This window comes from Falco biarmicus, chromosome 11, assembly GCF_023638135.1.
Source record: "Falco biarmicus isolate bFalBia1 chromosome 11, bFalBia1.pri, whole genome shotgun sequence".
Taxonomy (NCBI): domain Eukaryota; kingdom Metazoa; phylum Chordata; class Aves; order Falconiformes; family Falconidae; genus Falco; species Falco biarmicus.
In genome coordinates, this window is record NC_079298.1 from 34614489 (window position 1) to 34758667 (window position 144179).

Below are 144179 nucleotides of genomic sequence, written 5' to 3' on the forward strand. Positions count from 1 at the left end.
GTTTGATTCTAATCTTTTTCACCTGTTGAACAATTATTGATGACTTTCATTTATAGTGCTTTGTTGTCCTGCTATGTAAAAAGGAATAATCAGTCCTGCATTAAGCTACATGTAAAAAGTCTGTCTTTATTTGCATTGTAATGAAGGGCTACCTAAGGTGTTAGAAGCAGAATCAATAGGCTAATGAGATTTTATGCAAACAATCTCAAGTAGCAACCTGGTCTCACCCTTAGATAAAAGGATTTATTTGAAGTAGGAAAATACTTTAAAGTTTTTTTTACAAAAGATGTATTCTTACATCAGTGCAAATTGAAACATGAAAAAGAACTTTTTTTTTTATTGTAAAGTATTTCAGAAAATAATTCCAATGTTCCTACATGCAGTAGTCAGTAATAAGCTAATCAGGCCAATTCTTACAAGAAGGCATACAGTCTTGTGTATCAGTTTCATTCTTTTCTTTGACACTCGTATTTAACCTCGAGGATGAAGTATCTAGAAGTCCACAGCTGAATACAAACCATCGTCTCTGGAATAAAAAGTAAAATAATAATAAAAAACCCTGCCTACAGCTTCCCAGGTAACGTGTACTTTGCAGCTGGGGAAGAGACAATTTTGCAGGTGAAGAACTGACCATAATGGTACAATGTGAGATAAATATTTTGGAAAAGGGTGTGGATTTACTTTCTTAGCTTTATATCGGTGTCCTTTCTTTATTCTGTTATACTTACGATTGATTCTTCGTATCTTTTAAATGAAACTGCCTTGCAGAATGCACATTTTTCAGCTGGACTCTGGCGGTGAATTTTGATTTGCTGCAGTTGTTGTAGGGAGAGGGAACAGAGCTCTGAATTTTCTTGGAGAGGCAGAGAAGGCTGCAGGGAACTGCTGTGGCCAGACCCCGTTTGTTCTGCTTAGCCCTGCTACGCCTGGGGTGAGGCACGGGAAACCCACCTGATTTAGCTATGCACAGCGCTAAGATGCTGTATAATAAAGTATAGAAACATGTGTTCAGCTGCATAAGGTAGTTTGAAACGTCATGAACTATGGGTTTATCCAACACACACAAAAAATACAGACAACGTAAACTATGCTGGTTTATTAGAAAGACATGCAGAAAACAAGAGACCGAGCAAGGCACGATCAAGAACCTCAGGCAAACCCAAAAAAAATTCAGTAAAGGTAGATCTAAATTATTCTCTTTTTCCATTTTCCCAGCTAGCTCGAGCGTGAGAGAGAAAAACACATTTTTATCCAGGAATCTGCCCTCCCACCAAACCTTTTCATTCTCTTTGTGTAAGAAATAAAACACTTTTATATATTTTCTCAAGCGCTCCAGTGCTTCTGAATGGGTTTGTTTTCATCAGCCAGTACCATGGGTGCAATAGGTGTCTGTCTCACAGCCAGAGACAGACTCAGATGGACTGTAATGAAAAGGACAAGGAGAAGAGGAAGCTTTCCTGCATCCTAGTGCTTAAGAATGCATTTTTCCTTTCAGCTGCTCCTATGGTGGGAGCGATAGCTCCCGCTGTTCATAATGGGGTTGGGTATGTGCAGCTTTGAGATGGCAGAGGTGTTGTTAAACCTGTCTTGTAGCATCCTGTGAAAGAAGCACTCGCTATCCCCCAGTATTGCCTTGTTTTCATGACTGTTCCAAACTGAATGGAGGTCAAGAGTCCTGTTATCTTCAGTGAGATTTGCAGTTGCACGATAGGAATATTATGTAGACTGTTAATTGCAAATTTGACTTGTTCTGTGACTTTCTTAGTATAAGAAGTATTTGGGTGCTGCTCCCCCTTATCTTGATATATACAATGCTCTCACTGTTTAAGAGACTCCATTCCTTCCTGAGGGCAACCATTTCTTCTCCAAGGCCCATAGGGCCTGCGGTGAAGGCTACTCTTCTTCCACATCACGTAACTCTTTTGGTACTGGAGGACGAGAGAGAAATGTCCAAGGCAGTTTAGGGTTAGAAGCCTTTTGAGAGTGCTCGTCTCTCAGAAGATGAGCATCTCCCATCTCATTGGCATTGCTTTACTCAGAGATGCCAGACCTTTCTGGCCAAGTAGCTTCTACATTTTTCTTCAAGACTGAGTATGTATCTAATCTCTGTGTTTTGCTAATGAATAGATAAACTGAATGAATTTGCACTAAAATAAAATGATTTCTTGTTAAAAGTGCTAATGAATCCTGTTCCTTATAAGAATAAACCAGAACTTCTGCATTTGTCAGTTATTATTAGGTTTTGGGGACTTTTTGGCTTTGTTGTTTTGTTCGTTTGTCTTACTTCTGCTTTCTGATGAAATCAAGCCCCCTGAGAAGTGGGCAAAGCAGCATTCCATGGCAGAGCACTTGTGGGATGTGCCCTGTAGTGAGACATGTCTACTTTGAATTTCTTTGGGATACTGCCAAAATGCTCTTTGAAAGACAGCCCTGCACGTGGAAGGTGCACTCCTTACAGTGAGTAGTGCTCCATTCGACATGAAAATTGCAGACTGTGTTTAGGAAAGGGAATTTTGTCAAATAAATAGTTTTGGAGTTGTTTTGTTTGGTTTTTTTTTTTGGGGGGGGAGGGGGGGGGAGGGTGGAGAAGAGAGTGAAAAAAAAGCTGTGGCTTTCTGACTTTTAGGATTTTAAAGCTGCTGTCGCAGTCTGGGTGTTGGGTGTTGTCTCACTGATTTCTTTTCACCCCCTTCCCTTCACCCACATCCATCAGCTGCAGACCAAGTAAGACCCGTGCACATGTAAACACTGCCCTAATAGCCAGTGTCAAGTTCAAACAGCTTCCCAGCTCTGTGGTCTCTGTTGTCAATTGTGAACCACATTTCTGGAAACAAGGGTGGAATATATAAGCTTTCTGTGCTGCCACTGCTGGGCATTGGTAGGGCTGCATCCCTGTCTTGTGGTGGCAAAGCCAGATTTCCCATGACGTACTGCACTTTCTAGGCTAATGGTGGGTTGGTGATGCTTTCTATTTCCATGTTTAGCTAAAGACCAACTCAAAACCAGGTAAAATTGGACAGTAAAATAGATTGAAGGAAGAAGAGTTTTTTGGTTAGCATGTTGTTTTCCATTAGCTCTTCCCACAATTTTGTTTACTGCAAAGAGTATAAGTTTCCCATTATGTACTTATCAGATTTTTAATTGAAGGGACAAACTAGATAAGGCTTCCTGTTTTGTTTTTAACAGGTCTGCTGAGAACTTATGATATGATCTATAACTATTTATGAGTTAATTTTTTTCTCTGATATAATTTTTTTTTATTCCTTCTGTGGGTCCTTGAGTTTCTCCTACTGTGGAGCCCAAGGGAATCAGTAAATGAAAATCTAAAGCAGTGATCTCAATGAATTATAATTTTACTGTTTCCCATATGAAGAATTAGTTTCTTCCCTTTCTTTTTCTTGTTACAACCTGTATCACGAGCATAAATTATCAAAATTTTTCATTAATATTCCATGTAAATTTTAGTGGAAGGATGACAGTGTTGTGACCTTTGTGCTGCACCGCTTTCTGATTTGGATTTCTTTTCCTGTGTCTTTAAGAAAAGAATAATCAAAATAGCTGACTTCTTGCAGTTCTTAATAGCAAAGCCATTGAGTCAGTTTTTTTGTGGTCCTTAGGTATGGAGATACCCTGTGGAAAGGTAGTGGGGCAAGGGGGTAACCTACACAGGATTTCCACATCTTGTGACTTGCTTGGATTTCTTATATGGCTTCCAAAATTAAATTCAGCTTACACTGCTGCAGGATGGGGACAGATTAGATGTCTGGTGAACATGCCAATAACTACCTACTGTCTACTATTTTATCAGAAGTTTGGCAAAGAATATAAAACAGTTCTTGGGAGTCTCAAACAGGAAACTTTGGTAGTGCAGTCAGGCTCTTGACAGATGAACTATAAACTCCTGAGAACATCTGAATTGAGCTTTGAGTTGACAACAAAATCTCTGAACTCAAGCCAGCTCCTTGTTTTGTTATGGGTCTAGCTGGCCTTGGCATAGGTTTCTGTGAAACATTGGAATGAGAAATAAATTATTCGTAGTTTTAAAAATTAATAAGGTGGGGTTTTTTTTGTTGAGGTTTCAGTAACTTTCAGTGAGGAAGCACTGCTGTGTCATCATCACAGATCATACAGTGAGGATCAATTAAGGCCCCATAAACTCTGTAATAGTTGTGTTTGACAGTTCCGTCTTGTATATTATTGCTTCAAGTAAATGCAGTATATAAGTTTCCTTAGAATTAAAAAAAAATAAAATCACAAAAATAGTTTTTTGCACATTGTCTTTAGCACCAGCATTATTTTCCTATATATGTTCTCCTTTCCTGACTACTCTTGATTATAGTCTCCCTCAGTGTTATTTTATATCCCTTCTGGGGAAGCAGTGGAAAACCTGCAAGTGCTGTCCAGTTTGGTGGCTGCTTCTTGACATGAGTACCATCGCAGTTTCACATCCTCCTTCTCACGAGTTATGTGCAGTAGGAGGGTGATATTCAGGAGCAAAGTATTTCAATGACTGTCTTCCTTCAGCTCATGATGCGGGTGAAGAAAATGTACAAACAGCAGAGACAGAAACAAGAAAGCAGTGTGAACAGTGGGGAGATTTCAGATGCCTAAATGAAGGTAACCGGATAAAGGGTCAAAGTATTTGGCTAAGTCAAACCGTCCTTGCGCAGTTCCCTGGTTAAATGATATATGAGGACTAAGGGTAAACCCAGCACATTAGAGGCCACTGTTTAGCAAAAGCCACTCTCTCCTTTGGGGTGCTGGTTCTGTCCTTGCAGCAGCCTTGAACTTGTATGACACAAAGCAACAAACCGCTGTCATTACTATTCTTTCTCTGAAATCAGACTCTTTCTGTGGTCTCCCTGCATGCCACATCTCTTCTCACTCATCTTCTCCACGTGAGCAGAAAGAGAGCAAAAAGTGAAATATGTTCTGAAATGAAGGGCAGCTCCTGACTTTCTCATCGTGGGCAAGGGACAAGTAAATAATCCCTGCTACAGACCTACCAGTACTGACCTGTTAAAATCTGACGCATCATTTACAGTTGGGTGTCAAAAATGCTATTTAACACTGCATTCAAAGCCAGTCTGCCTACTTCAGGTGCAAATGCTTGGAGTAAAACCTCTCATTGCTTACTTCTTTTACTGTATTTCCTATTAAGGTGATTATGCGAGGTGCTGACGAGAGAATAACCTTCCCAAGCTATCTGAGCAATGACTTTAGCACAGCAGATCATTTTAGACGTTTTAGAAAGTCTGAAGTGCTATTTCCAGAGCACTTCTGATAGCGTGGAAATACAGTTTGTTTTATAGGAAGCATGGTTGTTAGTCAATACAGCAGGAACTGAAGGATAATGAAGAACAATTGTGGAGTGAAGGGAACTAGTTCATAAAGCACTATAAACCTTCAGATTTCTAAATCACTAGTTCTAATATGATCCATTTACTGAAAATAATACATTTTAGACATGGAGTTTTTTATTGTGTAAAAATCTTGAAGAATGTAAGAATTCCTCTGGGTTTTACTGAGTTTACCGAGATGCTTAGCACTAAGTGCCTATATGTTTTTTCCAGTCTGGTAACATGGGATAGACAAGTTTTTATTTAACTGGGCACTCCTATAACAATGCCATAGCTGGTTTTTTGTGTGCTTTTCTTTACCATGCATGCTTAAGGAGTTTCCCTGAAAAGCCTTGTTTTCTGCAATCCCAGTGAGCAGGTTTTGCTTATGGGTATAAAGTGATCAGCATTTAATTCAAAGTAGTTGCATGTAAATGTGAAATTCCTACACAAAATAAATCTTTCCACTTTGCAGAAAAGGTGGCTGTTGGTATAAGCTCATTAATCTGCTTAAGAATGATAATAACATTTGTCTCTCTAATTCCAGGGTTTTATTTTTTGAGTAAATACCAAAAGGAAATTGATGTAAAAGTTTATGTTGTACCTCAAAACCAATAAGTATTCTAAATTCTTATTAATTATATGAAGAAGAAAAATATAATTTCAGAAGGACATTTAACATAAATGCCTCTAAGGAAGTATAGGAAGATGATGTCAAGTGGAAAAAATAATGGACAAGACTTACCCACAGTCTGGTTCCACATTTGTGCTCTGTGGCCGTTTCAAATGGCCTGTCTCTTAGTATAACATCACGTCTTGTTCTTATCTATGGAATGTAGAGCAAAGCAATGATGTTGGTTTTGTATTTGTGAACCTGGTTAGTGGTGTCATTGAATCTTTTAAGACTTGGCCTACCTGATAAAGTGGTTTAACTGGAAACCAGTCCGTTCCTCTTTAGACTCTGAGGAATTAGGTTCATAGCTCTACTGCTGTGCCCCTGTGGAAATAAAAAAAAGTCATGGCTGCAATTTAGAGAAGCATCTAAGCATGTGCTTAATCCTGAGCAATCCATGGGAGTCAATAGAAGTTAAATATGCATAAACGGTTTGCTGACTTGAGCCTGTGAGCAGTGGAACTCATCAATAACAAAACTAAGTGGATTAAATAGAGGCTGTGGTTGAAAAGAACCTGTAGAAAAAAACCCCAAACAACCCAAAACAACACCCTTGTGGTAAAATTGAAGATGTTCCAGGGCTTTTCTGAATAAGAAAGTTCTCCTAATGTGGTGTTGCAAAATATGGGTTGAGATGGGAAGAGGATCATGGATTCCAGAAAAGGACTCCAAAAGTTAAGGGGTGTGCAGAAGTGAGAAATACACGGAGGCAGGTTTGAAGTGAAAGCTGCAGTGTGGATTGACAGAGGGACAGCTGAACCAAATGGAGTGAGAATTAGCCCCTGACATTGCAATCATCCAACATCAGCATATTATCAAGAAACAAAGAAGCGAATAATCAGTAGCACAGGACGCAGAGTCAAACGTAACCCTTTGCTAGCCAAGTGTGTAAAATTTTCCCAGAATGTATTTGTAACAAGCTTTTGAAAAAATAGAGAACCTGCCTTTCCACTGTGGGTGGAAAGGTAGGGGAAGATGTATTTTTTTGTGATGCAGGATGCTATGAAGAAGGAATAAAATGCAAAAGCAGAGACAAGGTCAAGCCTAGCAGACACTTTTTCAGCTACGTATGAAAGCAACACACTTGGAGAGCCATCACTCCTGGCAGGGAGCTTGGCTTCCTGGTGGTGATGCTCTTATTAGTTGCTAATCTGACACAGCCGACTGACATGAAGGAGAGCCCATCTAACAAGTGTGGAGAAGACACAGACCACTGAAGGGCATCAGCTGCTGTAGCTTCTCTAATCACTATGTGATACGCTAAGGAAAAGAAATGAAAGACTTGCAGGGAAAGGGCAGGAAAATGTTTGAATTGCTGCTCTTTTGGCATAAGGGAGGCTTTTAGGGCTTGGAGTAGATAGTTAGAGAGGTTCCCCCTGACCCCCATTACTACTTGTAGCTATAGATATAGATAGTTATAGATATTGTGGAATGTTAGTCAAAAAGTTTAGAATTCATACAAAAGGTTTTGCTTCAAATGTATGACCTGAATTTTCAGCTATGCTCCATTTATCGTGGAGAGCATATAAGGGGAGGTGTTTGGAAGGGTAAGAAAGAGAAGAACCAATTCCAAGGAAATACAGAGCAAGAGATTTCTTGGGAAATAGGAAGAGTTATAAAGAACTGCAGGATCTGGGATCTGCAGAAACCCTTTTTCAAATGGAAAAGGAAATATAGCACAATTTATCTTGCCTTTGTCTTAGATAAAATCTCCGATTTGGGCAAAAATATATGCTAAAGAGTATACCTGTCCTTTTGGAAATTGTTTGTTGACTATTTTTTTTAGCTTGTGAAGCACTCTGAGAGTGGACAGTGATAAAAAGAAAGGAAAAATTAAAGCAAAAAAACCCCCAAAATCATGTGTTTAACAAAACCAAAAAATCCTCTCTTTGTTTTATTGCATGTAAGTAACATCAGAGAACTGGACTCTTTGAACATAATAAGACTGCAAAACTTTCAGGAAGACAGAAATGTAGCAAATTCATTACTTCTAAATTAGCAACTCCTAGTTAATGATGCATGATTTTTTATTGTCTGTCTGTCTTTCTTTTTTCTTTATGTGTTCTTTTTCTTTATTATTTTTATTTCTTCCCTAGACATCTTCAGTTCTGCTACGGGAGATAAGGTATGGAATGTTCAAGTAAATTCCTGAAGGAGCCTTTAGATGTTTGGCCCTTGGCTGGTGTGAAGAACAGGTAAGGGCTCTTCCCAGGCTCAGCAGCCATCCTGCTCTGAGGTTCTGAATTGCCAAAATTTGGACTCAACAGTTTCAAACTCCTGGACGGGATGTGATCTTCCTTGAAAACATATCTGGAAGCCTGTTTCCAGCATTATAAACTACCTGTAAATTGCACAGGCACAGACACAAATTAAATCACAGGCTTTCTACTGACAGCATCCTGCTAAAGAATAAACCTGAGTAAACCTGAGTTTTTGAATCAACCCTCCTCAAGTGTAAGGTAATTTTCACATACAATGCAAAGGTGTATAAGCTGCATTTATTGTTCTTGTTGTCTTTTGATGTAATTTCACGGTTATCCCAAATCTCTCTATACAGATCTCTCTCTTACTCTCTCAGTGCTCACCTCTGAGCCTCACCAAATTTTTATCAAAGGGCATTGAATAATGTAGTTTTCATAGAGCCGGTTATAACCTATGATTTCTTTTTTGCACATTCTCTTTGTAAGGGGTAAAACTGAACCTTAAGTTGGGACCTGCCTCGGGTCTGGAGCTCGGAGAAATCTACAGCATGACTGTGGTCAACTGCTTCAGATAGTCTTACCTAGATTGGACAAAAGAAAAAAAAAATTATTTATTCTTTATTGCAGCCACAATTCCCAGAGTTACTTGAAAGCTAAAACCTTATTTTGTGTTCTTTCTTCCAGCCTCTACCTCATATACAATTTCAGCATATTACAGAAGAGTTTTCTAAGGTACTCAGTCTTCCCAGTCTGCCCTGCTCCCATATATGCACATACATTTCTGAAGATTAGCCCTGTGGTAATATTAAGATTAGCTCATTTTTCCTACCAGACTTGTTTCCTACCAAATTTATCTCAAAAACTATGTATTTTTACATTAAAACTATGCATAGATGAATATTTCACTCCTGCAGTAACACTTCCTTTTCATCCATCAAAATAAATGTGGCATTTGCTGTAATTCATTCATTCAAAATACCCCCTTGCTCTGCTTGGTAATGACCGTTTTCAGTTTCCATAAAAGCAGAGAAGAACTCCAGATCCCAGGGAAGTTGATGGCAAATTTGTAATTGAGTGGAAATAAGACTTTCAGCAAGATCGGTGAGTTTTCTGACAAAAAGAAGAGATTACTCTTTTTGCGAGTAAATTAAATTCCTAACTGTTGGTTTAATATGTGTCAGCTGTGAAAATAATGCAAAGGGCAATAACACTTTCTAATTACCTTTTTTTATCTTCATGAAGTTCTTGCCCAGTTTCTGATCAGGATAGAACAGCAAGGTCCCGTTGTGCTCTCAGGTGAGATGGGAAGAGGTAGAGCTACAGAAGGATGCCTCATCCCAGCTCCACAACTGTGAAAAATTGATCATTTCCATTTTGAAGGCTTGAAGACGTACTAAAAAAGGAGCTGAAATGCTGATTTTCTTGCCTAGAGGAGGAATACTTTCCCATATGCTAGTTCCTTCCTGGAATAGAAGTTTATTTATTTATGTGAAGTTAAGCAGTGTTAGCAGTAGCCTCCTTGCACAAAAATGCATTTGAGACTATGCCAAAAGGTTCAAGCGTTTAGAGGAGACAAGGTTCACACCTGGGCAGAGGAAGACATTCAGACTAACATTTTTACCTCTATGGGACAGATAAAAGTTTGGCCAGTTCTCTCTTCCTTCCCCTGCAGGTCTGGGAATCTGCCCCTAACTCTTCATTTCCATTTTTTTCCCTTACAGGAAACCCCAAAAGTGTACGAACTGAAAGGAAATGCTTTATTTGTCATTTTCTGGCCTCAGGGTATTTTATTTCAGAGGCAAAGACAACAGAAATTAGATTTGTTATTATTCTCACTCTAAGTTTTTAAATGGTATTTTTGTACTTAGCTCCTGAATGGAAGATTGTAGAGTTGCGCAGCACTTTGTGTAAGCCCAGTAAGTTATTTCTGTGGGAACGCTGGAGACAGATGGGTTAATTCCTATACCACCGAAGTGCTGTCACTTTCTCAGCTGAGTCGAGAAGTGAAATCTTGACTCATGGAAGCAGCAGAATAGGTCAGGCTGCAGTTTCACATTTTGTTTTGTGACATTTTTGAGCCTATCGATTAAGACTCACTCTGAATTTGTAGGTCAGTGCTTTTGGATTGTCCCTGTTGGGTAACAAAATGATGAAAGAGCTGCACCACCAGTGCGGAGATAGCGTTAAACTGATCAGGCAGGGTTTTGGAGCTCTTGGGGAAGGAGCATAGGTAAGGGTGAGAGTCTGGAAGCGAAATGGGCACAGATGTTTTAGTAGGGCCTGTGTAATAGGACACAGGGTAATGATTTTAAACTAAGAGCGGGTAGGTTTAAACATGATATTAGGAAGGCATTTTTAATGATGAGGGTGATGAAATGCTGGTACAGGTTGCCCAGAGAGGTGGCAGATGCCCCGTCCCTAGAAACATTCAAGGTCAGGTTGGACTGGGGGCTCTGAGGAACCTGATGTGGTTGGAGATGCTCCTGCTCATTGCAGGAGGGTTGGACTAGATGGCCTCTAAAGTTGCCTTCCAACCCAAAATATTCCATGATTCTATGAAATGAGCAGCCTTCCATCGACACTGGGCAACAGTGAAAAGGAAAAGGGAGTAGGTAATGTTAATTAATAAGTAAAAAAATAATTAACATTTCTTGTGTGTGATGCCCTTCTGGTTAGCGTATGGCATAATTACTTCAAGTGACATGATTCGCTCATACCAAGTTTGATCAGTGCTGGTGTTGTTCGTCATCGTTCCCATATAGTGCACCTTGGGTTTCTTTGGGTAACTTAATTAAGCAGTGCTACACATACACACACACACACGCACGCACGCACACACCCACCCCTGCCCCCTACACCCCCCCCCCCCCCCCTTAGAGTTGAAGGATTTTTTCCTTATCTCTGTATGTCTGATATGGTTCTCTGTTTTTTAAATGAAAATGCACATGGACTAATGAGTGACTGAGATCAAGTTTAACAAGTAACCAAACTCTCAGTGTCATTCCCATGAAATTGCATTGCAAAGGCTTAAATATTTTCCTAAAACAGCTAGAGGAACTGTGGCAAGTGTGGTGGTTGTCCCAGCGTGAAAGTTAAGGAAATTCAGGGCTTAATGGAGAGCTCATTGTATTCCCGTGGGCAGTAAAGTTACATGCAAGGAGTGGCAGTATTCAGACATGTTTATAAGGCTAATAAATGGAAGAATTAACTTGGTGTGTCTGTGGGCTAACTCAGCTGGGCATCTGATGCCTTTCCACTGGAGGGAAGAGGCTTGACACTTCTTGACTGGGCAACCATGGCAAGTCTCCCTGCTGGTGACATCTGGGGAGGCACTTGCTCTCTATCCATTTCAGGTGAAGCAAGAGGAGATTTAAAAAGAGGTTTGTGTATATAAGGAGGGAAGCTCAAGCTGACCCAGTGGACAGGTGTGCAGAGTTTCATCATGGCATCTGACCTTTCTTCTCTCCTCCTGTTGAAGTGCACTTCTCTGCAGTGCCGTAAGTGGACGTGTTGTCCAAACTCATTTCAGCACTCAGCCTGCATAGCAAAAAAGCAAGATGATGGAATAAATTCATTTATCAGGCTTGGTAGAACTTCTCACCCCAGGATGGTGATATATCAGAGCATCAGAGCGGGTAAAAATTTTGTTTTAGGCTTTCAATTAGAGAGCTTAGCTAACGGGAAGAAAAATTAAAGGCGAATAAATAGGAACTTCTGCCCATAAAATGACCTTGTTTCCTGCTCCAAGGAGACTGAAAATGATGATTAATAATTTACAAACCAGCTGTCTATTCAGTAGGTTGTGGGTTTATGCAGCAATACTGGATTTATAATAGCTTTAATCCCAAATTAATTTGTAGCCTTCTGAAAGTGGAAAGTGGTGGAGGGAGTATGGTAGGAAAGAGTGATTCACAGTAGATTATGACCAAGACTGAATGGAAATCTTGTGTTCAGCTTCCACTGTAGAGATGTGGAGAGGGAGAGTACGTATATCTGAGATAAAATTTACATTAGGGTACTGAAGCTAATACCATGAAACCTCATTAGGGTTTTGAAATCCACATTGTATTCCACAGGCTTAGAGCTAATATCCCAACAATACAGAATTTAAAAGTTTTCAAGCTTTTAAGCGGAGTAATGTTGACTTTGCGTGCCCCAAGGTTTCCATACAGTTTCCCTATGGTGGATCTAGAGGAAACTCTCCTCTGACTTTTACTTACAGATCTGAACTTGGAATAGCTGGTCTCTCCCAGGTGGTCCAAACCCATATCTCTGTAAACGTCTGTGGAACCACAGGATCTGTTTATGGCTCTGAAAACACAGTAACTCTTGGTTTGATGCCAAAAGCCTTATTTGAAGTTAAAGCATCCTCAGCTGAGAAGCTATAGGAATAATTTCTGGTCAGTCTCAATTTAGCTTGGAGTCATGGGTCTATGAAAAGACTGAAATACAGCAGGAATCACGGCTGTTCCAAACACACGTAACAGGCAGGTTGGGAAGAGCTGGCAGGACCAGGACAGTGTCAGTTGTGATGCAGCACATGCTTGAATATGCATGAGGCCTTTTCATATGCAGTGGGTCAGGTATTTTTTTTTTCTCCTTTGAGACTATATCTTTGATTTATCCTGATGAAAAGAGAATGTCCCCTCCAAATCCATTGACTTTTATGTTAGCCATAATTTGAGATTGCGTCCCTCGGGATCAGTTACCTTGGGGAGCAGAGAATTTCAAAAAGAGACAGTTTAATGTGGAGTAGGGTTGCCACAGCTGCAGTTCTTTCTTTTCCAAGAAGTGTTTTAAAGTTGATTTCAACATAGGGTGAATATAAAAGCTTTTCACTGCTTGTTAACCTTTGTTTGGGGGTGATTCTTTTAATAATTTGGTTTACCTGCTTTTGTTTTGCATCATTTGTACTCTCTTCTTTTGTATTGCTTGTTGGCAAATACCTGCATTTTCTTGTCCCCTCTACCATTTGTCATTGGTTTTGGTTTACATTCATTTCTGTTATATTTTTAGATATATTTTTCATATATATATAAAAATAGTATATTTTATTCAAGTCTAAGCAAGAGCAAATTGTGGCAACTTGTTTAGAAAGATGAAGTTATTTAAGGAACATGAAAGTAAGTGTGTCTGAAAGCTCCTTTCTACCACTGAGGATGCTCCCCTTGATTTAAATTGCCTTTCAGGGAGTCCATGGCTAATCATCTTATAGCATATATATTTGGCATTTATATACCTAGTCCTGATATTAAGCTCTATATCTAGCTATCTGTAGATTATTTTTAATTCTTTTATAATTACAGACCTTGATGCAAAAATGTAATCTACTTGCCTGTATTAACAGCGGAAGAAGAGATATCAATTGTAGTCACTTCCACATGCAGAGCCATTTTAAGTCAATTGGTTTTATTATTACTGTGCTCTTCACACTCTTATGCCTCAAATTGGACTGAAACCATTTGAATTTATCTGCTGTATCGAGGCAATCAAATGACAAGGAGTGGTAGTCATTGAGGATGGATTACTTTGGATCTCAGTATCATTATTTGCCTTTAGAAATATAGTGAGATATTCAATCCAGGGAGGGATACTTCAGTTTTTAATTAGTAGTTTCAGAATGCTATTATGAACTTTTCTTTTCACTTCTTTCATTAATGAAAAATTATAGCTATATGGTCAAACAGGTAGAGGGAAGAATGCAAAGAGTATATGATGAAGTCTGACAAAGAAAAGGATACTCTCTTTCAGCAAAATAAAAATGTGTCACTCTCCATTAGATTTCTAGGTTTTGATGTTAAGATTGTAACACAATCCAAAGTGGACAGTTAATTTCTTTTAATTGGTAAAGCATTATCACTCTAGGACAGAGAATAAAGTTGTTAAATGACAGTAAGGTACTAGACCATATAAACTGTTTTGTACTTATGAGTGTATAATTTTAATAAAATAATTAGTTTGGGCTATATATTTTTGAACATGTGAATGATTTATTGTGTGAATACTAGAAGTGTACCCTTCAAAAAGAGAATGGATTTAGAAATGTGAATATTTGATTTTACATGATATCTGACTTGACTATACAGATGTAATTCAAACCTCCTCTACATTTGCTCATAAAGTTAGATTATGGCAGAACATACCTTACTGACAGATTGTATAACATTTCATAGGAACGGTAAGGTGAAGGATAATAAGCATTTCTCCTAGGTGTAAATCTCTTGCATCCAGATACTTTGACTCTCAAAGTCATGTTGTAGGAGTCAAAACTTGACCAAATTTAAAATTAAATGTTTCAGTTCCTTAAATGGCAGAAAATGGACTTGTGAAAAATTATTTATTTCTGCTGAGAATATGGAGACTGTGCTGTAATATATGTTCTGTCCAGTTATCATCCCTAAAATACTAGCTTTAGGTGGGACAGGGCAAACTACTCTTTGCTTGACTGTGCGCGCGTGTAGCTAGTCTTCTCCCTAAGTCTAAATGGCAGTACTTCAACTAAATCCTACCACAGGCAAGCAGCATTCTGCAGATGAATCCGTATTCTTTTATAGATTATTTTTGTAACCCTAAATTGCAATTGAGTTTAATACTAGTATCACTGGTAATTTCTTCATCTTGTGATTATTAATTGTTAGACACATTACTGTCTAAGACTGCACTGTGTGGGCTGGTGATCTGACTCCTGATTGATAAGATGCAAATGGAATTCTCTCCCCGAGGCTGAGAAAGAAGATTATTAATTGTATTTTGAACATTATTCAAATAGTTTTCCTATATCACTAGAATAATAAAGGGTGATTTAAGGAGACAGATCCTGGGCTGGTAGAATTCAGTGGTGGTTTTCAGCTGGGGAGTCTGGGTGTGAGTGATCCTGTGGTCGTGGCTCTCTTTTGGGATGGGTTTTTAAGCTACGGACAAAGTTCGACAGGAGGTACCCAGGTGGGAAGGTTGATGTTGACCTGGGTATGTCTTCAGGATGTTTCCCTTCTCCTGCTTCACTGCATACGCACATTTGCAGTAAGCCTTGCAAAAGCAAATTAGGTATGTACTGCGCACTCAGCCTGTGCCTGGCTCCTTGCAAATCACTCAGGGACAGACGATGTGCTGGAAAAACTTCCATTGACTTGATAGGGATGGACTTTTGTTTCAGGCCTTTAATACACCTTTTGCAGCTATATCTTCTCTGAACAATTTGCTTCTTGGACATGTAAGTCTTCTACACTCTTCTGCATTGATTTTCTCAATTTCAGTTTTATTTTATGCTGCTACTTTCCTCTGATCTAAGTTGAAAGTTCACCTGATAACCAATTTTTCTGTGACGCTGGTTATATTATGTCAGTAAGTAGGAATAGCATAGCATCTCTGTTTTCACTCAATGGGAAGTGACATACTGTTGATTAACATTTATTGCTAATATGCTCTGATGAATGTTTCAGAGTGTGTTATTGTTTTACTTTTTCATTTCTGGACACTTTCTATTTCTGTTTTATCAATTCTATTTCCTTCAATTGTTTTAGACATAATGTATGATGCTAATAACATCAGCTGCAAAAATCAGGAGCATAAAATGATACTTTTGCTGAAAACTACAGTTAGAGAGGAGAATGATTTATAATGGTCTTTAAAATATGTAATCACATTTGTTGATTGAGATGCCACTTACATACAGAAAAACAGGGGAAGATATTTGAATTTCCTTTTCAAATTATTTAATATAGAGTTATAATTTATAGATGGAAGGCAGATTTGATATGTAAGCTAGCCCAACTCTGATTAAAAGGACTATCTATTTCCCAGCACCTCTTTAATCCTCCTTTCAGCTTCCAATATTCCTTGAGAAGACTTTTATGCAAGTTTTATAGGTGTTCAGTCCATTAATCTCTGAATTTTTTTTTTTCTCTTTATGCAATAATACTATGGTTCAGCTCACCATGTTGAATCACTCATTTTATTTTCAGAGATCCAGGTCATGTACTTCATACGATCACTTCAGTCCATTTTTGTAACACCATTTTGTAATAGTACCCGCCTTGGATTGGAATAAAGGACTAAGGGAAGTTCAGCTGTTGACTAATATAAAAAATATATACACGGACTGGTGTAGACTAGTTCTTATCTCTTTTCACCCTGGCTGCTTGTATTTTGGTCCTTGAGGCCCCTTTTAACAAGGCGCTTTAGCGTATGATTACCTTTATGCATGCAAACATTTAATCTGACCCATCTTCCATGTTCTCCCATTTTCTCGTTGACTGCAGTTCCTCCAGACTGCTCCTGGATGTTGACTCCAGAAAGCTTTTTGGAGAAAGCTGTTCCTGCTGCAGTAACTCTACTGAGAGGGAGCACGGTTCCTATGTGGACATGTTACTCTACACACGTGTATGCTCAGCTGTGTTTTTTCATCTCTCTCTATTTGGGTCTTTGTCACTGCCAGTTGATTGTTTCTCCCCTTGTTTCTCCTTCATTGAAAGGATATAGAATTTGGATTATTTTCCACCATCTGTATTTAGCAAAGATGTCAAGACCTCAGAGGTGTCCTAATTAAGTCTTTTGTTTTTACCACTGCCCATTTTTCCACTCTGCCTTTCTGCTGTTAACCATGTCTCCCAAAATAGAATCGTTTGCTAGTTTTATTAATATCATTATTTCTCACTCTTCCAAATCATTTAGGAAAGTATTAAAGAATATGAATGATAGCCACAATTCCCTTGTTACCGCAGAAGATGTCAACTTGGCATACTACTACTCCTTATTGTCTTTGTTTACATTCAATTAGTCAGGTTTTGGATCTGTCAGATCCGGTTTGAATTAACCTTTCAATTAGTCTTCCATGAAAAAGAGAGTAAATGCTTCATTAAATTACATGCTTTATTAAAATAGTCATCAACATCCATAAAGAAACTTCCTAACATGATATTTTATAATACAAGTGGTTTCGCACAAAATATCACAAACAGTCTAGAAATATGTATCATTTTAATTAGGTTACAATTTAAAATGTCAGATTTTTAATATCTTCTGTTTGAGGGGATAATAAACTGATCTAAGAGCTAGAAGGTCTCAGATTTCTTGAGAAAATGTAGGGAAAAGGAGCATTTGGGTCCTTCTGAAATCACAAATCACAGAGCATTGTGCTTGTCACTGAACAAAGACAGAACAAAAAGATCATCTCTATGCCCCAAGATATTGGCATGAAAAGTTTCCACTGATGGAGAGAGGATCAGGGTTGAGGGCAGGTATCTGCCTGAAATTGTTTACAATTGCCTACAGGGCAACTTCTGCTGTCATGTGCAATGATACAGCTCCCTCGGAACTGGTGAAATAGCATGAGTGTTTCTGTCCACTACTTACTGCATAACATGGAAGAAGAACACCATAATTTGTAACAAATCTTGTAAGAATATCCAAGTTCCTGTAGCATATGATGCATGGTTCCACTCCAATTTTGGCGCTTTTACTGGATCATCTATGTTTTATACAGTCCTTCCTTCTTTAGGCCACAATCTAGTCAATCATTTAAGCATGCGTATGGAATTTAAGGATATACTTAAGTATGTTCATATTCAGACAAGTGCTTAAATTTGCTCTTAATTCTAAGTTGAGCTACTGCTGTGGGAAACTGGCTATCACACGGTTTCTGTTCACATAGGTAACGGCAATCACTAAGGTGCTTACACTTTGTGTAAGGTTTGTCAGCCTTCTTGGCTTTCAAAAACCACTTCACAAACAAGATCAGATTTTTTTCTTTCCATTCCCTCACAGGTGTTTTAATTTAAATATACTTTTCCTCCTGGCCCATTTGCTAGCAAGAACCTGGTAAAGCAGCTGTCAGTGGCTGCAGTGGGATAAAGCAATGTCTCTGCTCCTACAGTTGCAGAGTAGACTTCTAATTATGGCATGAAGATATTTTAGAACAAAGACATAAAAAGTCATGGTTTTTATTGGCTGTTCACATGCCTGCTCTAATTAATACTGCACTGGGAAGTTTGCTTTCAGTTCAGTCGAACACATCTACTTTTAACCTTGATGACCGAACAATTTTTCATACGCTCAGTCATGGATTAATGTTAAAAAGATGTAGGTGACCTTTTATTCTTTTTTTTTTATTATTTCTTTTTTAAAACCCTACATTGTGAATATATTAGCTGGAAAGCCATTTCATCAGTGCTGCAATACTTATGTACTTACAGGTTTGAGACAGCTGTAAGATGCTGAGAACTGCTGTGGAAATTGCAAAATATTTATTAATACAATAATAATGCTTTACCTTGGATTCAATTTATAATTTAAATTGTGTAACACAATGGTACCTTTGTTCTTGCAAGCAGTTTTGAAAATGTCATTTTAGACACATGCCGTGTAAATCAGTACCTTGCTTTGCTTCTGTGTTGGGGTGACCCAGGCTGGACGTCAGATGCCAAACCTGCTCCATCCCCCCCCTCCTCAGCTGGGCCGGAGGGGAGAAAATGTAAGGAAAGGCTGGTGGGGTGCAGGGGGGGCAGGGAGATCACTCAGCAGTTGCTGTCACCGACCAAACAGACTCGACTTGGGGAAATCAGCTTAATTTATTACCAGTCAAATCAGTACAATAATGAGAAATAAAACTAAATCTTAAAACTCCTTCCCACCACCCCTCCCAGCTTCCTGGGCTCAGCTTCACCCCTGGTCCCTCTGCCTCCTCCCCCCAAGTGGTGCCAGGGGACGGGGAATGGGGGTGACGGCCAGTTCATCAGACGGTGTCTCTGCTGCTCCTTCCCCCTCACACTCTGCCCCTGCTCCAGCGTGGGGTCCCTCCCACAGGAGACTGTTCTCCATGAACTTCTCCAATGTGGGCCTTTCCCACGGGCTGCGGGGGGGATCTGCCTCCCCATGGACCCCCATGGGCAGGGGGCTTCACCGTGGGCTTCCGAGGAATCTCTGCTCCGGGCCTGGAGCCCCCCGGCCTCCCCCTGCCCCGACCCGGGGGCCAGTGCTGCTGCTCTCAGCTGTTGTCACTCTCTGCCTCAATCAGCCATTGTCACTTTTTTTCCCCCTTCTTAATCCCCCTCCCCCGAGGCGCTGCCGCTGGCACCGAGGGGCTCGGCCTGGGCCAGCAGCGGGTCCGTCTGGGAGCCGGCCGGCATGGGCTCCGCTGGGCACGGGGGAAGCTTCTGGAATCTTCTCTCAGAAGCTACACATGTTGTGCCCTCCCCCCTTGCCCTGCTACCAAAACCTTGCCATGCAAGCCCAATACAGCTTCATACATAGGCAATCTAATTAGATCTTTAAATTTAAACAACCATTTCTTACTATATTCCTGAATAATATATTTGGTTATTTTCACCTGTCCTGCAGGGATACTGTTTATAAGCAGGAGAAAGGTTTGACTACAGGTGAAATGCAAGTTTTTTATATATGCTGATCTTTGTTATTAAATTAGGAAATAACAGAAAGAGTATGTCTGTCTTTCCATATTTAAAGCTTGAGAGCCTGATCCAATCTCCAAGTGCTAGTGAAAAAAATCTCTCCCTAATGAAATACATATCAAAGCCACGTCAAGAGTCAGAAATTTGCAGTTCCCTTTCTGCACCCACAACCATGTTTATGGGTACGTAACTTGGTGCTACTTTCTTCCATCCTGACTTGTGAAATGCCTTCAGGTGTACTAAATATTTTTAACTTTCCGCTCTTTAAAACTTAACTCGGGTCCGGATGTGGCCTCAACAGCAACGACAGAGGAGACCACACTTCAACTTAACTTCCCTGGTGTTTGGCCACCTCATGTCTGCTAGGGCTGTAGCGCTGATGGGTGGAGGAGGAGGAACACAGCCCAGTTTCAAACCTCTACAAAAATCTCAATCTCAAACTCTCTTACAGTACAACCCTGTTTTGAAACTTCATTTTATGTGTACGAAGACCTTGGGGAACATTATTTGTGGAGGACTAGCTATCATTTGGCTTCCGTAAGATCTTTTTTTGTGTGGACATGCCATGGCTACCCTTGGGTGCTCTGGAGGGCAGGTGAAGCACAGTTGCACAACACGGAGGTGTGTGTTGGCGGGGACATAAGAAGTCTGTACCTCAGTACAGAAACTCAGCTCCTTGTACCTGTGGTTTGAGCAAGTGCTTTAGTACTCCTAAGCAGTGGAAATTGCTTTCAACAATTTGATGACAGTTTCACTGAGTGTGTAGTGACAAAAACGGGGAAATGGAAGAAACTCATAAACTGCTCCTAGGAACAGCTGCTTTAAGTCTGCAGCTGTGACACGGATGAACTGCCAGAAGGGGTCAAGCACAGCTGCGTTTGTTCTTTTTGCATTGTTTATTAATCATGATTTTCTCAAGAGAAAATCTCAAGTTTTAATGGCCTATGTAAAACTCAGATGGATTTCAGCTTGAATGAAAGGAGGAAGGTTATAAAAGCAGAATAAATGTAGTGGTTTGACATGCATTTTTTGGTTGGGGTTTTGGGTTTTTTTTGCAATTTTCTTAATTTTGTCTTTTCATTTTTATATGACCTGATATTCATTATGCAAGGACATTATTGTGTAACATGGCATGAGTAGGACATTTACAAAAAGCAGCTAAATTAAATTGCTGATTTAGAGACCAGATACAATAAGAATTTGATTTTGTGTGTCATCTTTTTTTTTTAAGAACAGACTTCTGTCAACCTTCAGAAACTGTAAGAGCAGCATGGGCTTGGATCAAAAAAGACACTTGAGCTCTGTTCTCAAATAACAGGCAAGTTCAGTCCTTGTTTACATGCATGAGACTTTTACTGACAATGATGAGCTTAGAGTTTTATATGCTACTTGCACAGAATACATAATTAACTGTGGAAAATAACTCTGAGGCACCAGCTATGAAAAAGACAGGCTTGAGATACGTGCTGTGATTAAGGAGATGTTTAAAAAACTCCCATAATAAAGTGCTCTGAAGGCATGAATATTGCTTACTACCAGACTGAAAGGTGAAAGTCTGCATGGGATACTGCCACCTGCAGAAAACTGTTTTGTTATATCATATGAAACGTATGTTTCACATCATAAATTTCATAACATAAGAATCTCATATTCTCATGAAGCTTATCGTGGATATGCTTCGTTAGTTCCAATAATGACAGGATTAAGCAGGAGGCAGGGGTCCTGAGACCAGTGCACATGCTTGTGCTGTGGTCTGCATTAGGACTGTACATTCTTTTTCTTTGTAGCCAGTGAAATTTCAGAATATAAGCAACAGTCAAGAAAGAAAAAGCTTATTTGTACGAAATAGGATTTTTAAACCTTTCCTTGTAACCTTAAATGTGCTTTGTTCTCTTTGCTAGGAACAGATTGAGGCCAACTTTCTGAAAGTCCCAGGTGACCAGAATTGTTGGTTAACCTGGTAAATAGTTTCCAGTAATGGGCAGTTTAGAGAAAATGGGAGCGATTAGGTCAGCAAATCTCCTTAACTTGCATTTTTTTTCCAAAAGAGAAATATCCTACACATTTCTTCTTGTAAACTTCATTATAGAAGTTTCACATGAAACTCTTCCTTTGCCACAACTGTCCTTCCAAAAGAAAAGTCAGTGTTAAAACTAATGGGCTATAGATAATTCATTTAAAATCAAGGAATGTCTTTATATCTTGATGTTGATGAGAAGCAGATGTTCTGAAATCCTGAAGCACTTAGGTGTACCACCTGTACCACAGTTGCAGTGTCCTCTATACTTCATGGAACAGTATTAAAAAAACTCAACAAAACCTTCTCACTGTGACTGTGCAAAAGCAAGTAATCATAATAAATAAGATTTAGTATCCATCATGGCTTTAGAAGTTGTAATAATGCTAATGCCCTTGAGAGAACTGTCATGAGTTTTCCTAATGTTTAGTAATTCTTTTCTTTCCCTCTGGGAACCATGTTTCCTTTCTACATTTAATCTTTGCAGCCCTGAATTGCTGAGATAGACAAATACATTTCATATATATTTTTCTTGACTTTCTTTAAAAACACCTAAATTATTCTTATCTTTGTTCACTAAAAATACATGTTTAATGGTGTTTCCTTCTGACTCTTTTCTCTACAAAAAGCAATTCCTTTCTTAATTTTAACCATATACAGACTGATTCAAGTTGTTTCTTGTCTGTTCTTTATACTAATGGATTAGATTTCAGCTGTCCATCAATCTAGGTTCCCAGTATTGCATTTTTATATTTTGACATTTTCAAGGTATCATTTTATTAGAGAAGATACAGAATATGTTTAGATGAACTTCCATTTGTCTAATTGCTTTCTGATATGTACTGGGATATCCATCTTACTCACATTCTTATCCTTAAGAATCTGTGAAGGATATTTGAACTGTGCTATCACTTGTGAATCACTTGTTGGAAAGATATTTTTCCTGGCACATGATGGATATTGAAGAGGGGGAAAGTTTCTCAGCACTATGGTTAAACCGAATCCTTAATACCAGAGGAAAATAAATCAAATGTCTGTGGGTTCTGCATTGGAAAGGGTTTGTTGATCCTAGATGTTTTGTGGAAAGAAATGAAACTCCTTTTAAGAAAAAGAAGAAGAAGAAGAAAGAAGAAGAAGAAGAAGAAGAAAGAAGAAGAAGAAGAAAAAGAAGAAGAAGAAGAAGAAAGAAGAAGAAGAAGAAGAAGAAGAAGAAGAAGAAAGAAGAAGAAGAAGAAGAAAAAGAAGAAAGAAGAAGAGAAAGAAAGAAGAAGAAGAAAGAAGAAGAAGAAGAAGAAAAAGAAGAAAGAAGAAGAGAAAGAAAGAAGAAGAAGAAAGAAGAAGAAGAAAGAAGAAGAAGAAGAAGAAAAATAAGAAAGAAGAAGAGAAAGAAAGAAGAAGAAAGAAGAAAAAGAAGAAAGAAGAAGAAAGAAGAAGAAGAAGAAGAAGAAAGAAGAAGAGAAAGAAAGAAGAAGAAGAAAGAAGAAAAAGTAGAAAGAAGAAGAAGAAGAAGAAAGAAGAAGAAGAAGAAAGAAGAATGAAGAAGAAAGAAGAAGAAGAAAGAAGAAGAAGAAAGAAATTGCACGTCCTACCAGTGCAATAATATGCCCTTTATCATCTGGAATTCAAGGCAGCCATGCCTACTGTCTTCTAGGAATCACAGGAATAAAACCTGTGACAAATACGTTTCCACATTTGCGTGTGAGTTTTAGAATAAACACAGTAAAGAAGGTAAATGTTAGCAGTCATAGCATTAAAACTACTGTGGATAAGAAACCTCTTTCCCCATTTGCATCTTCAGGTAGCCCAGATCTGTGTCCTCCTTTATCTCAATACCGGAATAAAGACACCATTGATCCCTAGGTATGTCTGAAAATCTATTTTAGGGACAAAACTTTATCAGCAGTTTTTGGGTAGAAGTGGAAAAGTTGACGTGAGGGTGTTATCAAAGCTAGACCCAAGCCCTATACTTACGAAGCTCTACGTTTAATGATAAATAATCAGTAATTATATATATTCAGAAATTCAGATTCTACAATAGTTAATTTGAAATAAAATTTAAAAATCTAAGTCTTATTGTAACTTTTAATCTGAATATACACATCTTCTTAACAAATCACTTTTCACTTGTTTTTATTTTAATGGCTCAGATTGAAATTTGGCTGGCACAAGCTTAGGCTGTTCACCTTCTTTCTGTCTTTGTAGCCAGGCAAATAAATGACCTCTAAATCTGTCCTGGAGAAGCTTGCAAACAGATATTTTAACAGGTAAAGCACTGATTTTAACCTTGAGCATATAGAAAACGGTGGCAGTTCCCTTTATCAGCAAAAGGAAAGAGTCATCCATCATATCTGGATTTATGATGCTTATAACTGTACTGGTGACAATGATGGTGTTCAAAACTTTCTGCTATAAATTGCCTGCTCTTGTGGTATACTGCAAATAATTTTGATTAATTTAGCTGGTCCATTAAGCTCATTAGCTTGTACAGTGGTTATGGGCTGACATCCACTCAGGTCTATAGAGTTAGCAAGCAGTTAGGAAAGACCATTTTTATAATCATTTGAAAAGCACCCTCCCCCCCATTTTTCCCCTTTTAAGGAGATTCTGCTTTCAAAAGGCTGATTTGAGACCTGCCCTTGAGCTGAATTATGGAGTAACTGTCAGTGCCAGGCCTGGTTCACTCTGGTTTATGGAACATTTCTCTTCCACATTTTAACCCTACAGAAATATACCTTAAATTTCTAGATCTGGAAATAACTACAGACAATGTAAAATTCATGCCAGTCTTGGCTTTCTCTCCAGAGATGGATTACGTGCTTGGGAGCCCATCACCATTATAAAATGTGATAAATCTACATTTTCCATGGACTGGTATAAATCAGGACAGAAGCATGACTTCAATAACAAGGCAGCATGTTGCTGCACACTTTATACTTACAGATACCCTCGTAGGACGTACACCTCTGAGTAGAAGGATATTTTGAAAGCTTTGGGCACTGCATTGCAGAGATTTTAGATCACTCCCTTCCTCTACCACAGTTCACTCTTTGCAAGATCTAGACCTTCACTTGTGATGTCCTGTTAGTTCAAATAGTATAATGCTGAATAGTTTTCAAATCCTCTATTGGCAGGATATTTTGTTTGTTTGCTTGGTTTTAATTAATATTTAATTGAGTGTGCAGACAAGAGGATATATCATCAGTTGTTGTAAACTGGCTTAGCTGTCAAAGCTAATGTTACTATATTGATTTATACAACTTAAGAAGGTAACCTGGAGTTAGAAGAAAGGGCAAAAACTTTCTTCATAGGAAGAAAAAAGAAATTAGAAAAGATCTCATGCCATGATTTGTGGTATGGTAATAGTGTTTTGTTGACTGCTAGGGAAAGGAGACTCCTGAAAAAGAACTGGAAAATGATTGGGAGCTTTTTTTCTCTCTCTCTTTTTTTTTTTTTTTAGTCTTACTATCATCATAGAAAGTTTATTGCCAATTAACTTTATGGGAAGGAATTATAGTGGTGGTAAGCAATTAAAGAATATAGTATGTATTTATGCAATGGAGAGAAAAATTAATAAAACTTGCTTTTTAAGCTTTGCCCTAGCCTTGTCCCTAGATATATAAGATAAACTGCTGTGATAAGAAACTGTATTTTGTTAAAAATCAGAACAGATTTTCTTTTATTTATTAGTGTTAGTTGTAAAACTCTATTGGAAATAGCACAGAAATGAGCTTATACATAGAATCATTGAAACATAACATTACATTCACTACCTGTGGTACATAATTAGACTCCCATTCACTTATACAATCATTTATTTCAGCCATTGAATATGGTGATTTTGAGATAAATTAGCTTTCTATTAAAAAAATGAAAATTTTAAATTGTACTCTTTCTTGCTGTACTCCATTCCTCAGAAGGTCTTATTTCAGATGAAATAGCCAAATCTGCAAAAATAACCCCTTATTCTGCTTATGAAGTATTGAATTGGTTTTTTCCACTTATTTTCTCATTGCATCTGATGAAGTTATTTATGTAATCTTTCACTATCACTCCTTAAGAGTGATTTTCATGATTAAAAAATTACCCATCTATAATTAATGCACAGTATTAAAGATGATCAAGATAGGGCACTTAAAAAATCTATCTTCAACATTTCGATTTGCAAAATCATGTCCAGTTTCAAAATGAGGCTCCAGATTTGCCTTCAACTTCTGTTATTGAATATAAGCATTAATAATTTATTTAAATTCAAGTTAATTCTTTTTATTACCAATTTTGCATTTCTCTAAGATTAGTTGCATATTTGGTGTAGAGAACTAGTCATTCTCCAACACTTGATACATTACAGTTTGCTTTGTTTTCTTACTTACTAAGAAGTGCTAACAAGGTGAAAATTTTGCATATCATCCTCTTTTTTCCCCCATGGGCTTAAATTACCTGAAGATTGTGTCCCTGTTTCTTGGACTCCTATCTACAGCACATACTTTTGTAGTTCTTAACGTGCCATCACTTTGAAATGTATATGTTTCTGCATAAAGCTATCTTCTTTTGTCATGAATGAGTGATTCAGATCGCTCAAAGAATTAGTGTCAAATGTATTAGAAAAAGGGGGTTTATATATGAACTTATAAAAGTGCAGCTTAACAAAGTCCAGTGGCAAGGCTCAGTCTATTGCTTACTATATGGATGAAACATACAGAGGGAAATTGAGTTAGAGTTGAGCTAGAATGATTTACACAGAGACAGGTGCAAAAGGGTAAGCAAGACCCTTCCACTGAGTGATGAGGTTCAGAATGGACCCCTTTGCCTTCTAAACTCCTTCACAGAGAGAAGTCTAGGTGCGGCTAGATCCAGACTTAGTGCCAGACTTGGTCAATGGTTTATGTATGAAGAATGATATATGCAAAGTTTGTAATAATTAATATTGAGTACATGGATTAGTAATGTTTCATCAGTATTAACGATTCAGCATGCTATCAGTCATCGAGGATCTGTTGCGAGTAAAGGGTGTCTCCGCCTTGGGTAAGGATCTCTTAGTCTCAGATAAGGAATCTCAAACCTTGAGATGTGTCCCTGCTCAAGGGTACAGTCACCTGGCGTGCAGTCCAGTTGCAATTTAGGGAGAACTGAAATTGTACTCATCCAAAGATCTGTCATTGGTAAAAGGTCTCTCTGCCTCAAGGAGCAACCCTGAGAGGCGTCCCACCTCAAGGAGACGTATCACCATACAGCTGCACTGCCTAGTGTGGAGAGCTCAGGGAAGGCTCATTAAGCTCTCATATTTGTCATATTTGTTGGCTTGTAGTCAAATTGCTACAATGGGAAAGGTATGCATAAGACAACTTTCTCTGTTCCTTGATAAATGAGTTTTGGAAAAGCCACCCACTATTCATGTGTTAATAGCATGATTGGTGTTCCAAGCCCACATGCATCAATGCTGATTGTCACTCTGCTCCTTTGTGGGTTTGCTAGAGGAGTTCTTGGCCTGGCTATGGCTCAGGCCGTTACCTCCTTGGGAGCCTGTACCATGCTACTGCTAGTTTGGCTAAGGGGTGGAGTGCATCCCTCACATCTTGCCATTAACTTAATTCCCATTGACCTTAATGAGGTAACAAGGTGATAATCTCTGTAACTGTCCTGGAGCAGATTGGTGGGAAGATGAGGGTTGCACCACCCCCATCATTTTATTCCTGTGAATAAAGCTGGTCATACAGCTCTTGGCTAGCATGACTTCAATTTCAGCAGTGAGATTGGAGGAGAAGCTGGATGCATGGGAGATAGCTCTCCTTAGAGTGAAAGAAGGTGAAATTTTTCATTGGCTTTTACTAGGAGAAATGGAACTCAGATTAACATTTTACAGTGGATGAATTAATCGAAGAAGTAAAGTTTTAGCTAATTTGGAAAGAGTGGAGCAATATGAAGGTGCTGCTGGTATCTATTAATGTGCAAATATGGTTCTACACCATTTTTTAGGTGGATGAGGGACTTGTAGATTAAAATTTAAAAAAGAAACCCAAACTAGAGGTGCCCTTCAATTATAGCAACAAGACTACTCTTTAGGTTTTGGTAACAAAGAATGTGTTTTTTTCTGGGTCATGTTTTAATCCTGAAACTTGATACCTTCTGCAGTCCAAGGATCAAACTCTGCCCTGTTTCAGAAAAAAAAAAATGTTTTCAGTCTTTCATTTTCATCTGCTTCATGTAGACCTTAATGAAAACTCTGCCTAGAATGCATTTTGGAGAGCATCTAGGATGAGCTCTGGCAAGCTGAGCAGAAGGCTCCAAATGTAGTATTAGAAGCAAGGAGTCGTCTGTAAAGTTCATGATCTTGGAGTAATAAGAATGATACCAGCTTAGAATTGTGAAGCAGAGGTTCGCTTGCAGTGCCCACTTCTGTTTGCAGTTATTTCTATAACTTTTAGCAAGCGGAGTAAGTATAGTGTGAGTGAAGTATGATGAAAACGGACTGCACTGCTCCTCATGTGATGCATTTTAAGGGCTTCCCCACAACTCCTGGCCTCTTGTACCTTTTCTGCTACCCACTGGAGAAAACTGTCTGACTTTGGAGTAGATATGGTCATTGATGAGATTATTCCTGTGCTCTTTTTCCATTCTCTGCTTCTTTTAAGAAAATTTCAGATAGACAGGAGGGAAGGTTGTAGCCTGAAACAAGTGCAACGTGGCCATTAGTTGCACCAAAATGTGTTAATCACTATGCTTAACACAACCATCAGGGACTCTCACTTGCTGTAGTGATGAATAGGAAAATCTTAATAAGGCACCTTCCATCTTGAACACACAGGAATTTGAAACTATTTCTAACATTTTAATGCCAAAAGTGATTTCAGATTAAATAACAATCTCAGTGTACTTGTTATAGCATTATGCATTTTATTTTATGTAACTACCTTTTAAACTGCTTTACAGGCATTCTTCACAGCAGGTACCTGTTTCAGAAAGCCTGAGCAAATGAGGAGTTGAAATTACGTTTTCAAACATGACAGAGGAGGAAATTCTACAAGTGCTTACATGAATAAAGATGCAAATTTAGATATTCTGGAAAAGCTTAACAAGTTCCTACCTTAAAATATCTTTGCATCTTTAGTTAGGTAAACACCACTAAAAATGTCGTCTTTAACTACTTGTCCTCTGAAATTACTGCTTTCTGAAAACAAAATCTATTTTTTTAAAGAATCTCCCTGGAGTTAAAGCTACTAAATAATTTTAAAATCTTTTATCTGAGATCTATATTCTATACTACGTATTTGTATCTGTCATTAACTGTGAAGGACAGCTCCTTAATGTAATCAACAAGATTAAATTACAACCCTAGATGGGAAATTAAGGTTAATTTTGTACACAGCAGAAATGCAGACGAGACTGTCTGAATAGGTTATAACTAACATGCTGAAATCTGATATATTGCCGACCTACACAACACCAGCTGTGCTGGAAACACCACTGCTCCTGTCAGCATTGTATATGGGTATAAGAAGAGTGGTTAGGGGGGGTGCATCTTAAACAAAGCATGTACAGTATTAGTACATCTGCTAACAGCATGCTAGAGCAAGAGTTAAAAGGAACTGATTAACATTGCAACGTTAGCTGTCTTACTGGCAAGATCTCTTAATGATTTTTATTTTTCCCCTGAATCTTCCATTTACATTTCCAGTTCAGATTTTTTGGTTCATGGGTTTTGAAAGGGTTATGGCCTCTTCTGGTATTGCTGGATCATATACATGTGCTTAAAACAGAGTATCTCCATGCTTGAACCCAGATGTGCATACACTGTTTGTCATCACGTACATCGTTCATCACCATTCATCTGGGCCTTTGTGGTAAAGGCTCTGTAGAAACAAAACAGATCTGCAATTTGCAGGTACTTGTTTTGGTTATGGTGCAAATACTGAACTGGTCATCCACCCTCCTCTATTATAACAATGTGAAGAAAATAATTCAGAAGTCTTTGGCCACAATTAACTTGAGTTTATAGTCAGGAAAGTTCAATCCAAGCATGGCAGAAACCTCTTAAACAAGTTACTTCTGATATTGAACTGTTTTGTGCCTTCCAGGTAAATAATTCAATATGTACAGTGATGCAGGTGACCTGAGAACCATTGACATGGCTATACTCTAAAACTCACTGAAGACTTCAGCAGGCTTGGATAAGGCTCTCATAATTAATGAAGCTGGAAATATTTAGGAGAAATCCCGTTCTCTGTGATTTATTATTCTAATTTTGTGGTTTTGCTGTTACTTGCCTTTCAGCTGGGTGGGGTGTGTTTAGTGGAATCATTAGAGATTTTGATGAGGTGCTTCATTTAGACTAAATACTAACTAGAGATATTTGCCGGGAAGTTTTGATTAAAGTAAATGAAGCAGATCTTTTGATGCTACCAGGTAATATGGGAAAGGCAATAAAGGATGGACGCAGACAAAATATAATAGTAATCAGTGACGGTGCTATGGTATTTTAATTCACAGTGTGAGATCTGTATGAAGTCCTTGGAAACTGCAAGGCTTTTCTAAGGTACTGATCCTCTCGTCTAAAATGAAAAAAAAAATCTAGTTTAAATTGGCTATGATTTTTATATGTTTGTTTTAGTAGCAAAATAGAAATATCCCTGAATTGCATGGTACTTGAGTTTGTGTCTGCACTGCAGTACTCTTTTTTTCACTGACTAGTGCCTTGTTTACAGTTACTTTCTATAGTAAATCTTCCCTATTGTTTTGTCTTTATTAGCTGTGCCAGAAGGCTACTGAGCTAGAGCATGTTAACAGCTATCCTCCAATACTTACGAACACGTTTGCATTGCTCATCCGTCATTTTAACTGGCAGTTATCTTGATGTAAAATATCTGGAAGTCTCGAATCACCTAGAATACTCAGGATCTGGAAACAGTCTGAATTTCTGAAGCAACTATTCATTTAATAGAAGTGGTATAAAATTAGCATGGACAAAAATGTGAACTGTCTTGCTTAATTTATTTCAGGAGACTTTTCCAGCACAAAAATCAAGTCAGCCTGCTATCCAAATCCTTAACTGCTGGCTACCTGATTTTATGATAGGGCCTGTGTTCTTTCTACCACTTTCATTTGTAGTATGGGGAGATTATGAAAGCCACTTATTTAAAGATTACTTGTTTTCAGGTCATTTCTGAATGGAGTGGATACAAGGGCTGTAGGTTTCTCCCTTTGTCTATATGTTTATATAGGGTATAAACCAGATTTCCAAGCATCATACTCACTTGGTAAAGCCGAAAGTGACCTTTCCCTCTGAGCTAGCAGCTGGTTTCAGCCAGGATATCTGTGGCCACAGAAATGTTTTTTCTCTGGAAGAAGAGGAACAGAACAGTCCTCATTGCATCCCTTCTGCTTTCAGATACCTGTACCGCCCAGCAGGCTGTGGTGGGTATGCTGGTCTGGAAAAGTAGAACAAAAGCCACCAGGCTCAGCATCTGGGCAGCCAAAACAAGGACTTGTAAAAGTGCTTTATCCTCAAAAGCTTGAGCTGTTGTCATTGCAACTTGGAAGGACAAATGTTTGCACACCACATGCTGTCTACACTAAGCTTGAAGAAAAGAAGGTAAATTTCTAACTTGCCAGGTTGTACTAAGAACTAGGAGCGAGCAGTCACTGTGAGCTCTGAACTGAAGCATGATTAAAAAACCCAGGAGATTTGTCTGTATTTTAGTGTGGTGGCCTGACCCAGGCTGGATGCCAGGTCCCCACCAAACCTGCTCCATCCCCCCCCTCCTCAGCTGGGCCGGGGGGAGAAAATGTAAGGAAAGGCTGGTGGGGTGCGGGGGGGGGGGGCAGGGAGATCACTCAGCAGTTGCTGTCATCGACCAAACAGACTCGACTTGGGGAAATCAGCTTAATTTATTACCAGTCAAATCAGAGTACGATAGTGAGAAATAAAACTAAATCTTAAAACTCCTTCCCACCACCCCTCGTCCCTCTGCCTCCTCCCCCGCGCAGTGCAGGGATGGGGCCCTGCTACCAAACCCTTGCCACACCAACCCAATACCTTTGGTATTTGAATAATTAGGGTCTTTGCCATTCTGCAGTAAAATAAAAATGATAGTTAACAATGATTTTGGGGTTGTTTTTCCATTTATGTCCATACATTGTTACAGGAATCTTTCACTATTTTTATAGCCAGACTGTCCTATCTGTCAATACTGGTCAAAGAATTGGCTGATTGTTCCTAATTAATAGACTGTGCGCCATTTGAGAACTAGTTGATGCTGATGCTTTTGGATGATGTGTTTAGTTATTTGCAGTAAAGGGAAGTACTAATAGTCAAATATCACAGACTGCGTTGTCCACCATTAACGGGGGAAGCAATGCTAACGGAGTAGGGTGGAAAATGGGAAAACCAGGTTTGCCAGTGCTTTATGGCTTTTGAGCTTTAGATAATGTACTGCAGCAATTTATTTTATTTTAATGATGGAGAAGAGGAAACATGTAATTTTTCAGTCATTTCACACATGCCATTAGCAACATAATTTGAAAAGATAATGATTTACAAACCACCTGCTATCTGGCAGATGCTTGATATTGGCACGTGCATGGAATATAGTATGAAACATATCTGAGGGCTTTAATTGCCCGCTAATGTAATAGCTTCTGTTCTCCTAGAGAACACTTTCTGTGCAGGTTAATGATGTAGAGTTGCTTTTTCTTTTGAAGTAGGTCTGCTGGGGATCTTTTTTAATAGACAGCAAACAAGAAGGATCTTTACATGTTTAGTCAGTCCTTTTGAATTATTTTTATACTAGTTACTTTCAAATGGCAAGAAATGAGGAAGAACATCAGGTTTGTAATAGAGTGAGATCTTTGGAGAGCATTCTGAGAAAGCAGCTCATGATATGTCGTGGTATATCAAGAATAGTGATTTGTATTTTATCTAAAATGTACTGAGGACCTCTGATCTTCTCTAGAGTCCTTGGGAGTCAGCAGCTAAGTCATGTCCACTAGAAGCCCACTTTTTGTGGAAGGCCCATGGCATCACAATCCTGTGCTAAGCTCAAGGTTACAGAGGTGGTTACATCATTGGTAATGCTTTTGGCAGCTCAGGCTCCAGAACTTGTAGTGAGTGTGGGATTTTTTTATGGATCCACACATACTTTTATGCATTGAATAGCAAGGAGCTAAAACTGGAGTTGACACCATTCTACCAAAAGTGCAACATCTTGTTCAAAAGGTAATACTTTGCTGGGAAAGGAAGCCTTTGATGTGAGTATCTGAGGAGAAATTTGTACCCTGATCCAAATTCAGTTCTGAAACCCTGATTCACATTCAGTTCTGAAACTGCATTTGCTTACCCCTATTCACTTTCATTCAAGAGCAAAACAATGCCCAACCCCAAAGCCAGAAAGCCCCACACATAAATAAGAAAAAAATCATAGTCACGGTAGCAGCATAGGCTTCTGGGATTGCATAGGGGTACTTGGATAAGCTTAGAGGTACTTGGATGAGTATTCTAATGCAGAAGCAGCACCTAGACTATTGATTTCAAATGTGGACCAAAGTCAAGTGGAGATTGTGAGCTTGATGAGATGTATTTATTATGGATATTTGCTATGATTGTAAAATATTGTAACAATCTTGCAGACAACAGGATTACAAAGTCAATGCCAATGTATTTGTGAGGTATGTGTTGGAAATACCAGACAGTGGGAATTTGCTTTAGCTACCATAAGGGATGCAATCTTGGCTGCTAATCTGAACAGATGGAAAAAGTTGTATATTTTAGATAACTGAGAAAATTATAACCTGCTACGATGTAGCCTGTATACTGAGTGAAAGGAAGGAGGAGAGTCATAAGATGGCACTGAAACTAACGGGTATCTTTACATGGCAAATCTAGCACAGGCTAGAGATGCCCAAGCTGACCAGAGAGAATAACACTTTGGCACAGAACTATCTTTTCCTGTCTCTCAAGGCCCCGTACTAGATGAATTAGATAGCTGATTTTTTATTCAGACTTGCAGTAATATACTGGAAGGAATGACAACTACTCTAGGTTTTTCAAGGTTGCTGAAAATGTAGTATAATTTTAAAAACTGGATTTTAAAAATGAAACATTCTTGTATTAATCCAGCTTACATAAGGAATAGAAACCTTGAAACATTTGTCTTGCTATGAGTTTAAAACAATGACTTGGAGAAGCATGTAAAAATGGAAGTGTTACCAATCCCCCAGATGCTTGAGAGCATTACATATTTGTGTACTGGCTTCAGTTCCATCCTCGTTCTTTCTCATGCAACTCTCAGCTCTCTTATATAAATTTTTGAGTGATTAATGATTGAAATGTTGTTTAAATCACTGAGCCTTCCTCTGTCAGAATTTGTAACTAACTTGCTAATGGAGAGTAAAACTGAAAAAAGGTCCTTTTTTTCTTTCTTTTGAAAAATGCTATAATTTCAGGTATTTCTGTTCCCTGCTACAAGGCCAACATCCCTCCTCCCAGTGAAACCAAAGGGATGTCTCAGAAGGAGTGATAATGTAAACATTTGCCCCTGGCAGATAAGCAGTGTCAAATAAACTGTATTTGACAGCATTAACAAATTTACTGTGTTGGATTTGAATGCATTAGCTGTGGTGAACTGTGGAAAGGTTTGATAATGTCATGGCTTTCAAATTATGGTCTTACCCAAGTGCTTAACAGATTTGTCTACTGTTTCATGTCTGTAAATGACTACATAATTTACACATTTAATGGATGTTAGATTACCTGCCTGCCATTAGACTCTTAGACTACAGTGAATGAAAAACAGAAAACAGTACTTTCCCAGGACATAAATGCTTACTTAACATCAATGGCACCCATTTATCACCCTACATGTCACAATACTGTGGCTTTGGAAAACTCGGATAAAACAAATGGTTCCACCCTGCCATTAACTATATTTAAGAATGTATATCTGTTAGCCACAGAAAGATAACTTGGAAAAGCTTGTTTTATAGTCATTGCATGTTAGAGTGATGTTTAATCAAAACAAAGATGTTGAACATTGATAACCTGGTGAGATAATCTCTGCTATTAATAAAGGTGACCTTTAATAAAAAGGTTTCTTTTCTGAGGCCTCTTAATTTTCTAACAATTGTCTAACAATAAAGGAAGTAACAGACAATAGTGTAGCATTTACTATGTGATTAGAGCACTTAAATTCTTAACGTGAACATTGGAGTAGGTTGAACATATACAGGTAATGCATTTGAAAATTATTCAAGTTATGAAGTTTAGTAGACATGTAGGAGTAGACAGGTGTTATTGATGTAACTACTTATTATCTTTTTTCATAAGATCACTTCAGAAAGACCTGAAAAAATTAACTATTAATAACTAATAAACTCTATAGAAGGTAATTTATTACCTTTAATAGGGTTCCATTGAAATATAATCTATGTCTAAGACAGTATAATAGAGTTTAATAGAGGGTTTTTTATATAGTTTTCAAAGTAACATATAAAATTAAAAAGAATATTATTCCTAGTATGAAAATTTATAGGCAGACCTTCTTTCCTTATTGGCATGCAATTAGGACTCCTCCATCTGTGTGTCACATTGATATATCATCTAAATTATGTGCGTTGATGCATTCCCAATACATCCTCACTCAGCTCCCAAGCCTCTTGTGGCAGCTTTGCATGCACCGTTTCAAGACACTTGGGGAAAGTTAGTTCAGCCTTGCTGTAAACTGCTGTTCAAACTTTCCACTTTGTGGGCTGAAACATGTGCTGGCCTTCCCATGCCAGTCTGGCTATTTTTCATTATTTTAAAAAACCAAAAGCTCTATTTCATCTCTAATTCTGAAGCTGTGGTTCTTCTTGGGGACATGTGGGCAGCAGGTGGCCTCAGTCGTGGGTGACAGCATTGGGTTCGCCACCAGCAAGAGGAAAGGCCGAGTTGTTTTAGTGGAGAGCTTTGGTAACAAAAATTTGCCTCAATTTTTGATGGAAATTATTTGCTTTTATACTGATTACACTAATACTTATTTCATCATTATTTGTTGTTTCATTTTCTTAAACAAGGCTGATAAAGATACTATCTTTCCTTAATTACACCCTGCCAGCTGAAGTTTTTGTCATATGTCCATGTTCTTAATATAGCATACAATAATTTAACTGATTATAAGCCATTTCTTGGTCCTCTATTATCTGAAGGCTTTTTAACACAAATGAGATTTTCAGCTTCTGCAATCTATTAGATGATTTACCCCCATATTAAACAGGCTTGTAATTTGTGTAAGTATAATTTATACCAGTATTTGAGCATCTGTTATACTATGTATTACATCTATTGTCAGTATAAAATGAGAAGACCATGGTGTAAATAAGAATCAGGCTCTGTAACTTAGCCTACTGAAAAATCTTATTTAATCATGTTCAATTTCTGTTAGATATCCTATTTCCCATTGTGTACAATTAAACTTAAAAATAACTGTACAACAACTGTAATGTGTAACAACAAAGACAAGTAGCAGTCTTGATTTTATTCATAATCCACAACTTCTTTGTAATAATAACCTCCTATTTATCTGGAAACAATAAAATTAAATTTAATTGTTCATTGAGATACATTTTGTTATAGTGACTCCAGCTACAGTTTTTAGGACTTTATGACATAAATCCGAACATTTCTAAGTAGTTACATCGAAGATATCATATATAAAATTAATAAGAATGTGGAAAAATAATGAATTCTAAAAAATAATAGCACATGTTGAAGCTGGGAGTCTCAGTGAAAACATCTGCTTGTTTTCGTAACACTTTGCTACACATTGCTAGTACTCTATTTTTTTCCTCTTAAATTACATTTTTCTTTAGTAATTTTAGATAATCTTTCAGTCCAAGTTTTTATGGGTGTCATTATTTCACAGAGGGAGGAAAGAAATACAACATAGTTGTGAAAATTTAGCACAACATAAAACTGCCTGTCTGCCATGCTACTGACTACCGCCAGGATGAATGTTGCTCCGAACTTTCTTTTATTTCCTTAGTGCCATCCTGAGGCTGGTAGATGCACCAACACCTACTGAACAGCAATGGAGCACCTATTTTGAGTTGGAATCATCATCTTTAGGTTGTGAACCTTTGAACTTGTTGTAGAGTCTTTGGTTGTCATGTGAGAAAGGTGTTGATTTCAGACAATATTTCTGGTATAAATTCCCAATTGGAGACATTTACTCTCGATTTTCAGTCTTTTAAAATGAATACTAGTTTTTGACTAGTGTAACAGTTTTCCTCTTAGTATCCCACTCTTTCTTAGACACTTTAAGGACCATGCAGCTGACTTGGTCAGTAATCATTTTTCTTACTTATCTGTAAATGAATGAACCCTGGTGCACAAGGACTATATTGATGATGTTTGGTCTATCTATTGATTTAACCATAGCAAACTCTTTTGAGCATCAGTGACTTTGCTCTCTGGTTTGTGGAAGTAGTCCATAAGTGCTGTGGCATACTAACTATCAGAAATGAAATTACTTAGGGAAAATAAGTACTCACCTTTCTGTTGTGTGATAAACTATTGTTCTGAAAAACAAGTTGGATTGCTGCTTCTTCGTATAAATTTCAATCTGAAAAATAAAACAGTCTTGCTCAAGTCATTGGACAGATATCTGGTGTACTACCTCTGTGTTGGTGTTACCCTCTTGTCCTCTGGCTTGTTCAAGGTACATGACAAGTTTGTCATAGTCACACCTCTGTCAAATTTTGTGTTATAACCAATTGATTTAGTTGTTAAAATAATTTCTCAAGTAAGCATTTATTTCTTGATGTCCTATTATTACGTCTCCTGGTGCTAAATCTGTGTTAAAATTGATTGTGGATGCTCAAGTTTGTCTCCAAATCTGGAAGGTTTGTAGATCTTGACAGTTGGTTTGTGCTCTGCTGCACACACAAAGTTGGTGACAATAACTGCAGGAGAATAAACTGAACTGATTCTTTAAGTTTCTCAATGAAACACATACAAAGTTTAGGAAATTGCTGAGTTTCAACAGCTGTAGGCTGCTAGAAAGGAGATCTCACCAGAGCTGCTCTTTTGCTAAAGTTAAGTGTTTTGCTCTCAGCAGCTCTTGGTCTTTGTGTATCTGCTTGTCGTTCCCACTGTCAAGCTTGTCTTACCAAATTGGTTCACCATTCACATCGCATTGCTGATCTTTCCTACTATTTGTGTTCTTCATCAGCCACCCCTGCTGCATGTGCTTGGCTGCTCAGCCCTGCCAGCCCGTCTGCTCCCTGGTTTGCTCCTTCTTTCTGCAATACTAGAATTCATAAGAAGTCCCTCAGCTTTACAAAACTATCTATCATTACCGGACATGCCCCAGTTATGTAGAACATGCAATGTAAATGAAATCTCTACGGCATGCCTGTGGGGTCTTGTTTACTGAGGTCTCTCTTTATACCAGGTGCTGACAAAGCATCCCTGCCCATCTGACTCCCTTCAAAATCCTTGACATGAGCTGCTTTTGCTTAAAATCTCACAATTATCTTTACTTAGGGAAAAAAATACCAAACAAACAAACAAACCAAAACCCTAACAACAAATCCAAAACATCCCCAAATAACAAAGCATTTGCTCAAGGTTATTAACAAATTTAAAAATGAGTTGAACCATGGCCAAAATAAGTGGCCAGTACATTTTTTTCTGGGACGTTTGAGAGTTTTCATATATCAACCTCCTTTCCAAATAATGTTATTAGACATCTTGTCCTTCCCGTGTGGGGCTGAAGACCAGACTCGCTGCCTGCTGGAACCTCACGGAGACTGGGTGAAGAGTGACTTGTCCTGCGTTACACATCTGATGTTGGGCAGACCAGATGGCCATAGCCCTTGCTGAAAGTCTGGGTAGGGCTTGCAGGGAACATGAGTTTGAACTGCCTGTGAAGAAAACGTGAGGGTGAAGTGTCTGGACTCAGAGTATATGGGGCCTTGTGCCATGTCTGAATTTACCAAGAGTGCAGTAAGCATTAAAATCAGCATCAAATGCACAAAAGATGTTCTTTCCCACACATCAAGTCAAACATGCTATACATCCCTAAATAAGAACAAACGCAAATAAGGATAAAAGTACTGAATATAACTATTATCAGCATGCTTCATGTTGTACCTTTATAATGAAATAAATTGGGAATAGAATGCAGCACCTACCATTGCAGGTAAAAATGAAATGGGTCAGCCATAGATGTTCTGGGTTTGTGTGGTGCCTGTTGTACAGTAGTAGATTTGGATTCTTGTATTTTCCTTCTTTTTCTATTAAAACTGTATTTAAGACCTTATTTCATGAACTTGCCAACAATAACTCATAAGAGGTGACTGGCTAACTTTTGTCCAAAGTAGTGGCTTATTGAATTGGTGACCTGCTTAATGGAAACCTTCTGTAGTCCATGGAACTTTGGTAACTTTCTGAAAAAGAAAGAACCACCCAAATTTCCTGTCTATCTTTGTTTTAGTTCTGCATTGACATTATGACAAAAAAGTCTCAGATATTTTTGTTGTCCCATAGGTGGGTTTGTTACCCAGTGCGCAGCACCACTTCACACACCTAGGCAAGGCATTCCTTATTTCTTTATTCTAGTCTGCGCAAAGTAGGGAGCTAGCTGGTAACCTGCCAATGCATAGCTCCCTGATTGCCAGAACTTTATACTATATATACAGTTTAGTACAAAGACATGAGCCTTCATTGGTTACAAGTTGCCCAACTCCTTCATTGCTTAGTACTCTGTTTTCCATTTGTCAAATAATTCTCTTGCTTCTCATGTTAATTAGTCCATATGCTCAGTGTCAACTTCTTTTGGGTCTGGGGGTTTTCTCGAGTCGGTGGTTACCATCTTCCCTTGCTGGAATTACCTTTCCCTTAGTTTTGCTGAGCTCTTTGCCCGTGATTAGCTTCCTATCAGCCCATCCATCCTGTGAAGGTGCTTCCTCCTTTGTGGAGTTCCTTTTCTGAAGGGAAGATTTGCTGGTGCCTAGCAAAGGGCTCAGCAGGGCATACCTGAGTTAACAGGCATGTAACCTGAATTAACCCTTAACCACTCACTTGCTCCAACTGCCTCAAAGTCAAACTGCCAACAACACATTCAATTCCATCAACCACCTGGTATAATTTTCACAGTATGGAATTATGTCAGCTCAAATTTCCTTATTTCCAAAGTTGCCATGACAGACAACTGTTCCCCACGGCATTCTTTTTCTGGGCAATGTGTGTTTATGTGAACAACCTTTCAAAAAAGAAAAGAAAATCATAAACTCCTGAGTAATACAAATTAGACAGTATATTAATTCTATTATTTATCGCTTTTTAAGGCCAGTAAGAAATGTATCTGGAAAACCTGTAGAAATGTTTACGATAAAGGGTGTTAAGCAACTATATCCATAATTCTGTCATGACACTAAGATCTCAGTGGGGTTTCACTTAGGGCTTTAAATTATGAAAGGCTAAATAATCTTTAGATAACAAGGTAATTAAAAAAATGTGGGAAAAGGAAAAATATGACCTTCCAATACTTACATGCAAGCAAGGTGGATGAAGGCATGATAAACACACAGCTGCTGTTTAATGGGATGGGATTAATTTCTCTGTTGTGGAAACATTTCTCAGCCCCTAGGAAAACCTCCTCAGCAGCCTCCTGGACCAGCTTGTCTCAAGTGCCAATGTGTAGATGGTTATACCTTCTTTGTGAGTCAAGGTGGAAGCTGGAGGGTTCTCACTGGTTGGTAAATCCCATGGGAATGCCAGTACTGCCCTAGTAGCCTGAGGCATAGAAGCAGTTCAGTGAGGAATGGAGTAGGAAAAACATCCCTAACAGTTTATGTGTGAGGCATTTCAGCTATATTGGTGCTAAGTTAATCAGCACCTCCAACCCTTTAAAATCTTAATAGTGTAGAAACCTAAATAGAACTAAGAAACGGAGGTCCAGCCCACAGCGATGCTAAAATCCTCTGTTCCTGCTTAGGTTTTCCTACTAGCATCAGTGGCTGCTGAGGGTAGTACGAAATGTGCAGCTTGAAGCTCAACAGCCTGGTCAAAATGCAAGCAGCAGGAGCATCTTTGCTCCGTGGGCCTTGGATCCAGTGTTTATCTGGCAGGAAGGTACAACGATTGCTTGAAAATTTGAAACAGTGGCAGTTTTCTATATGTAATGGTACATGGAGGCCTCTAGCCTGCAAAACTCAGATGTTTGATATGCAGTTACTAAGTCCAAAGTGCAGATGAAACCTTTATGTAAGTTTTTGTTAAAAAAGAAACTTACCGCTGTATTCTGAATTAAGCTGCTGGTGACAGCAGTCAAATGGCAGGCTTTCAAGGGCAATATCAGGGATAATCATCTTGTTCAAATTAGTTTTTAATGTAAGTATTTTTTTTCTTACTGAGAATATTATTATGCACTCATATTTTTGTTTTATTAGTTTATGTATACAGCTACTAAGTTATTTGCATATTATAGAATTTTGTTTTATATTTAGCAGACATATATGGCATCCAAGCAATTTTAGATTTAATTTGATCAATATTTAATGAATTACAATTATCATTACAACTCAGAGTTTTGCACTGCCATATATTGCTGCATAATGTTTAATCAAGGAGAGTGAGAGAGAGACTAAAATATAACTGGAAAACAGCTATCAAGTTTATGTTAAAGAAATGTAGTGGAATTATTAACTAAATTACAGAGGTATGATTTAATAATTTTTTTTTAGTTACCACTTTAAAATTGAATTCCAAGAGCATTTCCTTAATTTATATTTTTAAATATCTGCAATATTTATTTAAAAAAATACACACAGAGCAAAATTACTTCATAGTATCAATGTTTGAAATCTCTGCATCACTAGCAAAAATTCCCAGGTGTTCTATCTGGGAAAATGAGAATAACATTTCTGCAATTTAAAAGAAGATCTGCCTATATGGACAGAATAACACAGTCAATAGACTTTGCTCATACATTACTAAGAGACAGTTATATAAATACTATGGGAATCAGACAAACCATTTAAGGTTAGTGTATCTGAAGACAGTGAAATGGGTCTTGAGTATCCATGAAAAATGTATGTTTAATATTAAACCTCTTGTTCCACAAACTAGAAATGCAAGTGATTGTATTTCATAATACCGACATGATTTCCCAATGGTTTTTGGTTAAGTAAAACTTAGGAATTGCAAAACATCTTCTCTGGTACTGCATGCTGGATAGAAACCTGTGTAGAAATGAGTTTTGAACAAGAAGCCTGGAAAAAGTCTAAAAATTTCTGCTTTAACAAGGCATTTAAAATATGCAGTTACAAGTTACAGGTTCTGAAAAAAATTGATGTATAAATATTCGGAATAAATAGTATGCTTTTTCTTTCCAGGTGTTTCTGAAGAAGGTGACTCAAGACTGCCCTTGTTTGATGCAATGTCTGGAGACACGGGTTAGTTAGAAGCACACAGATGTGACACACCTCTGGCTCCACAACATGCTACCACCTTCAGAGGTATTTGCATCTTGCATGTGAACTTTGGGCTGCTGCCTGAGCTCTTGCTATTATCCAAAACTACAGAATCATAGAATCGTTTGTGTTGGAAAAGACCTTTGAGATCATTAAGTTCAACTGTAAACCTAACACTGCCAAGCCCATCACTAATTCATATGCATCTACATGTTTAAACACCTCCAGGGATGGTGATTCCACCACCTCCCTGGGCATTCTGTTCCAGTGCTTGACCATCCTTTCAGTGAAGAAATTTTTCCTAATATCTGATTTAAGCTTCCCCTCATGCAACCTGAGGTTGTTTCCTTTTGTTCTAGCATTTGTTATTTGGGAGAAGAGACTGACTCTGAGCTGCCTACAACCTCCTTTCAGATATTTGTAGAGAGTGGTGAGGTCCCCCCTGAGCCTCCTCCTCTCCTGACTGAACAGCCCCAGTTTCCTCAGCTGCTCCTCACAAGACTTGTGCTCCAGACCCTTCCCCAGCTTTGCTGACCTTCTTTGGTCTTGCTCCAGCACCTCAGTGTCTGTCTTGGAGTGAGGGGCCCCAAACTGAACACAATATTTGAGGTGCGGCCTCACCAGTGCTGAGTACGGGGAACGATCACTGCCCTCATCCTGCTGGCCACACCGTTTTGGATACAAGCCAGGACAAAGATGCTCTTCACCCACATGCTTGTGGCTTTTGTTTTTTTCTGACAGCAACTGATAACTCCAGATAATGGAACATAGATTGAAAAACCCAGTTTATTATCTTTTTTTTTGACAATTAGTTGTTTACCCCAAGTGTAAAGCTAGACAATTTAAGGCTAAGAGTAAAGTTCCAAGATTTTACCCATGAGGGCAGTTTGCCATGGGAACAACTTATCTAGGGATGTGGTGAAATTTCTACCACTTGAAATCTTTAGATCAGAATTTAATATGTGGCTAATATGTAAATATATATGTTAGTTGAACAAGGAGTTTTGTTTACAGGGAGGAAATTGCTGAAGGAAATTCTATTGTCTTCAAGGTGTATGAAGTGCCATTTGGGTTACAAAAATGAGTCCACTCTGGTCTTAAAGCCAGTAAGCCATAATCAAACAGCCAGCAGAGACATGAAGTATCTGTTGTGTGATTCTTGCTTTTTATTGATATGCAGAGTGTGTATTAGGTAGAACAAGAGAGCTAGGTGGTGGAACTTGTTCTGGAGAAGGTATAGAGAGGAAAACTGTTTTAATAAATTGTTTTCATCTTTCGATTTTAATTTTTTTTTTTTTAATTTCAGAAAAGTTGGTTGTGTTGCATCCCTAATTAGAAATTTGTGGTCAGGCAATGAATGTGTTGTGGTAAAAAATCTGTGTTAAACACTGTCAGTTACAGCTAAATGAAAATGAAGGTATTTTTAGCCGAACAATAATTTTCCTTATTTGAAGATTTTTGTTCTTTTAATTAGCAATTTGGAATGCAGTACATGGTTCTGGTCATGCGTATTGATATACCATATTTTAGCATCCAATTTTATTTGGGCAGATGACTGGAGGTATCTTTTAGCCTTTTAAAAATATTTCACTAATAATAAATGAAGACCATAAGCACCTAAAAGCAGAAGATAATATCCAAGCCCAAAATGTTTGTCTGTGTAAAGGTTTTAGTATGAGAGGTATTGTACAGCCCAGTCTTTCTTAGAAGTTTCAGGACTAGACTCTTAATTTGTTTATTTTTGTCATAAATCATGTTTTTAGATAATGCACTTGTGTTCCTCTTATTTTCTAGGTGTCAAAACATTTTTTTGAAATGGGAAAAAGTGCCTAAATTCTAATATTATTAATATATGCAAAGTACAACTTCCGCATCTGATGCTATTCATCACATCCCAAATTAATCATCAGGGACAGAACCCAATATCCCATTTCAAGCAAAGACCAATAGCTCTTGGCAAAATTAAATCATCTTTCAGAAATATTTCACTCTGAAAAGCTAATAATTCTATGGAAATGGATTTTTAGAAGAAAAACCTGAGTTTGTTATATAATCTTTCTGTAGGGTTCTCCATCTCATACATTAACATTTCATAACATACTTTAAATGAGAATTTGTTGGGAAATAGTTTACAATGTTGTTCTGACTGTCACAGTCCTTTAATGGTTCTGAAGTGATAATAATATGATTTAGAAACCCAAGGGAACATCACTTAAATCTGATTGAAGCAGAGACAAACACAAAGGAAGTGACAGATGCAGAGCAGGAAATTCTCATTTTTGCAATGACATTTTTATCTCATCTTTCCCTCCCCTATTCTACTTTAGAATAGTGCAACCAAATACTTCTACAGAATAATGTGCAATCTGCTGTTCTGTTACCCTTCCCACTCAGTATGAAGATTTAATGGAGAATGGAAAATGCATATTTACTTTTAACTTTTCTGCTGTGAGTGGTAGACAGCTCATGGCGATGCAGGGAGGGAGAAAGGACTTACATCCTGTACAGAAGGTGGGAACAAGGGAGATACTCTACTTAAGAGGGGAAAGGCTGAGGCTGGTTTTGGATCTTTTTGTTCCAATACGTGTTTATAACACTTGCCACTTTAAAGATATGTTGGCCGTTTAAAAACAAAACCCAGATAGATTTTTTTTTATATATATATATTTTAAAGAAGGTGTTCAGGTGTGCACGTCTGAAAGGAACAGGAACTGAGCTCAGCCACACTACCACGGGTTGAATGTTGTTCCACAGTGCTTGCAGGTTCTGCTGTTAGAGATGCTTGCAGTCTTCTCCTTGCCTCAGCACTAGTAGAGTCATAATGTGCTCTCACAGCCAGAAGAGAGGTTGTTTTGTAACATATCAGAACGTATTTTTTTCCTTTATATGGGTTCTCATTTTCTGAATATATTTATGCTCCTGGAGGTCAAGGTGATAGTCAGCAGGGCTCACACTTAATGGATCCCCATCTTTGCCTGTGCACCCATGTTGTCCTAAGTGCTACACTGCCTCCGGTGCCTGCCCTGTGAGACCCCTGGTCACTCAGCTACCTTTGAAGGAGCTGCAAAAGCCACCTTAGAAAAAGAAGTCTATCATCAGTAGGCCTGGTTTTGCTCTTGAGGGATGTCTCCTTCCCCTGGGAAGTTCTTAGCATTGTCAGTTGAAAAAAAGATGAAAAGTCCTGCTCTGTTAATGCCAGGATGACTACTTTGAGATTACATTTGCACAATAAACAATGGACTGAATACTTATGAATCTTTTCAGAATAGTCCTAGCCAAGACATAATTTAATCCGTATGTTTCATTGAAGTGACATTTTAATTATTGATTGTGCTTAATGAATATGCTAACATGTAGAATTCGGGAGGTTTCTGCTGCCCCGCTGTGCTCTCTAGGCCCTCATACATTTTTAAAGAGGTGTCTGTAGGAGACAGTGTTCTGGGTTTACGCCAAGGCACCATAATGAAGACCACATACAGAGTTCAAGGGCTGGTGCTTGTCCTTCAGGAATAACATCAGAAACTTGTTTTGTCTGACAGTTGTTCCTGAAATTTTAAATTAGATTATTCACTTTTTCCCTGTGTAAATGGGGTAAGTTATGAGTGGTTTCCCATTCAGCTGGGGGCATAAAATAAGGTTTAACCTTATTTTCCATTTCAAATTGGGGGAAGAAAAATAAGTGGAAAGAAGTTCAGGCCAATGATCTAGTCAATAATATATTACAACTTAAGCACTCCTTCTGTATGCATTTGCAATGAGATTACAAAAGCTCTTAAGCCTTTCTGTCTTCTTGCTGGTTTTAATACTCAGGTGAAATAACCAATACGCACAGTGGAAACAAAAAATTTCTGCTGGAGAGGCCTTGACTGTGGTTTTGAATACAGCCTCGAGCAAAGACTGATGTTTAAATTGCTTCACTCTAAAGAGCCCTGGGGTGCTCTGTTGTGTCTATGGGGATCTCAACAGATGCGTTCATAAAACTTTATGCTGAAACCCTTTATACAATAACACATATTAAAGTAGTGACAATCAATGTAATAACATAGATGAAAATGGGAATCGTCTAGTGCACCAGGGTTGAAAAAAATGTGCTATTGTAAGCCTTTACAAATGGGAGACAGAAGTGTATCTTGAGATCACATTACTATGGGCACTCCATGAACTGATAAAATACCAACCTTGAAACTATTAGACTGCAAAGAAAAAAAGCCCCTTTTTTATTTTTTAAATACGGAGTTATTTAATTTAAGTGATTGTTATTTTTCTATTGTTTTTCAAGTGTTAGCAGGATGTCTCCAGTAAATCATAAATTATAAGATGTTACAGCTGCAAGCCAAAGCCCCATGAGAAATCAGATAGTACATAAAGAGGAGTGCCACTAAAGACTTGACCCTTAACTGTGTATAAGCACAGTCTGTGTATTAATGAGTAAAGAAATATTATAAAAAGGTGATGATACTGAGTCACTTTGACAATAATTTTTATTATTTATAATTCTATTTCAAAATTCTTTAGAGAGTTTGTGAAAAGCCTTTCTTTGGTGGGAGTTAATTCAGGGAAGCATAAAGTTAATTTGTGAGAAATTAGGATGGGATCATCACTTTCGGGGATGAATTAAGAGTGTGGGTTCAGGGCTAGTGAAATCCCAATGTGTCAAGATATGAAATTTCTAACATATAAGAGCTGGAAGCTGTAGTCCTGAAACCAGAGGCTGTTGCATCCTTCCTCCTGGTACATTTGGAGGGAACCTGCTGGCTGTGGGACGTTGTCTTACCGACGTGCAGCAGGTTCACCCATCATGGAGGTCCAGAATTCAAGTACTCTTGAATTGCATACTCTTCCTGTGCCTGTCTCATTTCATTTTTCTCTGAGGAAAAAGAAGGATTTATAGACAGATCCTCACTCTCTGGGATGTCTTATCCATGTTAGAAGCTTGGACCCAACTTATTGATCCTGATAGGAAGTTCTTGTGTAGAGTGAGCTTAAAGATTAGGTCCTGGAATGTTAATACATCTTTATGTAACAGGTTTATACATTATAAGCTTTAAGTTTAGTGCAAACCAAAGTGCTAATATGTAGCATAAATTTGAAGAGAGATTTCCCCCCAAAGCCTGGAAATGCAGCTGACAACATCTGTTAAGTCTCTGTAGTTTGTAAAAAGGAGAGTTACTTTATTATAAAAGAAGAGGTTTCAGATAATCTGAAGATCATATTTTTTTTTTTCCATCCCAGAGGAGCAGATAAGATTCTTCTTTCAGCCAGGGGAAAACAATTCTTATCGATCCATCAGTTGTACAACGAGTGATGACATGAATTAATTTAAACCGGCCTAAGGTATCCTAAAAAAGTAAAATTAAATGTGTAACAGTAGGTTCTCCTCTTATCTTCAAATCTAGCAAAAAATCTTAAACTTTTATGATCCCTAAGCATGGTCTCAGGGCACATGAATGCACTGCTGCTAGTCATCTCCTCTGCTGCAACCAGAACATGTTCCTGCCCATAGCACACCATACCACAGTATGGTATCCCACACTGGTGTATCATATATGATATACCCTACATGGTATTCCATAGTACAGTATGGATATTTTTGAAGGGAAAGTACTTTTTCTTGGGGTTTTGTGCAAAGACGGTCTGCGTGAATGATTTTGCAGAGGATGCTGAACATCTTGCATCTTGGCTGACTGGATATATTCTTCTGAAATAGTATGCAGATTTGTTCTTAGCGATTTTCATTGAAAAAGTAAGGGTTGTTCCTGCTTCTGGAACTGGATGCCTTAAAGAAGGCTGTTCTGAAAGGTTGGGGTAAAATGCTGATTGTTGTTATCTATGCTAATCACAGAGGCATTAAGTCAGTCTACACTAGCTGATGAAGTAGCGCTCTCTACCCTTAGAATATTTCCTTTTCTTTTGTACTTTTTTTCTCCCCAAAATTTAAAGTGAGATTTGTAAAATGGATTGCCAGAAAATGGCAGTCTGAGTAGAGGTGACAAAAGGTGCTACATTGAACTTAGTTGAAGTGAAAGGCTTCTACCTTAAAGGTAAACAAAACTAAACTCTGCATTTCTTTAGTTGCCCTTGGGGGTCAAATCAATAAGTACTCTTGTTTTCCTTGCTTGAAGTTTATACTTTCTGTAGGAATGTGATTTTGCTTTCAAAAAGCCTTAATTCTTCTTCCTTGTGAAAACAAATTTCACGACCAACCCATAAATAATCACATGAAAAAATAATAGCAGCCTAATTTACATCTAACCTTTCTTTTTAATGATTAATGGATACTATTTATGTAAACTGTTTCTACATTCCAGCGTGAAATGAAATTTAAATTGCAAATTTTACAGTGGTGTATTTTAACTGGTGACCCTTTCCCCAATCACAAATTAAAAAAACCCAATTACATTTGTAATAAAGATGCTAATGCATTTCTTGTTTTTAGGGCACGTAAAGTTCTTGCTGCCAGCAACTTTATTTTTCCTGTTGATGAGCCAATAAAAATGTATTTTCCAAAGTGCTCCAAAATATGTGTATGTGCACATTGAGGAAGGTAGCTAAAGAGTAATTCTCAGCACATTCACTTTGCAGCAGCATTTGTGGTCAAGTAAACCTATTGCAAGTTGAAGGCTACATCGCATACCATTCTCCACAGTCAAGTGTAGCCTTTGAAGGGAAGTAGGTTTCCAACACATCTGAGGCATTGAACCCTCCCACCAGCCAACGGGCTCTTCAGCAGCTGTGATTGCTCAGTCCTTCAAGGCTGGTGCCAAAGATGCTCCTCTCTGCCTGCCTGCAGAGGTCTAAGTGCTGCACTTCGCTTGGATTGCCCTTCATCAGGGCTGCCAGGAGCGGCGAAGAGCAGAGCTCCCAGCTGAAATGCAGCGCAGGTCCCTGGAGACTGGCTTTCTCTAACAAACAGCTCTCTAAAGTTATCTGCGTTCCACAGAGTTTTTGATTTAGGGTCTCGGAGGCAATTTGATTCCAGCCGAAGCATACCTATTAAACAATGATCTCTTTCTTTGCTTCTAATTGCACTCAGGACCCTCTTTGGGGATTAAAATGAGATGGCATTTTTGTAACTCATCACATCATTTGAACTCTCAAGGAGGACACAGAAACGGCAGAGAGAAGGGAGCTGGAGTGTTTGTCTCATCGTATTCAGAACCGTATTCAGCTGTGACTTTGAAAGGGCAATGCAGATCTACCAGCTCCCTCTTGAGAAGGCTGGTGGCCACCGCCAGCTGTACAGACCTGCTGAGATGCAATTAAAGCCGAGGTGCTGCAAGGTCCAATGAACTTGTCACATCAGTTTGGGGATCTTGAAGGAATGAGGAGAAACAGGGACTTTGCAAGTGTGTGTGTGTGTGTGTGTGTAAATTACACCAGAACAGGGTGAACTTTGCTGCTTTAGGGTTGCTGGTCTTCTGAAGGGAATATGGGCTGAGCTATTCAGCTGGATGTATTTTCATTACCAAGACAAACTAGACAGAATCATATTAAAACTACCTCCCGAAGAACCTTTCTTCTTTTTTTTTTTTTTTTCTTTTGAGAAGGCTTTTTTTTTCCTTCTTTTGAGAAGGCTTTTTTTTTTGGGTGGGGGAGTTGGAGGGGTGGAGCTTTTTTCTATTTTTGTAGCAATACATTGTCAGAAAAGAGCAGGACCAGATGCTGTCTTTGCGTCTATGAGGGGAAGTAGAAAGGTGATAAGGACAAAACAAAAAAAAACCCACAGAAAAGTGTGCTGAAAGGCAGCGTTTCAGCACTGCACAATGCTACTTGCTGACAATGAGAGGAGACAAAGCAAATCACTGCTCGTGCACTGTTTGCTGGTCTGTGTGAAAATATCTTTTTTCATAATATCAGTCAGAAAATATCTTTTTACGTGTAGATTGACCAAATTCGTTCTTCAAAACACTAATTATAGAACTGCTGGGTGTCATTTTAAAAGTTGCTTTGCAGGATAAAAGAGCACTTCAATAGCAGGTATGTAAACCTTCTTAGCAATACTTTTGAAATTGTGGCAGAGGTGAACCCAAGGAATCTCAGGCTGTAACTTTTGCCTTGGCTTCTAGGAGTACCCAGCTGCTCCTGGCTGTGACAGGTCTCTTGGGAGGTGGAGCACCATTGTGTGGTGGGAATCCACGTGATGTGGAGCTGTGGCTAGACTGGCCAGGCCAATAATTTAACAAGTGCAATCACCTCCCTTTACCTTGGATGAAACTACCTGCTCAGTGTTGCAGATGGCTTGTAAGATGCCTTGGATGCTGCAGATGACTCTTTGGGGTGCTGTTCCTGGCACAGGATCTGATGGGTGCTCAGGCCAGCAGCTGCCAGCAACCCAGATGTGCCCCAAAGATGCACTGGGTGCTGCACGTTGCAGAGTCACGGCACAATGACTGAGCAACTCTTGTGTTCCGGAAACCCCAAATCTGGGCTTGGGGATACAGGCTCAAAGTCTGCTGTGATGATCTTGGTGTAGCATGTTAGCATTTACATTTGCAGTTCCTTAAGTCCAAGGAAGGCCAGTGTCACTGCTTTTGCTGGATCGTTTGCAGGAACATCATATGCAATTACTGCTTTTGTAACTTTGCTTAGCTCTTATCATTATATTCAAGAGGCCTGAAATCTCAGCTCTGGCTGTAATCACTTCTATCTGTGACATGATATAATCGGTTACCCTGACAATCTATGAGCACACAATGTTGTCTTTGTATTGCCACCAGCCTTGAGCTCTGCCATTGTGTGGTGTTTAGGGTTTCCTGACGCTCTTCTGGCCAGCGAAAGCTCACCTGCCCTTGCTTCTTGGCTTAGTGTCTCTGTGTGAAGACTAACTTAGTCTGATGTCTCTTTGCTCACAGTACTATCTTAGCAGTTATTTTCTCATTTAATTTTTATCTGAAAATATGGTGTAGTTATGGTTAAGAGGTTGGGTCCTCTCACTAATTCATTTACCATTTATTATACGGGTGACCGAAGCATTCAGCTCGAGTGGTAAGAATTCACACAAAGAGTAATGCTCTTGCTGACTTTCGGAGCAGGCTTCTGCATAACATTAGGTTCAGATCCTTCTTGACAAAGAGGCACTAAATTGGTTTAATGGACTGTTATAATCATGGAAAAGGTTTCAGATTAGAATAAAACCACTTTTTCTACCCTCAGTTACTTCGCTGCAGAGGCTAGTGGTTTTACTGAAGATGAACTTATTTCTGATGATATTAGAAGTAACGCAACTGAATTTGTAAATGAGCATGGTTAAATGGAGTCTGTAATACATAAAAATGAAAGTTTGCCTATTTCACCTTTTCTTTAATGAAGGTATTCGGGCAAGATATTAGTTCTATTGCTTAAACAGTTTTAGTATAATATAGCACTGAAGATGCTGAACTTGTTAGCTTGTTGATTGCATGGTTGTTATATCAGTGCTAATCATGACTGACAAATAATTTAAGCAATGTTTCTAACTCTATTAAAGGATATATTCCAACAACTACAAAATCCTCATCTGAAAGGCAGATCCTATATGCTGTAGCCCACTGAGAATCTTTCCAAGCTGTGCACACACCAAAATGTTTGTTGTGAATATTGGCTTTCAATTTACCCTTTAAAATTAAAATCAGGAGAAGAAAAAACCTTTTCTAAAGAGTTTTAGCTCTTTCTTATTTAACCAATTATCAGTATGTGCTTAAGAAAACACCAGGCAACATCCCTCTTCCATGACTTGTAATTTACCTGAATGGGGAAGGGAATGCTTTGGTGGCAGTTTTATTTTTGCTTTTTAATAAAACTATTGATTTCATATAATATGTTCTGTTGTGAGAGCAGAGACTGAAACTGTTGCTTGTTTCCACCCCTTTCAAGTAAATGCTTGCAAGGCATTATCCTCTCGCTCTCTATAGCCCTATACATCTTGCACAGCTTTTAATGCGGGAGGGGGGCAGTGCCTTTCCCCACCCCAACATGCAGCACAGCAGTCAGCCGCCAGCTTCGGGAAGGAGAGGAGGGCATCCGCGCACACACTCCGAGGCAGATGCTCTCATTGTAGAGGACACGTATTACTGTTTTATTGCTCTTACAGACAAAAAGTGGTAGGAAAAGGGTGGGGTCCCTGTATTTAGAGAAACGTTCAGCCCTGTCTGAGGTCTGGGTTTGCTCTAGACGGGTCAGATAGGGTGAGTTGCCTGTTGTGACTCGTCTACCTGGTCCCTGGGCTAAGGTGGGAGACAGCACCTACCTGCTTGGATGCAGCTTTTGGAGGGGCATAGAGGTATAACTGCAGGTGTTTGGGGAAGATTTCTGCCATCAAGGATGTGTTCAGGAAGAGTGTTGTTCCAGGATGTTCCCTTGGGGAGAGTCAAAGCGTACATCTGGATCCCAGACTGCTTGCAGTTTGGGCACCTCTGACTCTTGCTTTTTTGCTGCTTTCATCTGCAGCCCAAGCATGTCCTGCTCCTCAGCGTGCTGCTCGCTGGGTGTTGTAAAGCATCCTGTCTCATCCAGATAAGACATTTCCTAGTGAAGGAAGCATTCCCTTGTGCTGTCCTCAGGGTATAGACTTTAAAACCACTCGCAACCTACCAAATAGCTATTATTTTTGTCTTTCCTTGTAAAGGACTTTTGCCAAAAAACCCCCCTGTCTTCCTTTTCTTTCTTATTACTATATGTGATTTTTCATTAAAATATTTATCTTTTTAAGGCTAATTTGAAAGGCCTCATGCTATGAAGTTGCATGCCGCAGACCTTCAATTTAAGTACATGCCATCATCAGAGGGAAAATTATAGAAGGAAATGATGGAGACCCCAAATCCTGAGATTTGCCTAAGTTTGCTAGATGTCTCGAAGTAAGTGGCAGGTCCAGGGCTGTGCTTGGAGAGGTCCTTGAGGCAGTTCATATTTACACGTGGGCTCATTAGCACGCTCATTACCAAAGAGAGTGTACAGCTGGGTGGGACTGGGATCCTTCTCTGGAGAAAGAATTCTCTTGGGAATTATGCTAACAATGCCTAGGAAGTGTAAAATTAGAAGGTCTTCGATGATTCAGGTCCTAAAGCTTCCTATTATTTTAGAACTACATTCACCACCAAAGGAATGGCCAGAATCACCTTTGAAGACATTTGTGTTGCTGAGTACAGATGTTGAGTCCAACACCTGGCTTGCTATTTGTGGAAGACCCTACATCATACATCCCTCAGGTGTATTAAACTCAGAAGCCGAACCCGTATGATTTGGATTTGTTTGTTTGTACAATTTTTATTTTTCTGTCAAAAGTGAAATTATGCTAAAGCAGAAGCTTGTCTTGTAGGCATTGCATTTCAAAAATTTTTAAAGTATCCAAAATAAAAATTAAAACATTAACATGAAAAGCATTAGACCAACAATAATACAATACATTACATTTAAAAAGCCAAACATCATTTGCTGCATCATTTCAGGCTTCTTAAGAACAACAGCATCAGTGAAACAAGCTGGACAGAAATGTTTCAAAAGGATAGAACGTATTTTGGTCCTATTAATTAAATCAACAGCTTAATAACTCTGAGGAGGGATGTAGGCTGGTGAAAACCTCAGGCGTGGTGGAGCTTGCTGTTCACTTGTTGTTTCTAGGCCTGTCTAATTTCTGTTCAGCCTGCCTTATCAGCTTGTCAGATGGAAATCAGATCTCTTGCAGAAGCTGTATTATTACTGTTTTGTTTTTAAGCAGACATAAAACCTGACAGTTTTCTGACATTTTTGGCAATTGGGGGCATGGAAATTTTAGGTTGCAATGTTTCTCTGCACAAAAGCATAATAGACTTGACATGATTTTCCATCTCTCCTTTTTTAAGAGGTACACAGGAGCCAAAGTGAGATGTTAACTTCCACAAAGAAAATCAGAATCTGCCACATTTTTTTTTTTTTTTACAGTCTGAAGGATCAGATCCTTAATTTCTATAAACTGGCTTCAGTTTTGCTGAAATATGTTTGAGCCTTCATCTTGTTCCATAGCTTCAACGTATGCCATATAGCACAAGTGGCTATAAATTGTTAGCTTAATACTAGCTATTATTTTTGTTTGCCAAAATGTACCAGTTTATGCTTTTTTTGTTCTTAGTAGAATAAAACAGGAGTTAAGCATTGCATTGGCCAAGCAACAGTCACAATATTCAGACTCTGAATAGCTTGTTTTTCTGTCCTTAATTTTGCTTTTGTTCCATTCTCAGTCTGCAGTAAACTAACATCCTCAGTTCATCATGGGTAAAAGTTTATCCAGGTGTTAACTTCAGTGGTAATCTCAGAAAATGAGGACTACAGGCTTTGAAAGGGGGAGGAACCAGTGAGCCAGTGAGCCTTCTAGGGGGGATTTCTGTGCTGCCCTCAGCATGCCAGTTTCCCCTTTTTCTTCTCTCGGTGCATTTTCACTACTTTTACTAAAATAATTCAGTGAGGTGGAATTACTTGGTGGGTGCTGCCTGTTAAAAGGATTCAGGGTTATGAATATCCTTGAAACGACACTTATTTTGGCAGTTTTTGAAAAATTACACAGTCTTTTCTTACTGAGAGGTCTAATCATGTAAGACTTTCTTTTGCATTTGTCTATTGTGAATATATTGTGATTACTGTGTGCATATGATTAGGAGGCAGGACCTGGGCTTTAGAAGCCTTTCAGCAAGGATTTCGTTAGCTGCACAAAGGGGATCCACAAAAAAATAAACTTGCTTTTTGTGGATCAACTAGTCCTGGTGTACCTAAGACAAGAAGCGCTCAGTACGCAGGCAAAATTCAGCTTTGCTGGAGCAACAAAAGAAGTCCTCGGAGAGGGGGGCTGAGAGCTGGGGGGACAAGGCAGAAGGATGTAGGGGGAAACTGGGGCTGGAAAAAACCAGAATAATTCAGTGAGGATTCAGGTGAAAGAAAAAGGTTTGCTGGAATTGGTGGGGCTGCAAGGTGGAAGGAAGGGATTTAATTTCTATGCTCTCTGCCCATGCAGCCTTCTAGTTCTACATTCACTTGAGCCCCAGGGCTTGCTGCCTTGTGCCACCCAGGACACTGAGAGGGAACCTGGAAGATATGTAAAAATAAAATAAAATTAAAAAAAAAAAAAAAGATAGGGGGGCAATCTGTGGAAGAGAGTGAGGAAAACAGGGTAAGACTGGAAGATTGGTGGGGAACCGTTTCCATTTCTGTCAGCTGGTGGGGCATCTCCTGCAGAGTTTGGTCTGCTGTAGCTTTGCTTGCATGTCCTGTTCTTTTGCCCAGCTGTAGCTGGGCTGGATGGACAGCTATGGGACCAAAGGGCTGGGGCTGCCAACCTGCATTTCATTAGCTACCAGAACTGAACTTGTGAGTTACATGTTACGTACTCCAAATTGGTTGGTTAGCACAAGAAGCAAATGCATTGCGCATTTAGTAATTTTACGTAAAAGTAATTTTACTGACTTCTGTAGGAATGAAAGTTAGGGTTTAGCATATAAAACACCTATGAATTCAGATTTTTTTAAAAAATTGATTTTATATGCTTTTTTAGTACTTTTAATGCTTTTCTTTTTGAAATTTAGCAAAAATGCATCAAAACCCCACAATCTAAGCCTCCAAGATAATCTGCCTATATGCTGGTTACTCCTCATATGTAAATGATAAATAATGATACTTACTGAAAATGCAAAACATGTACAAATCATCATTAGACTTATCACTTGTATTTTGTTACTGAATTATGAATCCAGGAGACAGGTTCTTATAGCCAGTATGCTGAAAACTCCCATAATGAACTCCCATGATACAGTGAAGATTGTTGCCAATAACATAAATAAATGTGTTGTACCATCCTGTGAACATGAAATGGAATACAAAATATAACAACTGAAAGGCTGGGAATGGCTGTTCTTTGGTAGTTGGTTTATATTTTATAACTATGGGAACTAAATCAATATTATGATTCTTTATGCACAAACATTTTCAATCTTGTTTTGGAATTCTTATAAAATATTCAATAAACCAGAGAAAAGATAGTAACTTGAAGGGTTCAGGTTATTTTCTTCACTCTAGGTGCAACATTACTTTAGAGGATTGAAAAGTACCCAGCAGCATTTTTCCACGAATGGTGTTTCATTCAGCTGTGTGTCTCAAATATAGGAGTAAAATCCAATAGCTTTACGCGAGCATGTTAATCATGTTAGTGAACAAATATTTGTGAACACGGTGACCTGTAGTTAAATGAGGTGATGGGTTTGGCGGGGAATGGGGGGCTATCCAAGGAGTAAGAGGCTGTAGACTCAATCTAGCAAACGTTAGTTGTGCAGTCAGTTGTCTTCCTTATAGCTCCTCAGGGTGTGCAGTTTGCATGATGGCAGAGCTTAAAGGCTCTCGTGGGTACAAGTGGTGGTGTCCTTCAGGGTGAGCCATTACACAGCTGTGTTTCATGGCCACATAGGTCTTAAAGCCTTTCAAACTATGCCCTGATTTTGCATCCTTAAGTGCCCTCACATCTCAGGCCTTGTATCGTGATTTTTAAAAACAAACAGAACCAAAACCAACCTGTGTATTAGGACACACCCTTTTCAAATTTATACATAAATTTGCTTTAAATATGTGCTTAAAATAAAGCATTTAAAAATGAATGTTTATTGCTGTACAGAAGAATGGAAAGCAAATTTTACTGTGAGTGGGAATCTAATATGCCATCAACTACTTAAGGGTATGAGTGGCCTACATGAAAAATGGAGTTCTTTCCGGTAGTAAAGCTCAATTTTTTACTTCAAAGAGCACTTAATTTCATATCTGCTTTTCTAAATAATAGAATTTCACTTTATTCAATTATTTAGACTTTGTATTTAAACTTACAATTTAGTTAGTAAATAAGTTAATTATTACTGTGTTAAACCGAATAATCCTATTTCTATTTCTATTTCTATTTCTATTTCTATTTCTATTTCTATTTCTATTCTATTTCTATTTCTAATTTCCATGTTATTCATTCCAACTCCTTAGGGGATTCCTGAGGTCATCGGCTCCTTTCCTCACTCAGAGCACAGCTAATTTTGAAGTCACTCTAGCTTGCTAAAAGCCTTGTTCATTTTTCTTCCGAATATCTTCAAGGATGGAGATTTCGCAACCTGCCTATAGAATCATGAGATACCTACCTATGTCCTACATTTGTAACTCGGTCCAGCTCTTCTCCTGAAGAACTCAGTATAGCACTAAGAAGGTCACAAGAACAGCTACCTTATACCAAGGAGGATTTATTTTTGATGGATAATACAGCATAGGGAAGATAAGGCAGCTAAAGGCAATTTGTTTTGCAAAATGAATCCCTTCACTGATGAATCAAGTGACTGGTCACATGGAAACTATTTGCTTTTTGGAAGAGGCCATAAAAGACTTCATGGAGGAATTTATTAAATCCTGCATTCATGAAGCCCAATAGAGTAGTCTGAATCTTTCTCTGCTTTTTCCAAACAGAAGTGCTTCCTTTGGAAATTATTCATTGTTCTTTTACGATTTCTAAAAAAACCATTGATATTTCCATCCAGAGGGAGATACTTATTTTGCCTTTTGTATGAAAGTGCTTAGCATTTGTGCACATGAAGCATTAAAAAACTATGAGCCAGGCCTGCCCCACATGTCTTAAAATGTTGTGATTTTTTTTTTAAAGACTCTTCTCCTTTGTCTTCTCTTTTTTGCAGCCTGATCAATACTTTTGCATCTTTCGTATCATTTCAATGTTATAGATTCAACTGCTAGTGCTGGTGCCATTTCTCTATAAGGAAAGTAAAGCAACTGACATAATCTCCTGGGCTTCAAGAAATGGAGGAATTATGAAATATGTATACATGTGAAATGTAAGCAACATAATTTAAAGACCATGACTGTAACTTGTGTGTACAATTACGACAGTTTCCAGTACAAGAAAAACTTCTGGATTTTAGAATGAAGTGGAGGTTTTTTAACATTTGAATACATATTATTTGTCTTTTCATTTCCCTGCCATTACAATTTCAGGAAAATATTGTGGAAAGGTAAGAGGGGTAAAGATGTGCCAAAAGGTGGTTGTGGTATGTTATAGCTAAAGACTAGTGTCCACAAATGGGTTTCAGACCTGTTTTGTGAATAAAATTCACAAAATGTGTCTAGACTTGATCTAAATGAGTCTTTGGGTAGTCAAGTGAACTGTGAAATTACTAGTCTTCATCCAACCACACCTGTCTTTGGATGTGTTTCATACAGAATGCATTTTACTTCATAAAACCTCTAGATCTGATTAATTTGTGCTGGTATTGGTATAGAAATGAAGCCATATACCCTGTATTAGCTATTGCAACAAAATGCATGTAAAGTAGTGGTCAGTTCTCCTCTCTGCACTGGCTTTCTCCTCATCAGTCTCTGAAAGGCTGCTATTTTGATATTCAATGTTTTTTACAGGATTAGCTCTGGTCGCTGGAACAATTTCAACTTGCTGCGGTTATAGCAATTGCATTCTTTGGAATTAGATTACAGAATTTTCTACTGTGAAAGACACAAAGGCTGTAGACTGAATTGTTTTTGAACTAAATATAATACTATACTAACTACAGATTTTTCCAATTCAGACATGAAAGGTCCAGAAAAATCAAACAACCCAAACACCTCCATACATACCCTATCAAGAATTCATTATAAGACTACTTTTTTTTTGTAACTTCTTTTTTTAAATACCTGAGAAGCAGTAAGCAACTTGCTTAACAGTGTGGATTTCACATAGCAGCTGAGAATGTTTCTCAGATCCTTTGCACTCTGCTTCCTTCACAGGCTTTGCAGGAGTCATGATTTCTGAGATAAAAGAAACGTCACCTAGTGCCTTCTTTCAAGTAATGAAACCTAATTAGGATCTCTGTAACAATCTGAGCATTAGCCAGATGGCACAAGTCTTCCAGTGCCTGTGAATTTTTTTTCATTAAGAATTAATATCATTAGCTTTTAAAGAATGCTTCATTTAGACATTGTTAGTCATATTACACAAAAAAAAAAAATTAATAGAAGAATACTATCTAATGCCATTGCTATAGTTTGATTGCTTCTCATTTCTCTTTAATTCACAGTTGGCTACTACAGGGTCTTTACCCTTCAGGCCCCACAAATGGCAGAGCAATATTATACATGGACTTTATTACCTTCCTTTAAAAAAAAAAGCAACAAACCCAACTCTTCCCCTGAAGTGAATCAAGACAGTCTGAAATCCTTTCTCTGGGTTCTCAGTTGTGAAAACACACTTTGAAGGATTCTTTTGGTTCTCTTTCTCAGATGGTTTGTTGATATTTTGGGTGTACTTCTCTTTCTAGCTGTATTCATCATGTGTTCTTTAGGTTATGCGATAAAAGGGATCTCTGGGAAGCAGCAAGGATGGATTGTCTTTAGTGTGTACCTAACTCACCGGTATTAGATTTCATCCTTCCCTTTAAATCATGGTTTGCCTTGTAAGCTTTTTTTTGTGTAACATTTTATTTTTAAAACCAATCTGATTCCCTTAAAAGGAACATTCATCATGGCTAGTTGTTATCACAATTGCTATAATTATGCAGGTAAACTGGTTTGCCTAGTTATCTACCTTTTTGTTTTGTAAATGTTCCAAAGATTGTGGCACCAGTCCCGGTGACCTGACGACAAGAACTACAGAGTACAAAGAGCCCATCGAACAACAGGGCACCACATGGCTTTACAACCTGAAATAGCTGTGCAGGTTACTGAACTATCCGGAAAGCCCCAAATTATTTTGATGAGTAACACTTGAGTGTCCATGATAACGTATCTGCAAAGAGAGGAGCAATAAATAAAGTAGGACAGCAACGTTTTGTACTGCTCCGTTTATCTATGACAGGTTGTGTGCTTACATCCATTGCCACTTCTGAAAACTTTTGCCTTATTATATGTATATACATATGTGTACAGAATTTATCATAAATCTTTCTAAAGATACTTTTAGCAGACTAACAAAGGAAGTATTTATTTTCACCATGGAAATATTAACATTTGGATATTTATTCAGAACAGATAGTTTCTTATTTACTACAGTGCTAAACTGGCTAAAGCTTTATGTTGTCCTAAAAATTAATAGGTAATTAACTTTAGGTTAATAGGTAATAGGTATTAACTAAATAGTTACCAAAAAGCAAGACTCAATAGCATAATGATAAAAGTCTTTAAATTTTGCATTTTCTTGAGAAGAATTCTTAGAATATTTTAAAAATAGGTGTTTTCCAGTGTATCCGAGTGCTACTTACCTGAGACAAACCCTCCATTGGAAAGGAAGGGCTGGAAACTTTCAAACATACTTTTTCTGTGAAAGAAGACTACGAGATTATTTGAAGAACAGTGTTAATTAGATTGAGAAAGATATAAAAAAATCTACTCCATATCACTCTATCTTTTGCATATAATAAATACATTGATGGCTTCTACTGTAACTGGGCATTAAGAGCATTCTTTGCTCCTTTGTCCTGATGTTAAGTGAATGTTGCCTAGTCAATAATTTCTAGACACCAAGCATACTGGTAGCTGTTATTGACTACCCTTCACTTTTGGAGTACATAAGTTGTATTTAATTATTATAATTTAAGTTAATATTAGTATTTATTTCTTTAATAGTGATATTAAACACTAGTATTAATTTTAATCTTTCATTTATATAATTGCTCATTTTCTTTAGCTGCTCAGTGACTCTGTTCTTGAGCTTGATCCCAACTCTTGGACGAGTTCATAAGGTCTTTTTACAACTTAGAGAGTGGGATTAGATTCCCTCTGTTTTCAAAGCTAAAACTGTTCACTTTAAGTGCTACTAAAACTCGTGCCTCATCCCAATTTACTTCTTTATGCTTTATTCCCAAAACTCATGCTCTGCTAAAACATAACAATGAATTCTTCAGCAACAAAACCAGGGCACTCACGACGTATTCAAGCAGAAGACAGGTGTTCTCCTTTATTAATATATATAACTTGTCAGAAGTACAAAACTACAAAATTGGTTTACTTTGATGTATTAAATAGTTAAGAGAAACATTATGCCAACAATTTCCCTTCATTTGGCCTTGAAAGAAAGTAATGTCTGATGTGACTCTGGGTAAGAAGGAAAGGCTCTGGCACAACCATCTACAGCTCCAGATGGCCACGTCTAAGTAAGTTTGGTGGATGGATGTGAGACAAATCTGGATGTTCTTTATGTAGTGACTTTTTCTAAACAAGGATAACAGACCTTTGCAAAGAATTATTTTTCCTGTAATATATCAATGAGAAGAATTAACTCCTTGAGATTTGTTCAGATTGGAGAATTCCTGTTGATCATATGCACTTCCTTATCTACAAGGTAGAGTAACTCTAACTTCTGTGAATTGTCCAGCATCGAAAAGACTGTCCTGATCATTAACTAATGACCTTTCCCTGTTTCTTCAATTTGATGCAGTATGGCTATAGGCGATAAACATTTGCCCAGCTTCTGCCTGTAACATGTCCCTTCCATTTCTTGTTCTCTTGACCAGCTTCATTTTTAAAAATTATTCTGCAGCTGCATTGTACAGAGGAAAATGTTGCTGTCTGATAGAATTAAAGGGGATCAAGAACTGTATGAATGATCCGATCAAAGTGAGTAAAAACTTTGAAAACTGGCCTTGTGTTCATCTTTGCTGGGCTTTGCCTCTGACAATATGAAAGGAAATTATAAATGCTTGTTGAGGCAAGTGTTATTCATGTTCACCATTTGTGTCAATTTGCTGGCTGTACTCCTAATTAATCATTCCTTTAGGCTCCTATTTAGCTTCTGACAATTGCTAACACATTCTTTCAAAACCTGCACCCTATAGACTGACACTGTTTGTGGGTGTTTTCTGAAGAGGAGGATGTGGCCATGGCGATGCATTCCAGAGCGCTTTGAAATGAATTCCCAAGTGCTTCAATCACTGTTCTCCGCTCTAGGCCAAACCCAAACATTGTTCTTACCGAATGAGATGAGAGTTTCATTTACCAGCGATGTGATATTAAAATACCAAGATTCCATTACACAGGATGTATTTAAATGAAATATTATGAAAATGGAGATTGTATAACCCTCTGCATGAAATAAATGTCATTTGAAATGAAGAGTGTCCATGCTAAATTGCTGCCTGCCTTTGTGCAGGAAGCAAGAAGCAAGGGTCGTGATCCTGTCACTGAAATCAGGAATAAGAAAACTCCTCCACACCAATGCAGCGTTAAGAAGCAGACATTCCTTTATCGCAGCGCTGGATGCACAGGGGATCGTTCCACCTAATGTGCATGCCATATCTTACATTTAGGAAAAGTTATATAGACCATACATATGTTTATGCGTGACATTTCTTGGAAGAATCATACATATTCACTTGATTTCCAAGAATAGGTGGTGCTATGTTAGTTAAGCGTCCTGCATGCTCCTTACAGGTATTTCAGAGTCTTCTGGGGGTCTCAAAAAATAGATGACCCTCTGCTTACAGCTGGCTGGGAACCGAACTTCAATTTGCTTTCCCTGTATGGATTTATCTTGACCACAGTTCAACTTCTTTTGACAAGTCTGGGTTTAGATCCAGCTTTACAAGAAGATCTTTGCTTTAGTTCCTTCTTGGAGTTATTGATTAACTTTCCCTCAACAATATAATGTTGCACAACTAACATTTGTTAGTAATTCTCCATAGTGATTATACTGAAATAAACAATACATGGTAGCAATCTCCCTTTAGTGCAGCCTCAGCAAACATGAATTTTATTATCTAAACATAAGAAGTCTTCAAGGTTCCCTGGCTGTGTGCAAGACAGGCATGGGGAAGAACAGAAAGTTCTTTTCTGTAAAAATCTTTGCCTTAGGAGCAAGGACTGGAACCAGGCAGGACTCACATGAATATACCAGCCACTACTTTGTGAAGCCAGGCTCTGGTTTATTTCCTTGCTCTCTCTTTGTGTTTACTAATCTTGAAAATTTTTTTTCAGTTTTGTGTTGAACAAAGCGAAGAACATCTTTCCTGGTCCAATAGTAGAATGGACTTCATTTCAGTTGGGCGAAGCAGGAAACTGAACATTCCCACCTCTGGGTAAATGACTGTAGTCTATCATTATTTTCTGTGGTTCGTTTTTTTCTTTCTTTTTCTTCTAGGGTCACTGGCAGAAGTACTTCTCCAGCCATGAGTAAAGGTGTAGGAGGAAGATGGGGGCTTACTTCTGTCCTCAGCTTCTTAGCTATTTCTAAATAAAGAACCATTGAAACTTTTTGGATTTTGTCCAGAGTCGCTGAAGGTCTCATAGTGCTCCTGGTATTACTCTGGGTCCTGCATTCTGCATCTCAGTGTGGTGGAGTGCACACTTCATTCATCTAAGACCTGGCCCTTTATCTTTCTGCCTCTATTTCAGTATACAGGTTTGGTTTTATTTATTTATTTATTTATTTATTTTTGTATTTTTAGACCCTAAGTATTTTGTGAGGACCTTTGTTGAGGTTTTCCGTGCTAGTGGAGTTTGTCAATCCCATGCTATGTGCTGTCACACATTCCTTGAAACAATAGGACTGCAAATGGATCATTAGTAATACCAAATAGATTGCTTCCCTAATTGATTTGCATTGTCACGTAAATGAATGTGTTTGTTCATGGAGCTGTACAGAGACAGGTGTTTCTCTGATATGAATTGATGCAAGTTTCTGCAGTGATGGACTTTTCTGTTGATCCCTCAGTCCCCTTGACTGTCACTTGTAAAAAAGTAGTTAAAGCATTGCAGAGACAACCTTCCAAATGTTACTCAACCATAACTATGCAATGTAATGCAATAAATGTAATGGAAAAGCCATGCCTACTGAAGTCTGCAGAGAGCTTGAGGCAGGAGCTTTCAGTGTGAGGTTTCCTGCTTACTTCAGTGGAGCCTCATTTATATCACAGTGGTAATTTCTTCCACGTTCAGCAAATGGCGATGTGTTCCACAAAAATTTTGTTCTCAGGAGACTTTCCTTGTGCTTAAAATTTTCTTCTGAATATTATTTTTAAATAGTATTCTCATAGAAACCAGACTTATCCCGGATTCATGCTACATTCATTTTCTACTGATAAAGATTTTTAATTAGTATATAATGATTTTGTGTATAAGGTATTGGTTTGGGAAGTGAGAGACCTCAATTCTACTGCTGATTTCATCATGGACCTGTTATTTACTCAAATACTTATTACTTAATTGTGTCTATCTCTCCTCAACCTTTCATCTCCCTTGTATCTCAAAGACTGTAAATGTTCTTGGGAATGGGATTTTTTCCTACTGAAATGTAGAGAGCAAATACAATACAACCCTGATTTCGCCAAGGCATTTCAGTCATTATCATATAACATTTAAAATGTGCATGATTAATGTTATGTTCCAGATAAGCATCTTAAAGCCCAGTTTTGAAAGTTAAGCAATTTCTGAGACAATTCAAATCTTAAAAATAAAAAAAAGATTTCTATATGTTTCTCTGTTGATGTTCTGGTAACTCAGTTCCCAATTCTATGATGACTTCTCTGCAAACCTGAGGATACTGTTGAGCAGTTTTACTGATGAGTGGAGCTGCTCGCGTTTGCAATGTTAAGTGTGTGTGAGTTATTGACTTAGAATGAAATATAAGAAATCATATTCTTTCCATTGTTTTGAAAAGTGATTAGTGATCTTGCATACAAATCTTCTTTGCCATGTATAGAAGATTTCTGATTTCTGACCCTTACAAGAATGAGTTATTGCATGCGGTATACTCTTACAATGAATTTATACTAGCACTCAAAAGCAGGCATTTTGGGTGAAAATACTGTCAAGTTCTTTGTGTTAGCTGCCTCATTGTAAGAATATAGAAAGCCATGTCATTTCAGCCTTTCTTAGTGTCTTTTAATTATGTGCAAACCAAAATTAATGAGCCAGTTCTCTGCATGTGAAAGAAGTCAGCAGTTTTCGGATATTTCTGTACGTACACTTCACAGATTCTGACTGAGGTTAGGAAGCTACTGTATCACAAATTAATCTCATTCTGAAGGAGATGTCTAAGAAAATTAGGTGATTACTCTCTGAGAGTGCCTGTTTCTCTCTAATGTCTGTAGCAGCAGTGCAGGCAAGTAGCTCAGATGAATTGCCTGGCTTTGGGTGAGATGAATACCCTTGTGACGAGCCACGAGGGAACTTTGAGAGACTCAGCTCTGGATGTGCAAGATGGATAAAGGAACCTCCCTCCCCACCTCTGAGAACATTTTCTTTCCAAAGGAGCACCCAAAGTCAGAAACAAGTTTTCTTCTATTATGAGGAAGTTCAATACTGTGATTCAAACGAACGTAAAATATTTCAGAGATTCTGACTTAGTCTCAATGAATGTGGTATGCTGGGTGAGGCAGGTAAATATACTGAGAAGTTTTTTAATGTTTATAATCACCCCTTTTTCTGGTCTGGATGTGAGTAGTTTTCTGAAACACTGGAAGGTGTTTGCAAACACTACGTTGTTGTCTTGACATCAACTATTACAGAAGGGATAACCCTAAATGTAACTCATCTAGGGGGCTGGGGCTTTGAAAAACACATGCAATTTCTCCTTAAGAAGTAGCGCTTAATGTAAGACTACTTCATGGAGCCAGAGACAGCAGTAACAGCCTATTGAACACCTGAGAAACTACAACCATACAGGTCTTGAAAGTCCCCAGTAAAGGGTGACTTGCTCTGGGTGGCACTAGAAGATGTATTTCATATCATACAGAAGTACTTTTGGTTTCTGTGATGTTAGTAAATGGGGTCAATGCAAAAGCAGATTGTCCCAAGGTAAATTGTTTTTAAATATCTGCTTTCATCTGGTATTGGAACAAAAAGTTTAAAGTATTTGTAGAAAGAATAGGCCTTTAAAAGATCAACTAGAAATCACTGAACCATTTTTTGTTTTGACTTGGTCTGATAGTACCCCATGCCTGCCTGATGTCTCATCTGAGCTGTGATTTGAGTTGTGTGAGGATCTGAGGAGCCACTCACCATATAGCTGCAGAATTAGCAACACTAGGTTACAGTTGCATCAGGTCAAGATTTGGTTTTGACTGGATGGTAAATCTTTACCTTCCATTGTCTTTTACACTTGTTCTTGGAATTTTTGGTAGCTGAAGGTATGAATCAGAAGGCTGACATCCTCGGTGGCTTTCAGAAGTGCCCTAGGAGGTCAGGTATTTGCCTTCATCTGCTGGTTATCAGCAAAAGATGTTCAGTGTAGAGGCAGGTACCTCTGAAATGCTTCCGGAGATTCCTGCTACAAGGCAGAGCTAAAATAGTTTAATCACCAAGCTATGGAGGAACGATGTCGTTTTACCACAAGTGATGTGGTAAATGGCTAACTACACACTGAGGCACCTTTAATTGCCCTCCAGGGGCAGGAATCACAAGTGAACATCCCTGCCATGATGCTGCAGCCATCGGTCCATGTGTGTTACTCATACAAAGTGCTGATGAAACGTGGCCCTACCGGCAAACCCGGCAGGTAAAAACTTTATGGAAGCTGAAGTTGCAAGTATCAAACTGAGGGTGCTGGGTAGTTTCTGCTGTGTACCCTGAGCAGGCTGAGGCAGGAGATGTTGTACCAGGTGTGAGGGGATCTGGATAAGGCTGGAACAAGAAAATTTCAGACAGGGTTCCCATAAAACAAAGATAAGGTTGAAGCGTCTCACATAAGCCATTTTGTCTTATCATGACAAAAAAGGATAAAGACCTGGTAATGCCCACGGCGACCTTTGTTGAAGCCTTTTGGATTTTATATCATTCCATTTTCCCCTGACACATGTGGCTTACCTTTAGAGTTAAAAGTCCCTAGACCAAACGTGCAACTTGGTTTGGGTTCAGTAAATCTGTCCAAATTTTCTCCAAACCTGGCTGTGGCTGTTCTATGGACAAGGCAGCCGGCTGGCACTTCCCGACTAAGAGTCTGTCGGCATTGCAGACCTGGGACCTTGACACAGGCACCACACCACCTCAAGAAGAGCGACAACCCCCGTGGCTGGCGCTGTGATCACCAACAACCACGGCAAAAGATACTAAATGGTTACGGTGCATCCCAGGTGCAATTCACTACGGCATCAAAGCAGGAAGGGAGTGTTTCAGCTCGGTATAATCTGACCTCAGATACATTTGCTTTTATTGTCTTAATGTATTTTATATGTTTTGAGCAAAAATGATATTTTGCCATAGGGAAAACAGTTGGAGGATTTCTGATCAGTGGGACTCGTAAGGAAGCTTCTTGATTTAATCAAATACTTGTCAAGCGCAATTCACACGTCTCTCGCTGCAATTAAAGGAGCCATTTTCCTGAAGGAAGGCAGGCGTTTGGTTAGACATTGTTTTAAATGGAAAATATGACATGCTTTGTCAGTATCTTTAAAATGACAGTCTTGCTCCGTGCTGATTTTGTCTCTGTGACTGGCTGGTTAGAACTGAAATAGATTTTAGGGCAATAATTTAGCAGGGTTTTAATTAGTTTGCTATTTACCCCTGATACTTTGCTCAATAAAAACCCCTAGAAAATATTTTTTTCCTATGAAAGGGCTACATATCAAAATTCAGACACGAGCACGGAAAGGTGCGGTACATTTATGACCTTGTGTGATTAGTGATCTCTGAATCTAATCTTAAGGTACTTTAATGGACTATAATTATCTACAGTGTATAGTTACTGCCTTTCCTGAGATTGATTTAAAATTGCCTCAGGAGGCAAGTGCTGTGTAATTATCTGATAAGAACTAAACTTGATACTCTGACTGGAAACTTTTGGAAACACAAAAATAAATATAGTTCAGGACAAAACTTACTGCTGGCCAGCTTCAGAAATGAAATCTGTTCTCACAGGCTGTCTCTGCAGTGACAGATAAAGAAGAAAAGGGGAAAAGCTTGCAACCATTTTCAAGATATCAGCCTAATTTAGCAAACTTAGGGGAAGGTGGTCTTGCTCACTGCCACAGATGTTCTTACAGAATCATAAGCAGAAGAGAGGAAGGTGAAGGAGAGATATGTGTGAACTCCTCTTACCTGGATGCTAGACAATAGGTTTTGTAATAAAATAAGCAAGATGCTCAGGAGATTGTGTTTACAGAAATTAGTGACTGCAGGAAGGGAGGCAGGTCTTGCAAACATTTAGCAGGTTGTACCCTGACTCTGGGAGTATGCACTCTGTGCTAACACCAGAGTTTCCAGAAGAAGACAATCCCCATGCTAATGTGATGTTCTCACTGGAGCTGATGACACAGCTAGGACTAATGCCATTTCAGAGCTTCACCAAATTCATCACTTTTTAGTATTTAACACATGGTACTGGAAACACTGCTGAATGCTAGGAAAAATCAGAACATTTCTGATATTTCCTTGCACTTTCCCTATTATTTCAAAAGTCTCTTTGCTCTTTGGACCTACCCCAACAGTCCGAGGTTCCTTGAGAAGTTTTCTGTCAGAGGCAGGATGGGACAGTAGACTCTCTTTGTGTTGACTGCAGTAAGAGTTTGGGAATTTATATCAAATTAATGAGATGCCATCTCAATGAATAATTGTTTTTTTCTCTAAGGTTTTGAAGATACATAGATCCCATCTGTGCTGGGACACAGGATGCTGATTTCTTGGCTTATGCTTTTTCCTTTCTTTTTGCTTGCAGTTAGCTTGGCTTGGTTAGGGCTGAAATGCTGTGTTTAGGAAATGGGGTGTACTGATGAGCTGCAGAATGGCCCGAGCTTTTCCACATCCTGCCCCAGTCATGCCTCATTGTCCTAAATGCATTGACAAGAGTTTGGCCCAGTGGTATGGTGCTGAGAATAGATGTGCTGTACCACCAGAGACTTCAGGAGCTGACAGCAGCCAAGCTTAGGACAGGAACCCTGGGCATGTCCAAGACCGTGGTTAAAGATGAGAAATAAGAGACTGCATGGAGCGTGGAATTATAGACATGTCTTTTAAGGAAATGACTGCTTTCTGTGAGAGCACCTTTCTACTTCTTTTAGGTATTACTGGTTTATCTGGTGGGTTATCTAAATAGATAATGAGCATGCAATGAATAAAACCCAATCTATCTGCAAATCATGGAATATAAGAAATCACTGTGTTTTCAGGTTCAGATCTGTGGACAGCTATGCTCAGTTTCCTGTCCCTGAGAGATACCAGCACATGATGCACTGAAGAACGATGCACTATTATCCCATGGCAAAAAGATCTTTATACTGAATGACATGTTGCTTATCTCCTGCAGTCTTCTACAACTATCAGTGATAATTTTCTAACACAAAAGCTGTTGTACCTTCCACAATGTAACTCAATTTTGGACCTTTTTATGAGGAATGAAGGTAAATCAATCTCTGAAATGAAAGTTGTCGGTTGCTTAAGGATCATTGACTTCAGCTAGATTGTTGTTGACGTAGACAGGAGACAGTCCATATGTACTTAACGCTTCAAAAGGTGAATTTCTTAAAGTGAAAGAAGTGAAAAGATAAAACTTAGTTGAAGGCAAAATTTGAAAGAGTAAAATGTGAATGAAGTTTGGAGCTTGGAGGACCCTCCCACCAAAATGCCACAATTCAGCAAGCAGGGTGAGGGGGGGAATTAAAAAAGAAACACTTCTAGCTTAAAGTCCATTCTAGTTCAGTGGAGAAGTGAAGGAAAAAGTAAAAATAATCATAATAAAAAAAACAATGCAAAAACAGACAAAAAGGAAATTAGCTGGTGATATGATATGGAATCTAAAAATACTAAGAAAGAACCACACCTGGCAGAAGGGTTTTCTCATGTAGAAAGAAAAGTTTCTTCTTTTGGAAGAAGAAACCTTTGCAGTGTTACAGTGGTAGATGAAGATGACGAGATCCCTAATAGTGACTCAGTAATGACAACACAGTTGAATATTTAAAGAGAACAACCCTCCACATCAAAGTCCACATGTATCTGACTATTTCCAGCTTAGTTAGCATGACATCAGTTGTGGATCTAATATGGTATTCAATTAATACAGAATGAGAGGATGGGAACAGAATGAACACCAGATAGTGTGGTTTATGGAAATAGGCTCTTGCCAAGCAAGACTTGTTTAATTACGATGAGATTAAAAATTTAGATGGTAAAAGAAGTGATGAGCTTGGTATACCTGGTCCGGTAGACTTCTGTAAGGCGTTTAACCTAGTTTACATGACATTCTGTAAAAGAATTAGTGATACTGTATCAAGGAAGTTCACATTTATTAGATTAAAAACTGACTGACACAGTTGAAGATGTAGCTACTGCGGAATAGCCGTCAGACTTTTTTCTTTTTTTTTATTCCCCCCCCTAACTGGGGTCTGCATGGATTGGGAGTAGGCAGAAGTTATTCAATATTTTTATCTAGAAGCAGTGCAAACTCATTGCAGATAAAGCACAGAGATGACAGAGGGCTGGTGAAGTGGTAAATAATGAGGAAGCTTGGGAACAATCTAGGTAGCTTGACAAGTCAGCCCACTCAAAATGAGTTTGTTTTAATATCATCAAAGTAAGGTCAGGCAAGGTTTATATCTTTTTTTTTTTCTTTTTTTTTTTTCTTTTTTTTTTTTATAACAATTGCTGTAGCTGGAAAAAAACTAGCTGTTCAGGTGTGTAAGCCCTTCTTAGGCTTATACATATAGGACCAAGGAATGAAAAGCAAACCTATAAACCTTCAGATCAGTGAATATAATTAAAAAAAAACAACCACCACCACAACCCCACCCCTCACCCCAACCCCTCAAACCCAGAAGCAGTAATTCAAGGCTTGTCAGCAGCCCAGGTACATTTGAAGCTTTGCCACGGTAATGAAATAGATCCCCGACGGTGGGTGCCTGGAGTAAGGCTGGGAGAGGTCAAAGGGGGCTGCAGGGGGCTAGGAGGGTCCACGAGACCCCCGTGAAGGGCCCTGTAGCAGCCTGTCATGTGGAATGCTTGGTGGCATTTTGCTGAGGGGTTTGGAGATAACACAGCAATGGCAAGTTGCCTTGAGGGTTGCTCCCTGCCTCCCAGCCCACTTCTGGGGCCGCTTCTGTGGGCTCCACGGTCCCTCGGGGAGCAGGGTGCCCACCCAGGGCTGGCTGCTCGGCAGGGTGCCAGGCAGGGTGTCAGCTCAGGAGCAATGCTGCTGGTTCACAAGGGTCAGCTGCTGGGAGAGCTCAGCGAAGAACAGCCCGACCTCTTCTTACCTCCATCTCCAGACCAGTTGTTAGTGGGGGAGCCAGCATGTTTTCCACCGATGCGCAATGCAGTTCTCTGCTTAAGTTTTCACTGCGGTAGAAATCCAAGCAGACTTGCTAGATTTTTGTTCTAGATATATAATTTACTGGCTGTTTTGAAGCAAATGTCACTTTCTTTTTATATTTATGAACAGCTGGGGATCATGAGGCAGCTGTTTAAGGAACTGTATTTACTTTTAGATGTAAACAAAATATTAAAGTGCCCTCCAGAAATCTCTGTGCTCACACAAACATCTCATATTCTATATTATTTATATGCGTGAGTGTGTGGGTCGCTGCAGCTCGTTTCTGTCTGATACATTAGCTCTCCCTGTGTGACAGGCTCTCTCTAGATAAAGCAATCTGCAGGGAGTAGGCACACAATTGCTGGAGGGCCACTCCAAAGATGCTGTGATGGAAAAAAAATTTCCTTTTTCTTTCATCTTAGATGAGGAAGATGAAAAAAATGTCCTTAAACATGAATTTTCCTTGCTGGTAAAAACTTGGTAGATTTTCCTCATGAAAAAATTAAGGAACATTAAAATACGTATTTTGCACCACTTAGAAGATTGTGATGGAAAGATGCAACACTGCTAAACCAGATGCTATCCTCCTTACTCATGCTGAGCATCGGCAGACATGGAAAGACATGCTTTCTTTAAACCTATTACATATACTTGCTTGCAGTCTTAAAATTCTCCCCGAGTCACACAGACTTCCCTGCCTACCGGGGAGATTGCCATTGACCTGTGTGCTGTTCCCATTTATTTTAAAAATACAGAGAAGAAGAGACTCTCTCCTGGAAGGTTAATTAGAGTGTTCAAGGTTTCTAGATTGTGACTCTCATTTTCACCAAATTATTTCATGTGCAATTGCCTGATGACAGTCTTTCTAAGGGCTTTCCTTGGGCTTGTCAAAGGACTGGATGGGAGACATACAGAGCATGTCTTCTGAATACAGAACGACAATTTGTCAGTTCTGGTGAAAATTCTTGCAAACAGGTCTACAGATGTGTTAGAGGCAGGTGAAGCGAGTGACTGGGTGTGATGACCTGATAACTGGTTCCAGAGGGTTTGCTCATGAAGGGGTGGGGAGCTGCCTATGAGCTGTATCTGGGCGCCCTGTGCCTGTCCTGACTCACACCACAAGAATTCTGGCCTTTCATCTTGGCAAGAATGAGTACGACATTTTACTAGGAGCCAGCTTTCTTAGAATGTGGGTTTTTTTAAATCCTTTCAGCTTCCGCTGAGGTCAGGAGAAGGCTGTGGGTGGACACTCCTCTGTGACGTTCCAGTGCTTCTGATCCGGGCCATTCTGGACCGTGAAGAGGGATGAGGGTAGCAGGGACTTAATTTAATGAGAAGACTAAGCTACTTCTCCTTCATTGGGGCTGGCTTCTCGGCAGGTGGGCTGGAGGCAGGAGTCACTCAGAGGAGCAAATGGCAGATATGGGAAGGCAGGTGGGAATTAGAGCACGGCATGGGGATCAGCAAGGCCCAGGATGGGGCTTATGAGAGCCAGAGGGCTTGAGCCTCTTCTGTTTGGAGGCCTTCATCATGCTACTAACAGGAGCCTCACCTTCCTCCCACGCCTGCCTTTACATTATGGCTGTGTCCACCTCAGTTGGTTTGTGTCTCCGTCTGAGCTCTTCTGAAGTGATTGACATGCATCTAGCAACGATATGTGCTCTCCAGCTGCACTAACCTTATACCCTTGGTGTTCTGAGACAGCCTACGCTTATATTGACTGAAACACATTATAAATTTGGGTTATATCCATATTATCAGAGGAAAATTTTTATGATTACATGACAAGATGCCAAAAAAACCCCCCAAACAATCTAAGACCTATGAAAATCAGCAGTATGTGCTGAGAAAAATCAATAAGTAATTTGCCCAGAGAATCCCAAAGAGCATGCATGTTTTTTGAGACTTAGAATAACTTTTGCTTATTGATTCTTAAAATCTTCTGAACAGGTAGATATGTAAATACAGGGATACTGCTCCTCTGGAGTTCAGTGGGAGGAGGATCAGGCCCTGAGCTGGCAGCTTTGGGATTTAGAAAGATATGCTCTGCTGCTTAATGAAACTGTTTAATTAGAAAACTTTGTCACAGCCTATATGTGGCTTGAAGGCAGTTTTATCAAACAGGCTGAATAATTCTTTCCAACCATTAAAGCTGATTGGTATTCTTAGCTTTGAAAGGAGAGAAACACGGAGAGCACTGATAATGAGAGCTGGGCAGCATTCAGGGAGTCTTTGTCTTTTGAGCAGGTACTTGTGGCTTCTTCAGGCAATTTGCCACCTGACAAACCAAAATTAAACTGAAATATTCATAACTACATATTTTGACTGACTTTTAGTCAAGACTGTGCAAAGCCAGTGTTAAATCAGAACTAATTTAACTCAATATGACCATACATGTAACCATGCCTACTTTTAACCAGTTTAACTCTATGTTCGTGTCGTTTTTTTTTAATTTTCATTTTAAAAGCTTCTGGTTCTGTCAGACAGTGGAGTACCTACTGCTAATACAGTCTATATTTCTGAGTGTCTTGCCTGAGGAAAACAAAGGAAGCATAAATGAAGAACCCAATTTTTAAGCACAATTTTAGTGCAATTTTAAATGTACAAAATTGTTTCCTTTTCACCGTAAATTGCTTGTAAGTATAAAACTCACATTCTGCATATTCTCCCTTATTCACACTGCTGGATATTAAAGGACAGGAGGGGCTCTCCACAAATGAGAGTGACAATGCTATTATTACTAGAATGCCAAAGGAACAATTTTGTGTTATTTCTTGATTGATTTTTTTTTAATCTGCAAATGTATCCAAAATATTGAAAATTTATGTGAGAAGAAAGTAAAAAATTATGTCAAACATATGCTTCTCTGTTCTTAAAAATGTCAGTGGTTTTGGATTCCAGTTATTCAGCTGCTCTTCCTGACTTAGTATGTTGCCTGATCTAATTTTACTACCGGGTACCTCATATGATTGTTCTCCAAAACTCAGGCTCATTTCCATCATGTCACGAGACTCATAGAGCGTACCTCAGTGTATAACAAAGAAAGGTGCTGTTCAAGGAACATCTAGGTCAAAGTCAAAGTGGTAAAGCAGGGGTTTCTGCATTTGGATCTACTCATCGACTTCAGCTGGGAAATATTTTGGTTTTGAGTTAATATCCAAATCTACCCCTTCCATTAAACATTGAGATAAAAACTTCTTAGATAAGCATTGCACATGGATAAGCATTGAACAGATTCCTACTGTGGTCATAAAGGAAGATTATTCAGAAGATTAGGAAGAATTGTTTCTAAAAGGATCAATTTAACCTTAATGCCATTCTTGAGGATTTTATCAAATTAGATCAATAGAATCAGGTTTTAAAAAGACATGTAAGAACCAAGTATAAAAAAATGTGGGCAATAGTTTTAGAAATGCTCTGTGGCCATCAGCACAGACTTTGATCCTGTGGACATATTTTGTGAAGCTTACCAGTATGATGGTATTTTTTTTTTTTGACCTATCTAATAAAAATTTCCTTTGTTACTGCTTACGTCTATTGCCTCTTATGCTCTTGCTGCACACATCTGAGGAGTGCCTGCCTTGGTCTTCTCTATCAGATAGCTGAGGTCTTCCCCTCTCGACCTGCTGGCAATGCTCCTCCTAATGCAGCCCAAGACACCATTGGCCTTCTTTGCTGCAAGGGCATGCTGCTGGTTCATGTTCAATTCTGTGTCCACCAGGACCCCCAGGTCCTTCTCTGCCAAGCTGCTTTCCAGCTGGTCAGCCCTCAGCCTGTACCGAGATTATTTCACCCCTGGGGCAGGAGTTCGCACTTTCCTTTATTGCCTTTATTAAATTTCAGAAGGTTCGTGCTGGCCCATTTTTCCACCCTGTTGAGGTCTCTGAATGGTGGCCAGACCTGTCAGCATATCTGCATCTCTCACTGGTTATGAATCATGGGCAAATGATGTAAGTGCACTCTACCTCTCAACCAGGTCTTTTAATAAGCTCATTGAGCAATATTGGCACCAGTATTGATCCCTGAGAGACAGAGATTGAATTTATGAGTTGCCCTTCTTAAAGAAAATCTGTGGAGTTTTTCAGTGACTGCTGCTCCCGACCAGGGGGGCTTTCTTTGGGGACAGCCACAGCCCTTTCAAGACATCAGTAGCCTCTCTGATGTAAATGATGAGTGAATTATGCTGCAACTTTTTAGCAATGACAAACGATTTCAGGTTTTTTCACAGCCTATTAAAGAACACTAACAGCACTCACAGCTTTGGTATATTTAATGCATTTTTGGTAGTTTTTCTCAGCATGTCTGCATCAAGATTTGAGAAGAGGCTTGCCCTAGCAATGCTAAGAGACCCAAACTAGAAGACAGCTCAACAGTTTCAGGGTTCCAACTCACACTACCAGGTTAGGGGGACTGGATACTGTGTCACAAAGTTTTATTTGCCCCCTGCCCCTCTGTCATACTAAAAAACTTCTGTAAGTCCTGTCCCTAGGTTACTTATGGGATTATTAGGGGAGAGCGTTTTTTCCCTTAACACCTCACAGTAGTATATGGTTTAAGACAGAATATAGCATTTTCTGAAATCAGCTCAGAGGGCTTCCCCCTACACACATGTGACTTTTGGAGATAAAGTTTTGCACTTCGATAGGGTTCCTCTCTTTTACAAGGCAGCTCATTTGAGTAGAGGTTTGAATGAGCTCCTATTAATTTAAGGAAATAGTTTTTTTTTCATTTTTTTCAGAGATACCCTTTTATAATGGAAATCTCATACTCTTGGGTTTTAGGAAATAAGCCACAAAGGAACACTTCAGCATCTGTTTTTCACTGAAACACTTTAAACAGGTAAGAATAGTTATTTTGCATTGGAAAACAGACCCATTTACAGCAACTACTATTAATACTACTAAAAAATTATTTAACTGAAAAATAAGATGTGAAACACTTTTAGCTAAAACCTTTCAGATGAGGCACAGTAGGCACTAAACCCCACTTTCTGATGGAATAAGTTTGCGTAGAATAATTAAAACCTGCGTGGGAAAATAGTTTTGTTCAAGGTAGGAAGCTTCTCCTGGACCCAGTGTAAATGCATTCCAGACAAAGAGTGTGCTGGTTTTGAGGACTTTGACTGAGGAACACAGTACTGTTGGCTGAGGCATCCCTCCTGCTTTTGGCAGTGCTGTTTCTTCAGCAGAAGAAAAGGTGATTTAAGAGGACAGATAAAGCTTCAGTCTGTAGACATCTCCAGATACTTGTCTTGGTGCCCTTTGCAAGGTGGTGCTGGCTTCTGGAAGATGTACCTTCACTCACTTCACAAGCCCTGGGGCTTGTCCGGCACGGTGCATTTCTGATATTGCTGCACCACCTTCTGGAGCTGATCCCAGAGGCCAAGTCAAGCCAGTGGGCTCAGCGATCTGGTACGGCTGGGCACGTGTGAATGCTTTGAAACAGAATGTGGATCTACTGCCAAGCGAGAGCCCTATGGTGAGCTGTGCCATTCTGCCTTTTGCGTGCTTTGCTTATTTCTCCCTGATTTCCTCTATTACCCTTGATGCATCATGACATACAAATCTGGTGAGGGAGCAGGTGGGTTTTTACAGCCAGTACCATTTTCTCTGTGTGCTGGAAATTGCTGGATAGGAGTCTATATACCTGCTTTTACACCCTTCAGAGACCAGAGTTACTCGTGTCACTGCATGGAAGCCCTAATTCAGCAAGGCATTGAAGAACGTTCTGACTTCAAAGCATATGAATGTATTATTTGAAATCACATCGTTATAGTTAAAATATGCTTTGCAGATGCTGATGAGCAGCTTACTTCTGACAGGTTTTGCAGTTCCAGGGTACTGTGTTGCCTCATGCTTGCACAGTGTACAGACATCTCAGGCCAGTGCAGAGGGGCCGGTCAAACTACAGGCATTTGTCAGTGCTGGTTTTAGCTACTCTGTATCAGTCCTCTCAGGACTCCATGTGACTTTACTTTTCATAAATCACTAGTTATGAGTGCTAAAACTGCCCAGACTCAACAGTGAAAGCAGCCTGCAAAGGTAACAGCAACAAGGCCGAGTAGCTGGCTGACTGTTTTTCAGACTGCAAACCTCTACCAAAAAATCTCTGCAGTCTGTCTCCTCCTCTCAGTGAAAAGATTTTGTCATTTTTCTGGGGCTTTGTTAGAATCCATCTACAATTTGTTGTAATTTCCCTAACCAGTTATGGACAATGGGCTAAAATACCTTACAAGGATGAGGCAAATGGAAATTTCTCTTGCTGTCCAGCTCAGGGTGCTGTAAATGAAAATATCCATAGTATTTACATCTCTTACGTTAAAATTGCTGTCATAAGTCTCCCAGTGCCTTAGTAACATCACCAAATAATTTTTTTTTTTTTTCCCACAGGACTGGACATTTTCATCCCGTTGTGTTATTTCTTTGTATTATTTATATTTTAGTTTGTGCTATTAGACCAGTCTGGCATTTTCCTAAGTAAGAAACTGTCTGCTGATTTGCGCAACACCTGTCACTATTTTAAAGCAGGCCGACAGCTTTAATAAAACCTTTTTGCAGGGAAAGAAAGAACCATATTTCACGGGGTCTGGTGGGAAAGCAGGCATCTCCACTCCCCATCGCATCCCGCCTGCCACTGCTGAGCATGTGGCAGTGCTGAATCAATAATTGCCGCTCTCACCACCTCCGAACTGTCTCTCAGCAGCTGGGAATTTAAACAAGTAACTCCCCAAACAGTACATCCTCTTCTCCAGTCTTTGCATGCTTGTTAGCTTTCTTCTTCCCCTTATGTTTTATTTGGAATGCAGTTCATTACCATAAATGCTTTGCCACATTAAATTTTTTTTGGCAGCTGCATAATAGATGGATGGCTTCTCTCACTACAGGGCATGAGGACCTTAAATTATGAATACATTTACTTTCAGGTGTGGGGATTTGGGTTTTGGTTTTTTTTGTGATGAGGGGGCTCTTTTATATGGGAAAATGATGCTCCCAGATCTGAGTTCTTCAGGGAGCACAGTGGGAACTTAATGAAGTTGGTTGTGATTAAGGAGAACATGGACACCTGCAACGGAAATATGTGATGTGCTTCAGCACCACGGAAACAATCAGCTGGAGGAAGGAGACTGTGCCTTTTCCTGACCTGTCCATGTAAGGAGGCAACAGGTAGGTGCAGAAGGTTTTCCCTCCTGCAGGTCTCCTCTGAACAAACCCTCCCATAACAAAGTATTGAGGCCATCCCTTTCCTTTGGGGCTGGTCATCAGGAAAGTCCCTGACATCCAAGGCCATAGCAAGGGAAGGAAAGCAGTGATTTAAATAAGGTTGTGTTGGCTAGAAAGGAAAACTCAAGGTAGGAGCTGAAGGTGAAAGAGCATGTTAGGGTTTCCCCAGCTCCCTCATACAGACAAGCCCACCTTGCTCATTTGAAGCAGTTAAAGCATCCAGAGTGCTGAAGGGCCTGAGGTATATTTGATCAAGTTTCCCAATGTTTCCTTAGGATATGTGATAACCATGGTGAAGAAAAGGGGCTGGACCACATCCTTTGAAGAAACCAAAAAGTGCATATTAATTTCTTTCTGTTACTAAGACAAAAATAGTCTTAGCGATCCAAAACACGTGGGTGACATTTGATGTGTGTGTGCTGATAGACCGCCTTAGGAGCTAGGGGATGATTTTGAACAGACACAGTTCAGTCCTGTGAGGTGCTGAGTGTTCCTGGTTACAGCAAGGTCCAATATTTTAAAGGCATTCAGCCATTGCACTTCATTGTGTTAGAATTGTCTAGCTTATGCTAATCTATATTGCAAAGTCTGTTTTTCAAAAATGACTGTAAGCACTTAAGATTTTTTCTATCTTTTAATAATACTATTTAAAATAAGAATATTTAAGCACTTAATTCTCTGTGCTTTCCAGAAGAGACTCAGGAGCAAATGCAAAGCCAGGCTTGAGAAAAGAAGGAACAAATGACTTTTCCTGGGAGCTCAGAGGGATGGTGCAGGGTAGGTGTGACCCAGCTTTGTAGGAACCTGAGTCACAGTGCTGATGGCAACCCTGACGGGAAGGTCTCACCCTGTAGTATCACAGGGGAGAAACGGGAGAGGGGCAGTTTTCTACCAAACCTTTTAGTTGCTTTCTATCCCATTCGAATTGTTTTTATTTTAAGGCAGATTAACTGTGTTAATTTTTAGTCTAATATGACTTTTAAGGTTGAAAGACCTCTTTCTGGTTCTGAGTAGAATTACAGAAGGGCGACAGCAGTTCAGAGCTTAGACAGGACTCAGCATCTTGTCATGCCTGTGAACCGAAAGTAGCAGCATGAAGACATTTTTGGTTATGTCCATTTTCCATTTACTCTTTTTGCAGGCTAGAAGGTGCAGTGATGTCTAAAAACTAAACACAAGGCAAAGGATAGGTCTGTATTTTCTGTCATAATTTTTGTATTATGCTACTAAGCCACAACTGCAATCCAGGTGGTTAAGTAGTATGAATAAATGACTGTTAATAAGATTGATATGAGTTCAAATTTTATGTGTTTATTTATTTATTTTCAGACACTGCACTGAATTTTGGGCAAGAGTTCAGGCCTCTGCTAAATGTACTCACATGTACTTTTGTTCAGGCTTTCTGGTCTTTCCATTACAATGGCCCAGAGTCCACCCATGCTGTGGGATCTTGTCATTGATTCAGGACACAGTTTTCAGTAGGGCACCAGGAATCTCTGTTCATGCTGATTTCCTGTGTTCTACTGATCCTTGAAGCGATGGAGGAACCCACAGGAGCTGTGGGTTCCTCCAGAATCCCTACCATTCAGAAAAGATGGTAATAAGAGAAAAGACAAGAACTCTTGTTCTTCCAGCCCTGCAAAGTGCTCTGTAAGCACATAATCACACAAAAGAACAGCAGGATTCTCTACAATGTACATTTAAACATCATATGACTATCGCTGCTTTGGAGATACTATGGATATATTATACCTGCAATATTTCTTTTCAGTACTCCCTGTGGGTATTTTGTACCACTTTTCAGCTGATCACGTCAAGAAATGATTGTTTACACTGGTTCCCATGCCAGCTTATGGAGGGAGGTCTGGTGTAGCTGAGTGTATAGCACAGCTTGTCTGCATTTCTTCTAACGGCGTGTGCCATGCAGTCATTCAGGCTGCAGCACACCCCGACAGCCCCGTCAGCACCCCAGGTGCCTGGTAGTCTCACCAGCTCTCAACCCCACCCAGAGATACCACTGCCGTTTTCATTACTGTGGTTACGCCACTGCAGTCTCACCACCGTTTTTTTTGGAGCATCTCCATCCTAAAGGTCAACCTGGTAGTTTCGCCAGAGGGAATGTTCCTTGCTTGTTGTTGTGAGCAGATGTATTCTATAAAAAAGTCCAACAAATTAACAAGTGACGTATTTGTGTCTTCTGACACACAAAAAGGTAATCAGGACCCTACTATACAGTAGTCCTTGCTTTCCACTCTCATACACGCTGGGAGAAAGCCGTGATTTTTTGCAGTGCCTGGTAAGTGCTGCCGGTTTCCAGCAATGACCGAGATCACTGTACCGTGCTGGCCGTTCCAGCAGCTTTATGAGCTATGGAGACTGAAACCCTTGGCTCTAGGTTTCAAAGCCTTGGTTTACATACAGTACAGAAGAAGCTTTGCAGTGACATAACCGTTAGTAGGTTTGCAGCAACAAGCAGAGCCAGGGAACGCTGCCGAGGTACGGTCTGCTCCAGCACTCTGTCGTTAGAGGTAGATGGTGCTGTTGACCAAGAAATTGTGCCGCAGAGACTGCGGGGCTCCAGCTTCCTGAGACAGACGCCCGCAGACAATTGCAATAATTATGGCTCTCAGAACTCCTTTGAGATCAGCAAGTATTATTCTGGGTGGAGACACTGGCAGAATTTAAAGTAGCATTATTATGTTTTTACAACTAGTAATATGCAAGTTGTGGTTTTGGAGGAGCATAATCAACTTCATGTGCACCTTCAGGTATCTACAAACCACTCAAACCTTTGGTGGGTACAATCCTGACCAGAAGATCTGGGAACAGTCTGTCCCTCTCTTCCAACATGTTGGTGTGGAAATGCCAGGTTCCCAGACATATTTGGGAGACACAGAGATAAAACAAAGTACAAATTGTTACAGGGATGTAATGCTGTTTCTGCGGGGCATAGTGTCTCCCCCCTTGGCATTAATCCTACGCTGTTTTACAAAAACACTGAAGAGGTGCTCACCACGCTCCAGGTTTCATTGCACGTGTTAAGGGTGCAATAACAAGCAGTCCTTGGCCAGTAGGATTGCTATTGAGTATGAGTTTATGAATAGTGGGGAAAAGGAGGTGGCATTTTAAATGTGAAGTCTGACATCCTTAGTGGCAAGTTACACTCAGCAGAATAAAAACTATTGTGCACAAAGAGCTCAAAGGAAACCGAGGGCTGTATTTGATAATCTGCATGGGCAATGAATACTTTTCCTGGTACATGATTCACAAAGTAGTGCAAGAGTCCGGAGACTGTCATAACCATCACGAAGGTCATTCATGCTAACAGGAATGCACACTGGGGCAAAGCAGTTTGTGATTTCAGGCAACACCTTGCTCTGCCTGTTTTAGACTCACATTGACAGAATTGGACCAAGTACTAGACTAAGAGCAGATTAAAGGGACACGGTCAAGGATATGCAGGCAGCTGAGGTGGGAGCTGAACCTAGAAAGGTCCTTACCTTTTCATAAAATAATCTACATTCTTTATACATGAGCTCTGTAAGTGCTATTTTTACATTTATGATATTGCTGAGCCCAAATGTTGGAGAATGATGCAATCTAATAAATGTGGTGGGCTCTTTTATTTGTCGTTAGATTCTGAACACTTTATGATCCGCTTGGGTCGCATTTTGAAGCTTTTCTCTGCAGCTATCAGGGGTAGCAATGCCATTTTATGAAAACAGGACTGATCTATTCACACATTCACAAGATTCCTGAAACTAAAGCTTTAAGAGCCAGCTGTCACAAAAGTGCTTGGCACAGCCAATGCTGCTGAGGAACGAAGGAGTTCACAGCAGATTTGTGTGAGCTGAATCAATATCAAGGGCATGCAGCTAAGGACTGTGATTTTATTCCTCTTTTTTTTTGGTTGAGTAAGTTCTCTGCAAGATAAATCTGAAACCTCAGAGGTTTTTTCCTTTATCTAGCCCTCCTTTAGCATGTCTCAGGTTTTTCAGAACCAGGTTGAAAGTATAACTGAGAAAAAGTCTTCATTTGTGATACAAATGTCTCTAAAACAAAAATACTTTTACAATTCTTCACCTTTCCTCAGGTGCCTATAATGTTTTTTAAGGTGCAGGGGAGAGGAAGCAGGGAAATTTAACTTGAAATTTGTTTCAAGGTTCTGTGAATTTTCAGTCACTAACCAATAGGTGCAATTTTAGGGTTGAAAACTCAGCAAGGAAATCTGTAGCTTTTAACTAAATGCTTTTCTTGAGCACAGTGCTGTTGTTCCCTAGATAATAGAATTTAACCTGTTTGGGGTTTTTGTCTTTTTTGTAGTGTTTGTGTATGATATCTCACTAGATATGATCTCAGCAGAGTATCTACTGAAAAATATTATTATCAGGCAAGAGAGTTATGGTCTCAGTAGCCAATTTATGATGGATAAGTAAAATGAAAAGCAAAGAACAATGGAAAATCTCACTTATTCTTACATTGTCAGTGAAAAAGCTATAAGCCAGCTTCATGTGATATGGAGCAAATATTTATTCCCAAGTAAAGCTATTTTGATTAACTGTAGTTGATACAGTTGATCAACTGTAGTTGATCAGTATTTCTGGTTTAGTTTTATGGTTTGCTTTTCACTTTTTCTTCCACGTATCTTCTGTTAAGCTGTCTTATTGTTAGTCAGTGTATTTTGTGATGACCACTTCACAACACCTTTCTCATTAGCCTGAGCAGTCCTCTGGTTGTGCCACTATCTAAGCCAGATGGAGCTCAGCTGCTGTGAGATGCTGTAGTGCATGCAACCTTCCCTCCACCCCTGCCAGAACCAGGAGAGTAAAGGTGACTTTGCAGTAGACCAGAGCTCTCAACACTGTTTGGAACACCTTAAAACCTATAAGTAAACAGGTTTAGCTATACATTAAACTTTGGGATCCTTTTTTTCCTAATTTTGTATCTAAGTCAAGAATAGTTCTTACCTAGCAGGAAAACTGATTTCTTATGAAACCCTAGTACCCATTATTCAACTTCTATGTATGTACTCCAGGCCTAACTGACATCTTTTTCTTGTGCCCGTTTTTCCCTACATTTCAGTGCATTTTCAAACTCTAATTAGATATGAAATGTTAGTCTTTAAGATTGTTTTTGGGTTGATAATAATAACAACAATCCTAAGATAACCCTTTGATTTGTTCTGTTTTTTATGTAAAGTCAGTAAACCCACTGATATGTTACTGGTAAATAGCTCATTCTGTTGAAGTCTTGAGGATATTTAAGAACTATTAGTATTGAATTGCTTCTTGATAGAGGATGAGAACAAAGCTTTTGCTATGTCTAGAGATCTTAACTGAGATTTATATGGTCTGTTGGTCTCACTAACCTTTGGGAAGAAATTGTTTTTGTTTTCCTATTGTTTCAAATCTTAAGAAATATGATCATGGTCTAGGAGCACCCTGCACAAACCCAGGACAGGAAACTTTGTAGAATCATCATACAATCATAGAATGCTTTGGTTTGGAAGAGACCTTAAAAGATCATCTAGCCCAACTGTCCTGCCATCAGCAGGGATACCTTCCACTAGATTAGGTTGTTCAAAGCCTCATCCAGCCTGGCCTTGAACACTTCCAGGGGTGTGGTATCCACAGCTAATGTTATCCCTGTTCAACAAGATGAGCTGCCTCTACTGGGGCCAGCTCTGATACAGTGCAGCCACCATAGCCTTAGATCAGACTGCTGTGATGAGACTGGTGAGATGAATCTGGGAGAAGTGGTGGGGTTTCTCCTCTTCTCCTCAAAGCTTGACTTGAGCTCAGGTCATTACCCAAGCTATGCCACAGCTATACCTGCACAGGACCATGCACCACCCTGATCCCAATGTGACCCTAGCTTCAAGACTTCACCTTGGACCTGCCTGGTAGAGGAATGAAGGCAGCGGGTTGATTGACATGGATGACGTGCAGCTGTAGCTCGTTCCTGCTAAGTAGTTAAGTAGCCCTGAAGTCTGTGGGGGAGGGGTTTGGATGAAGGAGGAGCAGTGTGGTCTGAGCTCTGGAGGAAGGTGAAACAGCATGGACAGTAGAATCTGACTGATGGTAAAAGCCTTGTTGCAACCTACTGGTTTGTGCTGCAACGCTGCCTTGTCCCTATGGACTTGCTCAGCAATCTGGGCTCTCAGCTGACCTTGGCCACTGTGTTCCCTGACTTGTGTGACCACTGGAGAGTGTTTTGCTGCTTTTAAAATTATTTGCATTGCTGAAAAACCTGTGTTAATCCTTTAAACTGCATCAGGAATAATGTTTCAATGTTAGTCTGAGTTAGAGCTTAAAACCTGCCCCTTTTTCTTCACTGTGCTCACTGGGAAGTGTGTGATCATCTTAGACATGGGTTAAAGACAACTGGATGCTAATACATGCCCCGTTGTTAACATTGTTAACACTGTCAGACAATTCAGCTCAGATCTTGTATAATATTTCCAGTTAAGAGTACTTCATGTTGAAAACTGCCATGAGTCTTGATGATGCCTGGAAAAATAGTAATGATCCTGAGTGTGCTTTTCAGCAGAGTTAATTCTTCAAAAGAGAAAAATTTTGGATTTGATGGGGCTGCTTTGATCCTGAGATAAACGGTGAAAACAAAGCAAGTTCTAATTTTGAGGTTTAGCCTGAAGAAGCAAAAAACCAGAATTCAGTGATCACTTGTCAATAAACTTTTTGGAGAAGATTCAGGAGGACATCACTGATTTCTAAGAATAAGTAGGTTCTATTTTTTTTTGAAGTCTGAATGTAGAAAGTGGATTTTAAAAGGCTAATACCTTTCATTGACAGCCTGTTTCAGAAAAAAAAAAATCCCCACCCCAAAACAAACAGAGAAAACAAAACCCAACCAACCCCCCCAGTCACTTCATTAGAAAGACTACAGAGGGGTGGTTTTAAATTATAGTTCTACCAGAGCCTAACAAAGGCTGTTCATCATGTAAGTACCCCAGGCTGCAAAGCTCCCATTTCATGAAGCAATATACAATTAATACAACCTTAAGGATATATGCTATAAATCCTGATGAACCTTTAACAGCACGGTGAGCGTTACACAGACACGCTACACAGAATGGGTAGCTCTGGGCACATAGAACAAAGTGGGCTGAAAACGGGACACACTGGAGGGAAAAAACTTCCTAGAAAATTAAAATGGGAAATATTCCTTCCTCTTCCCCCTTGTTCCCCTTTAATCCCCATGCCTGCATACAACCTTTCATGTTTTAATTGATTTATATGCGGGTGAACATCACCTGGATGACTTACTTTTAAAAGGATTTTAATGCTTGGAAAGTACTTAAACAGAGAACAGCTAGATTCATAGCTGGCATAACTCTGCACAACTCTGCTGAAGTCAGTGGATTTATAATGACTTGAATACTTAGGAATGAGGTTTAAAATATGCAGCCACAGAACTGTAATGCTTCCTACTCAGTGAAAGTTTTCCTTTGGGTAAATCTCACACTAGAAGATAAAACACCTCATCTCTTTCACCAAGAAAAAAGGGTGAATGGTTAATATTGGACCTGTCAGAGGTGCTCCATCTCTCCACTGTATGGACAGCGTGGCTTGGGAAGATCTTCCTGAGCACCAGCATTTGACACAATTCTGTGCAGGGAACAGTGGTTTCTATAGATATCTTTCTGCTTTACCTTCTCTAATGTTATGCCAGAGATTTATTTTATGTCTGCAGTGCAGCTCCATAGCTGCTTCCTTGTCTAAAGAGACAATTTGTTCCCGTCTGCTGCTGAAAGAGAGGATCTGGTCTCGGGGAGATGGAAACAGGCAGCTGAATTGTAGCAGAAGCCCGTGCGCCACAGTCTGCTGTGGATACTCTGCAGACAAACCTCCAAAAACTGTTTTGCTGTAATATTTTTAATAGGTTAATGCTTATATGGGGTATCAAACCTCTCAAACAGGACAGTCAATCACTTTCCAGGTGGTGACAGGGCTGGTTGTGAAGGTCTTTGTAGTGGTGTCTCCAACAGCATCCAATCAGACACCCCAAACCCGTCTTGTGGTCCTGTGTGACCACTACAGCAAACACAGGATCCATTGCTATTTATTCCCTTAAACTAGGAACAAACCAGCCCTGACCTGCTTTAGCTACATAAAAACGGGCTGGTCTGTGTGACCATTCACTCCTGACTCTTCGGGAAGGGTTTTTAGTGACTAATTACATGTCTCTTATCTATGTACAGTTCAGTCGATTCTGCAGCAGCAGCTGCCTGGGGTTGATGCTGGTACTGCAGTGTCTACCCTTATGATACTAATCAAGACATTCAAACATTGATTGGTCTATGCAGAACAGGACCTGCCTGGGGCAATCTCCAGGACAGTCCAAAATCGCCTTCTGGAGAGGTTCTCTGACACTCAGTCAAATGCATCCCTGTGAAGCTGGCTAAGAGTTTAGTCAATCACCCCATCTCTGTGCCACCCACTGACTCAGATTTGTCTCATCTGAGGCTGTTTCATCTATGCAGATCTGGGCTGTGGAAGTCCTCACCCACCCAGGGAATTAATGACCAATTGTGCTGAGAGAGCACAAAGACACAACCCTGATGCCCAGGTACAGCACGACTGTAACTCTCATTTTCTCCTTATGATTTAAATCCCATAGATTCAATTATTTGGTGAAGATGGGGAGATGTCCCTCAGTTATCCTGTGGCACATCACACACCCCCTCTTAGGGAGCCCAAGAAGAGGACTGACAGCTTCAGCCAGAAAAAAAGGATACTTCTACCATTACCTTGAGATCCCAGCCACAAGGTGAGACGACTAAACTGGGAACCTGGCCCAAACCGTGCAGCTAGAGGAAGTATCACATCTACAACACCAAGTTTTCCCTAAAAGTAAGTCTTGAGGAAGTCTACTTGCTGCCTTACAAGGGACTCCAACCTCACCGCTGGCTCTCAGCAGTGAAGCAAACTCAGAAGAAGAGTTAGATCTAGAGCAATTAAGGTATTCAGGGTCATTTCAGGGTCAAGCCAATGCACTTTCATGAGACTGTTTTATGTGAAGAGGTATCACAGAGGCCTTTGTACCAAAGGAAAAAAAAACCCCAACCCTGAACCCTTTTAAGAAGCTTAAAATATAATTTGTGTGCAAAATACAAGCAGCATATGTTAGAAGCAAAACTCAATTATGCAACACCAGTAGCCCCCGTGCTTGTGCTGCTTATCAACCCTTCCAAGATAGTTGGCTAACAATGTCATTTGGGAATTTCAAGTAATACTTAGAATTCCTTTGAACATAGCATTCCATTAGCTGCAAATTAATTGGATCTGTAGGTCAGTGTGAAGTGGATTACCACTGCTGAGGAAAGCGGTGAGCATACTGCTCATTTCTAGTACATCAGTAAACCTCTCCTGGAAACAATGTCATTGGAATATTTAATATGATGCATCCTATAAGTCTTAGTATTTCAATAGTATTCTGCATCTCCAGTATTGATGAATGGATGCTTGGAACAACTACAAATTGCTTTTCATTGTCCCAGCCATCTATTGCAGGTATTTTTATTCTACGTTAGAGTGAGTAGACTGGCTTCCAGCATTTGCTTGATGGCAATTCAGAAGCCATGTGCGTGTATTTTAATGAAGGGGTTGAGCTCAGCATCACAAAGACAAATTTAAAGAAAGAGGAGAACGAAGGTATGCTCTGAAAGGACTAGCAGGGTACAGCTAAAGCTCCTGATTTTTTTAGTTTAATTTTAAACAAGAAATGCTCAAAATCGACTCAGCTTCTGGGCTTTCCTAACATTTTTTGTAGATCTCCATCTACATATTTACTGTTTTTCCCTTTCTTTTTGTTTAGGGCTTCTTTTTGTTTTCTAGAAATTTCCATGAATTTATATAAACAAGTCTCTAATCTTTCTTGTTACCACTCTTAGCCTCATCTCTTTCTGTTTTCTTTTTTTCAGTTAGATCCTTGCCATCAGATTCCTTCCTCCTTTCCTTTTATTTAATTTATTCTTTGTTGAAATAATATATTGCTGGTTTACCACAGTAGGAACTGAAGAACTCCAAATAAATCCCAGCTGTTCAGCATGACTCCATATAGTGTAGTAGTAGTATTTTAGACTGCCAATTTGCATCCAAATACTCTGTGTATGACTTTTAATCACGGATTTGGCCATCCTACTAATTAGTTTTCCTAGATGTGAGATCAGGAATGTGGCCTTAAGCAGCTAATTACAGATATCTGGGACTGAAAACTCACCTTTTGTTTCTTATTTCTCTGTCCTGGTTGATGCACTCATTTTAGGGGAAGGAATGCATGCAGCCTGCAAGCAGCATCAGTAACAACCTTTGCACTGAAAGGCTCAAGGCCAGGGCAAAGATAAGTGCGCTTTTAAGAGTGCGAACCAATTAGGGGACGGAAGGTCATGAAGGACACATCTTTGTGAAGAACTAATGCCCAGTTAACAAGGCATCCTGCTTCCTCATGTTTTCCTAAACCAGCAGCTGTTCCATCGCTACTGAGTCAGTGGCATAGATCAGTTCAGCTTAGTCTTTCAGCTCGGAGGTTTACGAGTAGGTTTGCAGTATTTCTCAGACTTCCACAACGCCCAGCAAGAGATGGGGATTCTTGCCATTTCTATGAATTCACCACTTCCCTGTTGACAGAGTGTGTATAATTATAATTTCCTGACATGCAAAAATTAAGAACAAATGCAGCCTAGTGCCTACACTCTGTGATAATTGACGCTGGTTTTATAGATTGTATTTTCTTTACTGAGGACCTTCTTGCTGAGCAAATTTGACAAATGAAAACACTTGCTGAGATTTTATTTCTATGGCAATTTTTTATGTTTTCTTCCACTAACAATATCATATTTTTGTTTGTGAAGGGAAGAGCTATTGTTCATTCTAGTTATTTGCCTCTTAGAGCTGAAGTAAAAATAACTGGTATTGAGGACACGTTAAAATGGAAGCAGGTGGAAAAGAGCAGCTCCTAAAAAAAAGATTAGAGACAATTTTACAGACTTGCTTGTGGAAAACTACTGCAAGTGATGGTTTAACTTGCTGGGTTATTTGGCTCTTTTTACATCTTGCTGGACATCTTAAAAAGATAAACCACACTTTTAAGAATTTCATTTATTTGCATTACTTTGGTAAGTGCAAAGTCCAGGTTTTCTGTTGTGTTGGAAATCCATAGCAGAAGGCATCTCTTTTTCCTGGGCATATTAGGCAGATGAAAGGATGGGATATATTGGAAAAACAGGTGACAACGTGTGTTTTCCATGTTCCCTCTCTAGAAGATCAGTCAGCCTCTAAGCATCTTTTTATACCAGTCGCTGGGAAACAGATGATTCACATATGGCCCTTGGGAGATGGCTGAGCAGTACCAACAGGAGCTGGATTTGGGGTACTTCTGTAAGGTGAAATAGCTGTGGCTTGTCGCTGAAGTTTTGAATCTGAGACATCATTGTTCTGGCCTTGCTGTTCGCTGGTATCTGCTTGGGATGGGGTGCAACCAGAAATGTCTCATATATTCCTTTTGGAAAAATTAGACTCATCAAACATAGCAGTACATAGAATTGCCCACAATAAAGCGAGTAAAATGCAGTCACTGCATTTGCAAGATGACCAACACTACTTGCATTAATCATTTAGCTAGGTGTGGCCCAGAAATATTAGTCATAAAGTAACTTTCATTCATGTAGATGACATTTAGACATCAAATAAAACTGAGGGTGCGTCTATGACATAGTCTGGTGGTATGTATTATCGTAAAGATCTAAATCAATTTGCTTTTTAATTAGCTAGCCCAGAGCTCACCACAGGCTGCAAAAGTTCCTGAAACCTTGGGCAGCCCACATTCCAGCTGCCTGCAGCCATGTGCCAGCACCAAGGTCTCTTTCTTGGGTTTTGCAGCCCAGGGCTGGAGACCCCAGCACTCTTGCACCCTTGTGCTCCAGCAGCAAGCACTCCCGTGCCATCTGCTGTCTGCTCTGCCCTTGCGGGAGTCTCTGGGAGGTAGTTTGCAAAACTCATGTCTTTTCAGGGCTGTGCGAAGCCACAGATTGGTTTCAGGCTTTAGAAAGAGCAAGCAGACAAACAGAAACAAAGGTGTTTGACTTGCACACAGCTCTGTGCCACGCATGGAAGTGAACTGGAAATGATCTCTTTTCTCTAAGAGTCTTGCAGGAAAGGAGCCTGAAAATGCTCATCGCAGGATAGGAAGATAGTATTGATAGGTAGATAAATGAGGTAGACAAGTTTATACAAAAAAGAAATAATTGGAGAACTGTGATAACCGCACCACCCTAAAGGGAACTACTTGGCCAATATTTAATTTTTCGTCAGAAGCTGAAGAACTGTGTTTCTGATGGGTTTCAATGAGAAGGAGATACACCCCTTCACCACCACGCTTACATCATGATATCTGCATGAAAAATATCATCCAAACATGTCACTATGATGTGCACCCAGGAGGGGGAACATAATTCCTTAGGTTATTAAAACAGCTGTCCTGAGCCCAGGAGACAAATCATGTAACTGCTCCTCCGTGCCAGATCCCGCCTTGGCAGGCTAGCTCACTCCGGGGCAGAGAGGGTATTAGATAGGAGTAGCAAGAAGTTTGTAACCCCTAAGACCTGAAGGTCCTGTTGTCATGCAACTGGTTTTGGTATCATAGCAATATGAGAAGCAAAAATACATTTTGGAGGCAGTGACTAATTCTCTTGTACCTGCTGTTAATGTTGGGGTCTTTTTTAAAGCCAAAGCTGTCTGCTGGAAAAACTGATCTTACTGGATCTTCTTTCTTTCTTTTCTTTTTTTTTTTTTTGGGGGGGGGGGTGGGGGAGGGGGGTGGGTTGTTTTTTTGTTTTTTGTTTAGGGTTTGTTTTGGGGGTAATTGGTTTTGGGTATTTTTTGTTGTTTTTAAAGTAATAGAACTGGTCAAACCTGGAAATATAAATCACTCCATAAATTTAAAAATTAATCTCAAACGTGGCTTTTTATTAGAAAACTTTAGTTTATTCTAACAGCGTTTACAGAAAATACAAAGATAAGTTTTAAAATAATAAAAATATTCTATAATTTTACTAGTATAAACCAAAATTTATTAGAAATCTTAATTTTAATACAATGAGGAAACGATGTTGGTAACAACCGCGGATACTCAGACTCTGTAACATGATTTAAGCTATGATGCAATGGGACATCTTTAATTGTCACTCCATAACATTCTGTCAAGAAAATTGTGATTGATGTCCTTTTAGTATTTCTTGTTTTTTTCTTAAAAATAAAATAGATTTATTGAGATTCACTAGGGGCCAAGTTCTTCCATTAGGTATGTCTGGAGCTATTCAGAGACTTCAGATGTAGCCATAGCTAGTTTACATCCCTTTTTATTTAACCTTATTAAGCACCCTTAAAGCCATGGGACCTGACCTGGTATTACTGAATTAAGATTATCTCTTGAATGCATTTTGTGAACCATGCATTAATCAATTTACAGAAAAAGCAGCATTTTGTTAAAGGTGACTGAAAGACAAAGTATTTCCATATTTTGGCATTTCATGCTTTACTGTTTGAAATTCCATCAATACACTGTTGTCAGTGTTTGTACCTTTTCCGTGTTTTAAAATAATTTAAGAAGAAAGTCTAATTAAAGAAAAAAGCTGTTGGTGATAAGGCAGAGAAAGGCAGGACAAGGACGGTTATTTTGCACTGTTAATAGAAGCACAATGCATGAATCATAGTAGGGTATTTTTCTCTCCCTGAACAGTTTTGTGAAATGTTTATATTCTCAGAAGTTTTTCATTCGTATTTTTGAATGTGTAGTCACATAATCAGATTTTTTTTTTTCTCCAGCAACCAGATATTCTAAAATGACTCTTGAATACTTAAAGAACAAATTGGCAGGTTGGAATCTTTACATTAATTCTGATTGACATTTTTTAAGAAATCAGAGGGTAGATGGTGTATCTTTCCACAGAGCTGCTGGCAATATGGTTTTGCACCTGAAATTCCCTAAAGGGACATGTTTTGCTGCTGTTGCTCTACAGAAATAAAGCCAAGGCTGTTTTGTTTGGCTGTGTGTAAAGATGACAGAAAATGGCTAGATTGTTTTTACTTTATTCAGCTACGAAAAATGATGCTTTCTGGCGTTTTATATGTTGCTTTATTTACCTCTGAGATAACCTTCGCTGACGATTTCAGTTATTCCTTACTTCCCCAGAGGTATTTCAGGCATTGGCGTAGCTGTTTCCCTGCAGATCCCATTTTGGGGAATGCTGCCCATGGCGTAATATCATCATAGGCAATGGCTTTGCAGCTGTAGCAGAGAATAATCTAAGACTGGATTCGTTCTTCTTTTTTTCCTATTGCTTATAATGAAATAGATTGCTACTTAAGCGAAATTAAACTTTCAAAGTTCATCCCCCCCCACCCCCGTTAACTTTTCTTTGAATTTGAAAGTACTTCATGAGAAGCAAAACAAAGACAATCTCATTAGGATCTGTGAAACTGGCACATATGGGGAGATTTAACACCTTTTGAAGTATTGCTTATGATAGTGATATGTATTAACCAATTGTCTCTTAATGTGGTGTGAACAATGAGTCTGGAGTCATAGCAGGGAAGGATGTTAAAAGCTGTAGTGATATTTGTTGATAAATTTGCAAGAGCTGCAATTGGCTGTAATTCTACCCTCACCCATATGCTTCCCTGCAAATTAATGTGCTGAGTGACTCTCCCGCCCACCTCCCTGTCAAAAAAAAAAAAAAAAAAAAATAATCCTGGTTTGAAAAACACAGTTATATTTGAATTTACCATTGTATGTTACCCAGTTGCCATGATGTATAAACTTAGATAGTACAAATTTTCCTATAACCAAAGTTACAGAGGTAGAGCTCATGTCAGAAAATCATCTTCCACAGATTATCAAGGTTATTTTCAAACTTTGGAAAAAAAAAAATATCTGCAGCTCAGTGACTAATGCTTCTATTAGCCAAATATACAAAGCAAAGTATGTCTTAAGTTGTGTGCTTTGCTGAAAATTCAAAAAGTGATGTCTCTCTTGAGGCCTGTATAATTCATATAGCACTTCAACCTGTGATTAATTACAAAGGGAACAGAAGCTTTGCTCCTTCCCACTTGTGCTTTCATCAAAACCGAAAATCCTAAAGTAAATCTCTGCTAGGCAGTAAGAGACCCAAGTGACTTGCTAGGCTGATTAAAAATCAGCCATCCTGCCGAGTCTTGAAACAACACCGGGTAAAAGGGGGATCTCTGGAATGGAAACATCTACCAGAGATCAATGCTGTAGAAAGTAACTTTTTTCTGAGGGGAGAAATGACACTGAAAAAGCAAAAGAAGTGCTTCTGCACAAGTGCAAATCTGATCAATGGGAGACCAGGTAGGACTTTCTGATGTGGGAGTAGTTTGGGTTGGTTTTTTTTTTATTGAAGGTTATGAACTCCTGTTGTATTCTGGGGTTGGAGAGGGGGACGGCAATAACAACATTGAAGCACCATCTTTATTGAATCCACTACAGAGTGAAGCACGCTAGCGAGCTTTGCCATGCAAGAAAGCCTCTTGACTGATGCTCTATTTTGATGTGTAAAATTTTCTTGCTGAAGGTGAATCATCTGTGAGCAGGGAGTTGCTCTCACTAGCAGCCTAGAAGTAAATTTTCCATGGAAAAATGCAACAACATTATTTAAAATAGATTTCTTCATCAAGTAGTATTCAGCTATATTTATGTTCATTTGTGGTCCAGATGCTGTCACAAAGTTTCAAGGTTATTAGAATAAAGTGATGTGTAAGGATGGGGTAGGGAAGGGAAGAACAAGGTTTCATTCTGGATTTTTGTTTGTTTGTTTTAAGCCATTTCTGTTCTTCGTCAACCTATGTCAGCCTTGTATGGTGAAACACTTACCTATAGATCAGGAAAGGTGGAAAAGTGGTTCCTGCCTTGGTTTTGCTGCAGCTGTAGCTCAAGAACGTAAGTGAAAGGAAGCAGGAGCTCAAAACCCATCTTCTTGTGAATGGAGAGTGGGCAGATCCCAATGTGTTGAGGGAAAAGGAGAATATGGGAGTAGTCTGCCTGTCAGGTGGTGTACCACTTAGGAGAGCTGTGAGAGGGGTATCTCTGGGACCCCCAGCTTTAATTATGTCTCACCAAACATGGCCTTTCTTTGCAAAGGATTACGGTCACCGAGAGCACAGAAAAATATTTGTTTTCCATTACTTCCCCATCCCCAGTTTCCTCCTCTTTCAGATTTTAATATCTTCATTACTCTCAGCAAGAGGTGGGATTGAAGAACTATAAAGTTTGGGGCTTTGGGTTTCGTTACCATCATTAGATCGTGGTGGTGCTGCCCCAGCTGTCCCTTTGTCCCATGGTCCTGCACATGCCTGAGTGCAGCTGGGCACTTAACCAAAATTGTACTGTTTGCTCCCATCAGCAATATTCAGGGAGCTTAAAAAGGAGATCAGAGAAATCACAGAAGCAAAATAAATAATAAAAATAAGTAAGTAAATGGTTCTGCATTTTAGTTTTTAGAACTGCATGAGGAGAGCAGCAGCTGGGGCTGAGCAGGGGAGGAGGGGAGTCGTAATCAACATGCTCATTTTTCAGTAAGCCCCAGATGCAGATCAAGAAATGCAAAGTTTGTGCTGACTAGGAGACAAGGGCCTCAGTTCTCATCCAGTAGAAAGTAAATTAAAAATAATTATGAAGAATAGCAATTTCTCTGGAAGCGTTCAATGCCTTGCATATTTTTTCCATAGTTGTATTCTTTGCATAGATTAAATGGAATGTCCTGGGAGCTAGTCTGGGAATATTTCATGCACCTATGATCCTCCAGCAGCCATACCCCACCCACAGGGCATGTTCCCTCCAGCTGACAAGCATAAACTGCTCTGGAACTAGCGTTTTCCAGGTGGTGTGACTTTGGAGCTGTTGAGGAGAGGATAAGCAAACTCCTAAGGGTGGAATTCCTAGGCAAGGAAACTCTGAAACAGCAAAGACTACTTTTGTTAATTTGGTGTTCCCATGGACTGAGAAAATTCTGTTTTGAGGGGATGGACATGAGCAACATTTGTGCATCTAAGCGAATATTGAACAGAGGTGAACAAGTTTCTCAGACTTGTTCTAGTATTATCCATGCCCCAAGCATCCCCAATGCTTCATCATGGGTTTATTTCAGTGTAAGGGCAAGCACGAAGCCAGTAAAGAAATCTTCATCTTTGGTCTCCAGTACTTTGACCAACCTCATTTTAAATCAAGATGTCTTTCCTGCATGATAGATTCTGTCTCACCTAATGAGTTAGGTAATGTTGATAGGCCTATAAAGACCATGGATTTAAGGAGAGATTGCAGGTTCTTGGCCAGTTAACTGGTTCTTATTTTATATTTCTGCCGCAGCATACATTACAACATAGGCTGCTCTTCAGTATATCATGGGAATGCAGAGAAAATACAAATAACTTGGCTCATATATTTAAAAGCATATAGAAAGCACTGGCTCGTTCTGTGTGTGTTCCCAGTTCCTCTTTTAAATTATTCTCAGCATAAAGCATGTATTTACATTCAGAACAGAACTATTCACAAGAGGCATGCAGCTGTGGAATGTGTTACATATTGTAATTATAAAGATATATTTGTTCCTTTTTCCCTGCGAATAGATTCTTGTATTGATTTGTTCTTACTTCTGCACACCTACACTGGTGCAACGGGGAGAAGGTTGATTTTATGTGAAACGACTTTAATTGCCTTATCTCTGGGGAAGAAATACAGTCATTGAAAACCTCAGTTACAATTTTGTAACAATTTTTCTAAACAGACTTAAACTAATGATTCAAAACACTTTTCTTCTTAATTAAGACTGTGGTTATAGATGGTTACTGGGATGCTTGGAAGGTCTGGGGAAAAAAGAAAACCTAGAAAGTTCAAGGAAAAAAATGTGAAGTCGAGCACAGGTTTTTTTAGATCGAACGAAGGCTATAGCTTCTGTAAATTGTTTTGAGAAAAAGAATTATCCAGCAGATTCAAAGCCATCTAATAAGTGAAAACGAGGACAAAACCTGGAGTTTTACTTTTAATCCTACAAAAAAGAGCCAACAAAGAGTCAAAAGCCCAAAAAAGATTCTACTCAAATCCCAGACCCCATAAAGAGATCTTTGTGGAACAATGTGACCCTCAGGCTTGGATCTTGTTTTCCTGGACATAAATGGAGACAAAATCCAATACAGTCAGCACATGAGGCCAGTAAGGCAACCACAAGGTGTGTCAGTTGAGGATTAGTTACATGAGCAAGGAGCATTTGTAGGCTTTGAACACTGTTTTTTAAATCTAGCACCTCCCTTTGAGGTAATGTCCCTAAAATTGCTCATAAGCTGGTATGCTTTGGAGATTCTGTTTTCAAAAGCATTAATGAATGTTAAGAACTATTATGCACTCTGTTGGCTATTTTTATTGAGTTGCCTTTTTTTTATTTATTTCTGAATTATTGAGGATCTCCAAAATTACTGCAGCAATACGGATACTGTTACTACAAAGTTCTTAGTTGTTAATATAACCATTATATTTCAGTTTGTTTTAAGAATAGTTAGAATACACCTATTTTTAAAAAAGAGAGGGAAGGAAAAACAAACCCTGTGTTGGACCTGACATATTGACCTCTGAAGATGTGAATCCTCTACAGACATCCTGCAGTGATATTGAGTGGGGAGAGCTGTACAGAAATGCTGACAGAGAATGTTGCATCAGATAAATAGATCAATTTTCTTGGCAGAATAACAACATTTTTCCTTCTTTGATATGGGGCAAATGGAATTGCTGAGCTGTGTTCTCAGTTAAGATTAGATACATATTTTGAGCCCAAAGCTCCTCTCTATCAGAAGTTAATATTAACAAAAACACAAAAGCCTCTCTGCTTTAAGTATTACTACTACTACTACTACTACTGCTATTAATGTGTGTGTGTGTCTATCTGAAAGTATAGCATGAATGGCTTTTGCTTTTTATCCACAAAGAAATGTATTCGACTCTTTTACAGTAATGGACTGAAATTCTTTGATTCACAATGTTTGCTCTTCTGCGGTTTGGATGAATACAGCACATTCATTTCCTAAATGACTGTACAGAGGTTCTCTCTCTTACACTCCCAAAAGGATCATGTTTTAGTTCTCGCCCCTCTCAGCATCTACCCAAGCTGGATGTTCTTCCTTTGCTTATCTTGTGTTTTCCGGGATTTTGTTTTTTCCATTTTTTTTTGTGTGTGTGTGTGTGTGATTATTATAGGCACCTTTCAGCTCAGATGGTCTATTCTTTCATGAAAATGAGATTTTAATTAATCTCTTGCAAAAATTTCTGTCTTGTGTGGATGATGTCACGTTTCCATTATCTAACCCTTAATAACTGATTATAGCCTAATTGAATGTACTAGAGGAAAAACGGCAGGATGTTAGGATATAAAGTTCATTAAGGAAAATCAATTTGCAAGGCTTTAAATTGCATTAAGATCTACCCTTTAAATCATCTAATGTATTTCTTCCTGGTTTGGGGAGGTAAATAGGCACATTGTGGAGAAATATGTACAAGAAGAAGTGGTAGATTTTGTGGGTAAATTAAATTGCAAATGACTGAAGATCAGACAACAAATCCATTATCAATGACAAGCTGCCAAGGTACTCAAAGAAATACTTTGCCAAGTGCCTTGTATTTTCCATTTCTTTGTCATTTAAAAATAAATAAATCCTGCTTGTAGGTTGAACCAAGCTGTATCTCATTTTATTAAAAAAGCCAATAGAGAAGGGTTAATGAATACCATATTACTTGCTCTCCAGGATGGATTTGGCAGCCCCTTTACATGCCAGACTGGATGTTTTTATCTTTTTCAAGTCTATAAACAGTAGAAGCTGCTTATAGTCATATTCTTGGCATCATCATCAGCTGGATGCATTTCAATTAGTGTCTGTTGTGGTACTGAGTCAATATCGTACCTTTGTGAATTGTTTAATAAAAGCAGTCGGCGGGAGACAGCCTTACCTTGGTAGTTAACTCTTGATGGTTACTGAGGACATGGCGATATGCTGATGACCGTTCATGTCCCATGAAACCGCCGTGTTTCTGTTGGGTTCTCAGGGCTAGCTGCGTCTGCCTGGGGCTTCCTGGGTGCCCAAGGGAGACAACGCTGGAGCAGTTCTGGGGAGGGAAGGCAGGGGTGATAGCTGGGCTCTCAGGCCTGGGCCTGCCTACACCATCTTGTATGGATTGGTATGGCCTGGCTGGTACTGGGCCACCTCTTGCTCTCTGCATGACCTCTGAGTTTTGGTACCAGACAACAATGATTTTGTTCAAAAACTACAATAAAGTAATAGACACACACCCCACCCCCCTCCACCCCCACCCCCACCCCCACCCCCCCGATATTACAAGCTAAATTAAACAAGAGTCGGTTCTGAAACAGGAGCTTTTCTCTCTAGCATCCTGGTTTCTTCTTGGTTCTGTTTTGGACTGGCTTTTGGGAATGACGTGAGTTGGTTCATCTATACCCCTTCTCCTCTGGCCTTTGGCATTCAGACATTCCCAGCACAGCTGTGGGAGACCAAGGCCCTGCTTCTGACTGGGACTCCCTTCTGGAGCCAGGCCAGCACAACCGGGCAGCCAGACCTGTTGTGTGACTTCAGCTGTTTGCACGGCACATGGCAGCCTTCCACGACAGGGTATGTCCCCAAAAGAAACCCAGTACCGTGGACATATTCCATACCTGCAATTCTTTGTCCAAGGTCCAATTGTTTACCAGAGTTTGCTGTGGTCTTCCTGTGTATCGGTGGGGATGAGGAACCCAGACAGATCAGCATGAAAAAGCAGACCCGCAGCCTCCTATTTATAGTGATTTTCAGGTAAGATAATTAATTAGGACTTCAAAGGAAGAAGATGGCATGTTTAGCATAAGTTTTAAGTCACATTTTGTCACCTTCCCAGAAGTTGTTTAAAGAGTGGAGAATTGGTACAGTACGTCTTTCTCTTTGAGATGGTTTATATCGAGTTTTTAATTACATTGGAGATCTCTTAAATGTAATTTTGTATGATGGCATCTGGTACAAACTGGATGCCTCACTTTGATCTCCCATGGAATAGAGGTTGACATTAATCTTCAAATGAAGAGTAAGATCAGCAGAAAAACAGAGATGAAATTAACATATTGGAGCATAGCTTTTCTTGTAATCATCACCGTCTTAAATATGGAGGGGAGTATTCTCAAAATCAAGTTTGCATTTTGAACAGTGTTAGTGGGGCTGAGTTGTCCTCATTAGCTATTTTGTATTAAATTTGGTAAGAAAACCTATGCTGACAAGCACTGGAAATGCTTTTTTTTTCATACTGTTTTTAATCATTTTAGATCACCTACTAAATATCTTGTAAAATTTTAATGGGTGTCTCTTTCGTAGTAAGAAAAAGGTGAACAAACTGAATATAGAAAATAAATATGCGGTCTTCTCAGCCTTTTCCTCCTCATAATGGTAGCAGAATGAAAATGATGGTGTGTTTATGTTTTGCTTTACTTTCAATTTGCAACCATATTTTCGCATATTTGATATGCCTGGAAAAGCATGTTGCATCCTTCTGCAATGAATTTGCATTTCAGGTACAAAATTTTGGCCAGTTTTCTTGTAAATTTTGCAAGTAAGGCCCCCCCCCCTTGTGGTTTTTTGTTTTGGTTTGGGTTTTTTTTTTCAGAATTTCAGAACATTCCATGTCTTCCCTGGGTGTAAATAACACGCTTCAAAATATAAGATGCTCACTCTTATGTATTATCATCCCACAGATGAACTCACAGTGAACGTTTTCATTCTGAATATGTAATATTGTGGGGTTTTTTGAACAGATACATATTTGGAAATGCTAAAGTGGGAGAAGGTACCTTTTATAATTCCTTGTGTTTACTGTGAAAACATCTAAAAATTCCTACAAACATTCATTGAAGTCTTTCTTCATTGAAAATTTTTATCCCTAAAGAATATAATGTATATTTTCTGTGCCAAAAGCATCCGGTTAATTTTGTCCTTATGGTAATTCCAGGGGAGTCACTGAAGTCTTTCTTTCAGGAGACAGATGCTGCTGGCGGGTTTCTGTGTTTTCCTGGCACTGACTGCACCCCATTGCTGCTCCAGTGAGGAGGCATCCAGTGAGAAGAGAAAGACCAACATCCTTGCATTGATCTCTCTTCTATCAGATGGATGAAGATGGGCTTTAAATATGTTTTTAATTACAATTTTTTAATGTTCTTTAATTGAAAGCATAGATTTGCTACAGCCTACTTCATAAAAAATGCAATCTAATTTGGAGTAATGCTCTTTGTTCAACAGGCACTACTACATAGAAGAATACCGCTGTTGAAGGTTGGGGTTCAGAGACTTTGTCAAAGAAGCATGTTGAAAATCAGCAACTACCATTACTATACTCAGGCCTCATCAGTGCAACTTGGACCTAGCCTGAAGCCTGATGAAGATGTTGGTATGCTTTGAGTCAAGCCTTTAGTAAACGGGCACTTACGCATTCTCCATCCCTTATGTGCCTCCTGCCATCCCAGTGTGACAGTACCCAGTCTGTGCCATATACTGGGGACTTAGCTGTTACTAGGCTCTCTACACCCTCCTTGACTGTGTTTGCAGCAGCACAATAGAGCAAAGCAGAAGAGGGACTCGATGATACATGGTTTCAAAAAAACATCTATTTTTCACTCTTTGCTACAATGATACCCTCTTTTGGGTTCACAGAGAGGGTTTTTGGAGGTGGGGGAAGACAAATACTGTACTATTTTCATGTAAGCTCAAAACACTACCTAATGCACTGCCATTAGGAAATGACATATACTTGTGTCCCTGTGTCTTGAAAGGGCTCATCAGCCACGAAGGTACCTGGTATTACGAATGCACGTTGACACTGACGGTATCTTTCCTTCTTTATGCACAGCACAGCAGAATCCCTGTCATTCAAGACAACTAGAAAAATATGTAACCAGGCAGCCCCAGTTTCTCATTTCTGTAAGAGTTGGGGGCATCTCTGGAAAATAATCTTAGCAAAAAAAAATAATTATGGTTGACTTGCTATTTGCAATTGAGAAAATTTGTCATGCAGCAATTGTCTATTGCTTAGCATGACAAAAAGCTAGACAAATATAGAGCAAAGCTGTAACAGAAAAGCAAAGAAAGCGGTAAGAAATGAGTGGGAAACCAAGTCTTTGTTAGATTAGTGAGTGGCATGATAAGAAAATCCATTGTGTATTTTCTATCAGGCTGAAAATCTATTGCAATTTAGGGAATGAGAAGCTCATGTGCCATTGTGCTACTACTGCTGTGGTTATGCTGCTTGCGGATGGCAGAGGGAGGGAAGCAATTTAATAAATGAAATGTAACCACCTGATGCATAATTCAGTCTTGCAAGGGCAGTGTAGGAAAACAGTATCATATCTAGACAAATTAATCTATCTCAGGTTTATGACTATCTCAAGGCCTTCTCTTTCATTGTCAGTTCAGTCACAGGTATATATGTGATTATTATTTCACATGGAAAGTTATTTTCCAATAGCTGTTTTTGAAAGATGCTCCCTCACAGCAAAATCACTTCAGTGATATATGCTTTCATTTTGAAATACAATAGCAACTGTCAGTCAGAACCATAATTTGTTTTGCTTTGTTTTATTTTGCTCCTATTATTTGTGTATTATCATTTCAGAAAATAAATTTGTATGTAAGCAGTCAGTGCCAGCAGTCTGAAGTTTCATTTGTCATTGTAGGTGTTGGCACCACTGTGGTGCATTACACTCACCAATCCCAATCATAACCAGCTGGTTAATAACAGCTGCCTAAAATTCACTGTACGAAAATATTGCGACAACTTAATAAATACAGAGGGGAAAAGGAATATTACAGAACTTTGTGGGAGACTGTGGCAGGGAGAGGTTTGGTCCCCTGCCCACAGAGGTGCTGACTGGGCAGACTGGGATCTGCTGGAGACCCTCAGCCAGCTCTGTAAGTGTCAGTCTACACACCATGATTAAAGTCACACAGCAACTGCTGGTGCAACATGTGCTGGGGGCAGTGCTTGAGGTCAACAGGCGGTCCCGAAAAACCTGCATTTGTGATATCACATCTTTGGCCAGTACTGAAGTTGACTGTAGACTCTACCGGAATGGATTATTGATAAAAAAACAAGAGTGAAATATAAGATATTATAAATGGCAATATAATAATATGTATAGGGTTATTATATACCATGTATTATAATCATATATCATACATAATATAATAGATTAAATGATAATGTAATGACAAAAATGAGTACCTGTCAGGACTCTGGATCGATTTCCATTCCCTCTCCCTTCCCCAAATACCACTCTGAATTTGGGCTTCTTTTGTTTCAAGCTTTCATGTCTTTGTTTTACTATGCACGAGCCACTTGCAGCGAACAAGGCACTGAAACCTGCCCAGCTGGCAGTCCGTGCTCTTTCCGAGCAGACGGTTTTGTTTTCTCACAGACCACACCTGGGGAGGGGAGGCTCTCCGCGAGAGGAGAAACCGTTCAGGTGTGAGCAAGCTGCATCCACATCCAGGGGGAGACGGCAGGGGAAGAAAGAGCGATTTCGGGATTGGTGTTAGGGATTTTGTATATGAAAATTGAAGATTCAATAGCTTCTGTTATCTTTAGGACTAGACATGCAGAGTGTGTCTGTGGCTCTTATCCCTCAGGCTATCTGAAAAGATATGGATATTCTCTGCGCTGTGGTGACATACTGAACATCCATACATCTCATTCATGTACCATTGTTCACAAACAGGGTCACGGCTTTAACATCCAGGGACAGAAAAAAATTCTTTTAAATTAGTTCATCTTTATTCTATGCTTTTTATCTAACACCTTCACCATTAGAAAGGTTTGTTTCTGGAAACAATAGAAAACAGCAGATAAGGAAGCAGGCTACAGCAGGTATAACCACTTAGTTTCTGTCAGCTAGACAAGCACGCTTTCTTCCTCCCTAACATAATGGGGAAAAACAAAAAAAAGAAGAAGAAAAGTGAACTAAAGCATGTTTTCATTTGCTAAGTTCCTTCGTGGCTGGAGCTGATAAAACTTTAAACATGCATCCAGAGCCAGTGGCAATGGAAGAAGAAAAGGAAGTCTTTCTCAGTGGATACCAAATGAAAAAGGAAAAAATCCTGACATTACTCTGTGCTGTAGCAAGGATGGGGAATAAATGGGTCAGAATTGAGGGAAGACAGGTCTTTAGAGGGCGGTTAAATGTGATGTTGCAGCTTAAATTTCTGCTCAGGAAGTCCCTGAACCACAAACTGGCAAAAGCTGGGAGGGAATGATGGAGAAGGGATCACGCTCCTCTTTTCTTAATGTCCTTTCCCCAGCTAACTACCGATAAACACATAATACTGGACCAAATCGAATTCTGTTCTGTCGCTGGGTGGCTTTTTAGATTGGTAAGCAAGCCCCTAGATGCAAGACTGGGGCAAACTTCTTGACAGTTCGATAGTAGCATGGCATGGAGAGACATGGGTAGGAGTGTTCTCACATTTTCTTTATATTTAAATCTTTTTTTTTTAAAAATCGGGATACACTTCTCTCATCTTTCTACAATATCTGCTATAGGAAGTAAGCAACTTCAATCAACCAGCCTATTCAGTAAGGGTAGGCCTGATGTTACCTATTTAAGTAGGATTTATGCCTTGACTCTGCAAGTGTTAATATTCTTTTATACTTAATTTTACGGAGCTGTCAGCAAAGTATGTTATGAGGGAACTAACAGTGTGTATTGTTCACAGTTTTCAATTTTACTGAAAGGTTTGGGAGGAGAAAGTGGCACTGTTTGTGTAGATTGGTGTAGGTGGGGACTTTTCCTCCCCGACCTGTCACTCATGACTCTTTTCCCAGGGGAAAGGGTGGTCAATACTACTGGTAGGGACCAACTGATTTTGCACTCAAAACAAAACAAAACAAGTAAAACCCAAACATACTTGCCACCTTGCTTTATTTCCACTTTATAAGGCAGGTACCTAAAGCACGAGGGGGTCATGTCTTCTTTCTAAAAGTGTCTTAAAATGATGAAACATTTCTAAAACCAATAGTTTATTCTTCACAATGTATTTCATGTTAATAATAAATGAAATTGTGAAACTGGCATGATTTCCATCTGCTTTAATACTATCTTTTACAAGCCCATGAAAAGAGAGATTTTGAGAATAATAATCAGATATTGTTATTTCAAAAAACAAAGTAAAGTAGTTACTCAGTTTCTCATCCATAGTATATTTATTTGGAGGAGCTGAGAGTTCCTCATAATCATATCAAACTTAAATTTCTCATTGTATGGCCATCAGGACTGAATCCATATTTCTAAAGCTTCCATTTCTGAGGGCTCTGGAAATCAGATTTTGTTCTTTGTGCAGTGAAATATTAATAAATATTGCATATCAATTTTTAACTTTTCTTTTCTTTGTTTCACTGGGTATGGCTCATAAAAATGTCTCTTATTCCACTTACTGATATCCAAACTAGGCGAAGCAGCATTAAAACAGAGCACATAAATACAGCAGAAATGTAAATGAAAGGATTTTGGTAACAAGACCTGCCTGAAGAAATCCGTACAGACACGGTACGGTAATATATATTTCCTCCAAAATATCTTAAAGATCTTTTGCTTTACCTTCTGCACATTGTAAAACACTCAGGGAATTATAGATTAAGTCCTGAATACATTTAGATCATTATTTCCAATAATAACAATGCAATTCTTTGAACAGTGTGCATTTCATATGTACAGAAGAGCTGTGGAATAAATAAGGCATCTACTGCACTGGAAAAAAGCTACGTTTCATGATTCACTTAGGGTTTGGCAGAAAAATAGGAACAGGTAGATATCTTCACAAAATGATTATGAGCTGTCTAGTGAAGATTCTGTCAGTGAATAATAGCAAGCAATATTTTTTGCCTGTAATTTAATACAGTTTTATGCATGTATATCAACAGTGGAGACAAATCTTGACAAGCTCCAGGCCTCACTTAAGTGGCAGTTTAAAGGCAAAGTTTCTGTTTGCTACAGGCTTACAGAAACATTGAATAGTCTTTTTACTCTGAAGAGCCGATAGGCATCCTCATGGAGCTATGCATAATTCAGTACTTTAAATGGCAAGCACAACTAATTTTAGAAGGTCTTAGGTAGCTTCTTCAGGTCTTACCTGTTGTCAGCTCCTTTCTGGTGATGAGGCACTGGCAGCGAGGGCTGGCTTCTCAAAGCTCCTCTTCAGGAGTTTATGCTCTGTCAGCTCCAAGTTGGCTATCTTTGGCCATTCCCTAGTTTGGGATGTCCAAGCCAGTTGCCTGCAACTGCTGGTTGATTGTGCAGGTACCAATGCCCTTAGGAGCAGCTATACTACCTATAGGCAAGAGCAGCAGGAATGCAGAAGTTCCCTGAACAGGTGTCATGCTTGATATTGCTTGGAGCTATTGCCCTTGGCACACCAGAGACCCTGACCCAGGCAGAGCCCCTGGGGGAGGATGGGACTGTCCGGGTTTTTGGGAACAGGGAGCACTGGGTATGGCATTGGTCCCACCTGTGGAAGGCATGCGCTTCTGCCTCACCAGCAAAATGAAGTGAGCAGACCATGTGCCATCAAGGAGAACAAATGGGAGATCAACAAGCTCTTCACAGTCATGCTCCAGAAGCACATACCAGTCTTAGCAGTGATTCAGGGAAAGATGGACAATCCTCAACAAAGCAGTGGTGAGAAACTTCCAAGATGGCAGTGACTGGAAATTTGGCATTTCCCCCAAAACAACAAATCCCCTTCTCTCTCTGTGTTTCTGCAATTACAGACTAGACATAGGGACTACAGGTACAGGGCATTGGAAACAGGTGAGAAGATGATGCCCCATCAGGGGAGGCATCAGAGCTGGCTGAGCCTTAACCAAGAGTGTGCAGTATGAAGAAAGAAAAGGGAGATGATAGCTACTCGAGGCTTTCTCCTGTGGGGGATGAAGACACCTATCTATGCACCTGGAAGGGCAGAGATAGTGGGAGAGGTTCCTATGACTGGGGAAAGGCAAAAGTTGCACCTGTCTTCAAGAAACAGGATCCACTTTCATAACAGTCCCTGAGAAGGTTATGCCATTTCCAAGAACATGCAGATGACTGGATTTGTTTTCAGACTCAGGTGTCCTAGAAATACATCGTTCAATAATAAGATACTCTAGTGATCATATGGCAGAGGGGTCCTCATGGGAACAGATGTGTCTGGGTCAGTGCAGAGTGACAAGCCATAATCTCACCGCACTGACCATTTCTGTTATCCGAGTTATTTATCAGCTGTAGAAGAGACGGGTATGGGAACCTTGATATTTCAGACCGGAAGAGGGCTTAGCTATGCCATATCAGAACTTCACGTCCACTTTAAAATGGAGATGGGCTAGGAAAATGTGAAGAAAACTCATTAAAATGGATACAATACAGCGGATACGCTTCATGCCTGCATACTTGGGTGTGATTAGGTGTATGCTAATTGTCAGGATTAAGGTTCATTAGATAGTCCTAATGATATCGTCTATCTATGGGATCAGCGAGCCATGTGGATGAGTGTCCTTTAGATTGCACTCATAACTGGAGTAAGCACCGAATCACCCTGAAAATCTCTATCTGCAACATTTAGACCATTTGGACTGTTTGACCTAGGAGAACTTTTGGTAGACCTGCCAAAAGTCCGAAGTACTAATGACTGCCTGGGATCAATTAAGTCTCACTGCACAAAGCAGAACAAACAAAAAACCTTAAATTCTGTGGCAATCAAAAAGCATTTATCACGGAAACTTTATGAGCAGGAATTTGTTCAGTTACACTTCTGTCATGCTGAAAACAGCTTGCTCTAGATTAAATTAATTTTGGGGGTATGTGATGGGGAGTCACTGACATGAAATGAAAAGTGATAAATACCAATAACTGGATGTTGGATCAGTTTTCCTAGGTTGGGCAGCTTAATTACCTTCACTCTGGTTTGACGAGCTCACCCTTAATAACTTTTTGGCTGTGTATCTTTATAAATCATGTTTTCACAAATCTTGATATTAAAAAACCCTGTCACAATAAAGTGCCTCAGAAATCCTGTATGCTTTACCAGTCTTTGCCTGGCCTACTTTAGAGATTAGTTTAATTTAGGTGATACTTGATTCCCCACTGTTGTTGTTTTTTTTTTTTTGCTTTTGCTTTTGCTTCTTGTGGAGATTAGCTTTATATAAACATGTTATCCATAACACAAATCAAAGTAGCTAGAAATAGTAATATAGTATGGTCATGTATATTCATGGTTGTTTGATGAACGAAATACATTAACATATTTCTAGATTCTCTGTCATTCCCTTCCTTTTTTTTTTTTTTTTTCCTTAAAAGAAAAAAAGAGAAAGAAGGAAAATGTTCTAGTAAATTCATGTATTTATGAGAGTGGAGTTATCAAAATGGGTAGGGTAATAACGCATTTTTTCTCTTTAATTTGGTGATTTGTAAATTAACGAGAAAAAAATGTTTTTCTGGTTCTATCAATCAGTGATGTAGCAGATTCTGCTTTTATAACTAAATGCAGTATTTCCTTCTCCCCTTCAATACGGGGAAATCAAATGCTTTTGAAATAACCACCAGCACCTCTTTGACAAGCGGGAGCACCAACAGTGGCATCAGAGAGCTTGCAGCACTTCTGCACACATTGTCAGATGGACTTTATGATACATATTATATATTTTTAATATTTTTTTAAATTTTATTATATTTATTATATATATGCGACAGTATTGCTCATACCGAGTTTATTAACTGCCGTTTAGTATTACGGCTGGGAGACATCCCTCCATGCAAGCCCTGCGGTATGGTGTGTTGCTACCCAGGGGAGGGAAAGGACGGCACCTCATCCAGAGGATTTTGCCCTGTGTTAACACGTGCCCAGCCCATCGCCCAGTGCTCGTCCCACCCTGCGTTCCTTCACTGATTTTTATAATAAACAGCCCCACCAGAGGCAAGTATCTCATGGTGTTGTGCCTTCTGTGCTCCTGTAAGATGGCAGAATTCCTGGTCAGTAGACTTTAATATTGGGGTAATTCTTCCTTTGCTGATTTACAAAATCTCAGTCATTCTGACCAACCTGACAAAGGTGCCTAGAAAGCCAAAGGTCTCCCTCATATCTGAGGATCTCTGGTGAGCTGGCCCAGGGCTTTCCCTAGGTCGGGGAAGCAATTTTTTTTTACAGCCATAAGGGTTACAGACAGGCTAGTCTGTACCTTGGGCCTTGCACATATCGTGTAATAGGGTGCTGGGCTGTGCAGGTTGAGGCCAGCACACTGAATAGGCTGTATTTACTGTTCCCCCATGGAAAATCTCCAGTTTCTGATCGTGAGGGCTTCTAAGGAGCCTCACAGAAGAAAGGGAGAAAGGGGTTTCACTGGATGTGGCTGTTGAGACGACTTTATTACTGAAGTTAAATGACTGACTCCACAAATCTCAGTAGGCCACTCTTCAGAAAAATAAAACTATAGCTTCCCTACTTCTCTAAATATTTTATACCTCATTCAGATGAAACTGATTTATATTTTTTTTTAATATCTTGGGCTTTGTCTGAGGTGGAGATGGTCAAAGATTAGATTTTCTATTCCACGTAACAAATGTGATTTGACAAAAAATGAGAAGTCATTTATTCATTTGTAAATGAAAAACTTGACTTCTCCAAAGAGGAAAAACTTGGAGGAAAACAAAAAAATAAGAAAGATTGGCAATAATCATGAAATTGCAAAGCCTGGAGTGAACTGCAGGCTGGCATCCAGGTGCTGGGGATCCCCCTCAGCGGTGGCTTTCAGCCCCTCTCTGTTCCCACGTCCTGCCCAGCACAGGGCAGAAACCAGGAGACCCGGAACAGGAGGTTCTGGCTTCTGCTCCTGCATCAGAGTGTCTTTGGACTCTGAGAAGATGACAGGAGCTCTCCAGGTTTCTGCAAGCTTGAGGTGTAGGAGGGAAGCCCTGATTAGACCTGAGGTTCCTTCGTAAGGCTTTCATTACTGCTTTGTTGCCAAAAAAGATAAATGAAGTGACACTTACTGCTGCAAGCTTAGATAAGCATGAAGAAAGGAAAACCTGACAATTACCAGTCTGATCTAATAACGTAATAATGTAAGAAATTGAATTTGATACACAGTAAAACAATATGAGGCAAAGGAGATACTATAATTAAGGAAATAACTTAATACATATATGTTTAATTAAAAATACCCTTTATCTGAGAACATGCACTCTGTTTTGAATAGTAATTTGAAATCACTAAAGCTCTAGTTGAACAATGTAATTTTCATTTAACACTAATCTTGGACCTGCACATTGAAGACATTCAGCCCAGTGGAAATTAGATTTCAGTGAATTGTTTAGTGGTTTGTCTCATGGTTCCCAAACTGTTAAAAGTAACTTGGATCATGGAAGGCCAGCACATAATTGCCCTTATTGCATAATGTTAAGGTTAACATTTAGCAGTGTCCAGCTTCAACTATTCCAGCTGACAATAAAATAACATTGTCAGGGCTGTAACTTGTAATGTCTATAGCTTAAAAAACAAAACAAAACAAAAAACCCACACCCAAATTTTAATTCCCAAATAGAATTTTGAATCATTGAATTCCTCTTAGCATTTATTTTCAAAATTACATTCATTTTGAATAAAATCATAGTGAATAAGTCTAGTTGCTTTGTGCTTTATACTGTATATTTATAGAAAGTAGAAAAAATAGTATAGCAGTGAAAAAGCATTCCTTTAGTGGTCTTCTCTTTTCTTCTGCTTTTGTTATTGTTGCTTGTTTGTTGGGGTTTTTTTTATTTGTTTGGTTGGTTATTGTGTGGGGTTTTTTTCCCCGTTAATAAAATATCCTGAAAAAACACATGCATTTTACCAAATGCTTCCAAAACCAATGGCCAAGTAAAACTTGTCCATGCAAACTCAGGTAATGTAAGAAACTGAAGATTACAATTTCAGAATGTGACAGGGTGTGAAGAGAAGCTGTATTGATGGAATGGTGTGTTCCAAGACATTTCTGATTAGCTACAGGAATGGCTTGGTGCCTAACCACTTTATTATCTCATTGCATTCATTCTTTTACTACTTTAGTGAATATTTTCCCCTTTGTTTCTGTTATAATTTTGCAAGAATTAGAAAAAGGCTTATGGAATTAAAACCTTTGTTTCAGTGTTTATAAAAGCTCCTAGGATGTGATGTTTTTTTCTTCCTAAATCATCAAGCTTAACCTCAGATTTCTTACCAGAAAAGTTAATCCACTTATTGAAAAGAATAAGATATTTCACTGACTTTTCTTTTATTAAAGTTTCCACATGTCCTCTCTCATTGTCTCAGCTGGGCATTTAAGCTGCTTCCCGTAGAGTTGTAAATGCTATTTATAAACACTGCTTTCTGACAGTCAGGCTTTAGACAGCCTCAGTCCTTGCCAAACTGTGTGCCTTCCAGAGGTGTGCTCGGTGGGACGATGGGGCCAACGACACCTGCAGCTCGTGCTCTCCCCTCCTCCCCTCCTTGCGCTTGGTGTGGGAATTTCAGATTAAATATATTATAGCAACCTTCCACATGTTTGCGTCATGAAAAATATAAATGAGAGATGGAAATGCTGACGGTGCTGGATCCTGGGGAATGAGTGTTCCACAGACCAAGCAGTGAGAAATCCTTTTCTGCACGTGGGAAAGTCCTGTGGAGATGTGAAAACGGGAATTCCTACTGCGGTGTGGTTGGTTAACAAAGCCAACAGACACAGGGAGAAGTGAGTAACTTCTCTGTGCCTATAAGCATCTTAGGATAGGGTTGGAACCTGACCTCAGCTCAGTGCTTTTTGGGAAGCTAGTGGGCCAGAAGACTTTGATGTATTGCAGTGGTATCTACTCCTGATGATTTACTCTGACTTGGAGTAGGTAATCCCTTCAAGAACGTCTCCTAGATTTCCAGGAGATAGCATTACTTTCCTCAGTCTGGGAGATAACAAAGACATTTCAGAACAGTGTGTCACTCACACTGATTTATTAGACCAAAACAGTCTTAGCTAGCAGGGGTCGTAAAATGCACATGAATTGCTGTAATTTAGGCTCCTCATTTACATGAAAATTAGTTCCTTCGGAGAAAGATTCTGTATGAAACAGACATTTGAGCTTTAACAACCTGTGTTTTAATAGATCTGAGGCATCCAGGGGCCCTCTTCAACTCTACAGATTGTTTTTTGCCCTCCATTGTGCCATGACAATGAAGTGCATGGAAGCTGCAGACTCCTCCGGTGGATGCTGCACAGAGGGCAGGTAGGTGCTGGACCCTCTTCGCCACACAGACCAGGCACTCCGGGCTTGCAATGCAGCCTCAGGCGAGTTGCTTATGTTTAAAGCTGATCATTGGTTTTCTCTGAGAAAATGCCAACTTGTCTAATACTGAAACTGTAAGAATGAACTTCGTTTGAAGAATTTCCTGTCCTAGGATTCGGGTTTATTTGATTTGTTCCACAAAAGGCCACATCGACGAATTATTTCAAAATGTAAAACTAATTTTCAGTGGAAATTTTGAAGTAAAATAAACCGGAATATCAATGAAATCTTTTAAAGTTTTTTGAAATTAAATATTTCAGGGGATCCAATGCAACCTGAGGGAACATCAAGTCTGAAATACCTCAACTTTTGCTTTATGTCCCAATTCAGGATAAATTTTCCTCATAAAAAAATTCTGGTAGAGCTGGTTATCTCTTTTTTTTTTATTTATTTTTTTTTTATTACCATGCTCTGTTTAATAATGCTTCAACATCAGACTCTCCCGATATTAAATTATTTTTTTCACTGTAAAGACAGCAGCAGATGTTCTAAGCTGTATTTCTTTTGAAACTGTAATTTTTTCCTTGTCACTTTGTCTTCTTTTTTAGCTTCTCTCTCTCTCGCCGCCACCCCTGAGAAGCCCAGCAGACCTGAGCCCTCAACATTTTCTTGATCCGAAAAATACTGTCCCATGTGAGGACTTAGTGTGGCATGGGAAAAGGCTCCATCCAGTTGAGACTCGATGCTAGTTTTCATTAAATTGCATGGTAAGACTCCAAGTATTTTTCAGCTGAGGCAGAAATGCCTTGTGTAGTTCCATGCCAGGTAAAACCTCAGAGAGCTAAAACCTCATTGCTTCTACACAGCGTGGGCAACCCTTGCCTGGTTCTTAATGAAAATCTGCTGTCTCTGTTCCCATTAAGGTGATAATTTTCATATCCCAGTTATTCACTGCCAACTAAAGTTGAAGATCTTTGTTTTTGCTCTATAACTTCAGGTGGGGCTGATGAAATACAATAGTCTGGATGGCTCTGATGATTAAAGACTTGCATATGTCTGTATTTGAATGAAATAAGGTGGATTTGTTTTAAGAAAACCCATCATTTTTCTTATTGACTGTGCATTTTAAAAGCAACACCATAATGAGATGGTAAAATCATTAAGAAATATGTGATCTAAATAACAGGCCTGTGGGAAAACAGATTTGCTGTACGAAAATTAACTTATTTAAATAAACCTGTGCAACCGAAGTCATGCGTATCGCTGGCAGCGTAATACCCATGAAATCACGGCTCACCATAACCAGCACAAGGCAAGGCCCCGCAGGGCTCCGGATTCACTGTGCATGTGGAGCATTGCAGGGAGTGAATTAGGTATGGGAGGAGACCAAAACAGCTTCCAGAAAGTTAGCTGATTTTCTAGCTCAACAAGCAGCCACGATAAAGTAATGCATATTTAAATGTTCCGTATTCTTCGTCAACCTGATAACTTTATCTACAGCTTTCATGTTCTTTATTCTTTAAGTACTTCTCGTAGGTGCTAGCTATTAAGCTCACATACGTTCAAATGGCCTGAGTGCACTGCTGCCTGGTCCATCTTAGAGAGTCGTGTTGGGCTAATGACACAGTTTGAGAAGCCCCCTAGCCTAGCTGCTCAAAGATGGCCTGTGCCTGTGCCTTAGCATTAGTATTAGCCTGTAATTCACTGAAATAAAGCTAACCCATTTCAATGAGGTCTATAACAATTTAAGTGTCCAAACATTAGGGTATTGTACCAATTTAGGAAACTGGCCTTTTAAACTAAATTAGTTATATCAATGCGTTTATCCATTTATTTCTAATTTAACCAATGTCTCTAAACAGAATTTAGTGATAGGTAATTGCAAAAGACAGTATGTCCTAAGAACCACTTCTCCATTTTGAGTTTTACCCAGGAGAATAACTGAATTTCTGTTTACTAGGCTTACACAGCATCGAGGCATTGCTTGTTTACTACAAAAGCCATTGAGAGTCTCATTTGGATTGTTAGCAAGCCCATCACAGGTGAAACTCAGACTGTTATCTCTTGGGTGCCTTTTTTTCTTTTAACCTCTTAAGGACAGTAAGTATAAATAATACCTAAATCGGAAAGAATTCACATTTTGGAAAAAAGTAAAGGGAGTAAAAACAGCTGATAGGAGAACACTAATGCAAAGCAGTTCTGACTGGAACAAGCTGAGCCCTGTAAAATAACTTCAGGAGAGTTTGGGAAGCAAAATACTCACTGTTGAATCATAAAATGTGGACCTAGCAGAGACATTTAGCTTTGCAGCACTACCCACGGCCAGCCAACACCTCAGATAATTACTTGCAATTCTCTGTCCATAAGGGGATTTTAATTTACCACTGCTTTCCTTGCTAACATCCCCCTCTGCTCCAAAGCTGCTAACAACCATTTCCTCTCAGACTGTCAAATCAATTAATATAATTAAGATAAACTCAGGCTGCCACCTATAGTTGTAGGTGGCAAAGCCATTTTAAGGAGTATGCACATTTGGCCCATCACAGCTGACACAACTTTGCCTTTCCTGAAAAGTCATTGTCACCTTCCCTTGGAGGAAGCAAAGCCTGCGTGAGCCCCTTGTGCTGAAGCTGTGGTAGCTCTGCTGTTTTATGCCTCTTGCCTGTCTCTCTCTTTTTGCTCTCCTTTTGAACAAGTGGTATACATGAGACTTGGTATGTAGGTGATCTGCAGAGGTTTAGTGACCTCTGAGTTTTCCCTGCTAGCTAAAGTATTTTCGCTAACCCAAACAGTAGGGAAGAAAAGTCCATGAGCTGGCAGCTCTGGGGGCCAGAGATCTTTGGCAAAGGGTCTTCGGTAACCAGAGGGTGCTGTAGCCCCTCTCAGTAGGAGAAGGCAGGAGGGCATCTCCTCACCTCCACCAGGGCAGTGAGATGACTTGTGCAACTGACCCAGTTGGGCAGGAGTGACCTCTAGCACAGAAGCAGTGATAAGCACCTGGGCAGCACCTTCTTCAGGAAGAGGACATGGTATCGTTGCTTTAATCCTCTTCCCACTGGGGAATAAACTACATGGGTATCAGGATGCTTTATATCAGCATAACTGGATCAATGAGATGCACGGGAAACTAGTGTTTTGAGGACAGCAATATTATTAAAATGATGCGATCTTTGTGTCAGGAGTAGCTCAGCAGGGGCCCAGGTGATGGGGAACTTGCAGCGTTCTCTAGCTTTTTTTCATTGACATTTAACTTACAAAAATACTCTCATTTCCAGCTGTATACTTTGATATAATATGGTAAAAAATAAGTTTAACAGCCTTCTGCAATTTTCTGTTGGCTTCCCATCTGTCAAGTCTTTCTTTTATAGTTGAGCTAGCTAGCTTATATTAGTCATTTGGGAGGTACTGCATTGATTTACATTACAGCATGTCATAAACCAGTATGTGATGAATCTAGTGTGTTAATAAAAACTAATGATACAAGTAGAACAATATAAGGTGGGACAATGCTAATGTTATAACTTTCTGAGAACATATAATTAAACCTTCCTTAAGCTTTCTACTATTCTATGTGGGCTTTTCCCCAGAATCTCAAGGTTACATTTACATATTATTTTTAACATGGCTTAGTATTTTTGCTGAATTCCTCACCACAAAGGAGAACAGTGGTGCATATATATTTTTAAAATCGGCAATGGATTTGTTCTATATGTAACTTTTCAATTGTTCTAGCTACATAGAAAATTCTCACTTCCATGGAAATCGTTGCTTGTTTTCATTGGCTGAAAATCTGGTCATCTGTCTTATTGATTTTACTATTTAAAACCAAAATGCTGTGCTTTCTCCACAAGAAAATGAGGAAAAGATGTTCTGTCCTGAATATGGAAGCAATTCTCCGTTCCTATGTCTTGATGCAGTGAGGCACAGGCATTCTTCACACATTGGGTCTGACAGGAGAGAAGCTTAGCAGAATTTCAGGTGTCAAGAACAATTAGCGTTAATTAAAATTATATATTTGTTTGTCCCCCAAGGGCCTCTACGCTAGTTCGATGATAACATGCAACAAAAATATTGGGGGACTTTTTCCTTCTAGCTGCCCGTCTGCTAAAGCAAGTACTTTTTCGCCTGCTCAGTGGGTGAAAAGTCACTCCCTCTCTGGTGACACAAAGGGACACCTTGCGACTGTCCCTCTGCTCTGCCACTTTTTCTGTGGCACCTTGACCTGTGTGCAGGGGGACTCTGCTGGGGGGGGATTCACCATATACATCATTCATGAGTACTCGGCATTACACATAGTAGATATTTACTGTGTAATGAGGCTGGGTTAATATGTTCGTTCCCCCTGTGATGAGGAAATGTTGCTCTCAGTTGCCTTTCAGAATAAGCCAATGCTTGAGTTGCCATCTTCTTATTTTTTGCTTTTATTTTTTCCCTTAGGGTATAAAACCTTTTAAAAGAGTTTGAAAACCTTTACACAGCTGTATTTTTCTTGTGAGTTGCTAAGTACTACCATCTGAAATATTTCTTTTCTATGTTTTTATTTTTCCTGTCTTGTGTATTATTAATTCAGATACATTTGCATAGCTTAAAATCCCACTGTGTCCACTACCAAAATGGAATTTGGGTCACAGACAACTGAACCAGTGGGATGCAGGTTACATTTTCATTTTTCCTTGTTTTATGACATAGTAAATCACTGTTACTGCTATTAGAAATCAGATTAGGTCTCTCTCATGCATCTGCAGAGAAGGAAGGAGGTTAATTTTTTAGATTGTGTAAGGGCTATATGCATATGTGCAACTTTTGTGTGCAAGGAGCTAGGGAACAAATTGTGAACATGCTCATAATTTTCTCTGTAGGATAAGACTAATATTTAGATGAAGGAAGTGATCAGTTCCTGCCCAAAGCCACAAGAGAAATTTTCCATCTTTAAAGCAAATGACCTCCCCGGTGATGGAGCTCTTTTGCACCTATTCCAGTGCAGAACGATGCCAGCCATCGTGATGTTGGAGGAGTGTGCAAGAGCATGGAAATTCATATATCCCTTGAAAACTTGAAGGTTTTTGTAAAACCTGCTTCAGCCTCTCCCTGTCCACTTTAGATGTAAAAATAATAAAATATTCTTCTGTACATCCTTGCTCCTTCCCTTCCTAGGAAGCTGTGTGGCACAGGCTCCCCACCAACACTTTCCTTGCTAGCTTACGCTGGAAAGGTTAATAATGGAGAGAATGTGTGATGAGCCTTAGCCAACAGATTTTCCCAGAGAGAATAAATCAGCACAAGCCTGCTTCTCTGCTGTCTTTTCCATTGAGATTCAAAGCCCTGGTGACTGCTTCAATTACTAATTATAAGTTACATTCAGCCATGAAGGGAACAGAACAACAGCCACCATGTGACTTACGTGAATAGTCACATTTTGGTGCTCCAGCTTGAGTCTGGATTGCTGAATACTGATGGACTGCAAAAATGTCTTGTCTTTGGGTCAAAGAAAGGAGAAAAATCTTTAAACGCAGGAGAAAGAAAAAAGAAAAAGGAAAAGGAAATAAAAAGTGTTGAAGAACATTAAAGAAAGAAGAGAGTTAGCTTAAAACTGCTTCATGATATTACAGGCTGACTATTACGTTAAAATTATCACATAAATATGTGTTCACTGAGGGGTTTTTGGTGGTTTAAGAGTAGTGGAAGAATGTGAGTGACACAACATGTTTTCCAGGGTTCCTTTCTCCACTTTGTCTCCTAAACTCTGTGTGTCTCATCTTCCTCCATCTTGAAGACTCCCTTCTGATTTCCCACTCCTCGCCTCACACTAGCACCTTGATATTCTCCAGTAGTCTCTTTTCCAGTCCTGTGCAGCTTCTACCACCTCCTGGCCACTGTCTCTATTTGATTATTCACCTATTGTGACTTGTTACACCCCATTATCTTACTCCATCTCAATTTTCATCTTCGTTCTTTGACTCTCTACTTTCATTTCTGATTCTGTGTTCCAGTTGATTCATCACCATTAGTCCAAGTCCATATTATAATTAAAGATTCAGCTTTGCTCTCAGCTTGCCCTTCTCCATTCTCTGACCCTGGGTCTGCTTTCTTTCTAGCTGCTATGGAGACTTGGCTTATGAAGTTCCCACATCCTTCAACCCATCTTTCTCCCTTTGGACTCTCATGTCTGCTATAATTTCTCCATCCCCAACTACATCACCCTGAACACAACCCTACCCTTCTGGATGTCTTTTATGAGTTTTGTGCTGAGATCTTACTTCTAGCAGAAGCTCAATTACTTGTTGGCATAGCAAATAAAATGAGGTGTACTGAGTTCCAGCAGAAGATGGGAGAAGATGTCTTGGCCCACGCAAGACAGACTGAAAGCTCTGGTTTTGTGGACTAGGACAGGTATTCAGAACTGTGAGCAAGTCAAAACACTTGATCCTACTTATAGCTACAGGATTATGGAATCGATTAGATCTGCTATTTCAAAGTTGTGGTGTTACTAGGCAAGTCAGATGTCACAGTAACAGAGGACACCAGGAAACATTGTCTGGGACATTGAGGGGATAGCAGAGTGGGCAAAGAGATGTTAGTTAGTGTCTTCAGTGGTCCAGCTCCAAGCCCACTTTCCACCTTGAAATGTGGTTTTGCACCAAGGTTACGGGACATGACGTTGACTGGTTCACAAGCAAATTTTCCTTGCTGTGAACCCAGGTGATGAAGCGGGAAATGCTGGCAGAAGAAAAGAAACAAGCAACGTAAAATGCTAAACCAGGCCTTGCCTTATTCACCCAAAGAAGTCTGCAATGTTAAAAGAAACTGAAGGGAATCAGGAGCCCACACTGGTGATGGAGGCTGAGTGGCTGATGTCTCTAAGATCCTTTCAAAGCCCCAGTCTAAGAAATTGCAACTTGTATTAAATGGCCAAGACCAACAGAAACAGTCCATCAGTTTGGCTGCTTTAAGTACTTTCTGATTTACACACTTGGAGGACTGTAGCCTGATGACCTCTGTGGTTCTGGGGTTTTTTCTATATATTTTTTTTTTCTCTTTCATGATCAACAAAATGGAATCTTATATCAGAATATTTGAAAAGAGGAAAGGATGGACCAAGTGATCTGTGAATAAAGATAATCATAACCACCTGAAATTATGCAAGCATAAAGCATCATGGTAAATTAATAAGCAAGACAAGTTTGATATGCCACAGACAAAAAATAACCTAAAGTGATCAGCTGTTCATCAAATATTTACAGCTGAGAACAAATTACAGGGTAAAAGATGGTCAAAAGTCACCAGAATAATGTCAAATTATATCAGTAAGAGAGACCTCAATTTACTTTAGTGTCTGATGTTTAGAAGCAAACACTGATGAAAGAAGAAATGCTTGAAAATCTTTATGAAAATGAGTTCTGTACAAAATCACCGCCTTTGGAGCATCTCTCATCTGTGTGTTTGCATTAGGATTAAAAATTTGTCTTTTCTTTTCTTTTTTTCATTTTTTCTTTCTTTCTTTTTTTTTTTTTTTAGATCAATCATAGATGTAAGAACAACTACATCAGCAGTTTTCTCACCAGAGAACTGAAGAAAATATTCAAATATGTACTTAGTCTCAGCCTTGACGATATTTGAGGGTAGTTAAAAAGCCTTTTCAGTGAGAAATTTGATGCAATTAACCAGCTTCCGATTTGCCGTATCAGCAAATCACATACTTGTGCGATGCAGACAAATGCTGACACACAGCTAAGAAAGTTTTCTGAGTTTACTGGTAGACTGAGCTGAATAGATTAAAAATGTTTTGATGCATAATCTTAAAATAAGCCTGTTGGTTAAAAAAACCAACTTTTTCACATATTAGTCAAATAGTGTATTTCAATAGATGAACTTGTAGAGGTCTAGCAGAGGTGGATCATTAGTATGGCAGGATTCGTTCTTGCTTTCAGACAACATTTAGGTACCACTTTTTTTGGTAACAGTCTTACTAATTTGATCCATGCGTGATTATTTATGTATTTATTTTTACACTGCAGAAAGCTATGATGTCACTCTTGCTCCCAGACACCATCCTGGTCTGATTGCTTAGCGTTACTAACTTACCTGCATCAGAATATATGTGCTGTTCAGGGGATGCACAGCTTTCTGCTGAGCCTTGGACAGCACACAGTTGTCTTTCTTTACATTGGTGACACTTGAGAATGTTGTCACAAATTAATTAAAGGTGTGAAGTGAATGCATTAATTAAAATCCATGAACACCTGCATGGATCCTCTCAGTCATAACTCATATCATGTTAAATTGCTTTATCATAATAGCAGACCTACTTTGGGATTGAACAGACCTGTAAAGGGTGCTTATGAAAGGAACAAGAAAAAAAAAATCACTTGCAGGGGCTTTGGCTTTGCGATAGCCTTGGAACATGGCCCAGTCTCATCAGAAAGTATGAGAACGCCTTAAGCACACTTGGGACAAGATAATTTCAAATGAAGGTGACACTCGTGGTCTGAGACAGCTAGTGAAACACCATGATTTTGAGAGGGTTCTGCTTGGGGACTTAAGATTTAGTAGCATGTCAAACTCAAAGTCAACACAGCAGAATTTAATGCTGTGTAAATGGGAGCCAAAGACAATGCCCTCATGAATCCACGAGATGGATGTGCATGCGTTTCCCACAGCTGTATTCTCCAGCACCAGAGTTCTGCTGTGAAATAACAATCATTTCTAGGAAAAAGAAAAACACTATCGATTTTCAGTTCTCAGTGAGGCTTTCTGAAGTATTTTTAAGTGAGAGAAGCCTTTACAGTTTTTAAATAAAAATCCTCATTTTTGTAATCAGTTCAGGTGGAATAAAATTGTGTGAACAGCCAAAATGGGATAGCGTTGACTAGCTTTTAAGACTGATTCTTAAAGGAAGTAGTGAGTAACAGATAACTAATATATCACCCAGAAAGACGTACAAGGCCCAAACCAGCTGGAAGTTCACTTGCAGCTGCTTTGGTTTCCATCAGCAGCATATTGTGTGACTGAAAGGATTTCACCTGGCAACTTTCAGCTCTACTTAGCAGTCGAAAGATGTGGATAAAACATGCTAAACACTGCAAGAAAACAAAGCTGCCATTGTAATATTTGAAAGCTTTTGTCCCATGAAGTTCATGTGGTGCTTTAGGGCGGTAACACTTGCTGAAAGTGAAGAGGTGTTTTATTGTATGAGTTTCAATGCAGCTGAGGTAACTTCTTCCTCTTCCTTATAAACTAGACACTCTTAGGAGTAAATAACATCCCAGTGAAAAGTTAACTGCCTCTTCGTACCAGGACATCCATCCTGATATCAAGCCATGTACCATTTTTTAAACATGCTTGATGCATATTCTCTATCTCCTTTCATGCAGACTCCTCTCATACGTCTGTCTTTCATTTTAGAGACCTCCTAGTTTCCCAGTTTCATATAGATGTGATGTCTGCTTTCTAAAAAGGCTGTGCTCACACTAGCTAAAAGTATGTTGAATTTTTGCCTATTCTTTTACTAGTACTACACACAGACTGTTACACTTTACTGGGAATGTACTCATTAGAACTAGATGGATTTTTTTTAGTCAGATGTCATTTATTCAGATTTCTTTCCGATCAGGAAACAGCTTCAGAAAAGAAAAATTGCTTGGAGGATTGATTTCAATTAATCTTGCATTGAAAACTTAATGAAAAGTTTTGAAATTGTTGAAAAATCACTTTTCCTGTCTTTCCTAGGTAATAATGTTTCATTTTTGGCTAGACTGAACTTTAGTTCAGGCATCTGAGTTAATGATACAGTACATACAAACTGGAAAGGGATAGAAATCTGAGAGACGTATTTCAAAACCTTGGAGGAAAATAAGTTGAGGTTATTTCTTTGCTGTGCAGCCTTCCCTTCTCCACCCTAAGAGGAGAAAGCACTTTTTAGGTGTGTTTTCCTGGGTCCTCCATAGTGTTCATTTACAGGCTTGTTTAAAAACTCAGTGAAGTGCTTATTATTGCCTGTGGCAATGCCTCCTACGGTGAGGTTTAGGTATGTTAAATCCTTCTGTCTCCTTAATTCCTTTGGCAGCAAACTGTGGAGATACAAAGAATTTATTGTCAGTGAAATTATACTAGTACTTAAACGGTTTGAAAGAAGTGGTGCTTTCTGTTGTTGTGCAAAAGAACTAAACAAATGCTTGTAGATTTCAAACGGTTTTAGCAGCTCTCGGGGCTGAAGTCAAAGGACTTGCCTCATTTCCAGGGTTTTCTTTTTTTCATTTCCTCACTGAAAAGAAAGAAAAAGAGAGAAGAGCTAAAATGACAAGCCAAAGTGCCTATTTGCTGATGTTTCCATTTTCTTGCTATGCTACAAAAAAAAAAAAAAAAAAAAGAGGTGGGTGGCAGAAAGAGAGTCTTGTGGATCTTGTGGAGTTTGGTGGCCAGAAGCCTTTTAAAATTAAGTTAAATTAAATTGTTTGAAATGTGACCTTTGGCAAGATGTTTCAGTCTTTCTCATCCCCTTTCCATTCCCCCTACCTCATTGCCATTCCCATTTGTAGAGCACAGCTAATTTAGAGCATCTGCCTCTGAACATTATGAGGTTGTTATCATGAACACTGCTGTGCTGGAGAATATTTCTGTGTAAAAGCAGAATCTGTCATTTGTTTGACGGAGGCTGCAAGTAGTCTGTGCCAGACCAGAGGGTGCTCTCATCAAGCAGCAAGACAGCTGAAAATTAGCAAAACTGGTTTGCTGCAAACATATCTGTAGGAAGCTGAACGAATGACACATCCAGGAGCTGGTTGTCCGGGGACAGCCACTGCAGCTAGGTTTTGAGCATGGAAGGTATAGCGGAGTCAAATAGATAAGGAGAGACAGCAGGAAGACATCTAAATAGCTTCAAAATATTATCAGGAAGAAGGTGGCTGGGGACAGGAGCATACACGAACCCCCTGGGGAGACGGTTGGTTAATTGGAGATTCATTGAAACATTCAGAGAAAAAAAACCATGGGGTATTTGGCTGGGGTGGAGGGGGAGTGTCTTCATGGCACTGTTTTTCTCTTTGGTTGGTTATAGTAGTGAGAGAGGACTGAGGAACTCCAGTTTTGGCAAAAAGCTTGCTTCAGCACTTTGGAAACTACATTTATACACAGAGACAAAGTTAACATCTATCCAAAGGAGCACCACGGTTTGGGCTGTGTTACTGGCCATGTACACTTGCTGTGGTGTCATCTCGATGCTGAGGGTGACTGTGAAGCCAGGTTCTTCTTTCTGCTACACAGAGAAAACAAAGCCAAAGGAAGAGGTTGATCTCTTCGCATTCCAGAGCCATTTCATGGACTACATCACTGACATTTGAGCAACCTCCACACATTGAAGAGATTAGCTTAAAGAAGTTTTGGAAAGCCAGAGTACACTAAATGTTTTCCCAAGGCATGGACAGCAGGTGCCACAGATCTGCACAAGGGGAGGAATCCACCTGAATGATTGCTGGTTTTTTCAGCGTTTTGTGTGAGGAATGAATAAGCCCATCCCCTTTTACAGCTCACTTCAATATATTTTGGCTTTAACTTTTTACCTAAAGAAAAAAAAGCTCCAAGATCAACTGTCTAGAGGCTGGTACCATTTACAAAATTTTATTCTTCCCAGGATGAGAAGGAAACAGAAACCTGAACTTTTTTTTACAAAAGTATTTTAAAGGCTTGATTTTAATCTTTCTGCCTTATAAAGTTCTATGACTAGGCCTGTATTATCAATGATTATTTTTTTTCCATAAAACAAATGACCCATTGTTACTATGCAGTTGTTTGCTAAGCTGTGTCTATTCTTACTCTGTGTTGTCCTCCACAGAAGTTCTAAAAGTTTTGGAGATCTGAGTTCATTTTCATGATGTACTTTTCTGGTACTGAGATAGCCCATGATGAAATTACTGTGCTCAAAAAAGGCCTCAGAGCCACCCAAAGATGCCCAAGCTACAGATAGAGACTAAACCTAGTAATCAAATCATCTGGTGCCTATGGGGATATTTTAACTTCCATGTGGATCTACAAGGTTATGACCTGAAAAACACACCGGTCCTGCAGTTTTAAATGTAGACGACAGCGAGAGCCGTCCCATTAAAAGTCAATACATATAAGCATATAAGTTTAGGTAAGCCTAAGCCTGTTAGATTGATGCCATGTGTTTTTTTCTTACGTTTCTTTTTGTGTTTCCATTTCATTTATTTTTCACAAAGTGTTTCTTGTATCTGTTTGTCTGAGATATCACATTTCTGCTAAGTCCAATTATTTCTGTGCATTCCTTTTTCTGCCATAGTTCTCACCTCTCTGGTTTTGATCTCTTGCAAGGATATACACTTTTATTCCTCTTCTATCTGGGAAAAAAAGTGCCTTAGAATCACAAGACAGTAATTATGTGCATAGCGTACCACTTTCTCCTGCATTTATAGTAGTTACAGTGGTAAATAATATTTTATTTCTCCTTAGTATTCAAGGAGCAGAGAGGAGGAGGCTGGTGTGACCACCTCTGGATGATGGCAGATCAGAGGATGGACATCAGGCTGCTTAGGTTTCATTCTAGTGTTCTGTTAACCCTGGGAGTCAATAGCAAACCCACAGATCTGATGCAGGAGCTAAGCGATTAAGTGCAAAATTCCAACATCTTTATTCCTTCTGGACAGCAGCTCACCGAATAAGACTGTTTTTGAGCAAGAAGCCAGTCAGGATGTGATATGAATAAAGCTAACACATCCACCCTCTGAGATCTGAATATGCGTGAATGCATGATTCTGCAATTTAATGCTTTAATTTGGGTAAAACTAGCGAAAACCGGCAAACTGCAGTTATATTTCAGACACAAAGCCTGATTAAGCTGTATGTTTTCTGCTGCAGTAAAACACGTGAAATGTAAAAATTGCGAAGTGGCAGGAAGCACAAAAATACTGTTTCTTGTTTGCTTTATTTGCTATGTGTGACAGCGCAATTTAGACTGCACCATGCCATGGTGTAAAAAAAGCTTTGTCCCCATACCCCATTTCTCAGTGCATCTTCTTCACACTTCTATTATGGATTTCATAACGTACCTTGAGATAATTTCAAGCTCCCGTTGGTCTGAGGTGAGTTAGACAAGCTAAAGCAATGATGAAGCAGGCAGGCGAAATTACCAGCGTACAAGGAGAATATGAAAACTTGCTCATGCAGAGATAGTTGTGTCTCCCCATTCACAGCGACGAGGCAGCAAACATGAAAATCTGTAGTTTGTTTTTCACATGAAGCGCAGACATTTGTGCGGTAAAAATAAATAATCTTTTCCATTTAACCCCCTTGTCTGAGCGAGCTTTGTTTCACACTGCTGGAATAACGGAGGGCTGACTTAAAAAAACTAAAATGCTGATGCAAAATTTCATTGTTCCAATTAATATTTTTCAGTAACTGTGAAACAAAAGGTTAATTGCTAAAAAGTACATGCAAAATACTGCCAGCAAATATTTGTGCCTTCTTCACCAGCTCGCCTCTGCAGCAGGGAAAAAGCACTTGGGTATAATTAAATGTGATGACAGAGTTAATTTTCGCACATATTCTCTATCACTGATGTCAAAGACCACAAGATCCACCTGGGTGCCAGCCAGTCTGTCACATCTAGACACCAGAGGCTCTAATGTGGCCTCAGGTGTTGAATTTGTTTTTATCAAGACCTGCCTGCCTCCTTTTTGTGGTTTCAGCCTGCTGATGCGGGTGCTTGTTGGAAATGTTTTATGGCTTTGTGCAGGGTGGTTGTTGTGGTTGTTTCTGCGCTCCCTACAAGAAAACTTTGTCCCCATTTATTCACTTTTATCGCACCTCACCTGTCACGCGTTCCAGTTTCTGCCACGGTATCCTATACTGTCTTAGTTTCCTGTTTTTTTGTGCAACTATAAAAATAGTTTAAAAGCGAGGTTTCTCACATATCACACCACCTTTCTCCTTCCCCCCACTCTATTTTTAGTGAAAACTACATGCTGCAGGAAGGAGAAAAAGAAATTGAGGAGAAAATTTGTTTTTCAGTTCTCAAAGATGGATACCAAGAGCATTTTAAAAAATGAAAATGGAATGAAAAGACAATCTGCCTTTGGAGAAGGAGGTTTATTACACTGGGGAAAAAATTACCTTATGCAACATTCTGTAGAGTAATTCCATGCTGTCCAATTTGCCTGCTAACATGTTAATTAGATAATCCTACAAATGCTCAATAATTGATCTGACTGCTCAAGCAGATTTGAGTCAAACATCAAAACGGTCTGTAGGTCTCTTGCCTTGGCAGTTGGGCAAGTGAAAGAAAACTTGTCTCTGTACGTCTTCAGGTTTTTCTTCTGCCGTTGACTGTGGCTTCTTTCATGCCCGTTGACCAATGAAGATTCAAGAGAAGAAGGTGGCTTTTGCTGCCCACTATTGGGATTGCTCCTGGGTTAAGGTCCAGGTTACTGGGTTAGGCAGGAAACACCAAAAAAGTGAAGCTGCCCCAAGTTCATTGCTTGGTGAGGAGCTATGATAAAATGAGAAGCTGACCTGCTCTGCTTGGATTTGACCATAAAATAAAGTTTCACTTCAAAACCTAAGAACTGAATACATATATTAGAAATATTTTTTCTTTTCTTGGACTTCTGCCTGATACCTGATTTATATCCTATTGGTAAGACTGGCTAAATTCTGTGTTAAAATACCAAAACCAACATTTGATGAAGTCTGCTGTTCGATACATGTTTTTGGATTCTGTTGCATGGTAGTTGTCCTCCAAAGTGCAACACTGAACCAAAAAAATTAATGTTGCTAATTAGGAGGAAAAAAGCAAAACAAAAACCCCAAACAAACAAACAAAAATGTTGAGTGTATATATGCATGCCAATTGGGAACACACACTCAGCCTTGCTGCTGGATGAACCTAGGGGCACAAAGGCACATGTCTACTGGGCTACTGGGTTCAGCAACCCCTATTGTAACTGACTGCTTCCCTTTTGGGTAGGAGCATGCAAAATCATATTAAAAAGTATCCTTTTTTATGCCAGCCTCCCCATCAGTCTTGCTCAAGGTCAAGATTAAATTCCTTTATTAGGAAAATCCAGTAGGGTTTACTAGATTTGCATCTCAGTATAGTTCATTCCATATAATAAAATAAGAATAATTATAGCTGTAAATCATTTTATTAGTTCTTCTGCACACCAGCTAGTATATGACATATTAATAACATCTGCTTTACAGAGATAACCCATGTCCAGGTTTGCTGTTACTTTTTATACTGCTATATATTTAATTCTAAGTATTTTTTTTTCTTGGTTTGCTAGCTGAAATGGAAGGTAACCCAGCCTGCTGCTTATGCACCTTGTGTTACTAAAATCCAGACAAATCTTCCGTTTTAGGCACAATCCCTGTCCTAGTCAGAATCCTCCTAATTGCTTCATTTTTAAGTGCTACAGAAATCTGTCTCCTTTTTTAAGTTTGACAAACATACGGACTTAATGAGTCTGGGATAAAGGAGTAGGGAGCTGGGAGACCCTGTAGCTCCAAAATCAGCACCTCAGAGCCAGGGGATGAGCCTGTATCTCTGCAAAAGCACATCTGACTTTACCGACCTTTCTCTCTTCTGCAGGTGAAAGATGTGAGGCTTCTCCTCATTGCAGAACTACCAATTTAAAAGCAATTAAAAGCCCAAAGGCTTTTATTTACCTCTGTGATAGTGTGTTCCTCCTGTCCCACCATCCTGACCTTTGTTTCTGTGACAATGCTCAGGTGACAATGACTGGTGGTGGTGGAGATGGATGCCTCTGGTGTGTTTGGGGAAGATGGATAATAACAAGATAGTCAAAGGCTAATTTGAACAATGTGCCCACCTAAGAGTGCTGGGCAAGGTCTGACTCAGTCAGGTTTTAAAGAAACCAGCTTCTGTAGCTGGTATGTAAATACAACTGTGAGTCAATTATCTCACTCCATCATCAATGGACAGCCCAGAGCCGGTTGAGCTCTCCTGCACAGCAGTGGGCTGCAGGACATGATCTCCCCTGGGGCACGGATGCCTCTTGAGGTAACTCCTGGAGACTGAGACATTCCATGCTGTAACAGGTTCTTGGTAAGTGATTGATAGCATGCTAAACTTGGAAATCTTAGCTAAGTGGTATAAAAGGATTGATCATGCACATATAATCCTATAGATATAAACTGTTGTCCAAGTCTGAGACTAAGGCTGGATGCAGCTGCACCTAATATCCCCTCTGGGAAGGAGTTCAGGACACAAGGGGGTCCTTTCTGGACCTCAGGACTCAACGGGAGGGTCTCCCTGACAGATGTGTCTGAGCCTGTCCTCTGTGCAGTAGATAATCATGTGTACCTTGCCATCAAATCTTGTTAAACTACTGTCACATCTGCTATCAAACTTTGTTAAATCCCTATTTTATATCAATAAACATATTGCTGCTTCTCTCTTGCAAGTGAGGTGTGTCACTCCTGCAACAACCTCCTTGGAAAATGACTGAATTTTTATCCCTGAGTAGTCTCATTTTCCAGACTGGTATAATGCTGTGGGGAGATGTGTCTGCTGCCCTGGGCCAAACTGCATCTGTGGGGGATGTAACTCTTCTTCTGCACTTCTGGAGATCCTTCTTCTTAGTGCATGAGTGCTGCTCAACCTATCCAATAACACACACTATTGCCAGTTCACTCATGTCGTGTCTTTCGAGGGTGAGCAGCACGAGGAGCATGCTCTGCCTCTCTCCAGACAGTTACAGAGAGAAAATTACTTTGGGGAGCAGGCACTGTTATTTAGACTGAAACTCCTGAAAGATGGATTTGCATCTGAGCTATTTGCGACCATGTGTGTTCACAGTCTTCTGTGAATAGCAAAAAAAAAAAAAAACCAACCAAAAAAAAAACCAACAAAAAAGCTTGCACCACATGAGGAAGACACAGAATGCTTAATTACTAATTTCTTTATTCTTGTGCATGGCTTGTCTCTAAGGATCCTTAAATCCACTGCTGCTATGGCTAGACAGAAGGCTCCATATAGTAGATGTTATGCCATAGCTTCTGATAGTTATCTCCCTATTAAACTGTTCTAATTATTTAAAAAAAAATTCTTTTTTAAAAATTGTGAACAGTTTTAGAAAAGTGAAATCTCACCGTTGCCCCTAAAAAACTCCAAAATTTTCTGTGATAAAATGCTGTGAACATTTCTCATTGTTCATATATATATGAACATATAAAGGATTTATCATATATGGTACTTAGAAGCAAAATATCAAAAAGCTTCTTATTTTCAAAATCAGAAGCACTTCATCAATTGAATCATTTCTTGTGTTTCAGTGCTAAAATAGTGATGTTTTATTAATTTGGTGATTTTAAAAAATGGTTTTCTAAATTTTAAAGGCCAGCCAAGTTCTAATGACCTTTAAGGTCTTTGTGTTCCTGTTACTACCATACATCCACAGCTCCCGTGTTGAAGATGTATGAGGCATAAGTAAACTCAAGGCTGACCTTCATCTCACAGCATTCGATGCAAATGCAAATGTCTTCCATGGAACATGATCGTATTCAGGGAGAAGAGCTTGGGAATGTCCCTGATCCCACATGTTTCCATGTATTTCTTTTCACAATGTCTGAACTGAACATTTCTAGAGATTTTCAGAGAGAAAAGACAACTAGAACCAGAAGTTCTTACAGAACAGGCTGTTGTAGGTGGAAATAGGCAAGCACAGGTCTTTGTGCTCAACACTGGTAACTGAATTTCCTGCATCAATTAAATCAAGATGAAAAAACCTCACCCTTGTTAGCACAAGTATTGACATAGCTTAATTTCTGCAAGCGTTCCGTATTTGAAGAAGGGAGATGTCCTTCAGACAGAAGGGCAAACTAAACAAGAGTGGAAACTGATTTTAAAGGGACAGAGAAAGATACTCCATCTTCAGTAGTTGAAATGGTGCATAAGATTTTGAGTTTTCTGTGGTAATTATTCAACTGTAACCTTCTCAATGCCTTGTCACTTCTTAATTTATTCTGTATTGTAAACACCTGCAGGCGCAGATGGCTGATCTATTCTCTAAAGCTTTGGCTATTTTGCAGTGCTAAAATGAGGCAGGGCACCGGTGCAATACAGATTAGGTTTATTGTTGAGGACTGATGGTAATATTCACCGTGTCACATGTTTGTGGACAGGAGGATGATCCATTCATTATTGATCTGTCCCAACAAACTGGCTTAGGATCCTTCCCCTCACCCCTTCCGTTAGGTAATACCTTCTCGTGACTGAGTTAAAGCACATTTCATACAGGTGATAGACCATGCTGGTGAGCTGGCTGAATGAATTCAGAAAAAAACAGGCATCTGCTGTAAATGTCACATGAATTGAGGATCTACCAGTGTCTTAGCTGAAGTACCTTGATTTGGAGTAACAATTCTGCTTTGGCTCAAGCTTTGCTTTCCATGTTTTCACAACTTCAGACAAGGCAGCGGGACTCAGGAAGCCTATCAGGTTCTCGTTAGATCCCTGACCTCTGTTATATCTTAGTGAATGATGTTTAATGGATATGTCTAATTTTCTGATAAGTAAAATAAGGGTGAAAAATCAATTTCCATCATTTGCTGCACTCAGCCTTTCGGAGGTTGGGACTTGCATGCCAGTAGAGCCATGCAGGATTGGACCTGGATCTTGACTAGTGATACACATGACTGTAGCACGGAGAATAACATCGATCACTGTTAGGTTTATCACTGCTGATCTCCATCAAATCCCTCTCCATGCATTAAGAGTGGAGGCAAAGTGAATGAAAAGTCACTTCTGACCTCCACCAGTCAGCTCTGCAGCCGCTTCTCTAGGGGTAACAATTTCCTGAAAATACTCATCCACTCCTAGCAGGTACCCACCCACTGGGAAATATGCACTGCATATGTAATGCCTGTAGTTCAGCATAAAGGGAACGGAATTTTTATAACAAAAAAAAATATTTTGACAAAAACGGCATTTTCAACAAAAAATGCTGCAGAAAGGAACAAGAACTTGTGAGTTTTGCATAATTCATATACATTCTTTTTATTAAATTAGACTAGCTGATGGTTTACAAAGCTGCTGCAAATAATGTCTTTAATACACAGTAAACATCTAAGAATAAGGAAAAAAAATATTGTTTTTGTCACTGATTAGAAGTATGTTGTGGTTATTATGCTAATTTGGGGATTTGAGACAGAAAATTGAAGTATCATTTTTCCAGTTCATTAAGATTTGACTTTTGACTACTGCTCTGCATTTGATTAGTTAGTTTAATTATGCAGACACCAAATGTTCTGAGGGCCATGCATGCTCTTTCACATGGCCACATGCTATCTATGGTAAAATGTGGGTTTTGTGCTAAATGATAATATGAGTTTTTCTAGTGAGATAACCGCTTCATTTGGCTTGAAGTAAGAAATCCACCATTTCTTGTCAACCAAACCTTTTGTGATATCCTTTAATTAATATCATGAAGCATACATGTTCTTTGAGTGATGTAAATTGCATTGAAGTGACAATTAGTCTCCACCACATAGCAAGACTTTCACACTCCATTAAGAATAAAATTAAGAATAGCATTTTCTCAGCATAATCCGTGGTCATTATAAACCTATCCATGGGGATCAAGTATTGTGGTTGTTATTGAAATATATCATTATAACAAGGGTAATGATTGCAATATGCGTCCAGCTGTAGTCATCAGTTGCCCTTTTTTGCTCTGATTTGAGAAGGAAAAATCTGCCATTAGAACGCCACATGTTCACAGAAAGTCAGTGCACTTATTCTCTGTCACTTCTGCACTTTAGAACTTCATGCTCTATTTATCAGAAATTCCAAGGAAGAGGCAAAATAAATATGGTTTTATTTTATACGATAAATAAATGCTAATTCAACTGATATGTAAGTTGATCTGTAAGCTGCAAAGAATCCAACATGTGGATTTAGGTGTTAAATGAAATAATCTAAGCACTTGACTAATCTTTGGCTACAGAGGGGTCTTGCCCTCTTTCTCTTTCCCTTTTCTTGCACTTCTTGTTTGCAGTGTGACTAATGTAATGAGATTACTCCATATTTTTAAAGACAAAACCCTTCTTGGTCTAGACACTTGTTGCCTTCAGGCTCTGGGACATGCTGGCCTGTGCCTTGCCCCTTGTTGTCTTTGCTGGTGACTCCTCTTCCCTCTAGCTGTGTGGTGGAACACACTGTGTATATATGCCAAAAACAGCCGCCCGACCTCTGGTGCTGAGCTGTCCCTCTTAAAGCTTTTCACCAAGTACAGCAACAGGGCTGGCACAGCTATCTGAAACACTTCTCGATCCTGGTCACAGCCCACTGGTTCTCCAGGTAATGTGTTTCTCAGACAATGAGTCATTAATCTGCCCCTACACTGTTATTAAAAGTGGCCTTTTCCCAGCACGTTGTGTACTTGTTTGTGGTGGATCACTGTGCCTTGCGTGTTTTCCTACACAAGCCTTTCTAGTACTTGTGCTTCCCAGTTCTTCTGTCTCTTCCCACTTTCAAATACGTATGGGCTTGCTTGCAGTGCCAAACCTGAGTGTGCCATGGGTTTAAGATTCAATGATCTTTAAACTTAACAAAGCTCTAAGCTGAGCAGTGTCTGGTGTGGATTTAGGGGACACTAATGTGGATGAAACAACACTAACTTTTCATTATTTCTGGAAGGGTTGGTCACCTGCTCCTGTGTGCTGCAGAAGTGGCTCCACAGCTTTCTTGTCAAATTCATCTGCATCTGCCCTGGGTGCAAGCCTAGTCTGGCAGAAAAAGGTGATAATATCTGGTGACACTTACACTCTAGCGAGGTGGCGGTATGGACACATTTAGTGCCTAAACCAGCTCATCCTGCTTAGTCCTCTGTGAGGCTCTTCTACATCTCCTTTATTCAAGTCAGGTCTGGCTAGTAGTGACAACATGTTTCTAGTACTGGTTTTATTATCTCGGTCTTTAAAAGACATGCTGGTTGTGTTGTAGGGGAGCTAAAGCTCTGGAACTAAAGACAGATTTGCACAGACACAAATGGTTGAATTGGGTGGTTGAGTTATGCTATTTTTTCTTACAGAAAAAAAAATATTCCAGTTGTTATTATTGACAACTGTTAAGTAGTTATAACCAAAACAATTTCTAACCTTGCGCCTAGAAGGACAATATGCAGCCATACAAGCACAAACCATGCCGTTTCATTCACAGACTAGTTATCCCGTTGGGAAGGAACAACCACCTTTCTAACCATCAGCAATTCAAGGTGGCAAGACCATGGAAGTCGTGTTCTCATGGAGTGCTTAAGGCACTGATGGAAGATACCCACAGTGATGGTGGGGGGAGCCTAGGGTGCTCTTTTACGGATCTAGGCCACAGTTCACCCACATAGCTTTGGTCACATAGTGAGATTAGTGTCCTTGTTTCTCTCTTGATTGGCAGTTGGGTTCACTGATTGGTCTCCTCAGCATCTTCAGAAGAACCTTCCCCAAACTGATCTGACAAAACTTGTGCTTATGTTGGGGATCTCTGATCCGATCCCATCGATCACCTAATCAGATGTTTCCTCATTCCTCTTGTCTTTATTTCATCCAACCATCATCAGTCTCTGGAAGACCCTGACTTTCTGCTGTTCCTTTTCACTAGCCACCCTCAAGGTCAGTAGTTACTTTCCATTTTTACTATAGAAATCACCTTACAACCCAACAGTTAGTTACTTTCATTTGTACACCCATAATCTTAAACTTACGGCTTACACATCTGTCTCCTCTACAGGTTGTCATTGACAAGTAGGGAATTCAGTTCAGACGATCAAAAGACTTTGCATCCTCCATAACTTCCTCATTTTAAATGTGTTCTAACTGAATATACGTTATTAATCGTATACACTCTGGTTGTATGTCCTGATTCAGAAAAAAATATTTATGGGGCAGCTTCATTTCAAACTCCTGCTTACATTCCTTGGCATGTCAAGGAAGCTTAAGTGTGCGCTGACTGTGCACCCTCCTTTTGCAGGTTTTTGGGAAGCCTTTTAGGATGTTGTGCCTTTCTGTTCTGTAATACCAAAACCTTTGCTCTGCAGCAGCCTTCTTCCTTATTGCACTGGTCTTCAAACTAACCTGTCGCTGAGTTGGTGAACTCTCCTGCCTCAGTGACTGCTTAATAGAAAGGCGCCTTCACCAATTTTGGGGAGTTATACCAACCAGCAACGGGTGAAACTGGTATTGCTGATACAACATCTGGGGTTTCTGCGTAATGGAGTCGTGTTGCTGAGATTTCATTTCTTGCAATACAATTAATAGTCTTGAACATATGTTTTATGGGGACATTTCCAACAACCTTTGCTAGATAACAGGGATGTTTAAAAGATGTTCTCTTTATGCCTGAGTTCCGTTAAGGTGCAAGTGCAGTTTTTAGAGGTCAGATCTGATGGGAAATGTTTCGCTTGTTTTTTATAGCAGTGTTTACTACAGTTTCTTGTTGAACAGGAAATTAAGAAAGGCACCAAAACCAAAAACATTTAATTCTTCTCAGTCTAAACCAAATAAATTCAGACTGCAAACCAGGCATACATGTATGTATATTTAATATCAGGGGAGTCACATATCAAGGGTTCTGCCATTTTCCCTGTTGCTGTCAGGGCTTGAATGAGGACTGGGTATTCTTTCAGGTTTTGTGTTGGAGGAAAGTCCTGAAAAATATCCTCTAGAGAAAAAACAGAAAACCTGTGTTGTACAGAAAGTCCTGCTAGTTAATTGCAATTGTTCTTTCTGGCCTGGATGGTGTTTAAATGGATTTATTTCCTGCTAGCAGGGAACTTGGCACTTTACTTCTGTTAAGCACATAAGATAACTAGGATCACTCCTGGAGCCAAAATTTGTGATTCTTCTACAACACTGAAATTCAGTAGATAAAATCTAAGTATTTTTTTTTTTGTTCCCAGTGAAATGAAGTAAACAATGTTTCATTTTTAGTCAGTCCAAATGCTTTGAAATGTTTTTTTCCTCCCGTTATTTATCCCTTTAACCAGCTGTCTTTCAATTCAGACATATTTTTAGATGAAGTGGTATTTAAGAACTAATAACCACAGTTTACTGTTTCATATTTCAGAATGAAATAGACACTTATTTTAAAAAATAAACACCAAAGTCCACCCTTCCCCGCCTTACTGCTTGACAATTTTTGTTGAAGCTCCTCTTTATTGCAAACAAGTAAAAAAAAAAAATTGCATTTTTCTCACAGTTTAAAATGTACAACTAGTTAAGTGATAATTTTCCCCAATAAGATCTGGGATGCAAATTTGGCTGGAAGGAGCGATGATGTGTTTACCTACCACTACATATTGCTTATGGTATGCTTATGTATTTGATAGAAACTTAATTAACCACCCAGCTGCTTCAGTATGGGACAGCTAGGCATTTGTTGTTGTATCATATGGCAGTTTTTTCTTATGAATAATGCCATATAGAATACTTACCGTGGAATATTTATCTTGTGCTCCTTGTACATGTTTCTCCTGCTTGAAACCAAGCTCCTTCCATCTCACAATATTTATAATGTGAAAGTCTATTTCAGTCAGTAAATGATACTGCTACTAATAGCTTGGACTGCAATCTAGTAACACCCTTAAGCATATGGATAATATCTGTTGAAGTTAATTGAGCTGCTGGTATCACTGAAATTACGTACACTTAAAGACCTAATACTGGGAGCTTAGTCAACTTCACTGAGCTGCATTGGTTTATGGGATCCTGTTGGGGTAGGATCTAGGGGACTATACGTGGCTTAACCAGATCTCATTCAGCACTTGATGTGGGGGCTCAAGATCCCTCTTTTGGGATGGGTGAGCACAGTTCAGCCTGACAGGGACATGGGTCACTTCTTGTGAAAAGTCATTGAATTATTAAAATTAGTCACTCTTGTAGCAATCTTGATTGTTTGGTGCTGTTCCATTTGCTCACCACTATCCAGGTGTTTCTGGTAGAGCCTAACAGTTGTGCATCTCTCACAGGCACCGCTGTGGGACATCTTCCAGCGTAAAGTCACAGCAAGCCATGGGGAAGAGGGAAGCCTACTTCCTTTTCCATGGCCGATAATCATCTCTTGAAACTGATACCTGTTTCTTTGTATGAATATGATGGAAAAACCAGAATGGTCAAAAAATAGAGACAATGTGTTGGGAAGCACTTTTGTAAATAGTTGCTCTGTCTTAGGCAAATCAAACCGTGTGCTTGAGCAGCCTGGTTCAGCCCAGGTGAATGGGACTCCATGGTACTGCTGTAGCAGGTGGCAAGTGAAGCCCAGGACATGTGGGATGGAGATGGCCTGGAGTGTGTTGCTGTGACATGAGATGCTTAAGAGCTTCTTTTCCAGAAGAGTGTTGAGGTTCAGGTCTTGCAATCTATCCTTTCAGGACAGATTTATTCTGGCCTTTTAGACAGATTTATTTCCTAAAAATAGGAAACATAGGACCTTCATTTATAGTTGCTATCTCATACTTTCAGAGCCAAAACCAACTTGATTTTTCAAGGCAGAAATGCTAGTTAGGCACATTCCATTGACAGAGATTGGGAATTTGTGTGCTTTGTAGAGATTTACCTTTGAACAACTTCCCAGAGCTTTTACAGACAAATTATATGTGCATCACCACACTCGTATGAGCTTAGCAAATTTAATCTGATGGGTGACTTACCAGAGCAAGACCGGAGCTGACTGTTTTGCAGGAGTTGGTAGGTCTGGCTTTCTTTGGAACACTTTAGTGGCTGCAGTAATGCAAAGAGTAGCAAATTAAATTTTGCCAGTGACTAACAATGGCTTCCCATGTGCTTATAGACTGGTCTGCAAAAAAGGATTTGGGTATAGGTTCAGGAATGCCAGGTAAGGGAAGCTGACAAAATGAACATGGCTTTCCCCACTTAAAAATGATGAGTGTGGTACTAAATAACACACAGATAGGTGTGTTGTGGGGCATGAAGTTGATGACATATTCAGGGATAGAGATCATACTCACTCATCAGGTAAGCTCCTGCTTTGGGACATTACTCCACAGTGGAAGATTTATTCCGATGGCTTTAACTTTCTTACCCTATCAGAACTTCTCTTTATCTTCACTGTATATCACCTTGGCATTTTCCTTGACTGAACTCTGCTCTCGCTTCTCTTTTTAGTGTGCCTGCAAATCTCTCTGTCACTACCTTTGCTATGTCTCCCAAGTCATTACTATACTACTTAATAAAAGGTACAGTAAAGTCATCTTAAGGATCTTCAGTTGCCCAAAGAGAACATATTCAGAATTCAAGTGTTACCTGAGTGTCAATAACGGTGCCATAAGCAGGAGTAGTGCCGTGTCAGCTAATGAAACCAGACCCGTGGAAAAAAAGGCTCTTCCTATAATCCATCACACTGTGTATGGATTATGTATCACAGCAATCTTCTACATACAGCAACAAATACGGTCCACCGTGTAATATACCCAACCACAGTGGTTCATATTAAAGAAATTTTTCAGTTGTTTAATTGAATTTTAAAATGTCACAGTAATTCAGGCTCTACTTCGCTTACACCTGTACAAATCTGTTTATGGTGTCTTGATGTAATTTTGTCCATTATAAACTGACTTAAATGACCTGAAAAGGGGATTTGTTTCCCCTTTCAATTCACTGAAAGCTTTGCAGAAGTTAATAAAGCAAATTCTCCATGTTATTTTTGCAGTAGGCAGAATCTCCACTGCATTGTGCCTTCTTTAGTTATTAATTTACTCCAGTACAAAGGGATTATAATGTCGTGGTCAATAATAATGAGATAAATAGGGCTTCTTCCTGTGTTTTTTCAACTAAGACCCATTCATGAAAATACAGCTAGCTTAAAGGACTTACAGCTAAGGGGGTGTTTCAAAGGCAGATGACTAAGGTTTGGCTTAAGTTAATATTTATTAATATTACGATTTAATAAGGACAGGAGGGTGGAGTGAGGCCTTTTTGGCCTTTTTTGAGATGCAGAGGGGCATCTTCTTGAAAGGTGGACAAACCCCACAGTTCATGTTTGGGGTTGGCCGCAGGGGCTGGGGTTCTTTGGGGGCCACTTTGGGGAGATGATGAGTTGAATGATCTATTAGTTGCTTTATATAAACCTCCCCTCCATCTTTTCCCACCTTCTGCTGGTATAGTTGGACAGGGTAAACATATACATGTTGTATATGGTTGTCATAAGGAGAGCACACACGGGTGATTGTTGCTTAATTCCTCCTCTTCCTTCTGTTTTGGTTTTCCCCTCCTGTCCCATGCATCTAGAACCAACTCAGCTGTGGAATCAGTGTTTCCTTTATCTTCATCAAACATTTATTTGTTCTCAAAACAAGAAGTGTGAAATGTTCTGTGCCACTTCCACTACTTAGATGTGAACTAGGTGGGCACATCCAGTACAGGATATCTAAACAGGTTCCCATCATTTTCCAGAGGGCTTGCCCAGAGTAATTTCAGTTATGTGTGGTAGCTTCTTCACTGGAAAAAACTCTGTAAAAAAATTGTGTCATTGTGACCCATGTAGAACATCAAGGCCAAACACATTGGGAGATTGCTTAATTTTTTCTAAAGCTAAAGTGAGAAGAAAAGGTTTTCTGCCCACCCCACAAAATTACCTCTTCCGAGTCCCACCAGATTAAACATGATACAGGACATAGCAGTATTAGTAACATGGACAAGATAGCAGCTCTGGTGCTAAATCCACTTGCTAGTCCATGTCGTTTAGATAATTGCAGGTACCTCTGTATCATCCTTCAAGCTGAATCTAAGCCTGATGCAGAATTAAACCCCACTTGGATAATACCTTGCTGAGAAGGACCTATCTGGATGCAGGAGCACGTGGCACATGCAGCTGCATAAGCCACGTGGATATATCAGTTCAGACTTCTGCGCAAGCAATGTAATTGTGTACTGCATTTTTGTCAGTAATGAGGCAGTTGGCACTGCATCTACCAGATTTCCAGTCATAAGAAGGGAACACTTTTCAAGTGTGAAAGAATTTGCCACGCTAAAGCAACTGGAGTTAATGGGCATCATGTGAAGGAAAGGACTTACAGGGAAGTGTTGGGCTGATGCACTACAAGGGAGAGGGAATGAAAAACTGAGGCTAAAACAAAATGGAAGAGAAAGCGTGTATCACAGCATTGGTACCAAAATAAAATGGGAAACATAAAATAAAATAGATGAATGGCTCTCATTTTTAAATTTCACCAAAAATGGTCTAATTAAAATTTGCCATTGATGTTGACAGGTACTTTCTGTTAAGAGCCATGTACCATTCTGTTGGTAAAAACATTTTCATACAGATTATTTTGAATTTTTCTAGATCAAACAAGAGTATTAAAATATTTTTTGAAAGTCTAAGATCTATTGAAATTGGATAGCTACATGTTTATGAATACTAAAAAAAAGCATACTGTAAACGAGTTCTTATTGCTAATGAATGAACTATTTCATGATTATTAATGAACTCTGAAGTTGCTCTTGCTGTCTAATTATACTAAATGTATTTCTTAAAGGTTCAGGAATCTACATAAATCAATAAAAAGAACTGACCCTGAAAAATGAAGTGAAAATAGTTAATACACTGCTTGATTGGACCTTACTGATGGCTATTAGATTCTTCTTTTTTTTCCCTGGTTTAATTTTCTTAGTTGCTTGAGGAATTTTTCTGTAACAAGGCAATTTTGAATAGCTGGTGTTTTTTTGGTAACTTACTTAAAAGTTATTTTTGAATTGTACATGCAATAGCCAAGAACTCTCCCTATATAATTGCTGTGGGGCTATGGAATTTTCCCTGCAGTGAGTTTTAATTATTCTGTGCTAATTAAGCAACTGATGCTTACTGTGAAAAATTTTCCCTTTGGAATAATGCGAGCAAAGGTACATACATAAATTTCATAACATATGCATAAAAGCATCCATTTTTATCTCTTGTACTAATTTCATGTCCCCATGTTAAGTCATTGGAATGAATAAATATAACTCCTATTGCCATATATAGCATTCTCATAAGACATAATATTAATCTTTTCCCATTAAAACAGAAAGCAGCATGGTATTTTGTTTTCTTAGATCCCTTCTTTATAATAAAGACTGTAAGGTATTACAAAGTTAGATAAAAGAGGAGGTGCTAAGTTATATTTGTGTTAGAAGAAAGCATGGTAAGAAGAAAATAACAATTGAGAAAAGGTAGATTGTACAGTTGACTTGAAAAGTACTTTTTTGTTTGTTGTTTTTTTTTCTTCTTAATTTTTATGATTTAAGAATAAAATGGATAACAGGGTGGAACTGTCCTAGACGTGCAGCTCCGGGATAGATAAAGGACAGTACACGCCTCGAGGCTGTATCTGCATCTCTATCTCCTTCTGCTACAAAGTCACAGAGAGTTTATAACTTTCCATTTTTTTTAATACAGTTTTAATGCTACTTTACAGAAACAAGCAACATTTTGAGTGAAGGGCAAGCTATAGAGAATAGCCCTGTGGTATAGGATTTTTTTTTTTTTTCTCAGGAGGCTCACCTTGTGTCTTGCCTGGTATACAGGAAAACAATCATAGGATGGTCTGGGTTGGAAGGGACCTTTAAAGATCATCTATTTCAAGCCCCCTGCTGTAAGCAGGGACATCTTTCCCCAGACCAGGTTGCTCAAAGCCCCATCCGACCTGGCCTCGAACAGTTTGCAAGCGCAAGGAAATTGCAAAGTGCAAAGGGTAGAGAGAAAGAGGGGGTGGGTGGGGGCAGAAGCTGAAGAGAGGTTTTCTTCTGGAAGTGTATCCGTGAGACTGTCATCTCGGTCCATCCAACACATACATCGGACAGCACGTTGCGAGAAGTGGCAGGGTTAAAATTGGTGACGTGGAATTGCTATCAGACTGCCTCCAGACGGAGGGCGTGCAGTAGGAAGGAGGAAATCTAAAGAAAAAAATCATGTATAAAAATACCTGAAAATGTAATTTCTGATCAAAATACATAAAACCAGATTTGCCTCTTTTGTTCTGTCTGAAGCTAAATAGATTTTCTGATAGCTATGCTAGAGTTAAAAGATATTTTCTGAGGAAACTTTTATCAAATTAAAGTCCAAGTTTTTGTCTGAAAGCAGCGTCAATATAAAAATTGAATTGGCATTACTTGTTTTGAATGGTGGTTTGGAAGGTAAACGTTCTGCTTCACAACTGAAACATTGCACCGGTGCATATTAAGGAAGCAAAGCTGAGCGGACAGGTAATTGGATAATTACAGTATTAATAGGGCCCTGGGAAAACTGGTTCAGGACCTTCCTCTGTTCCAGACTTAAGCTGTATCTGCTCTGCGAAGTGAAGATGGGCTTGATGGAGTCAAACGCGTGGATCTGCGCGGGCTCCTGCCGCACTGCTGGTTCCCTCTCTAGCTGTTGCTCAGGACCAAAACACCTGCAGTGCAGCTTTGGAAGAGGAAAGCTCGGTATAACAGGGATGGACCGGCATGGAAGCGTTTGTCAAATGTCAAGTTTTTAAGTTCTTTGCTTATGGAGAACGTTAAGACTGAGCTAAGGCTTTGTTTTAGAGTGGATCTAGTATAGATGAGCTCCTTGAGTGTTTTGCTGTACCCAGCTGGGTGCAGTGGGGCAAAGCGTAAATATCTTTACACCAGCCACATGAAACTCGTAGGAGTTAGAGGCTGTGCCTGAAGGAACTTGGGCTTCAGCCACTCGTTCCGTGAAGAGGGAACCTCACGAGCCATTAGAAGCCATGTACACACTGGGAACAGCAGAAGCCTGCACGGGTGCAAAGCGCTGCCCCGGGCAAGCAGAGCCCCAGCAGCCATCCCGGCTGTGCCTGCCCGGGCAGGGGCAGCTCCGCGGGAGAGACCCTGGGGGCAGCGAGGGGAGGGGACCCCACAGCGCCAGGGGCAGCAGAGTCCTGGGTGGCACGAACAGGGGTGCAGCCAGGAGGTCGAGGCAGGGATTAGCCCCCTCTGCTCAGCACTCCTTACATCGCATCTAGAAACTGTGTCCAGGTTTGGACGTCAGCATCAACAAACTGGAGCGAGGCCAGTGGCGGGCCTTGGGCGGTGGGAGGCAGTGGGCAAGCACTGAGAGAGGAGACGGTCAGACTGGATGTAAGGAGAAATTTTTTCCCCATGAGGATGCTCAAGCAGTGTCACAGGCTGGCCAGGGAGATTTTGCCATCTCCATCCTCCAAGATTTTCATACCCTGACTGGATCAAGCCCTGAGCAACCTGGTCTGACGCCAGAGCTGCTGCTGCCTTGAGCAGGAGGTTGGACCAGAAACCTCCTGAGATCCCTTCCAGCCTGAGTTATCCTGTGATCCTTAAGGAAAATGGGCTGAATACTGAGACAGAAGCTGATTTTTATTTACATCAATTTCTTGAGGTGAAAGAAATTAAGAATAAAAGCAAATCAAGTGTAAATTTATTTCAGACTAAAAGCCCAATACTACGAAATCACTTCCTAACAGACAGCTATCTGTGTCACCTAGGTATTACAGATGGGTAGACATTAGCTATCCCCAGTTCTGGTCCACCTGTGAATCCAATAGCCATCAACACATTGCTGTGACTATCCGATCTGACAGGGAGAGCGTCCTGAAGTCAGGAGCTGTTGCAGTCACACTGGGATACGTGCTCTAGTCTGCTGAAAGATGCATGTGAAAATACCCAACCTAGTAGTGAGTTGTCAGAAACAGGAAAATGGTTGGCTTTATGCTTAAAATTGTCCATATGACCGAAGTGAAATTATAGGAAAAATATCTGCGTGAATTATCTTTAGCTCAGCCCATTTTTTCCTCTTCAAATCACAGATCTGTCATCTATATAGGTTTTTAATTCAATTATCTTTAGCTCCAGTTAACTGGAAACTCCTGGTCCGTGTAAAAGTACAGGACAAATATTGTCTTTTGGCAGCTCAGCCTCATCTCTCCTTGTCTTGACAAAGTGCTTAAAGAAACTACAGGTTTCAAACAGGCTCATTTATCTTGTATATTACTTCAAGATACTCTAGGCAAGTTCATCAAAATAATTTCCAGATTTGCCACTTTTTTGATCTTTCTCTCCCTTCCCTGTCCTAGCTGTGCTCACCACTGCAGGAGCACGCAGTCATGAATTTATGTATTCGTTTCTTTTATCAGTGTGTGCTTATTCTTAAGCTGTGCTGTGGCACACAACACTGAACAGTCAGAAGAGGAAAGCTTTATGTACTTTCCATCATTCACTTTTCCTCTGTAAAAGTAGCTGCCCTGCACAACAAACTGTGGGACCAGTGCAGATGGCAAGAGATATCACAGGGGTCTTCTGACTACTGTGGCTTGTTTCCCCAGAAATCTTTCTGCTCCCTAAATTCAAAAATCTTGCCCCTGCCCACCCCCCCACCCCCCCCAAAAAAAAAAAAAAAAAAAAAATCATTCTGCAGAGGATGCCAGCACTTTGAATGGGTTTTCAATTTTAAAGGGAGACAAAAGGAAATGTTACGTTTTCCCATAAAAAGGCTTGAGAAATGCAGCCTGAATTTATCAAAGTTTCCTCTTTGGTAACCTCCAAACGTTTATTTATTTAAGTGAAACGAGAAGAGTGTCGTTGCTGCTGTTGACTGGGGTGGTTACCCAGTCTGCAGCAGCAGAAGAGCTGTTTGGATAACTGATCCTATGATGTAATCCCAGTTTTTTTTTTTTTTTATGAGGATGGTACAAAATGTTCTGCCTTTGAACATGGGTAGAATAAAATAGCAGGAGACTACTTCTTGCTCACCAGACTGTCTCCTGCAGCCAGTGCCGTGTAGATAAGCCCTGCTTTGTTTTGCTTTTTCCTTGGGGTCATGTTTCCAAGGCTGCCTCTGCTGTGTCTGTAGATGCTGAGCTCCTTCCCCGCAGCCTGTGCTGCCTGCACACCATGTGCTCCATGGTCTGTTGCTTTTGTTGTATAGTTCTCGGCAGAGATTCCCTAGGACACATCAGCTGCGTTTTGAGCGTTGCTCTCATTCCTATATAGAACCTTGACTCAGCCTGATGAAAAGCACTGGCTCCCACAGGCATTCACGGGGGTATACCAGCATCCCTTCCTTTACCCAGCAATGTGTTAAAATGAGGATTATTCAAATGGATGAAGTGTGCAATTATCTGATACGTAAATTTGTTAATAGTACATATCAATAAATCGAAGTGTACCTCCTGAAAACTGCCCAAACCCAACTTAAATTATACATGCAATACACAGTTGCCTTTTCCTAGTTTAGGGCGTGACCAAGTCAAGGAAGGTGGCAAGGGCTCTGCTTCCTTTTTCTTCCCTGCAACTGCCTGTGTGTAGGGTTGAAATGTGTGTATTTAAAAACA

The 144179-nt window shown here is 39.5% G+C and overlaps 1 long non-coding RNA gene across 1 annotated transcript; it reads left to right on the forward strand.

Moving 5' to 3' along the window:
* The first annotated feature begins 2321 nt into the window (after positions 1 to 2321).
* On the forward strand, positions 2322 to 102241 carry LOC130157018 (uncharacterized). The gene is made up of 10 exons (XR_008824683.1): positions 2322 to 2457; positions 8109 to 8207; positions 42003 to 42125; positions 57039 to 57194; positions 57825 to 63115; positions 69140 to 78437; positions 79186 to 79684; positions 87135 to 87367; positions 99263 to 99379; positions 100586 to 102241. It is a non-coding gene; the product is annotated as an uncharacterized LOC130157018 (long non-coding RNA).
* The last annotated feature ends 41938 nt before the right edge of the window (positions 102242 to 144179 follow it).